Below are 133,613 nucleotides of genomic sequence, written 5' to 3' on the forward strand. Positions count from 1 at the left end.
CACAACTAGTTAATAGTAGAGCCGCTCTGTTGACTGCAAAGCCAAGAGGTCTTTCCACTGCATTTTGTATGGAAGTGGACCATCATGCTGATAACTAATTGTTGGTGAAGGATTATCTTGTGCTCTGGGAGGGAATGAGAGTCAGCAGATAGTGAATGTGCCTTCACTCACAGCTTTCCTGTGGATTCATTAAACCTGGCTTGGAGTAGAAGAGCATTGGATTTGAGGTCAGAGGCCTAGGTTCAAATCCAGACTTTGCCACTTAACCATCTGCATCCTTTCAGGCCAAATCACTTCACCCCAGCTTCTTCATTTTAAAATGAAGGGATTGGGCAAGGCAATCTCTTAGGTCTCTTCTCTTACTAAAATCCTATGATTTCCATGAATTAATCAACAAACATTTATTTATTAAACACCTACCACAAGCTCAACACTGTCTTAGATACTGGGGATATGAAGACAAAAATGAAACAGTCCACGTCTTCAAGAAGCGTACATTCTTTTAAGGACACCCCGCCTCGCCCCCCCCCCCACATATACCTATGCATAGATACCAAGGACCTAACAAGATAAATTTAATGTCATTTTGGAGGGCACTAGGAGCTGGAGAATTGGGGGGAAACTTCACATAGGAAGTATCTTTTGAAGTGAGTATTGAAGGAAATAGGGATTCTGCTGGGCAAAGAGGAGGAGCCAGTCCCCTCCAAGCATGGGGGACTCCCAGTGTGGAGGCATGGAGAAGAGAGACAGAAATTTGTGCATGAAGAACCCCAAACAGATTGGTTTGCCTGTGATGTAGAATGCATGAAGGGAAGTAATATGTAATCAATCTGGATAGGATAGGCTAGATGCTGAGACACTTAAGCCACATGAACTCTCCATTCCTTCCTCTATAAAATGAAGATACTACTCATCTGATAAATAGCCTATTATAAAGAACTACACACAGCTTTTCAGTTTAACTGCTGGTTTGCAACTTTTTTGAGCTGTAGAAACATGAATTTTTCCTTTCAGTCTACCAGCTCATGACTATCTATCAATTAATTTAATTATTCTCCTTTGCTCTCATGTTTTGTCTTCTTTCTCCCCACTTGGCCCCAAAATAAATTGCCTCCAAATGAGCCACTGTTCATTCAACAAGAATTTGCCTAATGGTCAGGGGACTGGGGAGTACAATGGGGGTATGAAACACACAGCTCCTCAAATAGTTGGGGGGGGGGAAGAGAATAAATACACAGGGCTCTCAGTAACAGCATTCTGCGGAGCTCGCTACCTACTGCTGTAACACCTCTACCAATATGGAGTCAATGTATTGTGGCGTTTGGTTAGTGTTTTGAGGGTGGGAACAAGCATTTATTAAGTGCCTGTAGTGTGTCAGGCACCATGCTAAGTGCTTTACCAATATTATCTCATTCGATCCTCACAACAGTCCTGGGAGGTAGGGGCCATTATTTAACATTATCCACATTTTACAGTTGTGTAAACTGAGGCAGGAAATGGCTGTTACACAGCTATACATGTCTGAGGCTGGATTTGAACTCAGGTCTTTCTGACTCCAGGTGAAGAGCCCTATCTATGGTACCACCTAACTGCCTTTAGCGTTTACATAATTATTTCCTATTCATAACAACCCTGAGAGGTGGGACAAGTATTATCCCCATTTTACACTTGAGAAAATTGAGTCTCCCTGAGATTAAAGTGGATGATCCAAGGTCAAACTGCCATCAAATGGTGGAGGCAGGACTCAAACTTGGGTCACCTGATCCCAGGTCCAGTGTCCCCTCTTCTCTGCTGCTAAAGGAAGTAGCATTCTGACCCCATGACCTTGCCTCATATGACTCACCTGGTTGTGCAAGGTGTTTTGAAAATCTAATTTTTCTCCCTCCACTCTGTATTCTTTCTAGTGAAAAGCTAGGGGAGGCCAACTTGGAAGCTTGCCTCAGGCCACAGTTCAGGTTAAAGCTATAAGGGGGGAACAGTGTAGCAAATACCTGGTGTTTGTTGAACCTTCCTTCACCTAATATTAAAATTCTACTTGTTTAAGTAGTATGGATAGATTCCAGTAGAACATTTTAATTGTCTGGAAATGCAATTGCGTAGACTTCTATTTCTAGTCCTTGCCAATAATCATGTTTCCTAGGCCCTACTTACCTATGGTATGTAGAGATTTACTTTTTTTTCCAGTGCTAAAAGCTTGTCAAAAGAGAGAAAAAAAATTCTTACTCTTTTTTTTTTTCCACTGGCCGTTAAACATTGACTGTCATCTTTGTGTGTGCCCCAATTTGGAGGGTTGGACTTATACCAACTGGCCATTCTCTCAGAAAGAGGAAGAGCAGGCTTCACTGAGCTTGGAGACCATCTGGATTTGTCAAAGGTCTCTTGGAGCATATTGTAAATATCATAATGGGCTAGGAATAAGTGAATGAATAAATAAATAATCCCACATACTTAATGTTTGTTTCTTGAATTCCACAAGGTGATGTTCAACGACTGCTGCCCTGAATTCAACTGAAACTATTGGTCTACACCTGGACTAGAGGGAGAGAGAGAGAGGAAACCATCATAAAATCATGTGACTTGACCCACAAGGAAAGCAGCATCCCATTGAGAACCTGTCCACCATATTTTCATGCCAAAGTCAACCTTCTCAAGTCTCACAAATCAAAACACAGAATAACCGAAGACTTATTTTTAACCTTTTAATGACTCTGGATACATTCCTAAAGCTGTTTGTGCCTTGAACATTTTGAACTTAGTGGGTTTTTTTTGTTGTTGTTGTTGTTGTTTTTTTTTAACCAATTTTTACTCCAGTCCTTTCAAGATGATTGACTTAAGCTTCCTCACAGAGGAGGAGCAAGATGCCATCATGAAGGTCCTTCAACGAGATGCCGAACTGAAGAGAACAGAAGAAGAAAGAGTCAGGTAAGATTCTGCTATAGAAGAGAACAGACCCCAAAAATGTTAACACAAGAGAAATTTTGTCTTTTCTGACTTCAAGTGGTGATCTAATACTTAGAGTAAGTAACAAGAAATCTGGACTACTTAGTGAGCCAAGATTTCCACGTTACTCCCTAAACATAGTTTTTTACCCTTTAGTATTTCTGCTATGAATGGATGAATGAACAAAGAACCAAACCAGAATGTTTTCTTAAAAATGCCAAGTGAACCAGTTCCAACTGGAACCTACATACTTTTCTAAAACTATTGAATCGGGCATAAAGGCAATATCAAAATAGTCTTTGAATTGAATTTTAATTTATTTCACTGGGTCCGAAACCCTGGTAAGGTTTAACTTTGTTAAGCTTTTCTAAAACTAATCACAAAATGATATTGGTATCTGTGACTGTTGTATTGAAGCATAAATTTGTCTTGTAGGGTAGGATTTATTTATTTATTTACCACTGCAAACATTTTTCCTAGCCTAGTTACTATAGTTACTACTCTCTTCACGTCCGTCGTATATAACCAGAGAACAACTTCAATGAACGGCAAGGGGTGACCAAGCCAAAAGGGGGAATTCTATAATCTGCAGTCTACAATTCTACAGTCTACAAAGCCAAGTTGTAACTAGGGTGGAGTACCTGGAGCTTTGTCCCAAGGCGTTGAATTTCGAGGGCTGATAACATAGTCCTTAGCAATGTGTAAACAGTTACGAAGAATAATTAACTGAATAGGAGTGCACCAGATAGTAGACAGGAGTGAGCTGCTTCCCAGCTGCGGGCATGCTACGTGTAGCTTCTCTCCAGGCACAGTGGTACTTGCTTCTGATGCAAAAAAAGCTGTAGTTATGGCTCTTCCTTAAAGGTCATATACTCCAGTCTCTTCATTTTGCAGACAGAAGGAAGCTTTATCTACTCTACTCTGTTGTTTCCCTAGCTTGCTTAAGTCTGGCCGGCATGAATTCTTATTCTTGTGGAATCTTCAGGGGGTACATAGTGGCTGACTTATTTTCAGCTATAACCATATTATGTTACTAATGTTATTTATCTGGTTTAAAAGCTGTCTAGGTAGCAGCTTTAGGGCAGTGGATAAAGTGGCTCAGTGGATTAGAGTATGGGACTTGAAATCCGGAAGACCCTGAGTTCAAATTCTGCCTCAGATTTCTTTCCAATTGTGTTGATCCCGGATTTAATTTATCTCAGTTGTCTGTTAAATGGGAATGGTGATAGCGCTCTCCTCCCAGGGTTTTAATGAGTGTCAAATGAGTTAATGTTATGTTAAGGGCCTTGCAAACCTTGCTAGTTCATGTTGTTATAATAACTATAAGAGCCTTCTGAGACATAGCTTTCAGAAACGCAGTCCTGTTAGGAGCTCCCGAAGGACAGTAGCTGATACTCAGTAGCTGAGGACGGGGCAGCTCTTTGGAAGCCGACTGCCTTTCTAAGTTGGTGTTTCTCACCTCGGGACCTTCAGGGAGGTTTTAGAGAGGGAATCAAAATCAAGGTTTTAAAGCCCCAGACAATCATTGAAAGGGTGGGGGGCGGGGTGGAGAGTGTTCCACCAGCTGTGGGATGTGAATAGAAGGTTTCACAAGCTTTAAAGCACTTTATCAATAATGTACTCGTTCTGGATCAGAGATTCTTAAGCTTTTTTTGTGTCATGGACCCTTTGGGAAGTCTGGTAAAATCTGGGGGCTTCTTCTCAGAATGATATTTGTTGCCAACATTCAGAGTTGAAGAAAACGTCAAATTTCAGCCAGAGGTTGGTGAAAAATAAAGATGCCATTTTTTTCCATTGAAGTTTATGGGTCCCCCAAAAATCTAGCCATAGACTCGAGGTTAAGAGCCTTTGTCAAATAGTAAGCAAGACAATATAAATATAGGTAAAGTTTATATGGATCTTACTCTATGCCGGGCACTGTGCTAAACACTTTATTATGAATAATAACATAAAAACAGCTAACATTTAAATAGCGCTTTCTATGTGCCAGGCATTGTGCAATGAATCATTATAATAATGTAATAATAATAATAGAAAACATTTAATTAACACTATGTGCCAGACACTGTGCTAAGCACTTTATAGTCATTATCTCATAACAACCCTGGGAGGCAGGGGCTACCCATTTTACAGATGAGGAAACTGAGGTAAGCAGATGTTAAGTGACTTGCCCAGGGTCATACATAGCTAGTAAGTGTCTGAGGCCAGATTCGAACTTAGGTCTTCCTGATATTATTTAAAAATGAACATTAGGGGAAATTTTGGAAGGGATTAGGAAACCACAAAATATGTAGTTTGAAAGACGGGGTGTGTGTGTGTGTCTGTCTGTCTGTCTGTCTGTCTGTGTCTGTGTCTGTCTATGTCTATGTCTATGCCCATGCACAGAAACATAATCCTATCTGATTTACAGTAGTGGGGAATTTTTCCGATTTTCTGTTTATAAACTTCAAGCCAGCCTGTTTGTCTGTTTTTCTTTCTTTCTTTGCCAGCTGTCCTCCTGGTTAGCCACCCTTCCCTCCCCCTTTTTCCTCTCCTCAGTTCCCCCCCGAAGGATTGTGTCTGCCGCCCGTTAGGTCGGTGACCACACCCTGGGGGATGGCTGTGGTCTCCACCTTCCCCCACATGGTATGCTGCTATATCCAGCAGCCTGATGTTTCCACAGTGGCCTTCCAGGCTCAAGCACACAGCCTGTGGAGCCTGGTGAAGCTAATTGGGCCACAGGGGAAGCACACCCACAGCTCGGGCCTCATTAGTCTGCCCCCCTGAGTGAGCCGTGTGCAGCCACCCACAGAGATGGCAGACCCTGCCGTGCTCCTGCCAGCTCTTCATGTATGCTGTAGCCCCTGAGAAAGCTAGCCCAGCCATTTCAGTGGGCTTGGTCTGCAGAATCAGCTTTTCCAGGAAGGGAGAAGAGATGCTAATGAGCCAGGTTTCTGTAGTACCCTCAAGTTTGCAAAGGGCTTTCCTCTGAAGCTCCTAAGGTAGAGACCTGGACCTGAGTTCAGATGCAGCTCAGACGCTGTCTAGCTGGGTGACCCCCTTTATTAACTCGCTTCTAGTTTGCTTCAGTGTCCTCACCTGCCTCCCAGGGTGGTCGTGAGGAGCAAATGCAATGATAATGGTGAAGCACTTAGCACAGTGCCTGATGCATAGGAGCCGCATAATAAATGTTTTTTCCTTCCTCACAGTAAACTTTTGAGGTACTCAAAGGTAGTTTTGAAGGAGGGCTCCTCTATTCTTCTCTAAGAACAGGAGGAGGAAGTAAGGGCGTTAAAAAGGAAAGGAGACTCTGTCTTTGCTGCCTGTATTAATGAGCCTGTTTGTTTGGCTCCCCAGAAAGCCCGCCCCCCCATCATGAGGAGGAGAAGGGAGCTCTTGGGGTGATGGGAAGTCTCCCAGGTGCGCTGCTCTGCTCCAGCCAGCCTGAGAGGTCGGGGTGGGGAGAACAGGCAGAGAAAGCTGAGGGGGCTAGGATTTCCCCATAATTACTTCTCTTGAATCATGAGATTGTGTGATTAGGGAGGGACCTGTCACCTAAGGAGCCCACGGTGAGGCTGTCAGACGTGAGTCACAAGCCTCCCTGGGACACGCGCTCTGATACTGGGAGGGTGGTAGACTCACAGAGGCAGAGCTGGAGAGAACCTTGGTCTTTCAATGATTAGCCAATCCAAGCCTTGCATTTTACAGAAGGGGAAACTGAGGCCCAGTCAGTCTGTCACCTGCTACGTGTCATGTACTAAGCTCTGGGGAGACAGAGAAAGGCACCGAACACTCCCTGCCCTCAACGTGATTTCAGTCTAGAGAGGTTAAACCACTTGCCCAGCATTGTATAGTAAGAGGCAAAGGCCACGTTTGAACACAGGGCCTCTGATACGTCTGGTGTTCAGTGCACCGAATTAAAAGAGAAAAATAATAAATGTTTTATATCCATTGTTATAATGTTTAGAGCTGGAAGGGACCTTAGATAATTATCTTATTTGACCTGTTTATTCTACAGATGAAACAACTGACGCTGGACTCGGGAGTCAGGAAGACCTGAGTTCAAATCTTGCCTCCAACCCTTCTTAGCTCTGTGACTCTAGGAAAGTCAGCAAACCTCTTTCAGCCTTTACTTATTCATCTGTAAAATGGGAAAAATAGTAGCACCTAACTTACAGGGTTATTGATAAGATTAAGGGAAACATAGGGAGAGAACTTCGCAAACCTTAAAGAGCTCTATAAATGCTGCTGCTGTTACTACTAGTAATGTTATTTTTGCTTTTACTACTACTACTACTATTTATTACTTCTATTCCTATTATTACTACTACTATCACTACTACTGCTGCTGTTACTTTTATTACTACTACTACTATTACTGATATTACTTTTACTACTAGTATTATTTGTAGTAGTAATTACTTGTAGTTCCCAGAAGAAGCGATACAAGGACACTCTCAATGTCCCTCTTAAGAACTTTGGAATTGATCACGTGACATGGAAGACATTGGCGCAGAACCAACCAGCACGGCGTGCCCACATCAGAGGAGGGGCCGCGCTCTATGAGCAAAGCAGAACGGAGGTAGCCCAAGGGAGACGAGAGATATGCAGATTTAGAGAATCCACCCCAGATGTTCCTGCCTGACCTGTGGCAGAGCATTCCCGAGCTCATGTTGGTCTGATCCGCCAGTTGGATGCATTGTAAATAATATAGCGATGTCATGTTGGTCCTCTTCAAGAACAAAGGACAACAACTAACCAACCAACAACCAACTTGTAGTAACTACTTGCCGTAGTAATAATTACTTCTACTTCTTTTGTTACAACTACCACTAATACAGTATTATGTACTAATATACTGCCTACTAAGACCTTTGGCTTGCAAAAGTGGAACAGGAAGAGTATTTTTTTACTGGATTTGTAATCAGAAAGACCTGGATTCAAATCTTATATCAGCACTTACTTGTTCTGCGACCATGAGCAAGTCATTTCCCTTTTTTGATCCTCAGTTTCTTCACATGTACATTGAAAGTACTAGTAGTACTAGTAGTAGTAGTGGTAGTGGTAGTAGTAGTGGTGGTGGTGGTAGTGGTGGTAGTAGTAGTAGTGGTGGTGGTGGTGGTAGTGGTAGTAGTGGTAGCGGTAGTAGTAATAGTAGTAACATATACTGCTTCACAAACATTATCTTCTTTGTTCCTCACAAGAACTATACTAGCTCTCAGGGTTGAGGCACAAATGAGATAATGTACGGAAAATACATTGAAAACTCTAAAATGCCCAGTAGATGGTAGTTATCCTCATTACCATCATTTTATGTTGATCCAGGGCCAGCAGTGTTGAAGTGAGGGAGGGAGGGAGGGAGATTTCGCTGTAAATTGCCACGGTTGGACTCAGTGCCAGTTCCTCCCACCTCTCATGCTTGTATGATTTAGTCATTTCCATCTTTCCCTTGAATATTCCTCATCTTGAGGACCCCAGGCTGCCCTTTGCCTCACTCTTGCCTGTTGTTCTGTGGCTCAGTGTAAATATAGTGGAGGAACCTCTTGGGATATTGTGATATATGATGAAAATGGCCTCAAAAATGCAGAGCTCTCACTGGGACCCATCCCTGCGCGGGGGGAGTGTGTCACCACTGGCACCGGGGTGTCTACAAAGGCAGAAATGCTGTGGTTCTCTTTGCACCAAGAGCTGGCCTGTGGTTTTAGGGGTTTTCTTTTCCTCAGCTGTTTTGAGGAGCATGTGGGGGGAAGGGGAGGGGCGGGGAGGGCTTGGCCACTGTTGGTGTGGCCCTCTGCTGAGAGGGAGGGGGGGTTAGGGGGTGTGTGTGTGGAAAAGCTGATGTGATTCAGACTTTGGGTGCTGTCTGGCTGCCAGCTGCCAAGCACCTTGTGTTGACTTAGGTGTGGTCAGGCCTGAGGACCACAGTTAAGATAAGAATGATGAATTTCATTGAAAGCTGATGGACACCCCTTTTATGCCCTGTGAATGCAAAAAACAAACCCCTGACATGTTCTTTGATGGAGGAGAGAGGGTTAGAGACTGCCGAGGTGTTTGTAAAAGAAAACCCCATGGTCCAGGTGGTCCACAGGGTCACAGAATCACATTGAACAACAACAAAAACTCTTGGATTATAGTGAATTTTTGATTATCTGTTTGGCTTATCTGCAGTATAAATTAGGCTTATTTCCCCCTGGCACTTGTCATGGCTTTGGGATGTGTCTGCCTCCCTTCACTCTGTATTTTAATAGTCACCCACATAAGATGCAATTGAGAGAGTAAATCTGTTAAAAACATCATCTAGTTTTCTAATTTACTTCTGAGTCTCTCCCCATTGTCTAGCACAATGCATTGCATATATGTGCTTGACAAGCATTTCAAGTCTTTGAATGATCTATATCATAACGCATAGAGTTTCAACATAATTTGTTGATCTCATAAGAGACTATTTCAATGCCCTATTTTTACCCAGAAGGATGTATTAGTTAAAATTTAACAAGTTTCAAGGTCATACGGACATTGAAATGATAAGAGGAAGCTTTATTAGATACAAAAACTTTTGTCACCTTAGGATCTAAGGCATACGTGTCTCAATTGCATATGAAAAGGCCATCAAAAAATTAATTTGCCACAATCTGTCTCTATACCTTTGTTCCCAGATGCCTCTTTGCATAAAACCCGGTTGGATTCTGGGATGAACAACACATGTAAGCAAAGGTGGAGTTCCTCACTGAAGGAAACTACCTCTGAATCAGAAAGGGTTGTTTGTCAGGAGAGGCCAGACCTCTCTAACCTCCTGACTGGAGTACAGTAGCTCAGAGCCAAAGGTCTGAGGGAATCAAAGAGGGGCTAAAGGCCTTTGAGGCCTTTCCTCAAAAGAAGACCTTCAGCATTAGCTGAAAAAGAGTGCAGTAACACCCAACCAAGCCTGAGGCTGAAGGTGAAACGGCACCTGTTCATCAGGGAATGAGCTCAGGGAGTCCGGCAGAGGGGTAATGTCCTGTGAAGACCTGAAAGGTCAAGGAACCTGCCCAAAGGCCAAGTGACCTGCTTGGTCCTTCCTGGAACTGAGTCCAATAAGAAGCCAACTCTGCAGCTGAGAGACCTGCTCAACCCAGCCTAGCAGAAGATTGATCCAAACTAGCTAAGACATTGTGCCCCATGAGGAACCAGCCAGCTAAACAATAGAGAGATTTGTCAAGCATTGATACTGTGACACCCTTCTCTGAAGCGAACTTAGTGAAGTGAAATGAATGAAGACTTTCCAGAGAAAGAAAGGACATAAAGGGCTACGCTGTTCCAGAGTTATGAGCTGACATTGTCTACATATGTGCCTTACCACTACTCTACTTTAAATTCATACCCATTCTTCTAGACTCTGGTATATTTATGGGACAGTGTGTCCTAGATTTTTGGGAAAATACTTTGTAACTAAAATATTTATAGCAACTCTTTTTGTGGTGGCAACGAACTGGAAATCAAGAGGATGCTTATCAACTGGGGAAGGACTGAATAAATTGTGGCATATGATTGTGATGGAGTACTGTTGTGCTGTAAGAAATGACAGGGGAGGTTGGTTTCAGAAAAATATGTCAAGACCTATGTGAACTGATGCAAAGTGAAGTGAGAAGAACCAAGAGATCGTTATGCACAGTAATAGCAATGTTGTAATGATCAGTTGTGAAAGACTTGGCTATTCTGATCAGTACAATGATCCAAGACAATTCTAAAAGACTCGCGATGAAAAAATGCTACCCACCTCCAGGGAGAAAACTGATGAATTCTGCAAATTGAAGTATACTTTTCTCACTTTCTTTAATTTTCTTGCTTTTTTTGGACACACAGTTAATATAGAAACAAGTTTTGCACGATTTCATATATATATATATAAAATTGTCATAATATTATTTGTCTTCTCTATGGGTATGGGAGAGGATGCAAAGGAGGAAGAGAATTTGGAACTTGAATTTTTTTAAAAGAATGTTTAAAAATAGTTTTTTAAAAGAAAATGCTTTGCAACTGTTATTCTTATTGTTTCATTTTAGTAAATGCCTTTTTTAATAAGCTAATTGAATCTACTAGGGCACCTAGGTGGTACAACGGCTGGAACGCTAACTTTGGAATCAGGAAGACTCATCTTCCTGAATTCACATCTGGCCTCAGACACTTAGAAGCTGTGTGACCGAGGGCAAGTCTCTTAACCCCATTTGCTAAGATGCTCATCTGCAAAATGGACTGGAGAAGGAAATGGCAAACCATTTCAGTCTCTTTGCCAAGAAACTCCAAATGGGATCATGAAAAGTTGGACACGACTGAAACAACTGGGCAGCAACAGTAATTGAGTCTACTAGCTGATTAATGGGAGCACACCGGGGGGGCTCATGGACCAAAGTGTTGGGAGGAAAGCCACCCATAAAGCATGTGCTCCACCTCCAAGTTCACGCCGAGAACTTTGAGAGTTATAGCAGTCACCCCTCTGAGGACCAACATGTCAGTATTGGTGAAAGTTAGAAGAATGATCCTAGAGAGAATATTAAAGACAAATAAGGGAAGTGACCTACCTATGATCACACAGCTAGTAAATGTCAGAATTGTTTTCATGCCTAGTTTACTGACTTCACATAAAGTATTCTTTCTACTACACTTGCATCTCTAGATGGCTTTTAAGTTCCCTTCCAGTTCTAAGATTCCAACAATTGTATCTAACAATAGCTAGCATTTCTATGGCACATTAAAGTTTGCAAAATGTGCGACAACTATTATTTTATTCTTACAATAATCCTGGGAGGGTAGATGCTGTTATTATCCCCATTTTACAGATGTGGAGACGGAGGCAGGCAGAGATTAAGTGACTTGCCTTGGGCTACACGGCTAGCCAGAGTCTGAAGCTAAAATTGAACTCTGGTTTTCCTGGTTACAAGTCTAGTACCCTATCCAGTGCACCACCTAGCACCCAGCTTCCAGGATATGATCCATATACGCAAAGAACTCAGAATCTGGTAGGGGAGAGAAGACATCTATGTAATTCACTGTCATGCAAAACAGAATATGCTGAGAACATAAGAAAAGGCATGAATAAGGGACGGTAGGAATTCCTAATAGGAAAGAAGTATCTTAAAGTTATTGTGTCCATCCTATCTTTGCCATACTATAATTCATTGAGGCTGGGGCTAACATTTATCTTTATGTCTCCCTTGACAACTAGCTTGGGGCTTGGCACATGGTACCTGGTCAATAAAATCTTACCGAAAGAATGTCAAAATCGTGAAAATTATGGTTGACGTTTGTCTGGTACCTATTATTGAGAATCTCGTTGGATCCTCCCAACAGCCTCTTCGAATTAAGTACTACGGATTGGAGTCCTCATTTTTCAGATAAGGAAACTTGACACGGAGACAAGATGTGTGAGTTGCTCGAGGTCAAACAGCCAGTGAGCGCCTGTGGTGCGATCCAGCCCGAGGACACAAAATCAAGCATCGTGTCCATCGTACCGTTCTGCCTCTTCTCAAGTTTGGATGGCAGCTGGCCATAATGTAACTAGCACAGAGGAGGGATGAGAGCTAGATAATTGATAAATTAGATGTGAGATAAAAGTAAAAGTATTTATTTTTTTCTTATTAACGTAATGAGTCAGCCCGGTGTACGCAGCCAGGTGACACGGTGGATAGAACGCTGGGCCTTGGGTCAGGAAGACCTGAGTTCAGATCTGGACTTGGACATGTATTAGCTGAGAGACCCTGGGCAAGTCACTTAACTTCTGTCTGCCTCAGTTTCCTCATTTCTAAACTGGGAATAATAAGAGTACCTATCTCCCAGGGTCATTGCAGGGATCAAGTGAGCACATTATAAAGCTTAAAGCACCATATAAACGCTAGTTATTATTAGTACCAATAATAGATAGGATGATGGGCTCGCCATCGGGAAGACTTGGATTTGAATCTCACCTGGACTCTTAATAGATATATGGCCCTAGGCAAATCACTGAACTTCTCTGTACTTCAGGCAGCCCCCTAGGATTTATCTGCTAAGTCAAAGGTGGGGTACTGGTGGAGGGAGTTCCCACATCAGGAGATCCCCACGTGACTCAGCAGCCAACCTGCCCTCCCAAACCTGTAATTGCATTTTGGGGCGCTGTAACTGGCAGTTTGTACGTTGCAGAAAATCAACAAAAACCAGGCTTTTCTGCGGGAACAACTTCAGAAGTACAGCTGAGTGAAATTACTACAAGGAGCTCTCTAGCACAAGTCCCTCTGTTGTCAGTCAGATAGCATTTATTAAAGGCCTTCTATGTGCCAGGCACTGGGCTAAGTGTTGGAGATACAGAGAAAGGCAAAAGACAGTCCCTGCTCTCAAGGATCTCACAGGCTAATGGAGGAGACAACAGGCAAACAACTATATACAAATAAGATATACGCAGCATAAATTGGGGGTAATCTCAGAGGGAAGACACTGAAGGTTAAGAAGAGCTGGGAAAGGCTTCTTACCAAAGGTAGGACTTCAGCTGGGACTGAAAGGAAGCCAGAAAAGTCATGAGTGGAGATGAGGAGGGAGAACATTCCATGCATGGAGGAGAGGTGGTGAAAATGCCTGGAGTACGAAGATGGAGAATCATGTGAGAGGAAAAGCAAAGGGGCCAGTGTCCCTGGATTATAGAATACACGGAGGGAAGAAAGGTGCTCATTGTAGAGCAAAAGATTGAATATTAATATCACATGCTTACTATTGGCTTTGGTGCTGGGTGTACAAAGATAAAAATTAAATAGTTCTTATTTGTAAGGAAATTAACATTCTGTCAAGTGCAAAGTTCAAGCCCATGTTCTTGAACAGAGAGAGATTTTGGGTTTTGAGCCAAAAGACCTAGGTTTGAATGCTGGCTCCAATCCTTTTTAGCTTTGTGGCAAAGTCACTTAGCCCATCAGAATCTCAATGGCCCACCTCATCTGTAAAATGGAGATACTGTGGCATAACTCATCTTCTGGGGTTTTTAGGGGCAAGGTACTTTGGAAAACACAAAATCAAAATCACAAAATTTGGGAGTTGGAATTAACCTGAATGCCAATCCTGTACATGAAAGGAATCCTTGTGGTGGTATCCCTGATGAAGTTACAGCCTCTCCTTGAAGACCACCAATAAGTAGGGAACCCATTATCTCGTAAGACACCCCATTTCACTTTTGGACAATAATTGTAAATGTTAGCAAAAGTTTCATTTTTAAAAATTAGTAAATGTTAGTAAATTATTAAAAATAAAATTATTAGTAAATATTAGTAAATTATTCAAACAAAAATTAGTAAAAGTATAAAGTTTTTTCCTGACATTAAATCTAAATTGGCTTCTTTGCAGCTTCTACCCATTGCTCTTGGTTTTGCCCTCTGGTGCTAATCAGAAAAAAGCTAATACTGAAATACTTTTTCTACAAGATAGCCCTTCAAATAACCGAAAACAGTGATACGTTTCTCTGCCCCTTCCCCTTGTCCTTCAACTTGCTCCTCTTAAGGCATAGATTCAGGGTTCTTCCTCATGATGGATTCCCTCCTCTGGATGCTCAGTATCTTTCCTAATCTGTGGTGCCCAGAACTAATGACAAGACTCCAGATGAGGTCTTGATGAGCTCAGAGTATCATGGGATTTTATCATCTTCCTGTTCCTAGAACCAGGTCTCCCTTATTGCAGCCCAAGGTTGCACTGGCACTTTTGACTGTCTCATCCTACTGCTGACTCATATTCATCTGGCGGTCCTCTAGGCCTCCCCAGATCTTTTTCAGAACACATCTAACCATGCCTCCCCCATCTCATACTTGTGAAGTTGTTATGGGTTTTTTTAAAGTTGTTTATTGTTGTTGCTTTAACCCAAGTGTAAGACTTTACAGGAATTGTATTTCTATTATTACTGATAGAGATGGGGGAGGATGTTGTATATGTGTCTTATTCTTCAAATCAACAGACATTTACTAAGTCCCTATTACGTACGCAGCCCTGTGATGTGGTGTTATGTCATACTCACAGCATGCTGATGGGCAGAGATGTCTCACTCCTAGCCTTTTTTCTAAGGCAGTATGCTTCTGGTAGGGATCTGTTTCTAGTTGAGTTTGACCCATTGTTGTAGAAGATACAGTAAGTGGAAGATGTTAATAATCAAAGAAACCTCATTTGTTGGCAGTGACCCCAGCCATTACACCTGACTTGAAGGAACTTAGCCTGGTTGGACAGATAAAGTAAGATACGTAAAGAGTTAAGTAAGCAGAAATGTATGATGCTGATAAAAGAGATGCCCGTATATTATACAGGGTGTCCCTAATGTCTGGACACATAGGCAAAAATGCATATTTTGAAATATTTGGAATATTAACAGACCTCAGCCCCCTTGATTTCTTTTTCTGGGGTATGCTAAAGGAGAAGGTGTCCTCAATGAAAATCACAGATGCCACACACTTGAAGGCATAAAGAGTGAGTGTGCTAAAATTGGTGGCAGTGTGGAGTTATTGCATCACATTCATGTGAATCTTGCAATGCGCATCAACCTTTGCATCACAAATGATGGAATTCATATTGAAGATGTTATTTGTTAATATTCCAATTAAATAAAATGTTGTTGAAAATTTCATTCATTTCCTGAAAATATGCATTTTTGCCTATGTGTCCACATTTTAGGAACACCCTGTAGAGTTAGTCCTGTAGTAACACATCTGATATAGGGGTCTGCTTCCCTTTTCTGGGATGCCAGTGGTCCTTCCTGGCTCCTTACCTTACATATGGCTATCCTATACCCTCCATGACACCATTGCCACTAGCTTCCTAGTTAGGCTTTTGGAAAAGGCAGATTAAAAAGTTACCTCAGCCTATAATGGAAATTAATGGAAAGAGCCAATGCTCTGACTCTGGATCAGAAGACTTGAATTTGTATCCCAACTCCTCTACTTACTATCTCTGTGCCCGTGGGCACATAGTAAAAATTATAAAATATACTGATAAATTGGAGAGTGTCTAGAGGTAGGAAGCCATCATGGAGAAGGGCCTTGAATCTATGCCTTAAGAGGAGTAGTTGAAGGATCCAGGGAAGTTTAGTATGGGGAAGAGGTAGAGAAACATGATAGTTATCTTCAGTCAGTTGAAGGGCCATCTTGTACTGACAAGTACCAGAGGGCAAAACCTCTACAAAGCTACAAAGACATCAATTTAGGCTTAATGTCAGGAAAAACTTTCTACTTTTACTAATTCTAAAAATTTTAATAATTTACTAACTACTATTTATTAAAGTGCCTATGTACAAGTAACTTTTCTTCTTTGGGCCTCAGTTGCCTCAATCTATAAAATGAGACAATTGGACCACTTTATCTTGACGTGACCCTTCTGCCTGTAAAGGGCTGTGATTTTTCCTCGAGAGAGGCTAAGGGGACTTGATTCCATAAAGAGGTGGTAAAAAGGCTTACCCTTACCACTGCTACTTCACTGCATGCCCCTCCTATGGCTACGTAGGATTGTTGCCACCAGTACTTGCTGTCCTTTAAATGGGGTAGTATCACATATGTTCTTCTATCTTTGTGCTTACAATGAAGATACATCAAGGGCCTTCGTCTTCCAGTTAAGTGCTGATTTTTCTGTCTTTGATTCATGTAAGACATGGGATGGGGGAGGCATGATTAGATATGTTCTGAAAAAGATCTGGGGAGGTTTAGAGGACCACAAGACCAATATGAGTCAGTAGTTGGATGTGACAGTGGTGTGGTAACAAGAATCCTCAACAAAAGTTGCTGACTCTGGTCCTTTTGGTGTTGCTTAGTGGCTCTCTGAGACTAACTGAAGCTCCAGGGCATGGCCTAGGTGCCACCTATCAGAGGCATGGTGGGAATGGAAAGGAATTGACTTGCTTTAAACCCTAGGACTACTGGAGGATTTTTCATTTGAGAGCAAGGTGGGAAGGGAGAGACAAATGAGGAAGACAAGGTCTTGACAGTTAACTTGAGCTAATAACTTTGGCTGTTTTTCTTAAAAACAATTAAGTCTCTCCATACATGATTGGCACATTTACAATAAGCCTTTCGTTGTCTAAAGATGAAACTGTTGGTATGGTGCTTCCTGTTTTGGACTTCTTGCCATCAGCAGGAAATGTGTACTTGTATAGACACGCCCACACATACCCACACCCCCAGCCCCCCAACATCTAGTGGGCTGGGTGTTCTTTCCGTAGATGTCTTCAACTGACCACATATCATGATTATCTTTAGCTGCCTTTTTCAAGGTCTTTGTCTTTTAAAATGAAGGGTTTTCTCTCAAAGTGGCTTCAGTGAGGTTTTATGACAATGTTACTAATGTATTCTCAAGTCCATGTTTCTGGCTAAAATCACATTGACTATGTAGTTGTAAGATGTAATTGCTGTAGGTCAGATGCATGTCTTTTCTTGTTTTCCAAGTTTCATTGGGCTAATTACCAAAAAAAATGAAACTTTCTTGATTACTAACAGTTCACTTTTATATTATATACTCTTTTGAAGGCTGAAAAAGTGCTTTTGACATGGCAAACTTGTGTGGTGGATAATATAATTCTTATTATCCCCATTTTGTTGTTCACTCATATCTGACTCTTCATGACCCCTTTTGGGGTTTTCTTGGCAAAGATACTGAAGTAGTTTGCCATTTCCTTCTCCAGCTGATTTTACAGATGAGAAAACTGAGGCAAACAGGGTTAAGTGAGTTGCCCAGGGTCACACAGCTAGTAAATGTCTGAGGCCACATATGAACTCAGGAAGATTAGTCTTCCTGACTCCAGGTCTGGCACTCTATCCACTGTACCACCTAATATCCCTATCCCCATTTTACAAGTCAGGAATGAGCCCCTTACCTAAATGTAAAATGAAAAGGTTGGACTAGATACTCTAAGACAGTGGCAAACTCAGCTAGAAACTGGAGGCCACTGGACTTGATTTCTTCCTTGTGAGGAACTCTCGATGTGGAAAGTTATTATATTAGAACATTCTATCTTTTGTATGTTATATCTTGTGTAAGGTTATTATGTCATCTTACAGTATATCTATTTAAAGGAACATTACCTATGTTCTATTTTATTTTTATTTATTCTGTTAAATATTTCCCAATTACATTTTAACCCGGTTCGGATAGCACTGGGATGTGTTTCAGTTGCAGACAGTGGGCCCTGAGTTTGATTCCTTTGCTTTAAAAGCCCTTCCAGGTCTTAAATTCTGTGAGTCTACGATTGCAGCTCCTATAGAGTCTGGTTTCCTCATTCTATCTGCTTCCATCTTTGCGCTCACAATGAGGACACATCAAGGACCATTGTCTTCTAGTTGGGTGCTGATTTTTCTGTCTTTGATTCAGCAACTCCACAAGTATTTTTACTGAGTACCCGCTGTATCCTCAAGTACCTTAGTAGGTACCATTTATTTTTGGTTTGGGTCTGTGATTTTTTCCTTGTGGGGCACCCTCCATGCGGAAACTCTCTCCACTTAGACCGACTGGCCACTCTGGTCTTTTATCATCTCGGAGAGTGAGTTTACCTGAGGTCACTGAGAAACTTGCCCGCAGCTACACAACCACAATGTGTCAGAGCTAGGACTTGAACCCCAGGTCTCCCAGGTTCCAAGGCTGGCCTTTCATCTGCTACAGCATCCTGACTCTCTCCCTGGTGCCATTGGGCGACAAAAGAAATAGGAAACATAGCCTGGATCTTTAAAGGGAGTATTTTAATTGAAGAGACAAAACAAGTTCAAAGAAAGACACGGCAATTCTTCAAGCCCCACGTTGCATGCTTAAAAGCTGTCTAAGTCACTCCCTGGAGCAAGCTGCTGAAATCCTCTGGGCTTCAGTTTTCCTTCTCTGTAAAATGGACTGATGGTGATGTAAAATGTAGATGATAATAGTGAAGGAATTACAAGCCTGCCCTTTCTGACTGTAGATCCCATGCTCTTCCCAGGATATCACACTACGTTTTCATGCTGTAGTAAGGTGAAGGGTTGTTATTCCCCACCTTCTAGGACTTGTTGTGATGGAAGATCCTCTTTATAAAGCTTAAAGCACCATAAAAATGAACTGTGATTATCTTTTTTTCTTCCTCAAGCTGGAGGATATTTAATTGCAGTACCCCGATGTAGCCATTAGCTAGAGAGGCAGTTCTAATCCAGTCTCAGACACACTAGCTCTGTGACCCTGGATGAGTCATCTAACCTCCATACCTCAGTTACTCAACTGTAAAATGGGGATGATGATAATAATAGCACTTATTTCTCAGGGTTTTTCGAGGATCAATTGAGTTGATATTGGTAAAGCCCTCTGCAAACCTTGGAACACTTTACAAATGCCATCATTCTTATTCTTATCTAGCACCCGTTAGAAGTTCAACAGTGGGTTTCAGAAGGAAGAGGTAGATGAATGTAAGTTGTAGAAAGCCTCAGTGGTACCAGTGGGTTAATAACTTTTCTTTTAAGGGACAGCCAGGGAGTGTAGTAGAGTGCTGGCCTTGGAATAAAAAAAACCCACAAAAAACCAACAACCTGAGTTCAAATCCTACATCTGACATTTATTAGCTGTGTGATCCTGAGTAGGTCACTTACCCTCTCAGCCTCAGTTTCCTCATCAGTAAAATGCAGGGGTGATGTTGATGTCCTCTAATATCCTTTCAGGCTCTGGATCTTTGATTCCTAAGAATCTTTATCTTTGAGGGAGTTTTGTGGTTTGAGGGTACATAAGGAGTTTCATCCGTGAAATCTTCCAATGAATCACAGCATCCTAGAATTTGAAAGAGACTTTGAAAGTTATCCAGGCCAGACCCTTGTCTGATGGAGGGATTGTCTGTATGGTTTTCTCCCCAAGTGGTTGAGAAAGAAGGGGGTGTGAGGGGAAGGAGATTGTTTTATTAAATCTAGCATTGGCAGCCATCTCAGGAGAATAAGGCATGCTGCTGTTTAGCAACATTTTGCTTCTTTCCTTCCCCTTTAAAATAAACAAACAAGAAACCCAAAACTCTGTTCCTTGTATATAATGACTAAGAATTCCGAGGGAGCCAAATGCTGCCTGGCAGTCACGGGGTTTGTTCTCATGGTCCATGGACTTTTGTTGTGATCGCTACATGATCTGTCTTCTGTCTGACAGAAGTCTAGGATTGAAGCTGACCGAGGTTTAGACAAGGACCCCTTCAAAATCCCCTTTTAGGAAGATCTCCAGCTGACACAGAGGGGGCTGGAGGTGGGTGTCAGCCAGTTAGTCCATGACTGATGCTACGTTGATGAAATCATTCCGGTGTTTTTTGAGAGCGCTCATAAGTCTGATGAGAAGGGAATTATTGCCGTCCTGACTCGCTCTCTTCATTCGCCCAGAAGCGATGGGACCCTTTTTTTATGTTCCTTACCCCCAAACCCCCCAACAGCCTCAGACTTGGGATGGGCTGGATACTTAAGCAACCTTCCCTTCCCTAAAGATTTGCAATCAGGAAGTAATTAATGTGCTCTCTGGGCTCAAGGTAGAAGGGATTAAGTATTTACATAGGACCTGCTATTAGCCAGGCAGGCACTGTGCTCATAAACGTTGCCTCATCTGATTCTCACAACAGCCCCTTGAGGTGGGTGATGCTGTTGTGCCCATTTCCTCAGTTGAGGAAACTGAGGCAGACAGGTTAAGTGACATGCCTTGGGTCACACTGCTAGTCTAAAGTTAGATTTGCACTCAAGTCTTCCTGACTCCAGGCCCAGTGCTCTATTCTTTGTCCTTCCTAGTTGCCTCAATGAAGGAATCCTGAGAATGAGTGTCTGAGGCTGAGTTTGAACTCGGGTCTTTCAGTGCCCAATCCACTGCACCACATAACCACCTGTATATCTATATACACGCAGGTGAAGTCTTATTCCCTTTTCCTTGTGACCCTTTGAAGTTAGCTCTCATTCTCTAACCCTCAAACCTTCTCTTAACAGACTACACCTTCCCAGTTCCTTTGGCTCATCCTCTCATGGCACGGTTATGAGTCAAGGGATCATAGACTTAGAGCTAGGCGTCTAGTCCAACTCCTTCTTTTATAGATGAAGACATCAAGACCCAAATTTAGGTGACTTGCCCCACTTAATACGAATGATGTCAGACGAAAACTACTCTGAGTCCAAATAATAACAACGAAAGAGAGCATTTGTGCAGCACTTTAAGGTTTGCAAAGTACCTCACAAATAAAATCTCATTTTACCCCGGCAACAACTTTGGGTGTTATTATTATCTCTGTTGAGGATGAGGAAACTGAGGCAAACAGGTTAAGTGACGGTTTATGTGAAGAAGTAGAAAAAATAATAAGGGGAACAGATTGAGAATGATCTGAGTTCAGATTTTACCTCTGATGCTTTTAATGATGGGAAAATCATTGAATCTATCTGATTAAATGGGCCTCAATTTCTGGATCTATAAAACAGGGATAATAATATCTGTTGTCCCTACCTCAAAATGTTGTTGCAAGGTTCAGGTGAGGTAAAGTAGATAAAGTGCTTTGCAAACTTTAAAGAGGCTTGTCACAACACACACACACACACACACACACACACACACAGTTGTTATTTTTATTATTTTTCCAGGCCTGTCATTTCATCTATGTAGTATATTTTCAGTATCGCCCCATTATAATCTACCCTCTACTCAACTGTAAGATTACTATTCCTATAGCACAAATCTGACCATGTTGCCACCCTCTTCAATAAACTTTCGTGGCTCCCTATCACCTCCAGGATCAGATATAAAAATCCTGTGTTTGACATTCTGAGACCTCTCCTGCCTTTTCCAGTCTTCTTAGACTTTACCCCCACCATGTACTCTGTAATCCAGTGACTGGCTTCTTTGATGTTCCCCAAACAAGACATTCCATCTCCAGACTCCAAGTATTTTCACTGGACCCAAGCCTAGAATATTCTCTTTTCTCATCTCAACTTCCCAGCTTTTCTGACTTCCTTCAGGTCCCAGGTAAAACCCCACTTTCTACAAGAAGCATTTCCTGGCCCCTTTTAAGGCTGGTGCCTTCCCTTGCTAAGTATCTCCTATTTGTTATGTATATGTCGTGTTTGTATGTTGTCCATTCCATTAGACCTGGAGTTTCCTGAGAGCTGAGACTGTCTTTTGTCTTTCTTTGTATCCCCAGTGCTTAGCACAGAGCCTGGCATTTAGTAGGTACTTAATTAATGTTTATTGACTGACTGACTGACTGCCTGAAAATTCTCCTTACAAATGAAGATAACTCGTCTAAAATTTATCATCTTAGAAAGTGACTTGCTTATGGTCACCCAGTTATTACTGTGTTACCAGAGCGGGACTTGGCTCCAACTTCATCAGATGGTCTCCCTATTATAAATATTTTTATTAATGGAAATAAAGAAGTGGAAAGTGTAGGAAGGGTGGAGTGGGTATGAGCTGTCGAGGCATGTGGATGACAAGGTAGACATGAACTAGATGTTTGTGTTAGCCATGGGGAAGGGAATTAGCAACAGGCAAGAATGGTTATTCCGTGGCTAGTTGGTACAGTGGATAAAACATCTGGTCTAGAGACAGGAAGACTCACCTTCCTGAGTTCAAATGTGACCTGAGACACTTATTGCTGTGTGACCCCGGGCAAGTCGCTTAACCCTCTTTACTTCAGTTCCTCGTCTGTAAAATGAGCTGGAGGAGGAACTGGCAAACCACTTTAGTATCTCTGCCAAGAAAACCCCAAATGGGGTCACAAAGAGTCTAACATAACTTAACCACAGCAACAAAACAATGGTTGTTGGAGAAGCTTATAGTTCCATTTACAAGCTTGATGTAATGGCAGTCTTTGACTTCCTGGATAGAGAGAGGTTTGTCCAAGACCTGGTTCTGAGTCTTGAGTAAAGCTAAGGCTTTGCTCAGTGCTTAGTGTCCAGCATGGGGAGATGTGGAGGGGTGGGGGAAGGGGGTCAAGTGCTGTCTCCAGGCAAAAATCATAAGGTAGGCAAAGCTTATCTTCAGTCCTTTCAGGCACCCTGTCTTTCCCTTCCACTGCCAGGCACCCAGAGTCCAATGTTTCTTTTCTCTCAAAAGCTGACCTCAGAGAGCACTCTTGAGATACTCATTCACACCAGAACGTAAAAATGCCTCATCTGGCCTTAATATGTTACTCTTCCCCCAGGGATTTTTGTTTTTAGAGGGGACATGGAGTTTCAAGCCAGAGAAATGAATCTGTTTCTGGAATTTCAGGGATCATGGATGACGGGAACTTTGAATTTTAAAAAATCTTGGCTCTGGTTTCCTTAACTTTTGGTCAAACAGGAGCAAACATTTATGAGACGTCTGGGCAGTTTGTGGGACCATCAGAGAGATTGGATGCCGCGTGTTTGGGTGGGGTATTTATATATTTATTTAAACAGTAGCACAATGAACTCATTTATCCAGTGTGCACCCTTGACCAAGTGAAGACTTGTTTTTTTCCCCCTTTTTTCAGACATTTGCCTGAAAAAATTAAGGATGACCAACAGCTGAAGAATATGAGTGGCCAGTGGTTTTATGAAGCCAAGTCTAAGAGACACAGAGATAAAATCCATGGAGCAGATATAATTCGGGCATCAATCAGAAAAAAGAAACCGCCAACAATTGGTGAGTTTTTGAGTACTTATCTTGTACTTGGGAGGCTGAGGAAGGGAAGGTGTGAGGCTGTGGGGATGTGGAGGGGTCTTAGAAGTGCAGATCAGGCTCATCCCTGAAGTACTGCATTACAGCTGACTGATTCTCTTCAACAGAAATTTTTATGTTCTAGGATTGTGGACCTAAGATTCACATTCACTTATACCTCTTATATGAATCTTTTTAACTCAGGGTCTGGGAATTTGGATTTTTTAAAAATTGTTCATTGTATTTTAATGTAATCGATTTCCTTTGTAATCCTGCTTTTAATTTATGCATTCTAAGAATAATTATTATTTATTAGACTACCAAAGGGGTTAGTAATACAAAAAGTTTAAGAATCCCTGGTTTTAGCCCAGTTTAAAATCCCTGTAAATGCCTGTGATCCCTAAGCTTTGTAGGTAAGGCCAGTGGATTTTTTAAGATGAGTAGTTCTGAGCTTCAGTAGGCCAAGCCGATAGGTTCCACATTAAGCTCAGCATTAATATGATGAGCCTTGGGAGGTAGAGGAGGGCCCACCAGGTTGTCCAAGGAGGGGCAACTGGGTGCAGGTTGGAAACAGCAGGTCAAGATCCTGTGCTTATCTGAGTGGGTTTGTGCCCATCATTAGCCTCTGAACTTCCAGCCTCAGCCATGTAGGGACACTGTCTTTAAAACAAACAAACAAAAAAAGCAACCCTGTTTTAGATGAAGTATGGGCTGGCTGGCTGAGTTTGAGACAGAGACAGACAGACAGACAGTAGGAGGTCACAAGCTACACTAGAAAGAGGACTGGTTCTGGAGTCACAGGATCAGCTTCAAAGGACCTGTCCTTGGCACTATCTATGTGACCTTGAACGATCACTTAGATCTCTTTGGGCCTTGCTTCTCTCGTCTGTAAATGGGAGGGTGGGTCCCTTTTGGTTCCAGATCAGTGAGCCTGTGATCATGCTTCTCTGGTAATAAATTGAGAACTATTTAAATTAGAGCTGTAGATGCCTAAGACCCCTTCCATCTTGTTCTTTGATTTAAGGGGGAACTGGTATGCTTATGTCTTTTGATTTCCTATCTTTGGCTCAATACCTTTTTCCTGGATGCTGCAGAGAGGCAGTGTGGATTAGTGGAAGGAAGAATGTACTTGGGAGTCTGAATATGTGAGTTCTAAGCCAATAATTAGCTGTGTGATCTTTAATAAGTCACTAGACTCTTTTGGGCCTTTGTCAAATGATAGCCCTAAGATTCTATGAGTCTAAAGAAAAATGAACATCTCTCTCTCTCTCTCTCTCTCTCTCTCTCTCTCTCTCTCTCTCTCTCTCTCTCTCTCTCTCTCTCTCTTGCTCTCTCGCTCTCTGGCTCTCTCTCTCTCTCTCTCTCTCTCTCTCTCGCTCTCTCTCTCTCGCTCTCTCTCTCTCTCTCTCTCTCTCTTGCTCTCTCGCTCTCTGGCTCTCTCTCTCTCTCTCTCTCTCTCTCTCTCTCTCTCTCTCTTTCTCTCTTTCTCTCTCTCTCTCACTCTCACTCTCACTCTCACTCTCTCGCTGTCTCTCTCAATGACCCAGAATGGAAAAGGAGGATTTTTGTGGTTTGGATTGAACTGAGAAAACGTGCAATGGCTTTAATGATTCTTAACTGCTTGCTGCTGCAATACACCACTATTTTCCAGTGATGCTAGTTGAGTCCCTCATCACCTCTGATCTGCTCTATTGCAGTCACCTCCTAATTGGTCTCCCTGCTTCCCATCTCTTTCCTTTCCATTCTGTTCTCCACATGGTTACCACAGTCATGTTTCTAAGGCACAGGTCTACTGTGGCATTTCCCTACTTAATAGTGGTTCCCTGTTACCTCTAGGATCAAGTGCAAATTCTGCTGTCTGGCATGTAAAGCCCTTTACAACATGGCTCTATTCTACCTTTCTAGGCTTATGACACATTATTTCCTTTCACACACTTGTCATTCCAGCCAAACTGGCTCAAGAGCCCACGCGCGCGCACGCACACACACACACAGACACACACACACATGCTATCCCATTTCCTGTCTCCGTGCTTTCCACAGGCTGTTTTCTGGGCTTGGAATGCTTCTACCTCTTAGAATTCCTAGTTTCCTTTGAATTTCAGTAGCTATAAAATTCGTTCATTCATAAATTCATCCAACAAACATGTATTAAGCAGCAAACGTGCTAGGCACTGGAAGGGCTATAAAGTTTAGATAAAACATGGTTTCTGCCCTTACGGAGCTCATAGCCACATTTGAAGATAGACATATGTCGATAACTTCAATCTCCCATACAATAAAATACAATGTGTGATGTATAATCATGACAGAATTCACCTGCTCCTAAAATAAGTTCAGTCACTAAGTCTTTGGGCCCTAACTGTGGCAGAAACAAGAAAAAAGCTTCTGAAATTGGGTGGAGAACAGTACCATCATTTTGTTGATGCTACTGTTGAATATGAAAATAGAAAGGGCTATTCAGAGTTGGATAGTGCCTCCTGACCTGCTTCTACATCCCTGAAACTAGAGCCAGGAGGACTAGGTAGGTAAGTCATGATGCAGTATGCTGGGGGATGGGGGATAGGGGTAGCACCGTGAAGGACATTTTTAATGTGGCTTTTGTAAATTCGCATATTTTGATGCCCGAAAATTCTGTTCTCCATGGCCTGGAGATATTTATTTAGAGATGTGTCAAGTGCCATGTGTTCTGGTAGGCTGCTTAAAGCCTGAGATGGACAGTAATGCATGAAAAGCATAATTTTTAAACTTTGCCTAGGGCATCCAAATGCCTTATCCGTGATCTGCCTGAAACTTGCTCTATTCCCTCACTGCCCTGCCCCGGCCCTTGCCGATAGAGTAGTCAGGCCTATTGCTCCGCCTCTTAGAGGCATCTGTCCCCTTCTTTTCAATCACACAGTCAGTACCCTGATATTTACTTTGTATGTATTTTGTACATATTTACATGTTATTTCCCCCCAGCAGATTGTAAGTTCCTTGAAGGCAGGGATTATTTCATTTTTATCTTTGGATCCCCAGCCTCACACTGTAACTAGCAAGTAATGGGCCAAGGCTTCTTAACTTTTTTTGCGTGTGACGAATCCCTTTGGCAGGCCGGTGAAGCCCATGAATCTTTTTTCAGAATGATGTTTTTAAAATGCATAAAATAGAAAGCATGGGATTAGAAAGGAAACTGATTGTGTTGAAATAGTTATATATCTATATACATGTATTTATTTTTAAAAAATTTGCATGAACCTAGATTAAAAATCCCTGTAATAAGTATTTAATAAATTCTTATTGATTTATTGATTACACAACTACTAAGTGTTGGAGCAGAAACTTGGAGTCATACAAGTCCTAGATTCCCAAGTTGAATCAGATCATTAAAAATGATGATAAGAGCAGCTAGCATTTATATAGTGCATACTATTATGTAAGCGCTGTATAAATATGATCTCATTTGATCCTCACAACAACTCTGGGAGGTAGGTAGGTACTATTGTTATCCCCATTTCACAGAAGAGGAAACTGAGCCAGAGATTAAGTGACTTGCCTAAGGTCACACAGCTGGTAAGTATCTGGGGCCATATTTGAACTTAGTTATTCCTGACTCCAGGCCAAGGGTTCTATCCACTGTGCCACCTAGAGGCTTTTTCCTTTGCTCTTACATTTCCATGATGTAACTTTTGTAAAGTCTGCAGCAGTCTTTTTCAGGGGTTTTTAGGAACTGAACAAATAAGTTTGTGACATGGGGCATTTTGTTGAATCTGGTTTAGAAACCAGAAGAAATGACATAGGAGAAAATAAAATAACCTTCATTTCCCTTTTAGCTGTTTCTATCATGAAGTATGTTTTGGTTCTTAAGATGTCTTCCTTGCCTATATAAAATTTCTGCAAACTTTGGGCTGCAGCAGAATTTTGCTGACTGTTTTCCTTCGGGGCTGAGATCTTGATTTGAGCCTTCAGGCTCAGCCAGTCCCCAGCATCCCCATGAGATTTGGCTCATTAGGACAAACATGTGACTCATAGAGAGATTAAGGGGAGCTTGTCACTGACACTGCAGAGGACCCATTAATGGCTCAGAATGAAAGCGTGCAAGTCGGGACTGCACCTTCTCCTTGCAGTTTGGTGAGCCATAGACAGGCTTTTACCCTACTTGTCAGAGCCTCTATTTCCCTTTGGGGTTATAGTAAAAAAAGTATTTTGAAAGCCTAAGATGACAGGCTCCCAAGAGGTGTGTGCCTTCATTACTCTCTTAATGGCAAACCATTAGCTGTTTCTTCTCTATTATCTCTAATCTCTCAGCCTCTTCTCTTTAAACTTTTTGTTTGCATCTATTACATTATAGTTTCTATTATAGATATGTGTGTATTTATTTTGTTCTCCCACTGTTCAATTCATTTAACATTTATTAAGTGCTTACTGTATGTTAGGCACTGTGGGGAATGAGAAGCTTAAATAAAGCTTGATCCTTTTCTTCACAGTACTTAGGGAAGATGGCATATACTAAAATGACTGTAATACAAAATAATTATATATTTATAATAATATATATTTTAATATATTTTTATTCATATAAATATTTATATATATATATAAAATAATAATGTAAAAATAATTTGTAGTCTAGAGCTGGAAGGGATCTTGGAAGTCATTGAGTCTAACCCTCTGACTTTACAGATGAAGTTCAAATGAAGTGACTTCCTCGAAGTCATGACTCAGGTAGTAAGTATCGGAGGCTGGTTTTAAACTTAGCCCTTCCAACTCCAGGACTAACATGCTATGATAAGGGCCTGTGAGGCATAGTGGATGGCTCTATGGACCATAAATTTCAAGAGCTAGAACTGACTTTGAAGGACATTGAGAATAACCACCCTCATTTTACAGGTTAGGAAACTGAGTACCAGTGTGTGACTTGCTGAAGGTCACACGGCTAGTAGGTATCTGGGGTGGGACTTAAAGGTTGTTGTGAGGGTCGAATGAGGAAGCTCAGGTGAAGTACTTTGCAAACCTTAAAGTGTTTATCATTATTATTATTATTATTAATCTCTCAATGTCTCAGACAACTCCCTAAGATCATAAGCAGCAGAATGTTGCAGTCTGTATTGGTAAGAGGGAATTTCCTGACTGGAAGTTCCCTGTTTCTGGTATAGGTATAGCCACAGGTCTGGACTAAAAAAAAATGCAAGCAAAGTTCTATATAAAATACAAGGGGGAAGGTGGTTGTCTCCTTGAGGAGCAGGAAAGACTTCCCAGAAGAAATAGCATTATAATTGGATTTGAATGATTAAGTAGAAATTCACAAGACAAAGGGGAGAAGTCTAGACAATCTAGGCATATGGAATATTGTGACCTATGAGATATAGAGACAGGGAAAGTGGGAGGTAAGTTTGAGAGACATAGGCCAGGCCCATTTGGCCACAGGGTACAGGCTACATTGGGGAAGTTGTACGAGAGTTGGGAAGGCAAAGTGTGGCTAGATTATGTAAGTGTCTTGAATGTGACACAGAGGAATTTGGACTTTACTCAATAAATGATAAAGAGTCACTAAACATTCTTGAATAGTGATATGACCAAATCTTTGCATAAGGAATCAATAGAGGGTAGATTTAGACCCAGAAGAGACTTCAGGGCTCATTTGATCCAACTTCTTCGTTTCACAAATGTAGAAACCAAGTCCCAGAAAGGTGAAATTAACTTGCCAAGGTCACATAAGTAGCAGAACCAACACACTACCCCAGCTCTTCTGACTTCAAGTCAGAGGCAACTTGGTAGTACAAGGCTTGGAGTGAGGAAACTCTGAGTTCGAATTCTGTCTCAGACACTTAACTAGCTATGTGACTGTGGGTGTCATTTAACCTCTGTCTGCCTCAGTTTCTTCAAATGTAAAATGAGGGGGTTGGACTTGCCTGCCCCTCAGGTTCATGCCATCTCTAAATCTATGATCCTATGACTAAATTCAGGGTCTTCCCCCACTATTCTACAGCTTACCACTAAACTAGTGTGAAGGGTGTTTTAGTAGTAGGAGGTAGATATGGGAATATGTGGAAGATCCTTAGGCATAAGGGTCTCATCCTTTTATCTCTATGTATTCTCAATATAACTCAACAGTGTGACCAGGTAGCCAAAATAATTAATGTGATCTTAAATGCATTAATAAAATTATAGTATCCAGAAGGAGGAATACAATCATTTCACTGTACTTTTCCCTGATCAACTTACATCTTGGAGAAGCATGTCTAGCCACTTCTGAAGAGGGATATCCACATCCTGGAGCACATCCAGGGGGTCAGTGTGCCTCAAATAGTGAGGGGGCTCAACCCCATTCCATATATAGAACAGTAGAAGGACTGGGATTACTTAGCCCGTAGAAGAGAAGTCTGAACAGGAAGGACATGATATCTTGCTTCAGATATCTGGAGCTATCACCTGGAAAAGGGACTGACTGTTTTGCTTATCCCCAGATGGCTAAACTAGAGCCAATGAGAAGGCAGAATTTGGCTCAACAATAGGAAAATCTAAATAAGCAGGGCTGTTCCAAAATTGAATGGCTGGGAAGCTCCTCATCACTTGAGAATGTCTTCTCACCATTCCCAACCCTCTATGAAATTTTTATTTCGTGATCTATCTATTCATTGACTATTTCATTCATTTATCTATCCATTAATTTATTTACTTGTTTATTTGTCTACTCATTTCTCTATTTTGACACAAATTTATTCTGTTCCCTCCCCCTACTTCTTTCCTTCCACTGAACAATTAAAAAAAAAAGCCTCATAACAAATACGCACAGACCAGCGAAACAAATTCTCACATTGGCTCTGTCCAAAAATTGTAGGTTTCGTTTTGCATTTTAAGACTGTGACCTCTCTAGCAGGAAAACTTCATCTCTAGCATGTTTATCTTCAGTCCTCTGGCATTAGAGTTTATTATTGATTGCATTGATTAGAGTTCTATATTTTTTTCGAAGTTGTTTTTCTTGATGATGTTTTTGTCTTTGTAAAAATTGCTCTGCTAGTTCTGCTCTTCAAGGAAAGGCTGGATGGCCATTTGTTTGGGATGATGTAGAGGGAAGGTGTGCTTCAGGTAAGGGCTGGCCTACCTAATGAACTCTGAGGTCTCTTCTAAGTCTCTGGGTCTATGAGTCTTGGCCCTACTGTCTGATTTTGGGGCCAATCACTTTCTACCTCTCTTAGCCTGTTTCATCATCTATAAAAAGGAATAATGAGAACTAAATTACCTATGTGTTTTGTTTTTGCATTTTTTGAAGATCAAAAGCAGTAATGTATATAAGTACTTTGTGAATCAGAAAGTGCTTGGCTGTTTTTTATTGTTGTTGTGGTTGTTGTCCTCACAGCAAAACAGGAAAGCAGGAATGGCAGGTGTTTTTTAACAGCCCCATTTTCCTGATGACTATACTGAGTCTCAGAGAGATGAAGGGAGTCATGTGAGGTCATGCAGCTTGTAGAGCCAGAGCTGGAATTTAGATATCCTGTGATCTCATGTGAACAGTAAACGCTAAATACTCCTGGAGTTTGAAAGAGGAAAGTTGTAGCAGAGGCAATTAAGCAAAATAAGGGGAGGTAGCCTGTGAACTAGGCTTCAGAATAGGGGTCAGATTTTGACAGGCATATTGAAGAAGGGTATTCCAACTTGGTGGGGATCTGCTTGGTGTAGTGAATGGCAGTATCCTCACCCGGGCTCCAGGATTCCAGCTTTGCCGCTCACATCAGCAACCGGCTGATGACAACTTTACAGGTTGTGGAAGTGATAACCTTGCTTTCTTTGTTGGTTCATATTTCAGCCGAGCAAAGTCAGAACAGAGCAGCCAGAGTGAAGAAAACCTGGGTGAATAATGTCGACAAAGACATCCTCCTTCCTTCAGAGCTGCTGGGTGTCATGGAAGAGCAAGAAGAAGATCTGGGCGGGCAGTCAGATTCAAGGTAAGAAAAGGCCTATGAAGGGAGGGGCCAGTTGTTGGTCACAAAGCTTTGTCTTTGAATTGTCCAAGTGTGTGCCTGACAGCTGAGATAGAAGACGGGATGGTGTCAAAAGCTGCAACATGTGGAGATGGAGGAACAGGTGAGGGAGGAAGGAAGAAAGAGACAGAGAGAGAGAGAGAGAGAGAGAGAGATAGTGTGTGTATCTGTTAAGGAGGTGGGAATTAGGGCAAAGATAGAAGGCTAATCCTATTTCTAGGCAGTGTCCCACTGGCTTGAGTTTGGAGCAGACAGTGTCCCAGCACATGGAGGAATGGAACAACGAACAATTAATTCCCATTCGTGTCAGTCTATGACCACCTTTCATGGCTTGTAAATCTCTTAATGATTCCAGGATTTAGAGCAATGATGCTCTTTCAGGATCATTAATGACAGCACCTTTGTCTAATTCTCTGTGGACGGTCTGGCTCTTCAAAAGAGAAAAAGCCTATTAGGTGAAATACACATGTAAGCTGTGGTTATTAAGGGACCGCTGAAAGGAACATTATGGGAAATGGGACTTTTTTGGGAGGGGGCAGAACAGGGGGTGGTGGGAAGAGAGTGGTCATGATAGATGGACGTGATGGCTCCAACAAGGGAAGTCAGTTCTTGATTATGTTCAATACTGTTTTGAAGATGGAAGTAGTTCCTCGTTTCATGGCCTTGTTTTCCTATGATTTTTATGCACCATGCTACTACTAGACTTGGAGTCAGGAGAGATCTGGGTTCTACTCCTGCCTCTGATATTTGCTGATACTTGCTGTGTAACCCCGAATATTGGTTACTTACCTTTGATGAGCCTCAGTTTTCTTACCTGTAAAATGGGGAAAATAAAAAGCATTTATTATAGTATTATTGTCCTATCATTCCATGAAGCTAATAATTGGGCATTTCGGCTTTTTTGTTTTTATTTTCCTCAAAAGGAACTGATGTGGCTCTGAAGGAATGAGGATTAGAAGAAGAGCCACTCACGCTTGTATAGGGCTGGTACCTTGTGACATAGGCAGCACGATCATTCAGTAAGCATTTATTAAGCACCTACTATGTGCTAGATGGCTCAGCGGATAGAACACTGGGCCTGGACTTAGGAAGACCTGGGTTCAAATCCAGCCTCAGACACTTACTAGCTGTATGACTCTGGGCAAGTCACTTAACCTCTGTTTGCCTTAATTCCCTGGAGAAGGAAATGGGAAACCAGTCCGGTATCTTTGCCAAGAAAACCTTATGGACTGTATAGTCCATGGGATCATAAAGAGTTGGACATGACTGAATGACTCCAACAACAACAACATCAACAAATGTGCCCAGCACTGTGCTATGCGCTGAGGCCGCAAAGAAGGGCAAAAGACAATCCCTGTTGTCACAGAAGTATTATTACCCCCATTTCATGGGTAAGGAGACGGAGTCTCAGGATGGTTAAGTAATGCATCTATTTTCTACAGCCGTTAAATGTCTGAGTCAGGATTTGAATCTGGGTCTCCTGACTCTAGTAGGCGAAGGACTGGGACTGGACCTGTGATTTTACTGGTAGGGAGAACTCCCCAAAGAGAAGGCTCTATCTTAAATTCAGCTTGGCACCTTACCTGCAACATATTGTCCTTTCTAGAAAGTTGTCTGGAGTAACTTGCCCAGGGTCCAGTGGGTAGAGATGTGTCTGAGACAAGACATCTTTAAGGACCTGAAAGGCTTTTATTCTAAGAGATCTGTTTAGCCCCAGCCAAAAGAACTAGGAGCAGTGGGTGGAAGTTACAGGGGCAACTTTTGGCTTGATATGGGGTAAAAATGCTTCCTACCAACGCATGAGCTGCCTTGAGAAGTAGTGAGTATCTTGCCACTGGATGTCTTCAAGCAAAGACAAATACAACAAGTGTGTGGTTGTGGGGAATCTTTTTTTTAAGGTACAGGTTGAACTAGATTGACACTCTGAAGTTTTTCGATTCTATGATCTATAGATATAATTAAGTGAAAGTGTGTCTTCTCAGTATGGCATGGTAGAAAGAAAGCTGTCCTGGGAGGCAGAAGACCTTCAGGTCTCAGGTCTCCAACTTACTAGCTGTGCAATTGGGAAAGTCCCTTAATTCCTCAGAGATGAATAAGATGAGGATCATAATGCAGGTACTCCCTCCCTCGTGGAGTTATTGTGTAGAAAGAAATCAATTTATAAATCTTAAAATACTAAAGAAATGTGAGTTGGCCTTGCTGCGTCAGTATAGGTCTAGTGTTGATTGTAAACCTACAAAATCCTGGTGACCTGGAGACTGGGCAGAGCCAAGCACACAGTGTCCTGGGATGCTCTTGGACTCCCAAGACTGAGGGTGGGGGACTGGGGGAGAGGGGAAGGTGGTACTATGTGCTTAGCAAAGGTGTCATGGCCGTGGACCAGACCCAGGCCATAGATACAAGAAAACTGCCCTAGGTTTAGAAAGTTTGAGAGCTTTTTAACTGGTTACAGATACGTGAACTCTACCATTTTCTCGTATCTTCTGTTAAATTTATTCTCTCTCTATAAAATAAATACTCCTCCCTGTACTCCAAGCAAGACGACGCAGATCTGGAGTTATAGAGAGGTGTGAGGGACGTCCTGGCAGCAGCGGTGCAGAGGGCTCATTTGTCCATCCAGCAAATATTAAGCAAACACTTATTATGTGGAGAGTTTATGCTAAGTGCTAGGAGGGATGCAAAGTTTCTGTGAAACAAGGAATTTACAGCCTAGTAGAGAATAAGACACATACAGTATAGCTGTCGTACGCACTATGACGTGAAAAGCGTGTGAGTGCAGAGTGGTATGTGAGTGCCCAGAGAAGATGGCCATTACTGAGGAGCAGGAAAAGCTTTATGGAGGAGGAGACTCTGAATTGAGCTCACTAGTTTGAAGAAGAGGAAGGAGACCATCCCAGGCACTGGAGGAAAGCGTAAGCCCAGAAGTCACAAGAGCACAGAAGGTTTCTAAGGGAGGCAGAGTAATCTCTAGTGTCTGGAATATTAAATGAATGGAGGGGAATCAAAGCAGATAGATAGCAGGACAAGCAAGCAATAGCCTGTGAGTAAACATTAAGTGCCTACTACGTGCCACCACTGTACTAAGTGCTAAGAATTCATATGCACGCAATCTAGTCCCTTCAAGGAGCCTACATTTTCACGAGGGAAGACAACACAGAAAGGGGAACTAAGAAGTGGGGGTGAGGTGGCAAAGAGGAAGAGTATGAATTCCCAGTGCATCAGGTAAAGAGGAGGAGGATTCTAGAAAGAGTCCAGGTGTGAGTGGACAAAGAAGAAGCGTGGCTAGCATGCTTCTTAAAATGGTGGTCAAGCAGGAGTCAGTCACCAATGAAAAGGAAAGGGCCCCAGGACAGAGATTTCTTAGAGTGGCAATGTGACAGGCAAAGAGGAGGAGGATGAACGCCAAAAGGTAGAGTAGCATCGGATTGTGGAAGGCCTGGAATTCAAGGCGGAAGAGCTTACACTTTACTTGAGAGGCGATTGGGCAGCAAGGCCAGGATTGGTAGACCACAACCTGCTCAGAAACATTTGGCCCGTGAGGCAGGAAAATCTGTGGACCTGCCATGACGTTTTCCCTGAGAGTCTGAATTAAAATCTGTAGCAGGATCTATGAGTCTCTGGCTCACTAAAGGAAAATTTACGTGGAAATGAGGGCCTGACTGAGATTATGCGGTCCTGCCCTGAAACTTTTGTGTCTGCAGGGTTTTCTCCCTGGTATTTGTGGGGATTCCCATTCTGGCTTCAGAAGCCACGTTTTTTCAACTTGGGTGACGTATTTGCCAGTACCTCGTAACTGAAGGTTATTTATTATCCTTTTAAAATTTCAAAAGGTCTAACCAGCTTGTGGATAGTAAGCCTGGCTGCGGAGGTATGCAGTGTGTGTGTATCAGGGTCTCTGTCCAAAAGGGTGCATTTGAGGGATAATGTTAAAGTCTATCTCTTTCCATCAAATTCAATTAGGGTCCCACCTCCTGACCCCTCCCCTACCTATTGGAAAGTGATTTCTCTTTCATCAGATGCCTCTTAGCATTTTCCTGGGCCTCCCCTCTCCTTTGCTTAAGTGCCCGGTACTTGTTAAGCACTCTGTAAATGGCTTTTTATTCATTCATCTCACTCTACCTGGCAGGATAGTTACAATGTTTATACTATATCATATGCTCCTTGTAAGCAGGATCTGTATTACATATGTATATATACACACATATAGACCTATGTGGACTGAGAAATAAATCAATTTGATAAACCTTGGGGGTGCAGTGGATAGAGTACCAGGCATGAAGAAAGTGCCAGGAAGATCAGAGATGAAATCTAGCCTCAGACACTAACTGTATGACTCTGGGCAAGCCACTTAACCAATGCTTGCCTCAGTTTCCTTATCTGTAAAATGGGGTTAGTAATGGCACTTCCCCCCTAGGATTGTGTAAAATGCTAGCACAGTATCTGGTACAAAGTAAACACTATATAAATGTTATAAACCTTCAAGCATTATCTAAATGTAGGTTGTTACCTGTTTCCTTCCTGACTCAAGATAGATGTGATGTTGATTATAAACCTGTAAATTGTGTGTGTATATGTTCTACACAGGGTATCCCAAAAGTCTTACTGAAGTTTTAAGCAACTTAAAGCAAAATTTTATATACGAGTGGGTGTGTATAATTATCTTTTCCTTTATATCTGAACATTCACTGATTCTTTCACTCCCCGGGGTGGTGCCATGGATAGAGTGCTAGGCCTGGAGTCAGGAAGATTCATGTTCCCGAGTTCAAATCTGGCCTCAGACACTTACTAGCTGTGTGACCTTGGACGAGTCGCTTAACCCTGGTTGCCTCAGTTTTCTTATCCGTAAAATGAGCTGGCGAAGGAAATGAAAAACCATTCCAGTATCTTTGCCAAGCAAACCCCAAACGGGGTCACAAAGAGTTAGAACCAACTGAAAACTACTGAACAACAAAAATTATATATGTATATATGCATATGTATGTGTATGTGCTATAAATACGTACACATGTATGTGTGTGTGTGTTTGTGTATATATACATGCTTACACATAGTAGATAGTATATGTATATTGTACATTCTAAGTTTAGGATTACCTGCCTCTTCCCTCCTCCATTATCATGGACAAATGAGAGCCCACAGAGTTGATTTTGCCTGATTGAATTGAATGCATCAAACCTTTATTAAGCACCTGCTGCATACAGAGGCATAGTGCTGGCTGCTGGGGTCAGGTCACAAGGACACTGCATCTCCATTACTTTGGTGACTGGGGAAAGGGGTATTCTTGGTTCCCTGTGCCTTTCTTACCACTATGCTTTTCCACTGCAAGTTAAGGAGGGAAGAAAGATTGGCATGGTGGAAAAAAATGAGAGAGTGAATCCCGCTTCTGCTATTTTGTTGCCTGTGACTTTTGACAAGTCATTTTCATTTTCCGGGCTTTAATTTCCTCCCCTAGAGAATGAGTGAGCTGGACTAGGTGACCTCGGAGGTTCCTTCATTTCTTTTATCTGCACATCATTCAGGTAGAGTCGTGGTGTTCGGCTCGGTTCTGCCTGTGTCTCTGGGTGACTTCAGTCATCTACTTCTCAGTCTCTCATCAGTAAGTCCGGCCTGATAGCCTGGCTGAATTGACTCACCAGGATGTTGGGAGAGTAAATAAAATTTTATATGTGCACCATTTAACAGTTCTTGGGAAGATAGGAGCTATATAATTTGAGGATCTTGTATTTTAATTATAACCTGAGTATAGCATGGATTAGTGGGGGAGGCATTAGCTCAGTGGAATGAATCCTGAATTTTTCTAAGTCAGAGGCACCAAGATCAAAACCCCAGCTCTGCCATCTGCTCCCTGGGTGATCTAAGCAAGTCATTTACTTTTCCAAACCTCCGCTTCCTCAGTTATAAAAAAAAGTGGGTGAAGTTACTGAGATGACCTCCAGAGTCCATCTGGGCTTTCCCTCTGTGAGCCTAGTATTTCATGTTAAAGGGCCAGGCACCTGTAAATAATTTGTGTGGGTGGATAATCTCCCAGAACTGTGAATTTTGTCTCACTTCCTTCTTTCCCCCTCAGAAACTAACTTAATTTACATGGTATTGAATTCCTGTGATACTTTCTCACATAAACTTTAACCTTTGTGAACTGGGTGTGTGAAGTGTATTTGGGGAAGCTTACATTTGAACAGAGTGAATTTTAATAGAGTGACTCATTATCTGTCAATATTTTCTTAGCCAAAAGTTGAGAGTTAAGACCATGATCCAATCACAGGTAGAAGATGGAGACTTCAGGCTTGAGGGGGGCTTTTCTTAAGAGGCTCCTTGACCCAACTCTTCCTAGTACTGGACATGTTGCTGGTCTCTCATGTGGTGCCATGGCTTTTGAAGAATCAAATTCTGCCAGTTCCAAGTGTTTATTCAAAGAGGGCACAATTAGTTCTGAAACTTTCGAGGTCCATCTGCCAACATGAAGTCATCTTTGCTTACACAGCCCGAGTAACCGGGAAGTGGCAGAATCGAGGGATAGTGTTCCACCTAGAGTAGCAAAGTGAGAATTTAGAATTTAGAATGATCACATCTAGGTCTGTTTCTCTCAATTGATTCCCTCTGTTACTATGGCTGATTTCCCCAATCTATATTGCCTCAAATGTAAAGTGGAGGGAGAGTCCCAGGGGTGTTCTCTTTAAGGAATAAATGGAAAATAAATAAGAAATAAATGGAAAAATTCAAACTCTTCCAAGTACCATGGAAGTACCTCATATTGAGAGAGGATCTCTTCCAACGTGGACCATAAAACTGACAGTAAAGTATGAGAAGTTCTTTGTCATTAGTGGAAGAGATATCCTAACCCCAAGTGAGTAATAACCCACTTTGGACTCCTGGATAATTTTAGTCTAGGAAATGAGTTTAGTACAGCAGGCGAGTGGTCCTTGGTGGAGATGCTACCTCTCTGGTAACTGGATCTCTTGATGGCAGTATTATTAGGGAGACCATCAAATGAGAGCTGAAGACGTGTTTTACCTCTCTTCATCCATTCATTCTTTCATGTCGTCTTTTCCAATCAGAACACGAGCTCTTTGCCGGAAGAAAATGCCATCTCCTTTTTATGTCTGTAATCCTAGTGCTTAGCTCAGTGCTAGGCACAGTTGAAAAACATCTGTTGTGTTGCAGGGGACTTTGCTAAGTGCTGGCAGAGTTAGAAACAGTCCCAGCCCTCATGGAACTTGTCAGCTAGTAGGGGGAAAAGATATGAACACAGATAACTGTTCTACATGTATTATATGACGGATGCATTACAGTACGGCAGACAGTGTTGTGTGAGGTGTGAAGGTGAAAGCCCTTGCCACCTGGGGGAAATCATTGAATGCTTCGGAGAGGAGGTGACATTTGAGTCCATAGGATTATTTACTTGAATCTGGAAGAGACTTTGGAAATTCAACCCTCATCCCCATTTGGGGGCTCTAAAGGACCTCCAAAATCTATTCCTTATCTCCATCTTTAAAGGGACCTCGCAACAACCCCCCCTCACCCCTTCCCCACTACCAACCTTTGGGAGCTTTAAAGGATGAGCAGGAATTCTTCTTTAAGTTAGCTTTTCTGAATAATAAGAAGGTAGGATACTTCCTGTTGTGCCAGGAGAAGACAGTGTATCATAGCGGGAAGACCAGCGGACTTGGCAGCAGTTTGTTCATGGTGTATAGGGCTGCGAGCTCTGTATTGAGTTCTAATAGTATTGTTGATTAGTCATATCCAACTCTCTGTGACCCCATTTGGGGTTTTCATGGCAAAAATACTGGAGTGGTTTGCCACTTCTTCAGCTCCTTTTACAGATGAGGAAATTGAGGCAAACAGTATTAAGTGACTTGCCTAGGGTCACACAGCTAGTAAGTGTCTGCAGCTAGCTTTGAACTCAGAGCTTCCTGACTCCAGGTCCAGCAGCGCTCTACCCATTACGCCACCCAGCTGTCCCTAAGGATCAGACGATGCTGAAGGACTTTAGGATGTTTAGCTTTGAGAAGATTTACGAGAGATCCAGTTACCAGGGAAGTAGCATCTCTGCCATGGACCACTCGCCTGCTGTACTAAACCCATTTCCTAGACTAAAATTATCCAAATCTGGGTGACAGGTGGAATGTCTTCAGGTAAGCAATAGGTTATCACCTTAGGCAGGTGATAGGGTAAAGCTAGGTGGTGCAATGGATAGAGCACTGGGCTTGAAATCAGGAAGACCAGAGTTCAAATCCAGCTTCAGACACTCACTAGCTATGTGACCTTGGGCAAGTCACTGAACCCTGTTTGCCTCAGCTTCTTCATATATAAAAATGAGATAGAGAAGGAAATGGCCAAGAACATCACCACATTAGAAGAAGGATTCAGCTTGCTCAGCTTGGCACCAGGTGGGGACCCAGGAGCGGCAATGAACAGATGTTACAAAGAGACAGATTTAGGCTTGATATAAAGAAATTGGAGCTGTCCATGGAATAGGCTACTTGTAGCCTGATGGGACGCATTTAAACAGCGGCTGGATGACTAGTTTGCCAAGTATATTATAGAATTATGTTTTTAGTTACGGGTTGAACTAGATGACATCTGAGATCCCTTCCGGCTCTGAAATTCTGGGGTTCTATGAAAACAGAGACAAAATGTCTGGATTAACATCCCAGCTCCAACATTTAGCAGCCATGCAGAAACTAGGCAGAATTTGGACATTAGATGAAGTTGTTTATGGTCTGCACAGACTGGGCCCTGTTCTTAGGGGCAGCTAGGTGGTGCCATAGTGCACAGAGCCCTGGGCCTCCGGTCAGAAGTTGCTTTTGTTTTGTTTTTAGGGCGGTCTGGAGTCCAGAAGACCTGAGTTCAAATCTAGCCTCTGGCACTTATTAGCTGGACGACCCTGGGAAAGTCACTTAACCTTTGTCTGCCCGAGTTTCCTCAACTGTAAAATTAGGATAATAATAGCACCTACCTCCCAGGGTTGTTGTGAAGCTCAAATAAGCTATTTGTAAGTCTCTTGGACAGTGCCTGGCACATAGTAGGTCTTATATAAATACTAGCTATTCTTCTTCACTTTATCTCCCTCTGTCTTTGCTGTTTCACTCCCCTTTTAGTCCCTTTAAGATCTTCTTTTCTCTCTCTTTTTCCCTCTAAAAAATGGCTCTATACCAGATTTTCTGTGAACCCTATAGCATTTTGGTGAAGCCTGTTCTTGAAATGGTGGTATTTTTTAAAAAATTCATAATTGAAGGAAATGATTAATTTTGGTTAGAGATGAGTAAAAATAAAGTTTTAATTTCTTCTCCCCACCAAGTTCACAGATTCCCTGAAATGTGTCCAGTTTCTTTAACTGTTGCCCAGACTGGGACTAGGGACTTTGGTTCTCTTCCCCTGTGACCTCATAAGCAGAGCCAGTAGGGTTGGGACACATTCCCTGTCCCCAGGGAACTTTAGATAGAATTAGCTTTTGGGGGCTGCTGGGCCTTATTGTTTAGTAATGTCAAGCTTGTGGTCCACTGAAATGCTTCAGATCTTTTAAAAAAAAACCCAAAACATTAATTGCTCTTTAGCTATACCTTGACCTGAGCACGCTTATAGCTTTTTTTAATCTTTTATTTTTAACCCAAGTGAAAGACTTTGCATTTTCCCTTATTAAACTTCATCATATTAGATTTGGCCAAATGTTGCGGCCTCTTAACAAATTTTTGCACCCCATTTCTATTATTCATGCTCCTATCCTCTTCTTGTAAAATCAAAAACAACTAATCTTTTATTAAGGGGGGTGTGTGGGGTGTTTGAGTTAAGCTGAATTCACTTTGTAAAAAACAAAAACAAGTTCTCATTTTCAGTTCACCACGGGGAACAAAAATCAAAGCCCAGGATCCTGGAGGTGGCCACAGTATGACCTGCCACGTACTTGGCATTTAAGTTTGCTTTTCTTTGTATCCCCAGTGCTTAAAACAGTGCCTGACGTAGAGTAGACACTTAATAAATGCTTATTGGATGACTGACTGAAACAATGACGCTTTCCAGTTCATCAACAAGCATTTATTAAGCACCTAGTGTGTGCTAGTCTCTGTGGCCACGGGTGTGAAGAAAAGCAGTAATGATGGTCCCAGCCCTCAAAGAGCTAACATTCTAATGGTGGCCACAAGGGACGACGATTTTCCCTATTAAGTAGATAGTGTAAGTTTTAGTTAACCAGTGCAGATTCTCAGTCCTTGCCCCTCTCCACCCACAGACATTTTCCCTGACTCCAATTTAACCAGCTAAATACTATCTGTTCTTGGTATTTCAGTGATTGACCATCCAGTGTTCTGCCCCTGACCCATGACTGGGTTCCTTTCTTTCTCCTGCGGTTCTGAATACTTGGAACAAAAGGGATTTTGTTTACTATTGAAATACTGCTTCCATTTTATGGTCTTGCAAACAGTGAAGGCAGAGAGAGAAATAAAAGGCTTCTGGCGCTGGCCCAGGTGGCCTGATGGAAGCCGGGGATGAAGGGGGAGGAGGCTGAAGCCCCAGAGGAGGGATAAAAGGCAAACACTGCTTCCCAGAAGCTGGTTTGCTTTGTGGTCTTGATGGTCTTAGAAGAAGGAGGAGGGGAAAATGACTGAGGAAAGCTGGGGTCACACAAAGACGTTTAAAGGCAGAATACAACAGCATTAGCCTGGGACAAAGAGGTGCTCCCCAGTTGTGTGACTCACATGTTGAGATCTCTGTCTTCTGGCTGATAAATGGTTGTTGTTATTCAGTCTTGTCTGACTCTGTGACCCCTTTTGGGGTTTTCTTGGCAAAGATACTGGAGGGGTTTTCCATTTTCTTCTCCAGCTTATTTTACAGGTGAGGCAACTGAGGCAAACAGGGTCAAGTGGCTTGCCCAGGGTCACGCAGCTAGAGAGTGTCTGAGGTCGAATTTGAACTCAGCTCTTCCTGAATCCAGGCCCAGCGCTTTATCCACTGTGCCACCTAGCTGTCCTGGCTGAGAGATGGGTATTCACAAATATTCACCCTCTTTCCTCAGGCTAGAATCCTAGGACTTAAAGCTGAACGGGAATTTGTACATTATGTGTTCTACCCCCTTCTGTTAATAGGTGGAAAAACTAAGGTCAGAGAGGGGAAGTGACCTGAATCCTGCCTGTGACACCACCCTCCCCTCTAACCCGGGGGCTGTTGACTGTTGGACTCCCATGCCCCCTCCCTAGATTGTCTGTGCCCAGGTTTCCTTATCCTTGCCTTACCTCTTGGATCTACTCCGTTCCTTGATAGGAATTGGCATTGAGTTTAATCAGGAAAGGGTAGATTGCATTTCCTTCGTTTCCCCCTGCTGCCCCCCTGGAGCCCCAGCCCAGGAGTGAGGATCCTGGAGGTCTGATCCCCAGTGCCCTGCCCTCCCTCCTTATCTCTCCTGTGCCTCTGAGGAGCCATTCACCCAGATGCAGGATTACAATGTGGCAGCCGTGCTCTGGGTTGAAAAACACATTACTTTATGCATTCTAATCAGTCAACTAGCCCCACTGGCTTTTCCTGCAGGACACCTCTGAGGTCTGCCCTTTCCTCTGTCCCTCTGCCATCTACGTTTTGGTCTTCTCTGTCTTGATTACTGCGCTCCTTCCTTTTCAGTGGATAGAGCCCTGGGCTTGGAGTCAAGAAGACTTCTCTTCCTGAGTTCAAATCCTCCTCAGACACTTAGTAGCTATGTGACCTTGGATGAGTCACTCAACTGTTTGCCTCCATTCCCTCATCTGTAAAATGAGCTAGAGAAGGAAATGGCAAACCACTCCAGTATCTCTGCCAAGAAGATCCCAAATGGGGTGGGTCAAGAAGAGTCAGACACTACTCGAAAATGATTGAACAACAAAAAATCCCAGACTTCTTACCATGGTTCAGCTGTTGCATTCTCCTCCTTGGAAACTCTCCCCATCACACTCTTCTAGAAATATTATCACCTGACTTTGACCCTGAGACCTCTGATGAGTCGGCCCCATGCTATCTCACCCTCTCTACTTGCTGAGACACTGATAGCGGGTTCCAGCTGGATAATTTGCTCCAAGCCCTGACTCCCTGGCCCTTTTGGACTTTCCAGTACCCTTCACCTGCTCCTTCCTCCCTGCTGGGTTTTGGCAACACACACACACACATACACACACACACATACACATGCACTCGAGCGTGCGCACGCACACTCAGGCACACACATGCATGCACACTCATGCATACACGCACACATGCATGCACACTTAGGCACACACACAGACCCTCTCTCTTTGCCTTTCTCTTTCCCACATCCTTTCTGTCTCACTTGGGTGATTGCTTTCTTCATGTTATTAGAAGTTTCATTCTCCAACTAAATATTTCTTTTGCAGGACCATTATCTTGAATCCAGCTCCTCCCACGTCAGATGAAGCCCAGGAAAACCCAAGGAAGTTATCTTTGTCTCCTACAAAGGTAGATTGAATTCAGTCTTTTTTGTAAAGAAAAAAGTCATATGGGAGTGAATATTGCTTTTCCCTTTACCAAAATACAATGAAATGAAAATTTATGCAATGAAAGATGTAGTTGAATATTTAATTATTAGAGATGGAACATGAAACAGTCTATAGAATGCTAAACTTGAAGTCAGGAAGGTCTGGATTCAGATCCCACTTCTGACATTATCTATATCAGGGTTTCTTTAAACTTTTTCCACTCTACTGTCAGCACTTCTTAAACCGTGGATGGGGTGGAGACACACAGTTTAAGAAGTGCTAACCTATATGACCTTGAGTAAGATAAGTGATTTTTGAAACTTGGTTTCTTCTTCTATAAAATGAGAATAACAGTACTTAGTACTTACCTCAGAGGCTCATGCCGATGAGAAAATAGATGTAAAGTCCATTGCAAACTTTAAAGTGCTATATAAATGTTAGGTTTTATTAGTATTAACAGGTATTATTTTGTGCAAGAAAAATACCTTCTTTTCCTTACTTTGGATGAATGTTTTGTCTGCTCTAATCAATGGAGTAGAAAATCTGTTTTTCATTTTTTACCTAAGACTATTCAGGCCAATTTGTCTATCCCAAGAGGGACAATGGCGTATTTATTCCATGAAAATTTAATTTCCCAGCCTTCTCCCTATTATATTGTTCTTTTAAGTCTTGATTAGAGTTTGCCTCATGAGAGGTACCTCCGATTTGTAAAATCACAGACAAAAAACTCTCTAAAAACTGGCATTCTCTCTATAGGCCCTCTTTCTTGACCAACCCTTTGGTCGGTCCCTCTGTGGCGATTGTTCACATTCCTACTGGTGATCCCAGGATCCCAGAGGACCCTATAGCACTTTGAGAATAATCAAAAAAAGGAGAGATGACATTTGATTGGGTTTTAGATGAACTTAATGAGAGATTTCATGCCATAATGGAATAGGGACAGAAGTACAAGCCACAAGACTTGAGTTCAGGTTTCACTTCCTGCCATTACTAGCCCTGTGGCCATAGCTCAGTCCCCTAGCCAACTAAGCCTTACTTTCTCTATCTCTTAGATTGGGATAATAACACTTATATAGACTACCTCATGTGGTTGTCGTGAGGAAATTTTAGGTATGTCAGTGGATATTCTTATTTCTCATGTCTCTTCCAATGGGAAAAAAAATCCATGATTATAGTGTTAGTTGTATTTCATAGAATTATAATATTCCTTGAAAATTTATATTTTTTGCAAACTATACCTTATAGCTCTTCATTAACTAAGATAGTTGATTAACCGAGCATCCCTATTTCCTAACCATGCCACGAAACAGAGAGTTTATTGGAATAGCTCAAGTATTGAATGTTTTTGGATATAAAATGCATTTGCCAACATTAAGTTTCTGTTAGGCTGCTTTGGAAACAAATTTAATAAACAATATTTTTCCTCAGCTAAGGAAGAATCCATTTAATAGCTCTATATTACCAGAGGATAACGTATCTTTCCATATCCCAAATGAACCATCAGAAAATGGACGAACTGGCTTACTTCAGACTTCAAAAGAAGGTAAATATTATTTTTATGGGATGGCTATTTTTACTCTTGTGCTCTGAGGACTAAGGGATCTTCTCAGAATTCCTTTTGCAAAAATGACTTCCAAATGAGAGTTTAGGTTCCTGATGCTTTTCTTGATCTTCCTTCAGCACCTCGTTCCCTGACCTAAAGTAGGGGTGATTCAGCCTTGGTTCTGTCCCTTATAGTAAGGACTCTGTTTCTCTGTCCCATTCCGTACTTCCACTCCCATACATAAACTGGTCATTTTCCCCCACTGACCCCAGTTTGGCAGTGGACAGTGGGGGCAGGAAAGGGTGGGGAGATTTAATTTGGGAAGAAAATACTGACAGGTAGCAAGGTAACGCAGTAGATAGAGTGCTAGGCCTGGAGTCAGGAAGACTTCTCTTCCTCAGTTCAAATCTGGCTTCAGACACTTACTAGGTATGTGACCCTGGGCAAGTCATTTAACCCTATTTGCCTTAGTTTCCTCATCTGCAAAATGAGCTGGAGGAGGAAATGGCAAACCTCTCCAGCATCTTTGTCAAGAAAAACCCAAAAGGGGTCACGAAGAGTCAGTCATGACTGAAAAAGTGACTAAACGAGAAATTGATAAGTAAACTTAATTATCCAAACTCATTGATTGTGTACAGACTTGTATTCCCTCTTCTGCTTGTAGGTTGCCTTCCATAGTCTAGAAGGACTTGGGAATCTAAGAGTTGGAAGATTCCGCAGTCCACCCCTCTCATCTTATAGATAAAAAGAGACATAAGCTCAGAGGCAATCCCACTGTGGTGATCCACAGGGAAGCTTTGACCTGGGCCAGTCTGCACCCTGGTAGGCAGTGTGGTGACCTCCTCCCTTCCACCTCCCTCCTCAGCTCCTGGGTGCTCAACATATTGGTTCTAGGTTTTTTGTGAACACCTGATCAACTCCAGCCCTACTGTAACTCAAGACTCTTGAGCTCAAATGATCCACCAGCCTCAGCTTCCCTCCCCCCCTAGAATTATAGGCATGTACCATCATGCTGGACTGTTAAACAAAATTAAAAAGAAAACAATTCTTTTCCTCAAGAAGCTTTCATTCTACTGCGGTTAAATAACACATACACAGAAGTGTAAATACACAATAATAGCAGGAAAGAGGTCAAGAAAGGCTTCATACAGGTGGTGGCACCTGACCTATGCTCTAAATGAACAGTTCTCAGAATGTGGTCTGGAGACCCCCAAAACCCTTTCAGGAGATCCTTGAAGTCAAAACTATTTTTACAATAAATACAAAGACATTTTAATTTCTGAACCAGTAAATATCAATAGATTGTAACCCACATAAACAGAAGCTCTTTAAGGGTCTTTAGTAATTTTTAAGAATGTGGAAGGATCCTGACACCAAAAGGTTTGAGAACCACAGTTGTAAAGGAAGCCAAGTAGGAATTTACAAAATGGAGCTGATGAGGAGTTACATTCTGTATGTGGGCAAAAGCAGAGAGCTAAGAAATGGAATGCCGTGAATGGGGAGTGTCAAGCCTGCCAGTGTAACTGGACCACTGCTGGAAGCGGGGTAATATGAAATTAGACTGGAAAGATGGGGAGAGATCCAAATTGTGAAGGTCCTTAATCTATCAGTAAACATTTAAATACTTATTATGTGCCAGATGCTCTGCTTAGTGCTGGGGATACAAAAAGGCAAAAGATGGCCTCTGCCTTCAGGGAGCTTATAGTCCAATGGGGGAAACAACATGCAAACGGATACAAAGCAAGCTGTATACAAGGCAAAGAGGAAGTCAGTAATAGAGGGAAGGCACTAGAATTAAGAGGGGTTAGGGAAGACTTACAGTGAGAGAAGGGATTTTTAGCTGGGACATAAAGGAAGCCAGGGAGGTCACTGGTCACAGCAGAGGAGGGAGAGCATTCCAGCCATGGGAACAGCCACAAAAAAATGCCTAGAGCTGAGAAGTCCAGTGTTTTATCTGTAGAATGGCCAGGAAGCTGGAATCACAGGATTAAAGACTACTGGGAAGGGAAAGTAAGATATAAAAAGACTGGAAAGGTAAGAGGGGGGCTAGGTGACGAAGGCATTTGAAAGCCACAGAGGATTTTGTATTTGCTCATGGAGGCAATAGGTAGACACTGGTGTTTATTTTTGGTGGGGGGGGGGCAGGGTATGTGACATGATTGAACCCGTACTTTACAAAAATCACTTCAGTGGCTGAATGGAGGATGGATTGGAGTGGGGGAGAGACCTAGCAGCAGGTTATTGCAGTAGTCCAGGAGATAGAACCTGTACCAGGCGGTAGCAGTGTCAGATGGGAGAAGGGGCCGTATTCCAGAAGTGTTGCAGAGGTGAAATCAGTTTGTCCTGGTTGGCCGCAGCTTGGATGTGAGGGATGAGAGATAATGAGCAATCCAGGATAACTCCTCGGTTGCAAGCCTGAAGGACTGGGAGGATATTGTTGCCCTCTACAGTAACAGGGAAGGTAAGAGGAGGTGAGGGTTTGGCGGCAGGGAGAGGGGGAGAAAGATAATGAATTCCATTTTGGACTTGTGAGTTTAAGATGCCTACTGGACGTTCAGTTTGAGATGTCTGAAAGGAAGTTGGAGATGTGAGATTGGAGGTCAGCAGATAGTTCAGGATGAGAATTTTGCATTTTGCTTAGACAAGAGGAGCCACTGAAATTTTTTGAAGGGAGAGGAGGGTGCATTACCTAGCCAGATCTGTATTTTAGGAATATCATTTCGACAGCTGGAGTAGGTAGATAGATTGGAGCGGGGAGAGACTAGACGTAGAGACAAAAGTGATAGATTGGAGTAGGAAGAGACTAGACGTAGAGACACTGGTGATGAAGCTGTTGTAATAGTCTAGGCAAGAGAAGGTGAGGGTTTGAAGGAGGCTTGCTGTGTGGGTGGAGAACTGGGGGTGGATGCGAGAAATACTGTAGAGGTAGGATGAACAGCACTTGGAAACTGTGGGATGGGTTGAAGAGTTGAGAATCATGCTGAGGTTGTAGATATCCTCAACAGAAACAGGAAAGTTTGGAGAAGTGGGGAAGAGAAACTCGTCTTGCTCTTTTTGAGAGGCAGTTGGGTGTGGTAGAAAAGGCATTGATTTTGGGGTCAGAGGACCTAGGGTTTTTAGGCCCACCTGTTTCAACAATCTGGCTAGCAGCTGCTGTGGGGGTGAAAAAACAACAACAACCAGCTCACAGAACACTGCAAGCCCAGGTTCTTTGGATCTGCTTTACGAAGGAAAGCAACGTTAAGGAGTTAACAATCTTACTTTAATCCAGCATACAAACTGCCATTCACTTAGTTCAGGGGAAAAGCCAGCACCCTGAACTTCAGAGCAAATACAAACAAATTACAAAAAGACCAAATATAATTCATAGTTACCAAGAAAACCATCAACATCTGAGTTCAGCCAGAAGACCCTTAGAGCGGCAGCCCAGAGTCCTGCTCCTCCAGGAGCGAGAGCCTTAAGTAAATAGCTCTGGCTTCCCTTTTTATGCAGCCGCCATCATCAAATGTCATCTGAGGGACCAGAACTTAAGCTCTTACTATTGGCTCTGGAGTTAGCACCGCCCTTCATTCGCCTCACCTTAGTTACCAATTCACACCCACATAGGCTTAGCACCTAATAGATAGGGGTTTGGGCCTGGGGCTTAGCACCTAGTAAGACTCAATCAAAGACACTGAATTAATCAAAGGAAACAAAGGCCAAACTCTTCGAGGATCCCCAATATACCACCTCAGCTGTTTACTAATTTGGTGACCCTGGTCAAGTGGGTTGGCCTCTCTGGGCTTCCATTTCCTCATCTATAAAATGAGGGGAGGCAGCTAGGTGGCATAGTGGATACAGCAAAGGCCCTGTAGGCAGGAGGACCTGAGTTCAAATCTGGCCTCAGACATTTGACACTTACTAACTGTGTGACCCTGGGCAAGTCACGTAACACTGATTGCCTAGCAAATAAATGAATGAATGAATAAAAATTAGGGTGTGGGATCAGATAATCAGTCCTGTCTCTTTCAGCTCTAAATCTATGATCCCACAGAGATCATTTTATTTAAAAATACATAAAATTTTGCTGGGAGTTTAGCCTTAAACTTGGGCTCATGCTTTATCTGTAAATCTGAAATGTGTGTCACTTTTCCCCAAGGTGCAGTGACTCTACTTTGTAGTTACTGCTCTTCTTTCTTACTGAGTGCTTTGCCATGTTTATGCTTAATTTTCAGATGCATTGCTTTATTCAAAGGAAAACAAGTCCACCCCATACTTTCCAGACCAAAGATTAGAGGAACCAAGACCAGTTGTTCTAGGACCTGTAGATGGGTCCCCAGTGAAGCCACCGATCCCCAAAGCCAGGAAATTTATTTATAAAAATATAGCTAATGTACAGCCAGATGACAACCAGTTTCTTCCTAAACTGGGCCAAAGAACAGATTCCCTGAACAGCAGAAGTGCCCCCAGAGGGATCCTAAAACGGAACTCCAGCTCCAGCAGCACCGATTCGGAGATTGTTCGTTCTAATCCCACCTTGGAACCCAGAAGCAAAAACATGCCAGCCCAGCTTGTTATTCACGAGGGAAATCCTGAAAAGGATGATTCCGTAGAGGATGAATCTTCCCAGAATCCGCTGGAGCCTTTAAAACATGTGAGATTTTCAGCAGTGAAGGAAGAAGTTCCTCAGGGTCCTGAGCTGAACCACGGCAGGGAAGTGGGAGAGTTTAGCCTTTTGGAGTCTGACATGCCCAGGAGTGGAATGGAAGGTGCAGGTGACTTTCAGGAGCTTCCAAACAAACCTGTGTTTTCCAGATACAGAAAACCAGCCCAACATATGAGTCCAGCCTCTGACTCTTACCAGATCAATGGAACTAGCCCATCAACTGAGAACATCTATAATCAGAAAACCCATCCTCATTCAGAGATTTTAACCGAAAGACAATCTTTCAGTGCGGACTTGCCCTCTAACAGAGAGTCCAAAAAGGCATCATCAAAGCGGTTGAGCCTTGAATCAGAGTTATGCAAAAACCCTGCTGGTAAGAAAGTTAACTGATATCTACCGTGTGCTAATTGTTGTCTTCACATGGGTTTAGAATCAGAAAGTTGCCCCTAAAGAGGCTGATTATTTGCTCCTAAGACCACGTCTGCAGTTCTAGTCATTGCTACCTGATATTGTGTCAGTTAATAGGGAGATAGGCATTTTTACCAAAGAGTGGATAGCTACAGTCATAAACAGAATCCTAGAATGTGAGAGATGGAAGGGATCCTATGGGTCCAAGAGAAGCAGAAATTGTACAGATGATTCCCCCAAATCCATTTTTCTATAAAAATAGAACTCCAATAAAACAACAGTATGCATTTATTTAACTAAACTCAATTACCACCTTGCTTTTACAAGTGGATATAGTGCAGAATAAAATTTAAAGTCATGTAAATGCCTACTTACAAAATAAATCCCTTGTTCCCTAAACTTAAACTTCCACATTGTTGTTCAGTCTGTTTGACTCTTTATGACCCCATTTTGGGTTTTCTTGGCAAGGATACTGGAATAGGTTGCCTGTTTCCTTTGAGGTAAACAGAGGGTAAGTGACTCCACACAGCTAGTAAGTGTCTAAGGCCAGATTTGAACTGAGGAAGATGAGCCTTCCTGACTCCAAGCATGATGCTCTATCCACTGCCCCACTTGGCCACCTAGCTAGCATCCATACAATATAATATGGCTGGGCACTCAATCCATTGTGCCACCTAGCTACCCCTGAAAACCCCAGACATTTGTCCTATTCTCAAAGTCGCTGAGCAAGTTGCACTGAAAATTCCTGGAACCTGTTTTAAATGAGTATATTTTAGTCACACTGAGCTCTTCTGAAGTAACTAGGCCCTTGTCTGAAAGTAGCTCTCTTAGTAATCTCAGGGGAAGCTCTGAATACTTTAGTCCCACCCCAGTCCCTTCCTTGTTCTTCTTCTTTTCCCGTTCTCTGCTCTTTCCCCTTATAGGTCAAAATAGGGGGTGGGGTGGGATGAAGAGGGTCTTTCTTCGATGGTATAAAGTCTATATTTTAATAACATGCAGCTTTCTCCTAATCAGAAAAAAGTTACCATAACAACTCAATTATTATTTTACTTCTCCCTTTAAAAAAAAAGAATATTCCATTATTGACCTTAATACGTTTACTAAGCCCTATAGTTTTACAACTTGGCTCAGATCAACCCTTTTCCACATTGAGTAGCCATGCGACCAAAAGGTAAGTCATTTTACTCTTGGCCTCTCAAAATTTCCTCTTTACTAGATGCCAGTCATTTAGTCATAGGATAAAATATAAAGTTATTTGCTAAAAAAAATGATGATAATGGTAAGTAGCATTTAAATAGTGCTCTAAAATTTGCAAAACCCTTTACAAAAATTATCTTTATAATAACCCTGGGAGGTAGGTGCTAGTTATTTTGTTATAGGAGGAAAATATTTATTATTAATAAGAAGAAGAAAGAAAATAGCTAGCATTTATATAGCTCTTCAGAGGCAGCTAGATAACTCAGTGCATAGTGCACTAGGCCTGGAGTCAGGAACACCTGAGTTCAAATCTAGACTCAGTCTCTAGCTGTGTGACCCCGGGCAAGTCACTTAATGCTGTTTGCCTTAATCCACAGGAGAAGGAAATAGAAAACCATAACCAGCTCCTCCACTCTATTTGAAATGATTTGAGTTACCTAAAATTAATTGTTTTACATTATTCTATGCAGAGAAACACCTATGTATAGAATAATATATATAAACCAACATTATAATTTTGTAAATTAACTCTGATGTGTGTGCATTTGTTTATATGTCTATGTCTTTGTCTAGGTCTAGGTCTATATACCTGAGTTTAGAGATATGGAAGCTTCAAAACCCTGAGCCTTGATGAGCAGTAACACTTTTCCTTCCCATTCTCCCATATGAAGGGGTACAATGTGTTTTGGGATTATTAAGTGAAGAACATGACCTTCCTCCCTCAGAGTATACTTAGTCTTAGGCCCATCCTAGCCTCACAGCTCCTGGCTTGTGGGCAGGAACCAGTGTGTTCTTCATACTAGTCAGCGTTTAGCTTCTTTGCTACCTGTTTGATTTGTAAGGAGTACATAGAGAGTAAGGAAAGAGTTCAGTTTGATGAGATGCATAGTATTTTCTTGCCATTGTTCCTCATTCCTTTCTCATTGGGACATTTTGGAATATACTGCCTTTTGATAGGCAGCCAGTTTCTCCAACATCTGGAATCACTTAAACAATGCAGTTCAGTAAACATTTATCCAAGTCATTAAATGGATGCATATTAAGAGCCTATTGTATACAGCACACTGTGTCAGGGAAATGAAGAGTATAGGCAAGATTCAGTTCCTGCCATCATAGAGCTTACACTTTAATCCAGAATGTGACATACAAATAAATAACTATATACAAAATAGCATATGATAAATCCATAAAGGCCTCAAACAAAGGGCTTTGTGAGATTTGAGATGGAAAAGGTCATTACTAACCTAGCTATTAGTAGTTTTATGGCAGCTAGGTGGCACAGTAGAGTACCAGGCCTATATTCAGGAAGACCTGAATTCAGATCTGGCCTCAGATACTTCCTAGCTGTGTGACCTTGGGCAAGTCACTTAACCCTATCTGCCTCAGTTTTCTCATCTGTAAAATGAGCTGGAGAAAGAAATGGCAAACCATTCCAGTATCTTTGCTAAGAAAACCCCAAAATGAGGTCACAAAAGGTCAGACATGACTAAAATGACTGAACAATCACAAAAATTAGTAGCTGTATTATGAATTGGAGTTTGAAGGATTTGGTAGGAATTTAGTAGATGCCTGTACTACTTTAATAACCTCCTAACATTTTTTCCCACTCTTTTTTTCCATTATCTCCCAGTATTGCTGACAGAATTGAAAGCACAAACACAGATCTTCAGGTGAAAAAAAAGAGCTTTGTTGTGCCCAAATCACTGAAGAACATACCTTAGGCAAAACTTAATATTAGCCAACCTGTTTGCTCTTTTTTAATTTAGAAAAGCATTTTTGTTACAGATGAGCGTCCCCATTGGGTTGAACCTGAATCACCTCAGGTACAAGATCTCAGGCATTCTACCGATCATCAGCAAGGTAAGCATGTAGATTTCAAGGCTCTGAACACTAAGGCCTGTTCTCAGTATGATCAAAGAGCCACTGAGATAATGAAAGCAACTGACCAATCCATCTCTAAAGTCCTAGACTGGTTTAGCAGAACTTCTAATCCTGATGCTAAAATACCATCCTCTCTACATCCTGAAGGGAGGCAGTCTAAAGGAAAATCAGACTCAACACGGCAGAATAACAACACCACAGAAATAGAAAATGCCGTCCCCCAGCAAGATGGCCCAAAATCTCCAATTTTCATGCACGGTGAGAGAGAGACTGTAGAAACTAGTTATCCATTTTGGATGAAGGGAGATCCATTATCTTTTGAAAATGCTAAGAATAGTGGCATAGAATTCAAGAAACCAGAAGGTGGTATTTCACCTGAACAAGTTGGCAAAGAGAAAGGACAACCATCACCACCATTCAGAAATCAAGGAAGCAAAAATATTACCCTTATTCAAGACACAAAAAATCCAAATGAGGAAATAGAAGCACATTTCCTAAATACTGACCATCCCTTTTACATTTTCAAAGTTTTAGACACTGAGTGCCAAGTGTCATCCAAAGCAGAGGATTCCTCGTACAAAGAAAAACTCAAATTTTTTGTTAATGGAAAAATCCAAGGAAACTCAAAGATGACTGTTGACTCTTCCGAGAATATTGGAGAATCCACGTTAAAGCGCGACACGGAAGCCAAAAGTGGAAGAGTGAAAAAAGCTGATTGTCTGTCATTTCCATCAGAGGGAGAGAATATCAGGTCACCAGGTCTTATTGCTGATGAGAGGTTTAGAGGAAAAGAATCTAATTTTCCCAATCAAGGTGAGCTATCTGCTCCTTTGCAGCAACAAGGAGCCAGTCATCCACCTGGGAGTCAAGTGCAAAGGGAGCAATATATAAGAGTAAGCGATCGGATATCCTTCTGGGAAGGAGGAGGGAAGACAGATAAAGTGACTGATAAGGTGTCCAGTTCAGCAGGAAACCAGGTACAAGTGCCTGCTACAATAAATTGGCCTGTGAAGTCAATGGATTTGTCTGTGAAAAATTTGACTGAAGACCAGAATGAGTTTGACCGAGTCATTGCCAAAAAAGTGGACCTAAATAAGAATAGCCAGATCTCTCATGGCCCTGGCTTCTATTCCTCAGTTAACTCTGAAGGGTTCAGGCCCCATATAATGGGAACATCCAGAGTGTATCCCTCAGTGGACCAACCAGGTAAAATACCTTCATTTCAAAGTGAATCCGTCAAACTTCCTATGACAGATAATTTGCAATCCGAAAGAGGCATGACTTTTCCAACATTAAAACATGATTCTCATGAAAGGAATGAAGCCTACTCCCATGTGGAAAATGACAGATCTTCTGTAGCCCAACGAAATCCTAACTTTAAGGTTTGGACCTTGGAGGAAAGGACGGATGAAAACTTCCCAACGCAAATTAACAATCGTTCACAGTTTCAGAATTTGAGAAACTTTTGGGACATGGGAACTAATTCAGGTAGTACAAACGACAGCACTCATCCAGGTAGTAAAAAATCATGGTCCTTGGATAGCCAGAAAGACAAGGAGTTTGTTGAAACTGAGTTAACAAAAGAAAAAAATGCCTCAGCAGAACACAACCTTCTAAAACGAAACAAAGCATCATATGGAGAGGAAATAGAGGAGTGGGATGCAAAACTGATTCCTCAGACACTTTCAGATGAAGCCACATTTCCATTGAAATCACCAGCAAAGTCCATTCTATTACCAAGGAATGTGCCATCGAAGGATAACGTGGATGAGCATCTAGACTGGTTGGTCCCTATGAAGTTCAAGGAAGAAGGGCATTTCTCAAGGGAAGAAGTGAAAGAGTCAGTCATGAAAACAAATGTTTTGCCTAAAGAATACCAAGACACGTTTAATAGAAGTTTAAAGAAACTACTTGAGGGAGCTCCATCACTGTCATTTCAGCCAGTGAGTAACAAAGCTACTTCAGAAAATGGGCATGAGCCCAGTCTTCCTGGAAATAGAGTATGTCTCCAGGAGACAGATTTGGCTGACTTTGAGAAAAGATCTGAATCTCCACAACAGGACTCAAAGGCAAGCAGACCCAGCACTCTAGACCCACCAGCAGCTAAATGTAAACCATTTATTTCCAGTCCAGAAAAACTGCTCAAGGAAGCACCTGAACTTCCAGACTCTTCTAGTCAAGTCAGGTCAGAAACTGTTTCCACTGGGACTAGTTCTTTGTCAAAACAGAGAAGGTTTTTTGAAAAAGTGATGGAGCGGAGTTATAACAATTCATTTCAAAAGAGGGAAGGGGGGATACCTCTTGAAGAGGTGGGGGATGCCTCAGATAATACTGTGGTCCCCCCCAAAATAAAAAGTGGTGATTGTGAAATAAGTCAGAAGGGACTATTTCAGGATGCTCCTCCCTCTTCCTGTTCATTATATCAGACTGCTAATCTTAAGGAGTCTTTTGGAGAGGCATCCAACTTTTCCCAAGAGATGTCTTCTTTCCACTCTGTTTATGCTGCCTTCCAGGACAAGGGAAAGCCTCTGCAAAGGGAAATTTCAGAGACTATAGAAAAAACAGTCCTCCCCAAAATTGAGTTGAATGATTTGAACACTGCATTGGAGAAGCTTCACAAGGAAGCCCAAGAAGATGTTATGTATTCCACCAGAGAGAGAAGGGCAGCTTCTGGAGAGTGTCAGCCAGAGTTCCCTGAGGGGGTGGCAGGAACACATGACCAGATAAACTCTCCAGCTTGGATGTCTGGAGAGCCAGTAGTTCCAGATGAAAAGAGTTCCCAACCTGTTGACATGGGCCTAGAAGAACCTAGAGAAGAAGCATCGGGTATATTTTCTGTACATTGTTGTGATCCACCTTACCTGGACCAATCTCTTATCCAGCCTGGCCCTACTAGTTCCCAGCATTCCAAAGAATTACCCCAGGAAATATCAGAAACTCTGACAAAAACCATCATCCAGCCTAAAGCTGAGCTCAGTGAATTCAATATTGGCTTAGAAAAACTCCTTAGAGAAGCCTCAGAAAGCCCTCCCTTGAAAGTGGGGAATGATAGAATGAAGAACTCAGAGGCACAGCTGACAGGTGAGTCAGACCTTTCCGGTCAGACTGCTGCTTCTGAAACCCAACTCCCAGATTTCCTTGAGGAAGTCAGGGAAACTATAGAAAAGTCTCGGGCTCCTTTAGTAGTTGAAACTGCATTTGACTTAGGTTTTGCGAAAATCCTTAAGGAAGTCTCCGTAACTTTGCCTACAGTGACAGAAGAAAAGGAAACTCTCGATATTGAGGCCTCTACATCAGAGCAGGGAAAGCTGTCCAGAAAAATGCCCCATTTGTATTCATGGAACCCAGGAGATACTAAGGTGAAGGTTAAGAGTAAAGTTTTGAAACCAGAAGGCCAGAAATTCATTAAAGACAAAGCAGTGGCCAGTAGAGAAGGAGGGCTGCAGGATTCTGAAAGCAGAATGTGTAAACCTGGAACGATGTCAGCAAAGAATGAACTTAGAGAGAATGCTGTTGACAGAGGAATGGGTGACAGTGCATGTGGGACCACAAGAGAACAGGTTTCTCAGGTCACCAATGAAGACCCATCTGAAAAACACTGTTGGGCCACACTCAGGGACCCCAGTGACTCACTTCCAAGAGAAAAGACACGTTCTTCTAAAATAAGCAAGGTTGAACTGTTTCTAGCAACACCATATGAAAGAAGAGAAGAAGAAAGAGAAAGCTCCTCTGGTTCGGATTTTTCAGAAGAATTTATCAGTTCTAATACAGACAGCCGGAGAAGTTCTTCCCGTGAGCATTTTGAGTTTTTTAAAATCTCTGATTTTTCTTTTAAAGAGAAATATGGCCACTGTCATGTGAAGTTAACTGTGTAGAGGCTGGCTTTGGGGGTCAAGGAAGACTTGGATCCAAGCCTTGCCTCTGATGCAGACTGACAGCGATCTTAACCCTTAGTGCCCTAGGCCACTCACTAAGACTCTGCTGGTCTCCATCGGTCGTGGGAGTGAATTTTTACTCCACGAGTTCCCTACACTGATAAAATCACTTCTGGATACCATCTCATCATTTCCCCAGAATATAGAGGATTATTAATTATGAGATCACTTAAAAAATAAGATTCATTTGGCTTTCTCTAACATATAACCCTTCCTATATTTGTTTATAGGAGTCATGAATGGCTATCCTGTGGAGGGGGGAGGGATTAAATAAAATGAATCTTCTTGTGGGGTCTAGACTTATTGCCTCATTTGCAGAAGGCAGCAAAGTCCAGTAGAAAGAACACGGGATGAGTAGCTAGGGAGGTGAGTGGATAGAACACTGGCCTTGGAGTCAGGAGGGCCTGAGTTCAAATCTGGCCTCAGACTTTTCCTATCTGTGTGACCCTGGGCAAGTCACTTAACCCCAATTACCTCTCCCTCTCCCCCAAACAAAACAGAACCAAAAAACCCCATGGGACATGGAGTCACAGGACTTTGGATCCATTCGTGGCTTTGCCACTTACTATCTGTGAGACTTTGAACAAGTTGGCTTCTCAAGTTAGCTTGAACAAGTTAGCTTCCTCTTTTATAAATGAAGGCATTGGACTAGATGACTTCTAAGGGCCCTTCCAAGTCTAAATATATGACCTTCGATACCATGATGACTAGGGCTTTGAGAAGAAATCCAGGTCTTTCTCTCTCTCATTTCAGTCATTTGCAGTCATGTACAATTCTTTGCTACCCCATCTGGGGTTTTCTTGGCAAAGATACTGGAATAGTTTGCCATTTCCTCCTCCAGCTCATTTTACAGATGAGAAAACTGAGGCAAACAGGGTTAAGCAACTTATCCAGGGTCGAACAGCTAGGAAGTGTTTGAGGCCAGATTTTAACTCAAGTTTCCTGACTGCAAGTCTGACATTCTGTCCACTGTGCCACCTAGCTGTCTGCCCCTCTCACTCTCTCTGTCTGCCTCTCTATATTTCTTCCTCTGTTTCTCCATCTCTGTCTTTCTATCTATACACATATCCCTCTCTCTCTCTCCCCCTTTCTTCCCCTCTCGCTCCCTCTCTCACTCCCTCCACCTCTCTCCCTCTCCACCTCTCTCTCTTTATCCTCCCTCTCTTTACTTTCTTTCTCCCCCTTCCCTCCCTCCCTCCCTTTTTCTCTACCTTTCTCTATGTCTTTCTCCATTTCTCTCTTTCTCTATATCTTTACATCCATCTCTGTGTATCTGTCTGCCTCTATATCTATTTGTCTATCTGCCTGTTTTGGTGGTGTGTTGGAGCCAGCTCAGGAGAGTCATATTAAAGTGTGAATGATTTACACCTCAGAAGTTGTCAAATGTTACAAATCAGAGCTGGATTTGTTGTTTTGTAGGACTTAAGAAAGTCATGGAGAAAATGTCAGTAATGCAGATGAAGTTGGAAAACTTGTCATGCATACATTTTTTTTCTTAAGGCCAGTTGTTAACCATTTACCAGCATACTCCTTGTATCTACCTGTTCATGTCTATCTGTCTCTGTATTTATGTATATCTTAACTATTTACCAAAAAGATTCGTTATTCCCTCCATGTAGATTCTACCTCCACTGATCCATATTACACTCCCCCAATACTCTGGGGAGACAAGTCTTCATGGATTGCTATAGCTCCTTCATGACTTCTTCAAAATTCACCAAAGTGGTGGCCAGGTTTTTAGTGATGAGCCTTTCTAGGCCAGTCCTTGGACAGCAGACACATAGTCCATTGCCAGCTTCATATTTGGAACTTTTGCATCTTGGAGAGGACCTGACGGGGCTTAGGCTATACTGGCAGAGTCTCCAGGAATCCAAAGTCAGCTCCATACTAGAAGCTGAGGAAGCTGGGGCATACTTTAGGGGGAAAAAAAACCAATGTATATCACAGATTCATTCTATTTATTTGTTTGGGCACATGTAGACAAACACATAAGGTGATTTCATTGTTAACCATCCTCTATGTTAATATTCATTATATATTCCCCTATAAAACTCATCATATTTGAGTTTTTGTTGCTTCTGTTTCCTTTAAAAAACAAATGAATGATATTGGGGCTAGTTAAACTTGTTAAAATATTCTCCTGGTAGGGATTAATGAGTATATTTTTTTGCTTATGTGAAAATGACTGACTTGATGAAGCTTCTTTAAGTGGGGCTGCCATTCTGTGCCACGAATGGCCCCAATATTTGGGTTGCAGGAAGAGTTTCATCGTAATGTTGGCTAAATACCAGGAAGCAAGAGCCATAGAATTGCTTTTTCCTCCAATATCTCATCTAAGAGGAAGTCCTAAAATTGTTTTGAGATGTTTTGAAATTTGGGAAATAATTTTCATCTTTTATCTGAGGGAATCTAATAATCTCCATTTTAATCTCTATTATACTCTATAATCTCCACTGCCCAGAGTGTGTGCTGGTTCTCACTGGAAAGGTTCATCCACCTGTCCTGCTCCATCTTTTAGGGAATAGGAAAGGGAAATCTTAATAACAAAACTCTAAGCCCCGTTTAAACCTTTGAGTCTAACGCTAGCTCAGTCAACAAATATCTGAGATCATTGCCACCTGTGGGTTCCACAGGTTTGGGAAGCTGCTCTCAGATTTCACAGTTTTGTCATAAAACATGTAGATATCCTCATTTCTGGCTTGATTAGTATCCTATTTTGGCAGAGTCAACAGAAGCAAATGGTTAGTGAGAAACAAAGTGATTAACATGAATCATGGGTAATGGAGGGTGCACTAGAGCCTAACCTAATGGTACCATAACTTCCCATAATCAACATTTTTTCCCCCAATGGATGACTAGAATTTCAAGAATTTTCCATTACCCTTCTCATTCTTGGTAGAAATAGAATGACTTCACTGTGTGTGGCAAAATTGCAAGTTTTGGGGTAATCTGACCAACAGCTGTTAGGCTCATCTTTCAGCAGCCAATTGGGGATTACACCCATTTGTGCCAAATGATTCCCATTATTACGGAGCTGGAAAGGGCCTCAGAAGCCATCTAGTCCAACTAATATCAGAATAAAAAAATCCTTTCTACAACATCCCTGACAAGTGGTCATCCAGCGTAAAGATGAGGGAACTCAGTCTTCTCAGGCAGCCCATTTTCACTTCTGGATAGCTCTGATTGTTAGGAAGTTTTTCCTTACATTTGAAACCTACCTCTTTGCAGCTTTGATCAGTCAACAAAAGTCTATTAAGTACCATCCATGTGTCAGGATCTAGAGATACAAATAAAAAAGTGAAGACAATCGCTGGCCTCAGAAAGCTTACACTCTAGTGGAGGGAATCTACATGTTCACATTTAAGTAAATGAAGGAAGTAACATAAAATAAATGCTGTGGCAGGTATGGGTGGGGTGCGGAGGAGAGGGTTGGCCTAACTACTGTAGGGATCAGGAAAGGTGATGCTCAGGCTGAGCCATGTTGGGGGCTTTGGCCTCCAAGAGGCAAAAGTAGGGAGGTAGGACATTGTAGCTATGGGTGACAGCTTGTAGTAAAGACAGAGAAGTAGAATGCGCTATACAAGGAATAGCAAATAGTAAAGAAGGAAGGAAAAAAGGGAAACAAGCATTTATTAAGCCCCTGCTGTGTGCCAGGCACTCTGCTAACCAATTTACAAATATCTCATTTGATCTTCATAACCCTGGAAAGTAGGTGCTATTATTATCCCTATTTGGGGGGATGATGGAAAATGATGAGGAAACTGAGGGAGATAGGCAAAATGACTTGCCCAGGATCACACAGCTAGTAAGTGTTTGAGGCTGGTTCTTAACTTAGGTCTTCCTGACTCCAGACCTAGCACTGTATCTACTGCTTTAGTTAGCTTCCAGCTTGGCCAATAGGCTAGTTTTGTTAGAACATAGGCAGGAAGGAGCGTAGTGTGCATTCGGCATGGAAAGCTAGGACAGTTCCATCAAATGTTTCTAGTTCTGCCCCCTGGGGCTAAGCAGAACAAATCTAATCCTTTTCAGGTGTGATGTAACTAGGAGCCATGGGTAGAAATTGAAAAAAGGCAGATTGAGACTTGGTTTGAGGAGCCATCCAATTTGAGCCATCCCAAAGTGGAAGTGGCTGCCTAGGAAAGTTCTGAATTTCCCATCCCTTGTGGCCTTTAAACAAGGTCTAGATGACCATTTCTTGGACCATATTGTTGTAGAGGGAATCCTTTTTACACAATAGATTGGCCAGACAGCCTCAGAAGCCCCTTTGAACTCTGAAATTCTCTGATTCTAAAAATAACTCACCATGAGAAAATCTTAATTTTGAAAGAGAAAAGAGCCTTTTTTGTGTGTTGGTAGCACCAACTTTGTGAGGCAGTACCTCCATAAGCTAGGCATGACCTAACAGAAATCTCCATTCTCATAGAATAGACACCTATGAGAAAGATGTGAATCCTAACCTTGAGAAGAATTGAAGTTCATTTTTTTAAAAAAATCAGTACATTGCCTCCGTGTTGGCATATGAAATGGCAGGTTTTCAATGTGGCACTATACAAAACATGGATACCCCAAAAAGGTCTGTACTGATGAGTGGTAATCCTAATTATTTTATTTTTGTTTGTTATTGCCTTTCTAAGTATTTCTTAACCAGCACAGTATATCTAGGTCCTGATTAGTACAAAACATGAATCCTCTACACATTTGGAATTATAACTATGTATAATATGGTCATTGGTTTCATCTCAGTGGAAATAGGCAGTGTGAATTTGAACAAGGCAACCACTTCAGGGAGATTCATCATTTGCGTTAATTGGAACCTACCTGTAACTTATAAAAAAGAAAGAAAGAAAAGGCCCAGCAATCCTATCATATGCTTTGTAGAAGTAAAATTCCTTTCTTATGGGAGCTTGGCATTCCCTAGCATAATTATAGGCAAAAAGGGCTTGATACTTTTCATTAATTGATACCTAAGACAGTGGTGGTGAGGGAAGGTATTGGGCAGTGTTTCACCATTTTTGTCTCATGACAGGTTCAGAAGAAGATTCAAATGCTGTTTTGAAGGCTTTGAAAAGGAATGCTGATAGGAAAATGCCTTCCCAAAGCCTAGAGGACATTCCATCAGACACATCAAGTGAGGACCAAGCTTGCCCTGCTGCTCATGCCTCATCTGAGCTTCCATATGCCTATATGCTAGGCTTTGGCCCAGCTGCATGGAGTTCCACACCAGCCCCTAACCTGCATTTAGACAGGGTAGACTAACATTCTCAGAGGGAGCTAGCAAAATTACTTTGATGAAGCTCATCCAAAGGCAGCTGGAGCTTTGCTTATGAAATAACAGCATGGGGAGGGGCTTCTAGAATCTTTTAGGTTTTGTTGAATGTTATTGTAGGAACCTTGGATTCAGACCTGAAAGGGAGGTCTCTTATGCAGTCTGACCCCCTCATTTTAAAAAAAGGAGACTGAGACTCAGACAGGGGAAGGGACTTGACCAAGGTCACATAGGTAAAAACAGCAGAACTGAGAGGCAGAACTCAAACCTAGGTCTTCATGATTCCTAGGCCAGCTCTGTGTCCACTACAGTATGCTCTCCAGAGTTGTATGATTTTTCATATTTTACCGTGAGAAAACCAAGTCTGAGAGAAGTTGTGATGTAAGTGACCCAGGGTAATACAGCCAAAAAGTGGCAGAATCTAGATTCAAACTCTGGCCTCTTGACTTCCCATCTCGAGTTTTTCCCACTCATACCTCTTTGCTGTGGCACCATGTAGCTGTGGAGTGAGCATGTGGTACGTGGCCTTTGTGTCAGGTGCCATGCAATTGCTGCATGATATGGAGATGGAGAACAAGTTCCTGGCTTCCGAGGCCTTGTTTCTCAGTTGTCTTTACTCCCCTTCCTCTCCCTCCATTCCACTCCAACGAGCTTATCTTTTGTCTTCTATTTGAACATAAGTCTTGGTCATTCAAAGACTGATTAGCCGTGCTGCTCCCCAGTGGCTTTGGAGCATATAGCCATAAGCACGTGCTCATTTGACTAGTCCATTGGCCAGCAAATATTTCCTGAGCATAGTAATGTACAGGGATGCAAATATTTCTTGAGCGTAGTAATATACAGGGATACTCGCACAAACTTGGGAAGCCTGGCTGCCACTTCTGCTTAAATCTTGAGTTTATGTTCACTGTGAACTACCAGCAAAGGGTCGCTCCGGTGCCAAACCACATTGAATTCATCTAGTTGTCAAATAAGAGTCTCTTCCAGACTCTTTGTCATGCCTGCCTCTCAGAAAAATCAGTATTAAAACGAAAAGCAACATCTTCCCCCACCAAACAGCTGCCTCCATCTGGAGCATCACAGATCTCTGAAACTCATCTGCCTGACTCAGATTTCAGCGTCAGCCACCTAAAGAATCTTAGAAAGGATGTTAGAGGTTGTCTCACCCACTGCAGGAATCTATCCTACAAGCTTTACAACAGGTGGTCTCTGCTGGAACAATTCCAGTGGCTGGGAACAACTCTCATTGTCAGGAAGTTGGCTACTGCCCCCTCCCCCTTTTATTGTTGGCACTGAGGAGCATACAAAGTCAAGGATTGTTGTTCTGTTTAGTAAAACTGTCTTTTATATGGTGGTGGCCATTTCCATTTTTAAAGCATTCAGGGATGTTTAGGGTTAAACCAAAATCATATTCAAACTGACTGGTATCCCTGCACGCTCCATTCCAGACACAGATACCCCACTCTCATTGCAGCCTGCCAAAATTCCACTTAGCAGCTGGTCCCCAAGCGAGGTCCCTTTGCTTGCCTTCCCAAGGCTTGTGGAAAGGATGATGCACACACACAAATATTTGTCATGGGCCGTGGGTTTGGGAAGGTGTTAGTCATGACCAGCATTTTCTTTTTCTTTGTTCATTTCAACGGAGAGTGTTCCAGCCCTGTGCTTTCTGCTGCTGCCGGGCCATCGCTTGCTCTGCATTAACCCACTGACCCTTGGGAGTCATTTTTACAGCATTGTACTGATGTAAACTGCATCAGCTCTGAAACGGGAGCTCCTGCCGTGGCACCGGGCTCGAGTGGCTAATCCAGAGGGAAAGTATTTGGGGGGAAGACATCTTGTTTGGTCCTATAGCCTGCCTTCACCCCACCCCCCCTTGCTCCATCCTGAGTAATTTCTGCTAACTCCTTGGGGGGCAGCCGATGAAACGCCCGCCTCCCTGAGATGCATATCATTAACCGCGTGTTACTTTCTCCTGCACAGATCAAGGCAAAGTAGATTTTCTGCCAGAAGACTTAGTGCGTAGTGCTGAAGATGGTAAATATCTTATCTGTCTATGCATGCCTGTCTTAGGCTCTGGGGTCCCTCTGACAGCAGCCATAGTGACACTCACTCTTGGCAGGTATAAATATAAGAGCCTTTTTGCTTGCCATCGTGTGATCAGAGATGCCTAAGGAACATGGGGTTTTGGCTCTTTTTGCTTCGTGTATGACTGGTCTTATTCCAAATGCTTCTGATGTCGATTTCTTCAGGTCGGTGAGAAACTCTTAATAATGAATGACTCAACTGAGAAGGCTGGGGGCTTTCAAAAAAAAAAAAAAGGAAATTGTATTTTAGGATGCTTGCTTGATTCTTTCTTGGTGACGTGTTGAAAAGAAAAAGCCCTTGGAGCCAGTGAGGAGTTGCGTTTGGGTGGGACTGGTTCTATGGGTGAATTATTCATACATTTGGCTACTGCTGTGTTGGGGCTACGTGAGGAACAGTGTAACGGAGGAGGAGTGGGGCCTGGTTTTCTCATCTGTACAATGGGGCTAATTAGACTGGCCCCACCTCCTTTATGGGGCTATTGTGAAGAAAGCAAACGTGATCAGCAGTTTTGTTCCAGTCACCTTCTTGGACCAGAAGGAGATCTGGCCCTAGCACAGCAGGGAAACCCAGGTTACTGAAACCTAAGAGCCTCTTGAAAATGAAGACTTGCTTTAAAACATGATTTTTGTGTCACTGATTCCTTTGGTAGGCTAGAGAAGCCTGCAGACCCTTTGTCAGAATAATGTTTTAAAATACTTAATTGAAGAAAATGCTAAATTTTAATTGGAGATTAATTTAAGTAAAGATATATTTTAAAATACCTTATTGGAGGAAATGTCAAATTTTAATTAAAGATTAGTTTAACTAAAGATATATTTTTACCCACGGACCCCCTAAAACATATTTACAGATCCTTGGGTCAGGGTGGGGGGCTCCACAGACCCTGAGTTAAGATGCTCTGCTTGAAAACATCAGCAGACCAGAAGGTTGGCTAGTCTAAATACTGATATAGATTTTAGACTTAGAAAGAGGTGCTGATATGATTTGGTGCCGCTTGAAGTCAGTTTGAATAACATTGCTTCATTGGGGGCAGGGAAGAAGACAGAACTGAAATAAATCTTAATTTTTTTAAGGCTTGGAAACGTGGCTTTAGAATTTACAAGCGTTATTTAAAATATTCACACAGAGGGTTCTTTGTTGTTATTGTTGCTTACTAGGGTGTTGAGTTAGATCATAGAAGTATGTGTTTTATTAGCCTTGCCACATCAAAGCCAGAGGATTCATTTTTAAAAGCCTAGTACTGTCAAACTTTAAAATATCCATGATTCCATTGGTACAGGTATTCCCTCTCCTGATGCAGATGTCAACCCACCCCCCCAAACCTTAGTAGGCAGTCTATTCATTTTTTTCCAACACCTCCCCTTACCCCCCAAAAAGAGAAGAAAGCATCTGATGTCTGACCTTAGACTGATGAGAATATTTTCCATCTCTGACATTTAGTTCTAGTGATATATATTTTTTTAAATACTTGACTGATTCTTATTTTATCTTTAAAACAAGTAGTAGCCATGTCCCTGTTTTACAGATGAGGACTTTGAGGTTCAGAAAGTTTGTGTGATTTCCTCAGAGACATAAAACTTTCTTAGTGGGAGGGTTGGGACTTGAACCTGGGTCTCCTGGATTCTAATCAAATACCTTTTCTGGTGAATCATGCTGCTTGCCTTTAAACAAATGGCTACTCGTGCCCATTTCTACTTAGTGGACATTTTTTGTTGGTAATGAAGACCTTTTTACAGGTTGGTAATTTTACAGATTTCTCCAAGGTAGAAATGATCTAAAATGCTCCCTGAGGAAGAGAACACAAGCTGTGATTCTACGCAATAGAGTCCTTAGTTTTGATTATAGATGTTATAACTTTCTCTTTTCATGTATTTTTAATCACTTTGTTAAAATGTTATTCTCAATGTTGCTCTTCTGAGCAGATCAGAAAACAGATCAGCAACAAGCTGCAAATGAATACATACCAGGAAGTGAGTAGTTGTACTCAAAGAGTAGAACCTTGGCACTGTATTAAGCATCTAGCTCTATTAAAATAACTAACTCCATTAATAATGCTATGTGTTTGTTACTAAATACCTGCAGCTCACAAAACTATTTCATTGTCAGGGTCTGAATTGCAAGCATGAAAGTGCTTTCTGGAGGATATTAACTCATAATTCATCTTGAGGATAGGGCTTAAAATGGGGAAAAAAATGTGTTAATGTTTAGTTTTGTTTGCCTTTTCAGCAGTATATTTGATGCTCATTGAGTCTGGTTGGGTAGAATGGCCTGGGTGACCTGCTTACAGTTAAACATAGTCCATTTAGGGCTACGTGGCTCTTACGTGGTTATAGAACGTTAGAGCTGGAAGGGACCTTAGGGCATAAAATATTGGAATATAGACTGTTTTGTTCTAGAATAGGCTTCTTAACCTGTTTTGTGTCATGGACCCCTTTGGTAGTCTGATGCCCTTTAGGGTAATATTTTAAGTGCATAAAATAAAATCTACAGGATTGCAAAGGAAACCAATTATATTGAAGTGTAGTTATCAAAATATTTTTAAAAATCAAATTCATAGGCCCACTGAAATCTGTCCACACACCACGGATCCCAGGTTAAGAACTCCTGACCTAGATAGACGATCCCTTAAAAACAGAATGTTAGAACAATGGAAGGTTAATTTAGGGATCATAGGGTCCAACCTCTTTCATTTACAGATGAGAAAATTGAGGTGAAATGATCATCCCTCAGTCATATAGTTAGTCACTGGCAGAGCCAGAATGGAAACCCGACATCTGGTACTCCCATCTTTCAATAATAGCCATCAGCTGCAGGTTTCTTGTACTTTTAGCATCAGACTACAGAATGAACAAATTGACCCTTTTTGCATGTGCCTTTAAGAATTAGATGTTTCCAATTCATATTAAACACATATGCATTTGTGTATATGAATTGATGTTCCCAGCCATTACACAGGCATCTGTATATTATGCATTATTCTAGCTGGTAGTTCCCATTTGGCCTTGAGCACTTTGGAATCAAAAGAGATGTTGAATTTGAATAGAGATAGCTGATGTTGGAAACGCTAATAGGCAGAAGGTCCTGGATTTGGAAGCTGGGAGACCTGGGTTTGAATCTTATCTCTTCCACTTACTGTCTGTGACTAGGCCGATTAAACTCTCTGGGCCTCTGGCTTCTTGTCTATAAAATAAGGAGTTAAACCTTTCAGGTGCCTTCCATCTCTAAGCCTTTGACCTCATGAGAACAAACAAATGATATGGCTAATGTCTTCCGGGAGCTAGTGTTCCTTAGCAGGTAGTTACTGAGAACCATAAATGGTAGTTCAGATTTTTTTATTTTTAGACTTCCAGCATTTTTCAAAATTCTTTCTTCACAACTACCACCCTGTGAAATATTCTCTGTGGAGAAAGTAGCATTATCCTCATCTTAAAGACAGTTGAGGAGAAGAAAGCTTGGAAAGGCAAATAAGACTTACCCAGCATCTTGTAAATGGCAAAGCCAAGACTTAGACACCAGTCTTTTGGTTTCCCCCTTACCATACCACCTACAAAAACCAAACAAACAAAACCCTAATTACTATAGTGGCTCAACAAACTGATCATCAAGACCAGAGAAGACTGTCATCCTATGGAAACTTTGACTCTCCCCCAGCACATAGAATAGTGTTCTGCATATGCTAGGCTGCTAATAAATGTTCCTAGATCTGGACTTGGCCATCTCAGTGTAGGTGCTGGCAATCTGTTTGAGCCACCCTTGATGGGATGTCACCTGTAGCCTAGAGCAGGGCTGTCCAAAACATTGGCCGTGCAGCCCGCCTGTGTCCATCACAAGCACAGAAATCCACACAAATGCTTTAGTTAAATCATTTATGTCAATTTCCACATCCGTAGTAAACACAGGCGGGCCACATTTTGGACAGCCCTGGCCTAGAGCCTGAAATCAAAGGTTGGCCTATTCGATTTTCCTTCCAAACCGGAGTTGAAGGTTCTATGTTTCCTCTGCTTCAGCTCATGACATGATAAAAGACTAAAACAGAAAAAAGAGGGAAGGAAGCCCAGGCCCTGAGCCCTTGTGGGGGGCTCTGTCGGGAGAAACGCAGCCTTCTGCTTGCAGACGTTTGGCTTTTCCAATTGTCTTTTGAAGTGTCTGCGGTAAGGCATTTTATTTCCTCTTTTTGGCTCTTGCCCCAAATTGGCCTGGAAAGTGAAATAATAGGCATCTCTCCCTCCCCCATAATTACCCAATTGGCTGAACACTTGGAGAAAGCAGAAGCTAGGGTTATGTGTGAGCCCAGGTTCCTGTACTTCTATGTAAATGAAAGTACAATGTTTGTTTGTCCGTCATGCTCAAAGAGAACCAAAGTGACATCATTATGTCAGGGTCAATGTACAAATGTGTCTGGCTGTGGCTGAACGTGCCAATATGAGCTTGGAAGGTTCTGATATGGGTCAGGCACAACTAGGGCCCCAGAAAAGAAGTCCAGGCCCTGGCTCACAAATTGCTTCCAACACATGCTATATACCCAATACCCATGTCTTTATTTAAGCCAGTAGCTGTATGTTTCTTCACAAGATTCAACCTTTTATGCCCTGTTAAAAATCAGTTGACTGGTATATAATTGCAGTATTTAAATTCCGAGCAAGAATAATACAAGCAGGTATTTACATGACCCTTTAGGGTCACACAAGCACTTTACCTATATTAGCTCATTTGAATTTGCCATCCGTCTTGTGAGATAGGTAGGTAGTACAAAGTGTTATTCCCACGTGTGCAAAGCTGAGGCCTTGAGGAAGTCTGCCCAAAGGTCACGTAGTTGGGGAATGAGAAGAACCAATGCTTGAACCAAGGGCTTTCTGACTCCCAAGTCCGGCACTCTGAACTTAGTCCCAAATCCATTAATTTTGTGCTGCCTTTAAAAAAAATATATAAGAAATAGAAATGGGCCTAGTTCAGAAACTTTGGCCACGTGATAGACAAATAAGAGTTCTCAGGACATTGTGGAGCCATTTTCTGATTTCGTGGAGCCTAAGCTCCTGTGGAAGTCAGCAAAATTCCCATGAAATGTATGTAAAAAATGGAATTTTACCAAAGCGGGTACTGTTCCAGTGTGACAATAAATATAAGTGATGCTACCTTCCATCAGAGATTAGAGCCAAGAAGGGACTCCAGAGACCAGCTAGTTCAGCTTTGCATCTGCTAGTCACCTCTGTATCCCTACTGTTAAAAGATACTCTGTAGCATAATAATAATGTCTGGTGAAACAGCCATTAAAATCTGTTTTCTAGTCTGCCCCTTATTATATATTGTTCAAGAGTACATCATTAGGAACTAGAGCTCAATTTGAGCATATTTTGGGTCATTGCCATGAAATACGAGCTGAGATCATTTGACTATTTTAAATTGATGTCATGGGATCATAAATTTAGAGCTGAAATGGCTTTTAGAGATTGTCTTCATTTTATAGAAGAGGAGCTAAGGTCTGGAGAGTTTCTGTGACCTGCAGGTAGGAAGTAGCAACAACAGAAATCTGAACGCAGCTGCTCTTACACCAAATTCAGCATTCTTTCTACGAAAAGCTATATGCTTTGATAGAAATGGCGCGGTTTGTGGTGGCAAAAGATTTAAAGTAAGAATAGAAGAGCCCATCGTTTTTACATGTAAATCCTTAAAATTAGGAATGGGACATATCTACAAAGTACCTTCGGAACCAATCTAGCAGTATCTAGGCAGCATTTTCAGGCTCAGGGCTTTCTTTGGGTTTTCTCAGTAGACCATTAGGGCAGATCTACTTGGCCTTGGGTGCTTCTCAATAGATTTTGGCTCAGTGACAAATAATTGACACAGGGACTTTGACTCTTTGGAGAGAAAAAAATAAAAGGTTTATAAATTCAACCTTTTCCGTGGTTGTGAGTGAACCATCGTCAGAAAACTAGCTTTCCAATTTTGAACTACAAAAGATTAATGATTTCTCCATTGCCATCTTTTACTGAGAGATTGTGGGGCTTTAGAGAGAGAGCGCTGGACCTAGAGCCAGGAAACCTTGGATTCTAATCTCTCTTCAGACTATTAAAAGCTGTGTAGCCCTGGACAAGCCACTTATGCTCTCTCAGCCCCATTTCTTCAGCTGTGAAATGAAGAAGAAAATACTTATAGGACTTAACTCACAGGGCTCTTTTGAGGATCAAACGAAATAATATAGGTAAAGTGCTTTGCAAATTCGAAAGTGCTATCCATGTTTATGGTAGTTATTACTATATTCCTTGAAGGATATCAGCATATTTGTATTTAAATCCTTAGATATTTAAGGGCAAGAGGACTTTCAGAACTGAATTATGTTAGAAGATTCAGACAATTCAAATGAAATAGTTTCTCAGCCTGCAGCATGTTTGAAATGTATAGTGTATCTCAGGGAGGTGAACTAATAAATTTTTATGCAAATTCTTTTTGAACCTAAGGTGAGCTTGCTCTATTCTGATGTAAATAATTAAAAACCAATTTGCATTAAAAAGCTGTAATATAATTCAGGTCCAGTTCCAGAAATGTTGACCTGGAAGAGATTTTGGAGATTATTATGTTCAAACCCCTAAAATTTTAAGCTGAAGGCTAGACAGGGAAAGTGACTCACCCAAAGTCACTCAACCAGTAACTGGCAGAGCTCCAGGGATCCATATCACCTGACTCTTCAGCCCAATGGTCTTTGAATCTCATATTTTATATTATTTTTCAGTTTGGATTTGGTTCAGCTCCTTGTTAGATATCTATATCTAATTTATCAGCGCTGCATGTATCTTCATCATGTTCCTGCATGTGGACCTCTGTTCCTTTAGTCTCTGAACAAACACATCTCTCTTCATTGAAATGTTTGATTTTAACATGAGTGAAATGTTGCTGCCTAACAGTGGTGAGAATATTTTGAAAACAGACCTGCTGCTCTTTAGTTTCCACAGTGCCTTCACATCCTGATAACCAATTTGCACATCCCGAAAACCTCAAAAGGATGAGCAAGTCTGTTCCAGCATTCCTCCAAGATGAGGCAAGTCTGCATTTTTTAATACAAGAAAAATGACATTTGACAGGTGAATTTCTCCCTCTGGGTCTGTGTGCTTGTAGTGCTCTGTGGCACTACACATGGAAGTGGTCAGTGTTATTGGTCTTTGTTTTTCTGGTCTATAGAAAGTATCTCAAGTTCAGGAGAGAGGAAAACCATGTCTCATTTGACTATCACCAGCTTATTTGTCAAGTGGAGCTCCACATGGGCCCCAGAGGCTTTCCTATTCCCCAAAGTGGCTAGAAAGTAGAGGTTCTGAGAATCATTTGTCATGAGAGGATGAAAAAGATAAATATTATTCTCCATTCTTGGGAATTGATCTGGAGCAATCTGGCTTGGGCAGTCCATCCATGTTTTTGATGAAAGTATTAGTTTACTAAAACAAATAAATATGCTGGGGTTAAAACATGTCCATTGATTTTAAGGGGTAATTTAAGTACTGCTGAGTGCCTCCAAGCTGTTTAAATCTCATTTGCTTCTGGTCCTGTTAGATTGCTGAAAGCTTCCCATTTTTAGCTTTGAAAAATTGTGGAGATTTTTTTTAAAAAATTGATTCTCAAGAGATAACAAATTTGCTGAGCTCTCGTCACTGAGAGCTTGGAATAGGCCTTATCATCTACGGGAGTCACAAGGCAGATTCTCCTCCTGCCTCTAATTACTACCTAAATATCCACCTTCTCAATTCAATAAACATTTATGAAGCACCTTCTATGTGCCTGGCACTGTACTAAGCACTGGGGATACAAAAAGAGGCAAAAGACAGTCCCTGCCCTCAAGGAGCTTACAGTCTAATGGGAGAGACAACAGGCAAACACATACACTCACTCTCTCTCTCTCTCTCTCTCTCTCTCTCTCATTCTCTCTCTCATTCTCTCTCTCTCTCTCTCTCTCTCTCTCTCTCTCTCCATGCAATGCTTTTGTGATTACCTTTCATCTGAAGGGTGATTCTCTAAGAACTGACCAAACTAGAATGTTCTCCTAAAGACATAAAGATTGAAAAAGAGAAGTTGGAAACCAGCCTCAGATACTAGAATCTCTTTATTGTCTCCCAGTCCTATCATTCCAACTTGTAAGCAATATAACATACCTTTTTCCAGGGCTTCTCGGGCACAAATGAGTCAGAGCTTCCCACAAGGCTGGCCCAAAGCTGAATTCTGTGACATTCAGTGCTCTGACTCTTCCCTGCCTGTGACATTTACCCACCCTCATTGTGTACCTTATCCCTTCCTTCCATCCCCTACTTTTCATGTGGTACCCTTTGGTCTTTTTCCTGTTTTCATCAAAACCTCCAAAGAAAGGTCCTGGTAGCAATCATTTGCACCTTAGTATGAATTTAAGCCACTGTGGTCCTTCTCTGATGTGTATTTAAATTTCATCCCTCATTAAAATAAGGAATTACATCTCCTATCAGAGTTCTAGATATCACAGGAAGTAGATTGGGAAGTGTACTTGGGGGATAAGAGGTCCTTTCCAGCCCACTTCTGCCCATGTATCGCTCTATCCTTGGGTTAGATTCACTGTCCTGTAACCGTTCAGTGGTTGAATTTTTTTAGGAGTGCAAATTAAGGTTTTCTTTGCAACATAACAGTCATGCTTTTCAGCTACCTCCAAAGTAGGAGCTGGAAAGGAACTGGTTTTATGCCAACATAAGTCCAGCATTTTGGCCTCTGACAAAGTTGGATAATGCTTCACTATATGGATAGAGATAAATTATACTGGTTCGTTGCTATGGTTTTTCTCCTTCGTGAGTTTTCAAGTGTCTATGATTCTGGCTATGTAGAAGTGACAACAGATTATGTAAGTTTGTATTTTTTTTTTAAATGTAGAAGAGAAGACATTTTAAAAAATATGTTTCATGACTTGATTAAAACTGAAAAACTCTTAATTGTGGATTATCTCATGCTGATTGCATCAGTTCTGGAACACTACAGAATTCCATCAAGAGATTGAGCCAGTAATCCACACAGAAAACCCCAAGTGGATGAAGAATATATTATGATGTGCTGTTGGAAGGGCTACCCATTGAATGAGCATCAGTACCTCCATTTTGGAAAGGGACTACAGATGGACAGTGAGCTTGACTAAGGAATTGAATAGAAGGATATCAGACAGGACTACATTTGGGAAGTTGTGTCCTGCTTTAATCCCAAGATGCTTCCTGATAACAAAGTCCTACTTATCTAATACCAGAATCCTCCTCTTGATAATCACAGATTCATAGTACCTCTGAGTTGAAAGAAACTATACTGACCAAGAATCTCGCTATATCATGCTTGACAAGTGGTCATTTAATGAAAAAAAAGCGACTACGTCTCTACGCAGCCCTTCTAATCCCTTCAGATAGTGCTAACTGTTAGGAAATTCCTCTTTTCATGAAGCCTAGATCTGCCTCTGCAACATTCAGCTGTTACCCCTAGTTCTGACCTCTGAGGGCAAGCATGAAAGGCCACCAAATCCTTCAAGACAGATTATGGCCTTTCTCAAATCTTCTCTTCTCCAGACTAAACCTTTGCTCAAATCTCAGCTAAGGTCCCAATTACTGCCTTTCCCTCTGAGATTTTCTATTTCCAATTTAGTCTGTATGTATATATACACACACATACACATACATATACATATACATATATAAACATAGCTATTTGCCTGTTGTCTCTCTCCTGCCCACCCCTGCCCTCTGCTTGGATTATGAGCGCCTTGAGAGCGCTTCTGCTTTTCTTTCTATCCTCAACACTTAGCACTGTGCCTGGCATATAGCAGGCACTTAGTAAATTATACTCTATCATTTATCATCCCCACTTCCTTGAACCCATCACCGTTGAGCATGGTTTCCAGTCTCCTCACAACCCTGGCTATCCACTTCTAGACTCAAGCTTTTCAATATCCTTCCTAATGTTCCCAGCAAAGATGTCCACTGTCACCACTTCTTTTCAGCATGCTATCAGAAATACTACATACCAACATATAGGAGAGGGATACTAGAAGATACAACTAATAAATATTCCTTTACATAATAGAAAAAATGCTAAATATTTTAGATTAATCCAACGTGAGACACACAAAAACCTATATCAAAGGAAATATAAAACTTTCAAGATTTGAATAAATGGGTAAAGATACCTTACTATTGGTTGAATAGAATAATAATGAGGGTATCCCCCCCCTGGAAATTTACACATTTAATGCAATACCTGTTAAAATCCCAATGGAGTATTTTATAGATGTGGGTAAAATGACAGTATAATTTGAATGGAAAAAACAGACAAGAATACCAAATAATCTATTGTACTGGTGGTAGTGGTGGGTGGCAGGGTGATGATGAAAGGGAGGCAAGCTAATAGACTTTAAAATTTATTATATAGTGACAACTGTTAAAATTGCCTGCCACTTGTCTAAAAATAGACCAACTAATGGAAGAGACTAAAAAGTTCTAAAAATAGAGCATGTAATAAAAAATTAATATATGCTGAACTAAATAAAATTGAGGGGGAAGGGAAGGAAAAAAAATTAACAAATGCTCTTAGGAACTTTGAATAACAAGGAGAACAAAATTTTAGATCTACAGTTCATAAATTACATTATTATAAGTACCATACAGACTAATAAATGTGTGTATATGCTCATGCATATGGTAAAATTAAAAAATGATAAAAATAAGAGTATTTTCTACCACTTAAATGTGAAGAAAAAATCATTTGACTTTCTTAATGCTAAAAATATATATCAGGGACAAGTTGCTAAATTCAGTTATGTAAAAATAATAATTTTATGCACAGTGAAAATCAATGGAAGTAAATGAAAAGCAACAATGGGAAAAATATTCCTATTGGTTAAAGCTCGATTTTTTGGTGTAATCAGAAACTCTCAATCTCCAGTGGGCAAATAGCCAAAGGGTAAGATACTATAAAAGGTAAACATTTTGAAAAATGTTCAGCACTGCCAGTCATTAAAACAGCAGATTGTAGAATACCTACGATGCATGCTACCTCTCAACGTGCATTAAATGAGCAAAATAAAAATTATCAAGCTCATATGGCCGTGAATCATGGAAGATCATAGTTTCAGAAGAATCATAATTACAGGTGACCCTAAGGGCAGATATGTGGACAGATGCATGGTGGGTTAAAGAACAATGATGACTGGGATGTAATAGATAACACATCACTAAGGATGTCTAGGACCAGAGAAGATACTGGGACTGAGATGAGGCTAGAGTTAAGAATAACAGATGTGTAGCGGAGGCCTGGACTAGCATCCACAAATGAGAAGAAGCAGAAGAAGGCCTCCAGGTTAATCTTTGACAGAGGATTTACAGCAAGAGGTGGACGAGAATTGCAGAGGATGAGAAAGCCTGTATAGCTTGCGACTTGTACCAGTATAAGCAGCATAGCACTGGTGAGGTCACAGATCCATCAAAGTGTTAAATAAGAAGGAAGTTGTATCATGAAGCCTAAAATGGTTATGGGGGGAAATGAAAATGAAATAGGATCATTTCTGCTATCTCTTTTCTCTTCAGCCCTGGACCAATTTAAAGAACCATGTGGAAAAATGACAGGATTTTTGTTGTACCTTTGCATAGAAGATGTTTCTTTTTTTTTTCAGTGATGGATTCCACTCTCTTCTCACCCCATATGAGAATTGGTTTCATAGCATTGACCCTGATTGGCATGGCATGATCTGTTGGCATGAACTAACTTTTTTCTCTAGGAAGGTGTTTAATGGATCCCTCTCCCCACCCCACCTTTAGTTACCTGTTACCTTAAATTCCTCTCTCAATATAGGAGCTCACACTGGAAGCTTAACCAGAAAAATCATAGAATGTTTGAGCCAGAGTGAACCTTAGAGAGCCTTCTAACCTAGTTGTTTCTTTTTACAAATGTGACCTAGTCAAGGGAATTGATTTACCTGAAATCCCATGGCAAGGTAATGACAGTCAAAACCAGAGACCTTCAGTCTCTTGACTTGGAGCACAGTGTTCTTTCCAATATTCTGTGCTGTAAAAGAAACCTAGAAGGGGGGGAGTAGTACTATAAAAACTAGTATGTGGAGATCCAGTATGGTCTAGTGAATTAGGATACTGGACATCTAACCTCTCGAAGCCTCAGTTTATTCATCTTTATTGAGGGCATTGTACTTTATGACTTCTAAGGTCCTTTCCAACTCATATCTCTCCATATACGTATGCATTTAGATGAAGGTAACTCGAGTTTAAGGCAAGTACTGAAATTAGCATTATAAACATTTTCCTTGCCCCTACATTCCCAGTATTTTCCCCTATAAATTTCATTTCTCAAATTCCCAGCTCTGAAGTATTGATTTGATGTTTTTAAAACAGACAGGTACCGTCTCATGTAAATTAAATGTATTGCTACTTTTTTGAATTTCAAATATAATGGTTGTATATATGAGCATAATAATATATGAAAATTCATAAGATTTTTTAAAAGAAAATGGGATTAGAATGCAAATAGATCTGTTTTTCCCCAGCTTAGACTCAAGTAAATTATTTGATCTCCAAGTTAAAGGACATGTTAATAATGAAAAGGAACTAAACAAAATATTGACCCTTGAATCCTCTCATTTGGAGTAAAGTTAATTAATATCCTATGCAGAAAATAGAAGCCGTAGAGGGTGGAACATAGAATGTTAATGCTGCATAACAGCATGACCTTTGGGTCCCCTCACCTTGTCTTCTAGCATATTGGTGAGGCTGTCTCCCCAGGCATTTCAGTAACTCAATCCCCTTAGAAGCCAGAGGCCCACCTTATACTTAGTTCCTCCCCACGGCAAACAGTGTTTAGAGTGTTTCCAATGTACTTGGGAAATGCCACAGAGCAATGGGATTCTAAGACTTAAAATTTTACCTCTCTACTCTTCCACGTAGATTCTGACCACAACTTGCTGTGGCCCTAAATAACTTCTGCATTATGTGATGTCTTGTAGAGTGATGACAGAGAGACCGATACCGCATCAGAAAGCAGTTACCAGCTTGGCAGACACAAGAAGAGCCCGAGCTCTTTAACCAATCTTAGCAGCTCCTCTGGCATGACATCACTGTCTTCTGTATGTAAACAAAGGCTTAGTTCTAATGGCTCCCTGCTTTCGCTCAGTCTTTCATTGCCATCCTTGCCCTCTGTAAACCAGTGCTGCTTTATTTTGCCATTTCTTTAACCCTAAGCACCAGAATGCCTTTCTACTTGGCAACTGGCCTCTAACCAGCTAAATTTTTTTTTCTTGGTTGTGCATCAGCTCCAAAAGAAATAGCTCCATTTAAATATCTGTATGTATCTCAAAGTAGGTGACTTCAGATGGCCAACAATATTAATATTTCCTGTATGATGCTTGACAAAATCACAGGGAATATCCTTTATAGTGTGTGTGGGTATTTATGTTTGCGCACGCATTTGTATGTATATGTGTGTTAGTGTTGCCTACTTAGCTGGTCACAGACTTGGCAGGTATTTTATTATAGGAATTAATTGTTGATAAGGATCTATGAATGGCCCCATATTGATCAGATAGCTAGCATTTGGGTTTATGCCATCATCAAGACTAAGGATTCTTAACCTTTTTTTTATCTCATGGGTCCCTTTTGCTATCTGGTTTGTTCCATGGACCTCCTTCTCAGAATAATGTTTTTTAAATTAAAAATGAAAATAAAACAAATACATAAATTACAAAGAAAACAAAGGTTAGTGAAGATAAAGATGTAATTTTTTCCCATCCAACGTTCACAGATTCCCCTGAAATCTATTTATGAAACCAGGTTAAGAACCTGATTTAGATATTGTAGAAATATCTAGGGCAGCTTCCCCTGACTCCTGAGGGTTGGGGCTCTTGCACCCCAGACCTTGTAGTACGTGGATAGAGATTAAGGGGAATGATGGCATGGCAGCAGTACCCAGCAACACTCAACACTAGCTTGCATTAAGACCTTTTTGTTTTGATTTTTATAGTCTGTGTATATGTGTACATGTATGTTTGTGGATCCTTTAAATGCTCAATTTTTGAAAATCCAGAGTTACTGAAAAGAAATTCTGGGGTGGGGGGGCGGTGATTCATTCTTTCATAGGATTCATGTTAGGATTCCAATCAACATAAAGCTCCCCTAGTACATTTAAGAGATTCAATTCAGTGCATAAAACATTTTATAGGTGCCCACTATCTACCAGGCACTGTGCTAGGTCCTGAGGACCCAAAGAGGAAATTCAGCATTACCCTGAAGGATCCTACAATTCAATAAGAATTAGGAAAGAGAGTGGAACAGGGGAGGTAATAATTTGAATGATAAGAAATTATCATATAACTCTTTCAGACCAGAAGAATCTCTTGCCCGAAGTGAGGTACAATTAGCTAGGTATTATAAAATTTCCAGGCATGACACTCAACTGTGCTTAAACTCTGATTGACCTTGGATTTATTGAACCTTATTCTTGTTGAACCTGTTTCTATTGAATCCCTATCAATATCAATCTGTTTGCTTACCTCCTGTGCAGTTTTTAAACTCCTTCCATCATTTATTCATTATTCATTATCATTCCTTCCTGGACTTTCAGAGTATAAGCTCAGTAAGCAATTTTTAAGACTTAGTGATTTGCTAACATACTGAAATTTCTCCCTGGCAGCTTGGAAATTTGATATAAGAACTTATGTCATTATGGTCTGTGTCTGGTATATCTTGTATACTATCTTTTTGGCCATTAAAAAAAAAAAGAATAGCCCTAAAAATAGGCCTACTTATAACCATGTGATTTTTTAAGCTTGCTTTCAAATGAGCCATCCTGTAAATAACTATAACTTCTGTTTAAAAAAACTATGTGAAGTTCACCAAAATGCATCAGAAATGCTAACTTTTATTTCTTTGTGCTTCATGTTTGGTTTGCTGAGTTGAAATCTTTCCATACTAGATTGAAATACATAAATTATTATCTTGCCTACAGATGTGTATTACACCCAACAAAGGTTATTTCTTTTATGAGCTCAGAAGCTAAACTCATGAAAATCTCATTTCTGGTGCCTTCAGGTGAGTGGAAGTGCCATGAGTGTTTACAGTGGAGACTTTGGCAATCTGGATGTTAAAGGAAGTGTTCAGTTTGCCATTGATTACGTGGATTCATTGATGGAGTTCCATGTTTTTGTGGCTCAGTGCAAGGACTTAGCAGCAGCAGATGTTAAAAAACAGCGCTCTGACCCGTAAGTGAATTTTGGAGTTTCCTGTATTCTATCAAGTCAAGTTCACAATACCTTGTCCAAGTAGGAAATGGGGAGAAATGATAGCGGCAGTGTTTCCAATTTTTAAAATTATCTTCTAGGGAGCTAAATCCAAGAAAGGAGTTTGAAGAAGAGAGTAGACTTATTTAGGACTGAACTCCCTAGTCCAAACCAAAATGTTTTAAACTAATGGCACTTTCTAAGGACTTGTTGAAAAATAGTCAAACCAGGGTCAAAATCTGGGGTGGAGGGGGGAAAGTGGTAAAAAAAAAAAAGAGTTGAGAACAGGATAAATTTTCATGTCTGAAAAAAGACTTCACTTCAAATAATCAATTTTGTTGTCCTTGATTTCAAAAGGAATAAAAATGCTGTGGTCCTAAAGTGCTGCCTCCACTAAAATCCAACTCTGATATATCTCTGTGGTATGGAGGTGAGCCTTGGTTCAAAAATGTGTGCCAATGCAGCCTAAGTTTTGGCAATTTATATTAATCTGGAAAGCTTTCAAATCCAGATCTGGTAACAGTGTCTAAATACAGCTAGCTCTCAATTAGTGTGAATAATCAATGCCCCAGAAGTGGTCAGCAAATAAAAATGGTCACAATTCAAAGCTGTAATGATGTAAAATGTGGCAATTGGTTCCAGTGCAATGGAAATATGCAGTATGAATAGTGCAACCACTCCAGCGGATTCCTTATTTGCAAATTTACAGAAGCCCATCCCTAGAGTGTTAGCCATGAGGTGACTTACCCTTCTTTTGGCCATAGCCAAAAAAAAGGAGAGGATGAATTGGGTAGATAGTGTCATGGAAGCAAACATGAACTTGGACAGACTTGAAGAGATAGAAGAGGATAGAAAAGCCTAGCTTGATATGGTCCATGGGGTCTTGTAGAGTAATACATGACTGAAAAATAACAAAAAAAAAATTAGGATGTTATTAGGCTGTCTGCTAAGGTGGGGAGATTCTGTGATCTGAACAGATAGAGCTATTCACAAAGTGATGAAGTATCAAAATAGTGAGAAATTGAGTGTTTCTCTTTCATATTTTAATTATGAAAATGTCATGTGATCCACTAAGCCCATTTTTTGGGGCTCCTTGAGAAAAGAGAGGAACAAGTTTGTTTAGTAGACTGCGTAATAACTTCATTATTCTCTTTGATGCTATCATGCTCTCTGGTAGGAGACCTTTTTTTCCTCGTAAAGGTCTCAATCAAATACAAAAATCCTCAGCCTTTTTTTTTAATATTAATGGCATGTTAGGGAATCTCTTATTGATGTTTAGTAGGAGAAGCTCATAATATTGCTAGATATTTATGGCTTCCTGCTGAGTCTTTGAAACTCCAAACCTCTAAGCATAGTTACCTCTGGTTTTCTCTGCCCTAATAAACATTGTAATCTTACAGAATCGTAGAATTTCAAAGGTGAAAGGTACTTCTGAGGCCCCCTTGTTCAACTCACACCTGGAAAAAAAAATCTTCCTACAACATACCCAGCAAATGGTCATCCGAACTTTGCTTGGAGACCTCCAGTGAGGAAGAACCACTACCTCCCTTCTACTTTTGGCTAGCTCAAAGTTTTAGGAATTCTTTCCTTGTTGTTCAGTCATTTCAGTCATGTTCGACTCATCATGACCCTATTTGGGGTTTTCTTGGTAAAGATACTGGAGTGCTTTGCTATTTCCTTCTCCCCATTTTACAGATGAGGAAACTGAGGTAAAAAGGGTTGAGTGACTTGCCCAGAGCCACACAGGTATTTAATGTCTGAGGCCAGACTTGAACTCAGGAAGATGAGTCTTCCTGACTCCAGACCCAGCATTCTATCCACTGGGCCACCCAGCTGCCCTTGCACCAGGTCTACAGGGGCCTTTCCACCCATTGTTCCTGATTCTTCCCTCTACAACAAGAATTGTCTATGTATTTCAAATATTAAAAAGTTGAATGAGGAAATAAAATAACCATTTTCTTCTGATCCCCTCATCTCTTTAATTTCTAGATATGTAAAGACCTATTTGTTACCAGACAAAGGCAAAATGGGCAAGAAGAAAACACTTGTGATGAAGAAAACCTTGAATCCTGTGTATAATGAGATATTGCGGGTATGTATGAGCAGAATATATAATTACGATAACAGTCATTTATGTAGCATCCTAGGATTCACAAAGCACATTACGTATGTTATCCTATTTGATCCTCACAATAATCCTTTGAGGTCATCATTTTACAGATGAGGAAACAGAAACCGAGTATGGTAAAATGACTTGCCCAAGGTCCTATGGTCTGGAGTGGAATTTGAACTCAGGTCTTCCTGATTGCAAGTCTAGTGGTCTAAATCATAAATGATAATATACATTTAAATTCATTCATTTGACAAATGTTTATTAAGTACATATTATATGCAAAGCACTATACTTGGTGCTAGGAGAAATAGAAAGTTAAAATCTTGAGGGGGAAGTGGCATAAACAAATCGCTATAAATAAACCCACAGTAAATACTATGTAATGTCCAAAAGAGAAGTGATTGTAACAGACTGGGGGATCTCAAAACTTCTTAGAGATGGTGGCATTTGGAGTGGGCTTTAAAGGTTGTATAAGATTTCAGAGGGAGGCCAGGGAAGGGGTGTGTTCACAGGGCACTGGGAAAGGCACAGAGAAAGGAATGCCTGGGGTCTTCCTGGAACAGTTCAAGTAGTTCAGTTTGCTTGTGGTAAAGAGCAGCGCCGACAACTCCTACAAAAATGGGGGCCATTAAACCCTACATAAGAATCCTGGTGGGCTGTCCACTGACACAGAAGATCACATATTCACATTATCTATGTCCTATTGTATTTTAAAATTTCATTCAATATTTTCTGTTTACATTTTAATCTGGTTCAGGTTGCATTCAGGAGTGTTGCAGGCAGCAATGTTTGACTCCTCTAGTGTAGAGCGTGTGGAGTTTAGGTTTTCTGGAAGTATCTGATACAGACAAAGCAGTCATTTCTGTGGGGCAGAAGAAAAAAAATAAGGGGAAAATTCATTTGGATGAAAAAAAAAATGCACAGAATTCTACCCAGGTAAACGCTAAGCTAAAATGCTGGCCACTAGGTTACCGTTTTGTTGCTATAAGTCTCCATTATCTTCCAGGAAGGAAAAAGTCAATTCTTAAATGTCCATGTGTCGTCAATCATTAACCTTGTGGAAAATATTGTCACAGACCAAGGGACATTCCCTGGCATCTCTAGACATGTCTCTGGGCTACTTCCTCCTACCCCAAGCCAACAAACTAGACTAATTTAGATGGTCTAAGCAAATGCTTTAATTAGTAATTAAATCTGCCAGAAAAAGAAAATAGATAACTGACTTCCAAATCCAAGTATAAGTGGCTTGGGAATTTTTCATACCACTACTCTTCTAGAACTTTGTCCAGAGATAATCCAGAACTCATTGGTTGGCTCTAAAGGAAAGAGTACGAGATTTGGAATCAGGAAGACAGGGGTATGAATTCTGCCTCAGACTCTCACCAGTCACATGACAGTAGGCAAGTCACTCAGCCTCTCTCTTGGCCTCAGTTCCTTGTCTGTAAGAAGGGGATAATAATAGCACCTCCCAGGGTTGTTAAGAAGATCAAATGAGGTAATACAAGGTGTCCCCAGAAATCTTAGGGTAGTTTTGAGTTACTATGTTTAAGCTTTAAAGATAAACATGTTAATGTTTAAGCCATTAAAGTTTAAAAACTGCACTAAGATCCTTGTGACACCCTGTATATCTAAAACACCTAAGTTAGCTTCTTTTTTTTTTTCCAGGTAAGGTATGACCCTGGGAAGCAGAAAATTCTTATTTTCTAATTGAAAAAAAAAGTTCATTTTCTTATGTGCAAAATGAAAAACAAAAAAGGTTTTGGTTGCCTTATGGATTAACTGCCCAGAGACATGTGGTCCTTAAAAGTGCACCCACAGACTTTGTTCCCAACCGAGGCATGCACACACACGCACACACACACACACCCCCTTATGTGTGTGTATGTGTGTGTGTTTATATGGGTGTATGTGTAGGTGTGTGTAAAGAGAAATGAAAAACCCAAGAGACAGAGTTTCTGGGTAATTAATAATTTATTAATTAGGCTAACAGATAATAAATTGATAGTCATGGTTTTGGTAAGCAAAGATGCCTAATGGAGATACTTAATGCCTTAAACTATGTTTAGAAAAGGGAGTCCCCCGATAGGTAAAAATCAACTCTGTAAACAGTTACTGAGGGAGTGGACTTTCAAATGAGGTGGGCTGAAAGTCCTCAGCCTCTCTTGCTGAGAAGTGGCTTGATCATGAGACTCAGCCGCCTCCGGCTTTCTGGACAAAGGAATCTTTCTCTATTGGAAATACTCTGGTTGGTTTTCTCCTTCATAAGCTGGGTTACCCTAAACTCCAGTGGAGGGGCACAAGGGGTGCAAGGGCATAGACTTAATGCTTTAGGGCTGGAGTTCACCTAGATTAGATTCTGTTTACATGCTAAACAGAAGTAAGTTCTTCCTGTTTGGTGGGGTCCTGCCCAATGGTGAGGTGCTTGTTCCCAGGAGGATTTGGGCAATTTCATCTATTAGCATTGCCCTTCAGAGACTGACTGACTTAGAGGGACTGGTCCCTGAATAAGGAAATAGAAAAAACCTTAATCCTAGTTTAACAATTGGTTATAATATAATAGAAAACAATAATTTCTCTAACTGAGTGTGTACACACATGTTGCATGGTTTCTCTTTCTGGAGAGGAGAGTAGAGGAGTAGATTTCAGCTACAGGGAAAACAACACTGTATTGAGCCTAGCTTTGGAACACCAGCAAGACTTGATATATTCTATGAGGAAAAAACAAAATCTGTTCCATGTTGATGACTTTCTTTCTCCGTCCCCACCATCCCTTTAGCTATTTACCGACTGTGTGACCATCTCTGAGTCAAATGGCAGTAATGATAAACCCCCTAATTCCCTCATGAGATTGTCGTGACGGAAGTGTTTTGTGAATGGCAAAGCACAAAAGAAGTATAAGTTATCATGGGTATGAAAAGACTTAAACATTCCTGATTCTTGCTCTGTTTGCTATAGTATAAAATTGACAAGCAGAGCCTGAAGAATCAAAAACTGAACCTCTCCGTCTGGCATCGGGACACATTCAAACGCAACAGTTTCCTTGGGGAAGTAGAACTTGACCTGGAAACGTGGGATTGGGACAACAAGCAGAACAAACAACTGAAGTGGTACCCTTTGAACCGCAGGGTAAGTTCTGAGATATTTATAGCATTCTGGTTTGGCAGCACCAAGTGGTACTACAGTGGTGGTTTTGTTCAGTTGTTTCAGGCTCTTCATGACCCCTTTCGGGGTTTTCTTGGTAATGATACTAGAGTAGTTTGCCATTTTCTTCTCCAGCTCATTTTACGGATGAGGAAACTGAGGCAAACAGGGTTAAGTGACTTGTCCAGGGTCACAGCTAGTAAGTGTCTGAGGCCATACTTGACCTCGGGAAGATGAGTCTTCCTGACTCCAGGCCCAGCGCTCTGTCTACTATGGTACCACCTAACCGCCCAATGCTACAGTAAAACCTGATTAATTTAACCCAGCTTTTTTGTCATTGGCAATCTTTGCATTAAGAAACAGCACTAATTTTTTTACTCTTGTACTTTTGGTAATAAAAGGGGGTGTCTAGAAGATCACAACGAGTAGTGGAGTGTTGGATTTAAGGCAGAAGACCTGGGTTCAAATCTTGACTCTGTTACTTATTGCTTAAATGGTCTTAGAAAAGTCACCTTCCGTGAGCCTCAGTTTCCTTAGCCATAAAAGGATGGAGTAGGACCAGACAATCTTTCAGGCTTTTTTCCATTACTAAATGGTGTTGAAGTCAACATGGCGAGCAAGGTGAGGACTTTTAGACTTTTCAGGCAGACTTTCAGCCCTAACCCTATCCTCTTTTCCCCCTCGGGCTTTGAATGCCACACATAAAATATGTTAAAACAGAACACCAATGAACTGACCCTGAGTTCCTAAAGGGATCTTCCCTCTGCCTACCCAGGAAACCTGGATAGTTCCTGCCAAGATAGAAAAACTCCCAAGTGAGAATCTTGTGCATGTCTGCCTTCCAAGAACCAGATGGATATATTCAGATCCATTGGATTATGATCTCTTCCAGGGCAGGGACTATCTTTTTGCCTTTCTCTGTTATCCCCAGCACTTAACACATGTCTGGCACTTGGCAGGGCCTTAATATGCTTATTGACTGAGTGACATATGGATTCAACCTGGGGAGTTGACCGCCAGGTGATGAATCAGGTCTTGGCCACAGAAACTCAGGAAGAGCCTTTATAAGGCGTGGAGCAGCTGCAAGCTATCGAATTAAAGTGAGAATTAGAAATGATTGTTATTGACCTTGGTACATTGGAAAGATCCTGGATTGGGAATTCAGCATCCTCAGTTCAAGTCCGGGCTCAGCTACTTACTAGCTTTGTGTCCTTGGGCAAGTAATTTACCTCTTTAAGCCTCACTTTCCTCATCTGTAAAATAGGGATAGTAACATTTGCAACCTACTTGACAAGGTTCTGTGAGGATCCACTTTGCAAAGATGTAAAATATTTTGCAATTAAAATTAAAAGTAATTAAAATACTTTTAAAGTGCAATTGAATGTAAGCTAGTATGTAATATATTGCAATATATTATATAACATTAAATATATTATTTATATATTATAATATATTTTATTGTATATTATTGTATAATATCTAATATATTATTAATAATATATTATCATATAAGCTTATAATTAGTAACTTATCAATGTTAGTTATATTTAATGATCCAAATCAGCAGGCATTCATTAAATCCTTATTTTGTGCCAGGCATTGTGCAAAGCCCTGGGGAAAGAAAGAAAAAGCAAAAACAGCCCCTGCCCCGAAGCCCATATCCTAGTGGGTGTAACAACATATTTAAATCTAAGTATACAAGATAAATACAGAATAAATGGAAGGTGACCTTAGAGGAGAATTACATTTGCATCTAGGAGAATCAGGAAAAACCTCCTTAATAGAAGTGAGTCTTCAAGGAATGCAGAGCTGCTAAGAATATAAGGGTGAGAGGGAGATTATTCCAGCCCTGGGGAAGAGCCAGTATGAAGGAATGGTGATGGGAGATACAGTATTCTGTAGAGGATTCCCTTAAAGGGATTTGAAACATCAGAAACTTCATTTGTACTTTAAAATAATATCGCTCCAATTATTTTAAAAGTATTCTCACATTCTAGTTTATTCTAATTTTTACTGGCTCTCTTCCTTTAGAACAAATTAATGAGTTGAGTTTAGTTTTGAGGCCACAGTGTACATTTGCTGTTCTCTTTTCCTGCTTTATAGAAGTGGCAGGTGATAAGGAGAGCTTTGTGTGCTTGGTTATGGATAGGGCTGAACCACCTTCATGTCAGAGAATATCTAGCAGCAAAAGTCTTCACTGTCAAAAAAGCAAGAAAAGTGAGGGGGAGGTGTCACTCTGCATCCACCCACCTTAAGAAATTAGACCTAGAGGTATTTAATTATGTTTTGCCAGATGTTAGATGGGGGGGAGGGGTCTAGAGAACCAGGGTTCTATCCCTGATATTTTGAGAAATTTTTAATTTAGAGCATCCATGCACATGGCTTGCCTCATTCAGATCCTGTATCTGACCTTGTGCCAAAATAAAAGGCCCTATAGTTTATATCTCACCTCAGATGAATTACAGACAAGCTATGCTTGGTTGTCACCAACATTTGTTAATTTCCAGACAGCACCAATTGCCCTTGAAGCAGAAAACAGAGGTGAAATGAAATTAGCCCTCCAGTATGTCCCAGAGCCATTCTCAGGTATGTACTTCTGTCCATGACGGTTCTTTTGGTTGGACTCATTCTAGCCTCCACCCTCACTCTCCACACTGAACTCCCACTGCATGTGTTTTGGGCACAGTCATGGATGCTTCTAGCATCATCTTCCAGAAAGTTATCCACAACACAGGGGACCAAATCACTGTTGAGAATAACATTATACTTACCTGTGACATCATACTGCTTATTAGATGCAGTTAACATCTCTGCTTCATGCTTAAGGCTGTATTGGATATGTTTTATTTCTTGGATATAGATAGGTGCTATTAGAAAAAGGTCACTTAACAACTAGGTTATGCATTAATTAATACCAGAGATGACAGAGGGGGTGTATTCTCTTCTATTGCTCACCAAAAAAGTACAAATGATGTAGGTTCCATAGGGTAAAATTTCATTTTCACTAAATATTCATTAAGAACCTGCCATATGCATGGCACTGGGTTGCAGAAGTAGAAATTAATCCTTTTATTAAGGCTCTAGTGAGGGGAATTTGACCACAGTGAGAGGTTTGAACTAGAAAATCTGTAAGGTCTCTAAAATTACATGGGTCAGTTGGTCATGGTTCCCTCTTTCCTCACATTTATGCCCATTCAGTTTTACTTCGTTCATTTTGATGCATTATTCCAGCACTTCAAACTCACTTTAGATCCTATTTCTTACATCCAGTGTATTAGTTCTCCAGAATCACAGCAATTACAGATTTTCTTGAGCTGAACCTCAGAAGCCATTCATCCAACCTGTACCTACTTCACCAAAGATCCTGTCTTCAGACAACAGCCCTGCACAAAGAAGTTGTCACTCAGTCATTTCTACTGAGGGGAAGTCTCCTCCTCCACCACTTCCCAAGATAGCCTGTTCCGTTACCAGTTAGCTCTAATCTTAGGAAGGTTTTCCTTGCATCAACCCTATATCTGCTTCTCTCTACCATCTAAAATTTTTTTCCTCATTCTTTTTTCGGGGTCCAAGCAGAGCAAACCTCACTCTTCTTTTATTTGACAGCCCTACATGTACTTGAAGACAGCTTTGCTGTCTCTCCTCAAGTCTTCTCTCATCCAGGCAGGCTAAAATCTCCCATTTTCTTCAGCAATTCTCATATAGCATTATTTCCAGTCTCTTCACCCTTCCTGCTCATTCCCTTCAGTCACCCAATATCCTCAAAATGCAATGGCCAAAACTGAATGCTTTTTTCCAGATTTAGGCTGATCGAGGCACGGTAGAGCACCTCTTTCATTTAGAGTACTGTGCATCACTTCATCCCAAATGAGATCACACTAGGTTTTCCGGCTGCCATATCCCATTGACTAATATTGAGCATGTAGTCCATTAACAACTCCCAGAACTACTACCTAGGTGTGACTCCCCCATCTTATACTTACAGAATTTGACAATAAAATTACTAGTAGTGGTACTGAAGTACTAGACTTTATAATACTGCCTATTAAATTTCATCGTTTAGCACAATGTTCTATCTTGCCATTATCTTTTTAGATCTTGACTGTATTATCTATTGTTCCAGGTACCTCCATCTTTATGGCAGCTACAAATTTGGTAGACATGCCATCTATGCCTTTATCCAAGTCTCTGATAAAATATTAAGGAGCACAGGGCCAAACATAGATACTCTATCAGAGATTCCATTTCAAGGTGACATCTTCATTAATGACTTCTTTTGGGTTCCATTCATTCAGCCAGTTCCAAGTCTACTTAAAAGTGCTAAAATCTAGTCCACATCTCTCTGTCAAGATTTGCTGCAATCTTTCTCAGCCTTGTGTAATCTTGAAATTTAGTAAGTATGCTGTCTGTGTTTTAATTCATTTCTTTATAAATAAAATTGTTGACCATTATGGGGCTATAGTTTGAAATTAGAATTATATAGTAGTCATACAAATATTTACTCTTTAGCTACCTACTTAAGAAATTAAACATTAAGTAGTTAGAAAAAATACCACTGAATCCTTGTTAATACTTCTCATCTTAACAAAGGGGTTACGATGGCTTCAGTATGTGGAGTTGATCACAAGCGCTAGTCTGGTTTGCAGACAGGACTTCCATGAAGATGGTTGGACCACAATCAAGCTTAAGATGCTGTTCCTAAATGGTGGTTAGATGAAAAAGAGAGTATTCTGGGAAAATTAGGCACTAGGACTTTTTCTTCCAAAGAAAAGCAAAGAATCTTTGTCCCCAAGTCCCCCTAGACCTTATAGCGCTTTGCCAGCAAGAAGTGATACCTCTCTCTGAGGTACTTAAGTATATTCTGATTCCCTATTTCATCCCTCTTTGCCTATAGCACATAAACATGGTCCTAGGAGAGCAGAGAAGTCAAGATGCACTTCATTACTTCCATGATCACAGGTCATTCCCACCTAGCCATTCTGTGGGTGACTCTTAAATGTGTTCTCTTGTAGAGTCTTCACAATTTATCTACCCAGCATGCAGAAAAGAAGTAGTTCCTCTCATTCTTTCCATTTGGATACCACAAATAAAATCATTTAAGAAAAAAAAAGAATTTTGTTCCATGCATTTAAATTCTTGATATTTCGAATATTAATATGTTTCTAAATTTTCTTGTAGTGTGACTTTGGTAAATTATTTGTAACCATACTATGCTTACTTCTCTGGGAGGTGGATAGCATCTTCCTTCATAGATCCTTTATAGTTGATATGAGTTTTTATAGTACTCAGAATAAGTTGTTTGCTCACAATTATTCTTTAAATAATATTGCTGTAAGATATACGTACATATATAACTGTAATAACAGTTCGGCTAGCGGCTGCTGTGGCCGTGTAAAACCAACGACAACCAGCACGCAGAATGACTGCTAACGCAGGTTCTTTTAATCTGCTTTACTAAGGAAAGTAACTTTAAGGGGTTAGCAATCTCACTTTAATCAAACATGCATATATAACTCACTTAGTTCAGGAGGAAAAGTCAGCCCCCTGAACTTCAGAGCAAATACAAATAGAAATTACAAACATCAGCAGACAGACTTTGTCTGATTCAAATCACAATTCATAGTTACCAGGGAACCATCGACATCTGGATTTACAAGTGGGGGTGGGAGGGTACGATATTTGGTCTAAAACAACAATTAATTCAGCTGAGCAATCATTGTGGTCCCCATATGCATTTTTTTATTATCAGAAATTGAAAGATTTAAGGCTTATCATAGCAGACAAGCCCAAACTGATCCTGCCACTAAAATTCAGTCATCTGATGGCATCAGCTCAAGTCTTTCCCCTAATTCCTTCTTTGTTTACTTACCCTGTTTACCCTCTTCTTCCCCATTCCTTTGACCTGCTACCTCTTTGATCTAGTCTCCAGATTTCTAGCCTGCCTTAACCCCTTCTTCTCCAGTTCCCTTGCTTCCCTCAGCTTCTTCTCCCTTATCTAATTACCTGGCCTTGCCAGCTGGAAATAGCATCCTAAGGAAGGGGAATGGGAAGGGCTGTGGATCTCAAAGATAGTTTTTCTTGTCCCTAGACCCCAACATTCTAGCCCCAACTTCTCTTCAGGTGCTCCCTTCCTACCCCCCTTTTCCATGAGTTTTAGAAGTTGAGTATCTACCCTTTCTACTGATAAGGTAATCTTAACAAATGCTAAGTGAAGCTAAGGGTAGAAATTTTATTTTAACTCAGAGAAGCAGCAGCTAGAGGGTAAGTTTTCTTCCTAGTTTTGATACTGAAACTTCAATTAGGAAATGATCTTGAATAGTAAAAGTCTGTAAATTCAGATGTAATTGGATTCCCAAACTAAAATTTGTAGATTATGTTCAATTTGAATCTTGAGAACTGTCTGGCTTCTTGGCCACCAAAAATGGATTTTAAATGTTAACCCTTTCCTGGTTCATGAAAAGGGGAAGCTTATTTAAGGAAGGGACTTGGGGATTCATGAAATTTATTGGTTAGGAGATAATTTTTTTATTCTTTCAGAACCTGAGGTCCTAATCCCAGTTATCCACACAGCCTCATATTAGCCTTCAGGTATTCACTTGATAATGAAGCCTTTAAATTCTAAATAATGTTGGGGATTTCAGGATAGCCTTGGCATCTTCCTAAATTGTCCTCTAGCATGGCTTCCCTGAGTTCCTTTTTCTTTGTTGTAAACAACTCCTTTCTCCTTATGTCTAAATCTCCTTGTAAACTTAATAGGAATTCCATTGTGGACCTAATAGGAAGAAATCCTTATACAAACTTAAGGCTACAATTCTTTGCTCTCTGATGGTATTCTGTTCCCTACTTGCTTAATATCTGATGTTAGGGCAGTATGTTTAAAGCTGCAAAAATATTTTTTTTCAGGAAGGTATACTTTGATCAAGGTTTTTCAATAGTGACCTTATATATGTTATTCTTGTAAGAACTCTTTGTAGAAGAAATGTTCAGAATTTGAAAATAGAACTCTCTTGATTTAGAACAGAATATTAGCTCTCTCCAGATTCTGAAAATCGAAGAGTAACTAGAGAAGGGAGTAAGTGTGATTTAATTTGGAAAAAATGCTTTAAGTTGATCTTTATAAAGGACATGCCAGACCTTGTGTCACTTGAGCAGTGAAGTCTTGCAAGCTGCTAACTAGGGCTGAGAGAACTCAGAACCCCACTCCTGTGCCTCAGTAGGAGTATAAGCTACTGAAGAGCTCCTAAAGATTTTTGTAATTACTAAGAACATCTTAATGGATTTATGAGGGGTTTGTCCCACAAACATCTTCAATATAGTGGGACTAGGAATAGGCAGTGCAGGTTTCTGTCCCCTTTTGGGAGAATGAGAGAAGAGATTTGATCTAGAAAATACTTGAATCATGACTAATGAAGCAATAGGGTTTAGCAATGATAGGTAAATTGGGGGAAAGGTTACCTGGGTTGAAATTATCTATACAACTGGGAAAGTAAAGATTTTAGTAAGTCACTGGGTTTGTTTAACAACAATATGTGTTAAAATTATAAGGAGAAATTCATGGAGTGAATATACTCTGAGATGCGGTTGAATGTGAAGAATGTGGGAATTGAGTGAGTAAAATAAATGTTTAAGAGGAGAATATCAAGGAAAGAAGGAAGGTATGGTTTTCCAGACCACTGGAGGGACATATGTGTGTGTTTGTACATACACACACAGACACACACACATATATGAGACAGACAGACAGAGATTATAGGAAGAAAATGTAAGCATGTTGAGAAAGGTTTGAGGACATTTTCTGAAAGAAGAATGATATGGGGAATTTCAAGTGTCTTTTTTATTTGATGGCTAGAATTTCTTGAGCTCCAAATCAGGGGATTGTAATGTGAGGCTGCCAAGTGAGAAGGTGGGGACAAGAATTTGGGCAAGCTCTTTGAGTAGTTTGAAGGAAAATGATAAAAAAAAATAGTCTCACCATGTGTCTTTAAGAATGAGCTGAGTGATAATAATAAGTTTTCAATTTTGAAACTCTGCCAGAAATGTTTGAGATTTTACATGTTGCCACCAGCAGTTTTAAAACCCTGGTTTGATTTGTCCTGAAATCAAATCAGAATGTGGTTTTTAAGGATGCTCCCCTATTAGGAGAATTTTGGTAGTTTAGAGTTTGGTTTTTGACAGTGGATTAGCTAAAAAAAACACGGGCTTTTAGGAAGTGCTTGAAATAATTGGTCCTCAAAAAGAATAATGCTGAATAATTGAAATTATTTCTTAGACATTTTGTATAATAGCATTTGGGAAAATAGATTCAGGTGTGATCAACTGAATTCTGGTTTCATTTTGAGTGGGACGATTGTGATCGGTCAAACTTTGATTCTCCTGCTTTATAGATTTAATTGTTTAAAACTGATGTGAATATCTTTTAAAAAAAAACTTTCACAATATATCAGATAGTAAGATTTTTACCAATCCTACTTAGAGTTTGAATTAGGTTTGAAAAATGGTGATGAGTGCTGAACTCTGGCAGCAGACTAACATCTGAGCACAGTGTCAATATTTTAAGACCTTGAGATCCAGCCTCATGCTCAGGTTTCAGGCCAATGATTTAATTTTAGTTGAGCGTTAGAAATTCTAAAGTGAGGAGATTCAATTCATGTCCCTACCCATTATACAGCAGTGCCCTAAGCATTTTCCAAAACTTGGTTTCTTATCTCTTGACTTTGACTTCTAGTTTCTTGAAAGTGAGGTGAGATAAGCATCTGGTTGTCATGCCCACCCACCTTTCAGCATCATTTATTTGTAAGAAGCTCTTGTCTATAGAGTGAGGAATTTTTAACATAAGTAGCACAGGATCCTTTGAAACCACTCCAGTAATAACAGTTGTGAATTCAAACTGGTAAAGATGTTTATGTATTTCCTAGTACTGTTAATGTTTGATTAATTGCATTAGTAACACCATTATAGTTAGAAAAATGCTTCTTTTGTATTTAAATACTGTTAGGTTATAGACTCCATTGTTAAAGAGTTGTCTAAAAGCTGCTAACTATTTTGTTAAGTGTTTTCATTTCATTAGATTTATAACAATGGTTTCAAAAACTTCGTCACTGTTTGATCTGATAAAATGTTTGAGTCTTGCTATTTGGACATGGCTATAAGTTTGTTTCAGTTCTGCTGGTGATATGGTAGAAGGTCCTGTAATGCCTAAACCTGAGTGCTGAGAGATTCACAAGTGGAAGAGCTAGCTTCACACCTAGCTAGAAAGGGAAAGCTTATAAATCAAAAGGATTCACAAGTGGAAGGCACCAGATTCACACCTAGCTAGAATGAGACAGTTTGTGAACCAGAGATTCACAGGTGGAACCCAAGAAGGAGAGGCCTGGGTGGCCCAACTTGCTATCTAACGTTTTGTTGGGTGTTTGACTTTGGAGAAACAAGAGTATAGAAACGATGTCTTAGTCTCTACTGTGGGACAGAGGGAGATTTAGTGATTTCTTTTCTTGTCATAGGCTTTTATTCCTGTTGAAATCTGGAATAGGGCAGAGGGTGGAGAAAGGGGAGAAGAAGACTCATTTCTTTTCACCCTGTTTAGGGCCAGGAGCTCAACTGGCTCACTTTGCATTTCTAGGCCGCTGTATTCCACATTAGACTTTTATTGGCCCCCAGGAAAGAGCCTCCTCCTGTGGCCTGCAGGGCCCTGAGATCAGGCACAGGCTGAGGAGAAAGCTCAATGGGTAGCTCTACAACCACAAATTGATCTAAAAGAGTTGTTAAACAGAAGTGGAAATGGACATCAATTATAATATTCTATAACACTGTAGCTGATCTCAGGGAATGAAAACCCACCAAAACCATCTGAAGTGTGTGTGTGCCTGTCAGGGCTCACACCTCTCTCCTCTGTAATATAATAGAAAGCTTTTCCTTCAGCTCTCTTGTCATCCAGAAACATCACGGCTTTGCTAGTCAAACTCATTCAGGGTTTGTTCTGTTTCATTAAGGAAAATTAATTTTAATGCTGTATCATTTCTATATTAATATTAATTTATAATATCCCCTTCTTGATTCAAAGGGCCATCTCTTCTGCTAGCTTAAGGAGAAACCCCTCAGGGCCCATTCTAGCTGAGGAATGTCATCCCATTCCCAAAATGTCATCCCTCCCAAAGCCTGGGCTGAGCTTCTCTCCCCTGTCAACAGAAGCCAACCGAGCTAGTCCGCACTACTAGCAGTGACCCAGGCATCCTTGGTCCCTTCATCAAAGTTTAGGGTGAACTGGCTTGCAAAGGAGAAACTTAGCCAGAGAAATCCTGAATGGAATGTTTCCTTTGCCCAGAATGCTAGAAGCTGCTTGAATGGCAGCTCACACTCCTCCCCCACCAGAAGGAGCTGTGAACTCAGCCCACCACCTCATTAAATACCCACCAGATGGAGAGGCGAAGGTGAAGCCCTCCTGCCCTGGGCCGAGGAGAGTGAGGCACTGTATTGTGCTGCCCTTCAATCTTCTCTGGCTCCAGGGAGCAGCAGAAAGGTAGATGTTCTACAATCTGATGAAAAAGTTTGAGAATCACCTAGACTTCTGCTGATAATAGTTTTGGTGTATTGCTTTAAATGAAAAGGTTTTTTTCCCCTTAACTGACTAAAACATATAACCTGTGAAAATGGGGCGGAGATCTGTATCATCCACCAAGAGTGGGAAGTTCATGAACCCCACCGACCAGGCTCGAAAAGAAGCCCGGAAGAGGGAACTGAAAAAGAATAAGAGACAACGAATTATGGTACGAGCTGCAGTACTAAAGATGAAGGATCCCAAGCAGATTATCCGGGACATGGAGAAATTGGATGAGATGCAGTTCAACCCAGTACAGCAGCCACAGCTGAATGAAAAGGTGCTAAAAGATAAGCAAAAAAAACTTCGTGAAACTTTTGAGCGCATTCTCCGACTCTACGAAAAGGAAAATCCAGATATCTGCAAAGAACTTCGAAAGATAGAGGTGGAATATGAGCAGAAGAGGGCCCAGCTCAACCAGTATTTTGATGCTGTAAAGAATGCTCAGCATGTTGAACTGGAAAGCATCCCATTGCCAGATATGCCTCATTCTCCTTCTAACATCTTGATCCAAGACATCCCATTGCCTGGTGCACAGCCACCCTCTATTCTGAAAAAAGCCTCTGCCTATGGACCCCCCACCAGGGCAATTTCTACACTTCCTCTTCTTGGACTTGATGTTCCTCATTTGCCTCCTGGAAAAAAGCCTCCTGGCCCACCCCCGGGGCCACCTCCTCCCCAAGTTCTGCAGATGTACCACCCTAAAGTGGGCTTTGCACTAGAACTTGCCCCTGGTCGGCGAGAGGAGGATGTTTTATATAGTCCAGAACTTGCTCATCAAGGTCATAATGATGATGGTTCCAGCATCAGCGAAGATGAAGGTTATCCTCAAGGCATGGATCAAGATAAGCATGATGACAGCAGTGATGACAGTGGCACAGACAGTGAAGGAGAGGAGTTCATGCATCATGATGTTGAAGAGAGGGAGAACAATGAGGACAAAAAGTCAGGTCTCAGAGTACGATTTGCTGATGTTCCTGGAAAAGAAGGAAAGAAAAGGAAAACCATGAAGGAATTAACACTTCTTCAAGTTATGATGCTTAGAATGGCAGGTCAGGAAATTCCTGAAAAGGGGCAAAAAGTAGAGGAATTTTCAGAGGAGGAGGATTCTGATGACTCTGAGTCGGAGGATACAGCACAGCAGCAGCACAAAGAATCTCTTCATGATGGGGCATCATCATCTCCTGCTTCCCAACAACCGCAACCACCTCTACAATCTGTTCCTCCTGCTCAAATACAGGCACCTCCCATGACAGGACCACCTCCTCTTGGACCACCACCTCCTCCACCATTACAACCACCTGGGCCACCCACTGGCTTTCCTCCTGGTCCACCTCCAGGAGCTCCTCCATTCTTAAGACCAGCTGGAATGTCAGGGCTTCAAGGGCCTTCACCCCAGCCTTTACCTCCTGGTCCTCCACCAGGCAAGCCTCGTGGTCCACCTCCAGGAGCTCCTCCATTCTTAAGACCACCTGGAATGTCGGGGCTACAAGGGCCTTCACCCCGGCTTTTACCTCCTGGCCCTCCACCAGGCAAGCCTCCTGGTTCACCACCAGGCCCACCTCCTGGTCTTCCTCTTGGTCCTCCTCCACGAGGACCACCACCGAGGCTACCTCCCCCAGCACCTCCAGGCATTCCTCCACCTTGTCCTGGTATGATGCACCCACCTTTGGTGCCTCCACTTGGACCTGCTCCACCTGGGCTTTCTCCACCAGCTCCCTTGCCAAATCCAGGGGTTTTTAGTGCCCCACCTAATTTGATCCAGAGACCCAAAGTGGGTGACACCAGTGTAGCCACTATGGTAAAGAAAGCCACAGCAACCATCAGTGCCAAGCCACAAATCACCAATCCCAAGGCAGAAATGATCAGATTTGTGCCCACTGCACTGAGGGTTCGACGAGAAAACAAAGGAGCTACTGCTACTCCCCAAAGAAAGTCAGAAGAGGATTCTACTTTACCCCTTGCCAAAGCAGTCCCTAAATCTGGCCCTTCTGCTCCCGTTTTAGTACAAACCAAGGATGATGTGTATAAAGCCTTCATGAAAGAGATGGAGGGGTTACTGTGACAGCTTATGATGCCAGGGGAGGTTTTTATCCGACAAATTCATAATAGAAAACATGGTTCATAGAGGAAGGAGTTCTTACATATTGGACGTGAGTGCAGAGTGCATTTCCTGACATCAGTGCAAGGATTGTCTCAATATTATTTAGCTTTGGTCAGAATTCACCGCACAGAAGAAAAAGATGTTTCATTCAGAGTAGACTGGTAAGCTTCTATAGCAGGGTCCCTTCACATCTCTACCTATCACCACTACCATTTCCTTTTTTCTTTGGAGGCATGAGATAGACTGTACTTTTATTTTTGAAATCCGTAAGCCACTGGAATAGATATTTGTCAGAAACCAATGCACTTCATCCACTGTTTTTTGTGTTTTTACTTCTGGTTTTGTTTCTTTTTTAACTTTCCTCATGAATATTCTGTAACATTTAACTTGTAGTAAAATGGATCATAGCTTCATTTCCCTGCTATGAAGCAGGATGTCTGGGGAGGACTATACGTATGTATTAATTGAGATGACTTCTCAATGACAAAAAATTTGAATCTCATGAAAGATATAAATGTTCTAAAAATAAATAAATCAATAAAGATTCACCATTCAGGATTGCTGTTCATTTGTGAGGGGAGGTCCCAGCAATTGCTTTCAGGGAAGCAGACCTGAATATAAAGGAGGCTGAGAGAGAGACTCTCCCTGCCTTCTTGGCATTTTTGGTCACTGTGAAAGAGAAATCATTGACCTCAGTTTCTTGATTGAATCAGGGCAGTTTTGGGGAGCTTTAAGTATACACCTACGGATTGGAGCCAGCTCTGAAGGTATCTCTGGCCCATCCATGGCAACATGGCAGCCTTCACCACAGCTGGAAAGCAGTGGATCCCCAAAGTGGTGAAGGTCAAAAACAAAGGCCCTGATGAAGTACAAATCACAGCAGAACAGCTTTTAAGGGAATCTAAAGAAAGGGAGCTTGAGTTTCTGCCACCATCTCCTCAACAGAAGAACACAGATGAAGAAGAATTAAATGATTATAAAATAAGAAAAAGGAAGACTTTTGAGGACAGTATAAGAAGGAAAGAACTGTGATTAGTAACTGATAAAATATGCCCAATGGGAAGAGAGGCAGAAAGAAATTCAAAGAGCCTGCTCCGTATATGAGCATGCCTTAGATGTCCACTACCAAAACATCACTCTGGCTAAGATATGCAGAAATGGAAGAATTGGCAGGTAAACCATGCCCAAAATGTCTGGGATCCGGCCGTCACAGCTCTTCCCCAGGTTAACCAGTTCTGGCACAAATACGTTTATATGGAGGAGATATTGGGAAACGTTGCAGGAGTCCAGCAAGTATTTGAATGCTAGATGGAATGGTGGCCTGAGGGGAGCCTGGCCATCCTATATCAACTTGAACTGAGATATAAAGAGGTGGATTGGGAACATGGGATTTACCAAAGATTTGTCCTGGTGCAGCCTGATGTTAAGAACTGGATCAAGTATGCTCATTTTGAAGAAGAACATGGATGAACATCTCTATGTGGCCTTTGCAAAGTTTGAAGAAAATCAGAAAGAATTTGAAAGGACACGAGTAATGTATAAATATGCCCTGGACAGGATTTCAAAGCAGGCAGCCCAAGAGCTCTTTAAAAATTATACAATCTGACTATTGCATAAGTAAGTTTAAGGTGAAGTTATATGTAGAAGATATATCGGATTAAATGCTATCTTGGGGAGGGAAGAGGGGAGGGGGGAAAGAAAATCTGGAACTCAGAATCATGTGGAACTGAGTGTTGTAAACTAAAAAGTAAAAATCTTAATAAAAAAAGAAGAAAAAGATGCAAAACAAAAAAAACTACACAATCTTTGAAAAGAAATTTGGGGATAGGCAAGGTGTTGAAGACATGATCATGAGCAAACAGAGATTCCAGTATGAAGAGGGGGTGAAGGCCAATCCACACAAGTATGATGCCTGGTTTGGTTATTTGGGGTTGGCAGAAAGGGATACAGAGGAACCAGACACTGTGTGAAAGGGCCACCGCCAACATGCCACTGATCCAAGAGAAGAGGCACTGGGAGCGGTATATATACCTCTGGATCAACTGTGCCCTTTATGAAGAGTTGGAGGCAAGGGATCCAGACAGGACCACATAGGTATATCAAGCTCATCCCAAACTGATTGCTCACAAAAAAATTACATTTGCTAAAATGTGGCTACCATATGCCCAGTTTAAAATAAGACAGACAAATCTACCATTTGCCAGAAGAGCTTTGGGAACCTCTAAGTGTCCCAAAAACAAATTATTTAAAGTCTACATTGGATTGGAGCTGTAGCTTCAAGAATTTGACTGGTGCTGGAAACTTTATGAAAAGTTCCTGGAATTTGCCCCCAGAAAATTGCACATCATGGATCAAATTTGCCACGCTTAGACATGTCAGAGGTGCTTTGGAAACCCTACCTTGATTTTGAAACTGAACAAGAAGAATCTGAAAAAAACAAGAAGTCTCTACCAGAGACTGCTGCAACGAACACAACATGTTAAGGTATGGATCAGTTTTGCTCAATCTGAGCTCTCTGCAGGAAAGGAAAAAAGCCTAACTCGATGCAGACAAATTTATGAAAGCCAACAAAATGATGAGAAACAGTGAAGAGAAGGAAGAAGGACTCAGGTTATTAGAATCCTGGTGAAACTTTGAAGATGAATTTGGAACAGAACAAGACCCGGAGAAAGACATGGATAAGAATGAATCTTGACTTTTTCCATTTTGTTTTTATAAATTTCTACTCTGCAAACATTGTAATTTAGGAAACTTTTGTGCAGTATTTTTTTTAATCAGTGGTGAACCTTTTACATTTGCTATGCTATGCCTTTAAAATACTGATGAGTTAGCATTGAAGAGATTGTAAATGAAGGACACAACACATTTTTTCTGTTTTGGAGATAATATTTAAGGTCTTTCCAAAATACAGAATTTTTTACATATCAAATAAAAGTTTACAAACCAGAGAGATTCATTCACAAGTGGAAGAGCTTGCTTTACACCTAGCTAGGATGGGAACGATCAGCTCACATTAAAAAGTAGGCTATGTTGGGGCAGCTAGGTGGCGCAGTGAATAAAGCACCAGCCCTGGAGTCAGAAGGACCTGAGTTCAAATGTGACCTCAGACACTTGATACACTTACTAACTGTGTGCCCTTGGGCAAGTCACTTAACTCCAATTGCCCTGCCTTACTCCCTGCCAAAAAAAAAAAAAAAAAAAAAAAAGATTGGTTATGTTAAGAAAGTAAGTTCCACCTCAATTTGTTCAGCTGTGTTTAAGCCACATGTGATAGCATGATATTCCTATGTAAGGTAATTGAGCAATACAACATCTGATTGGTATTGAATTTTTTTCAAGGCTCCCTAGCACTTTGTGTCCAATATGGCCCCCACCAACACACAACTCCAGTTTTCCACTTCCACAATTGCCTCAAACTCTGTTCTTCCCCTCCCTCCTCCAGGGTTTTGGATGCCACCTGTTAGTTGCCCTCCTCCAGCTGTGCCCCCAGGTGGGCAATCTGCTGTGCCACCTGGCATCTTCATACTTGACATGCCTCCTGTGGGAGGATTGAGACATGCAGCTTGGATGAGATAACATGATGCCTCTTTTCCCTGATACTCCTTTAAAAAAATCAAAACCTAAATTTTTTATTGTTTTTTTTTAAATCACCTCTGAAGTCTAGTTTAAATGGCAAAATAGTTGAACATCAGAGAATGGAAGGTGAACTTAAACTCTAGCGGGCCTTCTATAGTGTGGCTTCTTGTAGAGTCAATTATAATCTAGCTTCATACACTTCATGATTTTAAAGTCACCGGTCGCTGCCCTGGATTACTTTCTACTAATGGATATGTCAACTAGCCTTAAAGCATAAATTTCCTTTTAGAAATTATTGTCTACTTTTCTAATCTCTTGCAGTCACCGCAGAGGGCCACAGAGCAACAAGGGCCTTTTAAAAAATTTCTTTGTTGGAGTATTCCAATGTATTATAATACATTATGTTATGTTGTATACATTGTATAATGGTATAGATATCAATAATTGTATATGATACATAATGTAATTATCCTTGAGGGCAGGAAATCTTCATCACTTTGCTTCGTATTTCCAGTGCCCTGTGAATAGTGGCCACTTATTAAATATTTTTGGGGTTGTATTAAATTTGTATCCTCTTCCCTGGGGCCAGATTGGAGAGGCACTAGGAGCCTTTAATAAGATTGTGAATTTGGGGGAAAGGACTGTGGAATACTTGGACTAAAGCAGACACTCTGCCTGTGAGCCAGAGCTATAATAAGCAGTAAAGCCAAGCAGAGAATTTTGAGAATGATCTTTTCATTTTACTGTTGCAGGTAAAAAACTTGCTACAACTGGAGAAGTGCACATCTGGGTGAAGGAATGCATTGACCTACCCCACCTCCGGGGAAACTACCTGAATTCTTTTGTCAAATGGTAACATCCCTCCCAGGGTTGCTCTCCTCTTGGGGTTGTTATGGAACAAATTTGGGTGGCCAGCTTTATTCTACATGGTAATCTTCTATCTTATAGACCATAGGTTAAAACCTTACAAGATTGAGAAGTAGTGAAGTATGTACGTACAAGGCTTTACTTAGCCTTCACTAGCACTTTCCTATACAGCCAACTTTCTACTATACCAATGATGTCCCTTGAGGATCATTTGTAGGCGGTTGTTCATTGTCCCCTTAGCTTGCTTACACGCCACCTGCCCTGTCAGCCCTGCCAATGTGTACTTAGGGAAAATAAATACATTTTACTATTAGATTAAATAAAATATAATGGAAATATGAGGTGCGGGTTGGGGGAGTCATCTAACCCATTTAAAGCTGCCACCCTTACTTGTATTTTTGTGCCCAGTGCCTAGCATAGCGCCTGACACATAGTATAAATGCTTGTTCATTGATTTTTGTAAACTATTGATTCCCTCCTTTTTCATAGATAATTAGGAAGTAACTATATTTTCCTTTTTAAAAAGGTCATAGTTGCCCTTTGTCTAACCTTTCCCCCAGTACTATATGCCTATACTGAGTTAAATAGCTGTATTGTGAGTAGAAAGGATACAAACACATTGACTGACTTATGAAAGGTGGCCTCACCATATTATTTCTCTTTGAAGTACCATCCTGCCAGACACGAGTAGGAAAAGTCGCCAGAAGACAAGGGCTGTAGGAAAAACAACCAATCCTATATTCAACCACACGATGGTCTATGATGGTTTTAGGCCTGGAGATTTAAAAGAAGCCTGTGTAGAGCTGACTGTCTGGGACCACCACAAATTAACTAATCAGTTTCTAGGAGGACTACGGATAGGCTTTGGAACAGGTATGACTTCTTACGTTTTGCAGCTTAACAGGAGCCAAAAACTCCAGCGAGCTCATGATTTATCAAAATTCATTTTTACTTTATTTTCTATTTTTAAATTTAAATGAAAATTCATCTTTCTATCCCTCCACCTCCTTTCCCTTCCACTGAGAAAGGAAGAAAAACAAAATCCCGTATTACCAATATGTACAGTCATAGCAAACAAATTCCCAGATTGGCCACATCAAAATAGAAATACAAAAATTGTGTGTGTGTGTGTGTGTGTATGTGTATGTGTGTCTGTGTCTGTGTCTATACTTTGAATCATCACCTCTCTTTAGGAGGCAGGTGGTCTATTTTCTCACGAGTCTTTTGGAATCATGGTTGGTCATTGTGTAGCTCAGAGTTCCTGAGTCCTAATCCCTCCTTTTAAACTCTAAACTACCAAAATTCTCCTAATAGGGGAGCATCCTGAGTTTGATTGTCTATATAGTAGTATTGTTATTGATTAAATTGTTCTCCTTGTTCTATATAAACTTCCCAGGTTTCTCTGAAGTGATGCCCTTTGTTATTTCTTGTGGCACAGTGGCATTCCGTCACATACATATATCATAACTTGCTCAGACATTTCCTAATTGATGAGCAGACCCTCAGTTTCCAATTCTTTGCTGCCACGAAAAAGGGCTGCTATAATTTTTTTTAAAAATATCATTCCTTTCCTGCTTTGTGATCTCTTTGGGCTATACACCCATGAGTGCTATTGCTGGATCAAAGGGGATGTGTAATTTAATAACTTTTTTGAACAGTTGTTTTTCAGGATAACCAAATCAGTCCACAGTTCCACCAACAGTGCATTAATGTACCCATTTTCCCACAGCCCTTAGACATTTGTCATTTTCCTTTTTCATCAACCTTGCCAGTCTGATGGGTGTGAGGTGGTACCTCAGAATTGTTTTAAATTGCATTTCCCCAATTATTAATGATTCAAAGTGGAGGTGTCAAGCTCACGTGGCTCCATGAAGCTCCTGATTGCAGCCTGAACCAGATTAAAATGTTTTATTTTTATTTATTTATTTTTTGTTTTTGTTTTTTGGCAGGGCAATTGGGGTTAAGTGACTTGCCCAAGGTCACACAGCTAGTACATGTGTCACGTGTCTGAGGCTGGATTTGAACTCAGGTCCTCCTGACTCCAGGGCCAACGCTCTACTCACTGCGCCACCTAGCTGCCCCCAGATTAAAATGTTAATGAGAAATGTTTAGCAAAATTAACAGATATACAGTACAACATAGATAATGTTAATTTGTGGTTTTCTAAGTCAACATATAGCTGAAGGGATTTATTTCTATTTGAGTTTGAGACCACTAATTTAGAACATTTTTAATATGGCTAATTGATAGGTTTGATTTCTTCCTCTGAGAACTGCTTATTCGCATGCTTTGGCCACTCATCAATTGGGAAATGAGACTGATGGGATTTTTTTTAACATTGTTCCCTGAAATAGAAAGAAGTAAAATCAAGTTTTACCCACCACAAGCTGGAAATTTCTGTATATGTCTTTCTTTCTTTTTCTTCTTTCTTTTTGCTTCTTTTGCTTCCTTTCTCTTTTCCTTCCGTCATTTTTTTCTTTCTTTCACTTTTTTCTTTCTTTTCTTCATTCTTTTCCCTTCTTCTTTTCCTTCCTCCCTTCGTTCCTGCCTTCCATTTATCTATTTTCTATACGTATGTGTGCACGTGTGTGTAGTAGATACAGATGTGTACACATATAGATACACATAGAAAATTAAGATTTGCAGCAGACCCTAAAGATCATCTAGTCCATGCCCTCATTTTACAGATGAGAAAAACTGAAGCTTTAGAAGGGCTCAGCATTTTGTCCAAGGTCACACAGCTAAAATTTGCATTTAGCAAAACTAAAATGTGAACCCAACTCCTTTCTAAATTTAGTACTCTTCTATATAGTTGTTTTATTTATGTGGAATTTTGGCTACAAATATTATTCTAAACTTCTTGGCAAAATCAATTCTCTCTCTCCACTACCTTCTTCCCTCTTGATAAAGAGTGTTTATATCATCATAGGCAGGGCATAAAGAAACTGACATGTTTGTTATCTCGGTCTCAGTTGAGTTCATTTTACTAAAGTAGAAAGGCAGGTGTAGGACTGTGCAAGTGAGCATGGCAAATGGGGGGAGAAAGTGATTTGGAGTAGAAACCACAAAGGGCCTTTGATAAGAAAAAGCTATGAAATAAGTGAGATGTGGAAGGAATGAAATCATGGTAAAAATAGACCTAAACTAGAAATCAGAAGGCGGGGCTTATCGTCTTAGCTCTGCCATTAATGGCTTGGTGGCCTTAGGTCATTGCACCCTTCCCAACCTCTGTCCTTATCTATAAAATGAGCTGTTTGTTGAAACTAATTTCTTAGTCCCTCCCAATTCCAATATTCATGGAGTATATGAAATATATAAAGGGTCCGGTAGTACTGCATTGTATAGTATCGTATTGTACAGGGGAAATAAATTATTACCCCCTAGTAATAATTATAATCACAATAACAGCTTTCACATAGCACTTTAAGGTTTGCAAAGTGCCTTATAATTATCTAATTTTACCCTCACCACAAACACGGAGGGTAGGTGCTATGGTTATCCCTATTTTACAGATGAAGAAACTGAGTCTGAGAGTAGTTAAGTGACTTCCTCAAGATTACATAGCTAACAAGCATCTGAGACAGGATTTGAACTCAGCTCTTCCTGACTCCAGGTCTAACACACTGCACCACTAAAGCTGCTTGTATGGCTCAGAATGATAAAACCTGAGTTAGAAGGTACAGAAGAGATCATCTAGCCTCCCGTCTAATGTATCTTCACCCTGGCATTCCCTATTTTTATTAAATCACAGAGGGCATCCCTATTCCCTGCCATGGAAAGAATGTTGGATTTGGTGTCCACAGACCCAGGGTTTCATACCACCTCTGTTACTTACTACCTGTAGGGCCTTGGGCAAGTCTTTTAACCACTCTGGGCTTTACTTGTCCCATCTGTAAAATGAGGGGCCTGGACTCGGTGACTGCTATGAGCCCTTTGAGCTTTTGACCTTTGATTCTGTGAGCTATGAGGTTGCCAGAAGGAAGGCAGTGACCTGCATGGGTAGAGTGGAGTTCCTTTGACTAATGAAATCCTGCATTATGTGGGTTTAACATGTATTTGTGTTTAACGTCATTTTAATATGCATCCATATATCTCCCTAGTAGGATGTATGATGTTTGAGAGCAGGAAATGTTCTATTAGTTTTTTTTTGTCTTGGTATCTCCAGGGCCTACTGTATGTAGCACCGGCATGTAGTTGGTGCTTCATAAGTGTTTAGCAAATGAAATTGTGTGTGCCGCTACTTTTTAAAATGCATCCTTCCAATCTTTCAGGTAAAAGTTATGGGACTGAGGTAGACTGGATGGACTCTACTCCAGCGGAAATCTCTCTGTGGGAAAGGATGGTGAACTCACCCAACACGTGGGTCGAAGACATCCTCCCACTCCGGATGCTGCTCATAGCCAAGCTGACTAAGTGAGAGAGAGCTGAGCCTCTCAAGGCCCAGGGGCTCCATGGAAAAACAATATCCTCGTTTCCCTGCATTAGAAAGTGCAGAACAGGTGGCATCACTGGAAATGCCACCACGTGGACAGAGGCCATCGTGTAACTTCCCTTGACATCCAGGGCATGTTGAACTGCTAACCCGCATGTGTCCTTATGTTCCAAAACCAGAGGAATTTGAACAGCGAGCAAATATATGATCGAGATGTTACTTGACATTAAAAGAAGCCCCCTAAGTAAGGCCTATGATCTGCATGAACTAATGATGCTGCTTCAGAAGGAAAGCTGCCAAAGAAATGGGAAGTGTGGGGTAGTGCTGCAGTGCTCTGTCTTTTCTGTATCTGCCAAGATGGGCTGCATTCCCCCTGTATCTGCTGCTTGATCATCAAATATTCCCTTGTTAGTTATAGATGTTTAGGGTATGGAAAGCAGTCGATGATAAGGGAAGGTAATTAATTATTGTTCTTGTTAAAAATAGAAAACAAGCACAATGATAAGGACGTTGGGGATGAGACAAAGGCTTGGCCACATATAAGGTGGAAATCTAGTGGTTACATTCAGAGGAAGGATTCCGTGTTCAATGATGCTAAATGTTTTGATGGGTTATGTACTTATCTGGGAAACCTTCCTTTTAGACATATTTATATGTATATGCATACCTATATACATATGGAGGTTCCTTGAGTGCGTAAAACAAAATCTTAGAAGTATGGTGGTGCCACCCACTGGACACAGATGGAACTTCAGCCAAAGTTTTACTTAAATAGGTCTTAAAGACAAGTTTTATAATAGCGTATGTAAAACACTGAGCCTGTAAGGTTCTGTCCTTGTAACTGGGCTAAGTGAAAGCAGTGTCCTTTGGTTATATATAGATATGCCTAGGATTAGAACATAACTGCTAAATTATACTATTCTTGTTTCCTGTGTATGTGTAATTTTAATACTGTATTTTATAAAACCTTTAGTCTTCAAAATAAATTCTAACAAGACTTCATTTGTACTTTGCCTTTGGTCAGTTTGTTTATCTTTTCATTTGAATTGAAATCTTTGATGTTTTCAGTCCCAGAATTCAAACCCTCTCAACTGGGAAAGGGAACAAGAGGGTTAAGATGAAATCCAGTTTGTTACCTGTTAAGTTTTCCAGAAAGCACTGCCAAAGCTTGATTGGGAGGTTGGGGGATGGAGGGATTGGAAAGGGTGACAATAAAGGAGCAGTTGCTGGGGGAATGGAGATTTGGGTTTGAACAATGTCAACCAGAAGTTTAGAATCACTGGGATGGGATGGGTATTTCAGAATGGAAATGTTACCTTTCGAAGATGAGTTTAGATCACTTGTCATTGTCCAGAGGGGGTCCTTCTTGAATGAACTTGTCCCAGGGTGTCTCTCAGCTGTGTGTGGCTGGCAATCCAGAGGAAGGAAGAGGTGTGGAAGATGCCCAGAAAGGGGCAAGGTAAGTCCTGTGGAGTTGTAGGTGACCAGAGAGGATACCTGCCTGGAGCATGGTGGCAAAGCATTGAGAGACCTTCCTTTGATTGGGAACCTTCTATCTCCTCCTGTACACATTCTCTACAAGAAAGTGGCAAGGGCACAGGCTGACTTCCATCTTCCACAACAGGACCTCTCCCTGTGCTCAAGATTTCTGCTCCCTGCTGCACTGCCTGATCTCCCACCACAGGATGCTAGGGGACAGCCAAGGTGACTTCCACCTCCTGCTGTACCTGTCAACCTGATCTCCTGCCTCCTTTAGTGTAGAGTCCCCAGTGCAAGGAGCAGTGACCTTCCCTCTGATCTCAGGCTTTTCATATCCTGCTGTGCCTGTCCTCTGAGGGAAGAAGAAAAGTCAGTGGAGAGGAAGACTTCCATCTTCCGCAGTGCAGGTTTGACTTCTATCTCCTGCCTAACCTCTAATCTTTGAAGGAAAGAGGAGAGAAACAAGGCCCTCCATATGACCACATGCCTTCCATCTCCTCCTGCATTTGCATCCTGCCTGACTCTAGCTTTTGACAAAGAGGAGTAGCATCTCCTACTCAGTGATGAACATACATACACCCTCCAGTTATTCTGAACCTCCGTAGACCATCACCCAAGCACCATTCCCCATCCCATACAACTCAACCCCTTATTCCAATTCTCAACTGTTCCACCGTAAAGTTACAACCAACCACCACCCACCCCTTATACTGTGTTCTCTGGAATGCCTAGGCAACATACACAGGCAACTAGCATCCTTTCATTCTAAATCTTTTCCTTTCCCTTCCCACTTCTTCCATCTATTAGCCATCACTGAGACCTGGCTCTCTCTGATACTGTAACTTCCCTGGCCACCCTTTTCAGTCCTGGCTGCACCTTCATTCATTCTTCTGTGCTCCCTGAGTGAGGAGGGAGAGTTGGAATACTCTGCTCCCCATTGCCACTTCCAGGTTCTCCCTCTGGCTCCATTACTCAGTAACCTCATCCTCTTTGAGATCCATGCTATTGATATCTACTATCCAATCAAAATCCTGGTAGCTATTGTCTACAGACCTCCAAGTTACTCTCCTTCCTTCCTCAACCAGTTCAGTACCTGGCTCACAATTTTTCTCTCCTCCCCAGTTCCTACTAGGGGACTTCAACATATTGACTCTTCCCTCATATACTCTGATCTCTTAATTCCTCAACCTGTTCACTTCCCATGAGCTACTCCACCACTCCACTTTAGCCACACACAAAGATGGTCATAAATGTACCACCTCATTATTCAAATTCCAAAATCCCTTAACTGACCATAATCTATTGGATTTCCACCTCTCCATCTGCCTTCCATTACATAACCTAGTCTTCATCCACACTGTGACCTCTTCATCCTTTGATCTCTCATTTCTCTCCCAAGCCATGACCCCTGCACTAGCCACTCTCTTTTCTCCATCTTGACTTTTTAGTAAAAGAGTTCAACTCTACACTGTTCTCTTCTCTTGCATTCATGCCCCCCTTTATATCGCTAATTGTACCCTGCCAAGTTTCAATCTTGGATCACTGCCACCATGCGTTGCTTTCACTCCTACATACATGATGAATGAAGGTAGAGAAAACTGCACAACCATCCTGACTAGGTCTGCTACAAATTTATGTCATACAATCTCAACTGGGCCCTCACTGCTGGTAGGCAATCCTACTCATCTCCCTTATCACTCACTGTCCCACTCCCCACAGTGGCTCTTCCAAACCTTTTCTTTCCTCCTCAAACCAAAGTTACCAATGATCTCTTAATTGCCAAATCCAATAGCCTTTTCTCAATCCTCATTCTTTATCTCTTTGCAGCCTTTGACACCATTGATCACCCTATTCTCCTTAATACTGTCTTCTGTCTAGGTTTTCAAGATACCACTCTCTCATGGTTCTCCTTCCTATCTGACTACTCCTTATCAATCTCCTTTGCTGGATCCTCATCCAGGTCATGCCCTCTAACCATAGATGCCCATGTCAGACTCTGTCCTAGGCCCTTTTCTTTTCTCCCTGTATACTATTTCACTTGGTGATCTCAGCTCCCATGGATTCAGTTATCAACTGTGTGCTGATGATTCTCAAATCTGCTATCCTACCCAGCTGCTCTATTGCCCTCCATGCTCACTTCTCAAACTGCCTGTTGGACATCTCCAATAGGGTATCTTGTAGACATCTTTAGCTCAACACGTCCAAAACTGAACTCCTCTTTCCCCGCAAAATCTTCCCGCTTCAATCTTTTCTATTACTTTCAAAGGCCCCACCCCATCTTCTTTTTCTCTCAGACTCACAACCTAAGTATCATCCTCAACTCCTCATTATCTCTCACTCCCTATATCCAATCTGTTACCTAAGCCTGCTGATTTTACCTTTGCAATATTTCTTATATAGGCCCCCTTCCCCTGATGCAGACCCTTATTGCCTCATGCCTGGACTATTGCAAAAGCCTGCTGATGTCCACCCACCTCAAGTCTCTTCCCTCTCCAATCCATTTAGCTGCCAAAGTAATTTTCTTAAAGAGTGGTGCAACCACGTCACTCCCCTACTCAATAAATTCCAGTGGTTCCCTATTGTCTCTAGGATCAAATACATAATATTCTGTTGGCATTCAAAACCTTTTATAACCTGTGTTTGCCTCCCCCACTTTTCCAGGCTTCTTATACCTTACTTCTCACCACATGTTTTTCAAACCAATGACACTGGCCTCCTTGCTGTTCCGCAAACAAGAAACTCTATCTCTTGGCTCTGGGAATTTTCTCTGATTGTCCCTCATGCCTAGAATTCTCTTCTTCCTCAGCCTTCTGGCCTTCCTGGCTTTCTTCAAGTCCCAGTTAAAATCTCTTCTTCTACATGAAGCCTTAACCAAGTCCTCTTAATTCTAGTGCCTTCCCTCTCAATAATTTCCTATTTATCTTGTAAATAGCTTGTTCGTACATATTTGTTTATTTGTGTCCCCCTTTATTGTGAGCTCCTTGAAGTCAGGGACTGTCTTTCACAAACTCTTTTTGAATCTCCAGCATTTAGCACAGTGACTAACACGTAATATGCCCTTGATAAATGTTTATTGACTGACTGGTTAATAAACATAGACTCCACAAAAAGCAGGCCCTTTGGAGCTGCAGATGGCCAGAAAATGTGCCTTACTGGAGTGAGATGAAAAGGAGAGAGGAAATAACTTATAACATGTTTTTGAGAGGAAGTAACTCTACTTTTTCTCTTTTGTCTCTTCCAGAGTATATTGGGGGATGGGAGAAGTCTTCTTTCCTCCTCCCACCCCCACCATCAGCTGTTGGTTTTCCCTCGTTTTCAAAGAGTATCAATGACATTACAGGGGATGTCTTGACTTGCTTGTGAACTGGATTTAAGTGAGGCAGAGTTGCACAAAGTAGTCAGCCTCACTCTTTCTTCCTGAGTCATCAAAGTCCAGTGGCAGGAAAAAAGTCAAGATGACTGGAAATGGCCCCAGAGTGTATAAATGGTCTTGTCATCTTTGATGCCTGGCTAAGTTCTCTAAGTTCTTCACAACACCTACTTCAGTCATCTTCATGACCTTTGGAACAAATTGTTCTCTTTCACCCATTCTGCCAGGGAAAGTCTTTACATGGTTGGGGTAGATATCCCCCTAAGTCACCAACAGGTTTGAGGCCTGCCAGTTACCCTCAACCCTCAACCTAGTTTTAGCCCATTTGCTGATACAGTTCACCAAGGTGTGGCCACCGCACATGTTACAGTTTCTTGGCACCACAGGGTGAAGGTGGACACTAAGGTGAAAAGGGCTTAGCGAGCCTTCACACCAGAGGTACATCTTGCTAAAAAGTGACTCACCCAGTAGGAGATAACATATGAGGGAGAGAACAGTCCTAGAGAGCCCAATGGAGTAACCTGCTCAATAGATATGCTGCTACCCGGGGTCGCTGCTGAAGGAAAAACAGACATTGGAACACTGCAGTGCCATAGGTGTGAATTCCTTTGGCCATATGCACTCCCTCAGTATGTGCTTTTCCGCTAGTGTAGTTAATCTATGGGTGTGCCTGCTCTTCCCACTGACACTGTATTTGTGGGACAGCATACCCCAGAGGTCTGTGGGGGCAGTGCTCATAACTTCTATTCTTAGAATGCCATTTCAATAAATGCCTTTGTTTTAAGCTGATTGAGTCCCAGCTGAAGGTAAATGCATCAGTAGGGGCTCATGTGCTATAGTTTTAGGAGTGAAGACTTACAAAGTACCTTGAACCTGGGGAAGTTGTCTCCTAGGGGACCCAAGCTATAAGCATGAATCAAGAAGGTCATTAGACCAAATTGTGGTATATGAATGTAATGGAATACTATTGTGCTATAAGAAATGATGAACCGGCAGACTTCAGAAAAACCTGGAAAGACTTATATGAACTGATGCTGAGTGAGGAAAGCAGAACCAGGAGAACATTGTACATAGTAACAGCCACAATGTGCAATGACTGATTTTGATAGACTTAGCCCTTCCCAGCAATGCAAGGACCTAAAACTATTCCAAAGGACTCATGATGGAAAATGCAATCCACATCCAGAGAAAGAACTATGGAGTCTGAATGCAGAGCAAAGCAGACTATTTTCTTTTTTTGTTTTGTTTTGTTTTTCTTTCTCATGGTTTCATTCATTATAATTCTTCTATACGACATGACTAACGTGAAAATATATTTAACAGGAATGTATATGTAGAGCCTATATTGGATTGTAGGTCATCTTGGGAAGGGAGGAGGGAGTGAGGGGGAGAAAATTTAAAACTTATAGAAGTGAATGTTGAAAACTAAGAATAAATAAATTAATAAAAAAAACAACAAAGCAAAAAAAGAAGGTTGTTAGACAAAAGGGGACACTTTAGTTATATCTCTTTTCAACTTTACCACAAGAACAGCATGATAGACTTTATCAAATGTAGTGGGGCTCCCTTCCCCCTCCCCCCCATTGACCAGTCAAGTAATCCTATTTTTTTTTAAAAAGAGAGAAATGACATTAGTCTGGCATGGCTAATCTCGATAAATCCATGGCGGCTTTTTGTTCACTGCTTCCTCTTCTGAATATTCACTAACTCTTCCTTTAATAAAACATTTATATAGCACATGAGTTAGGCTCTAAGCCAAGAAAAGAAATGACTAGAGGGATATTTCCGGGTGTGAGGGCAACCAGTTCAAGCTATTGAAAAGTAGCCTGGAAGAGCAAGAACCTAGGAGTTGTGCCAAGAGCAAAGATATTGTGACATCCTGCTTTTCTTCTCCTAGGTATATCATGCATCTCTTGATTCCCTTTGTATAGACACAGGACTTCAGGTTAACAAGTCTTTGTGAAGAGAAACAAAGGTTTGGATGGCAGTGAAAATGAGACCTCTAAACTTAAATATACATGAAGTCTAACCTGATGCCCATAGGGGTAGGTAGCACATTTTATTAAAGAGTGTACCCAGGGAATTTTATTTAAGGTAAACATTTATGGAATCTTCAACAATAAAGGATATTGTTTTTCTTGATCAAATTAAAGAAAAACAACTAAAATTAATTTTTTAAAGAATTGTTAAAATTTGTTTTTAAAAGCAAATTTCGTAAAGGGCCCTTTTAAATTAAACATTTCTTTCTTATCCTAAAATACACAAGAGTCTTTTCAACTTTGTCTTCTTAGTTTAAAAAGTCCCTTTTCTATTACCAGACCCTGCTGCCCTGTCCCCACACTGCCAGCAGTGGAGTTTAAGGACTAATAACTGGAAGGCTACCTTTTTTAAACCTTAAAATTTTAACTTTTTGCCTTCTTTGTTTGAAGCAACCAGAGCCCTGGAGTTACCACCTACAGTCTGAACCAGGTTAAAAAAAAAAGTGGCCTAATCATCAGAGAAAGGGAAAAATTGTTGAGATGATTTTGGCCTGACTGCAGTAGGCTGGAGTCCTGGAAGCAACAGAGGGCCTCCAAGGGTGGGAAGGAGGAGGGTAAACACCCCACCCTCCAGACAGGAACTGGGCTCTTCCTGCAGAAGTTTGGCTTGAGCAGGTGAGGCAGCCCTGCTGAGAGTCTGAAAGGCCCCTGTGGGGATCTCCCAGCTGCATATTACCAGTTGAGTCACTAACTAAGTCTTCTTCCTTCTGCTCCAGAGCCTTCCAGAAATAATGAAGGGGAAGTGAGTGGGCACCAGAAGAAGGAAGCAGCAGTAGAGGTAGTAGTAGCTACGGCACCCAGGGGTTCCCAGAGACAGCCCCTCCCCCCTCCCCATAGCAGACCCTTGGGCAGCTCCTCTCCCATGAGAGTACTTCTGGCACATTGGATCGGGTCTTCAGGCACACACCTTATCCATGCCTGTGCTAACACCCCAGTCAACATGTGCTCTCTTCCTTCTCAAATTTCCTTAAAACACTTTGGCTCTCTCATTTGCACCCATTGTTGACCTACTTAGTATTAGATGTATCTGTGTACATCAAAGTACCTAGTACATAATTGCATTTAATAAATATTTGTTTATTGACTAGAACTTCCTTCTCTATCTTACTCCCCTCAGCACCTTTCCAATACAGAGGGTACTTATATACTGAATTTAATTGAATTATTTTCTCTAGGACGGGGAGAGAGTCTTGGTAGTGTAGAGATAGAATTAAGGTGGAACCAGAAAGAACAAACTGACTTTAGAACTTATCACAGCAGAGCTTTTAAGTTGAAAATTACTTGGTTCACAGTTGTGCTGTATGACATACGTGTATATATATATATATATACACATATACTGTCAAATCAACAAGTCAACAAATATTTATTAAGTGCTTACTACATGCCAGGCCCTGTGCTAAGTGCCGAGAACGCAAATACAAACAGAAAAACACTCGCTGCCTTCAAGAAACTCACATTCTAACAGGGAAGGCAACACCCAAAAGAAAGCTGAAAAGGGATGGGCCAGTGGGGTAGCCGTCTCAGGGCAGAGTAAGGAAAGCTCAGAGAGTCCAGAATGCAGCCTGTACATGTGGTTGGCAAAGGTTCCTTTCCAGGCTTTGATTCTTCCCTCCATCTATGAATGTTCAAACATGAAAAGTATCTTAAGCACTGTGTGCATGCGTCTGTAGGATAGTTTTAAAGTCATAATCGTGGCTCAGAGCTCAGTTATTGCTTAGTAGTTATACATAACAAAATATTAAGGAACTTGATACGTTTTCCCATTCTCATTGTAAGAAAGGAAGGAGGAAAGGGCAGGAGATTTATTACATGCAGTTTGCTTTGTTTATTCCCGATTAGAAACTAGGCTGTCAGCTTTCTTTCCATTGCAGTTGGCTGGTAATTGAGTTAATGAGTAAATGTTGGGTCAAGCTTTGTCCTGTAGGCTGAGAGCTGGGACCAGGTGAAAAGCCAAGGACCAACTGACCACAGTTGTCTTTGCATTGTCTCAGCCCTGCCTTCATTACATCACAGCATTCTGAGCTTTTCAACCAATCATAGAGCTCCCCATGGAATAATAAAAACAGTTTGAAAGTCCAGGAGCCTCCATAGCAACACTAAACAGCCTTTGAAATTGCAACTAGAGAGAGACTGAGCTGAGCACAGTTTTAGGGAAATCGCGCTCCTATGCCTCAGAAAGAGAAAACTCGCAGGATGAGTTCTTCTACCTCATCCTCCAAAGTCCCAGGGGTAGAAAACACATTAAAAGATCTGGATGATGACGATGATACGGAGTGCAAAGAACTAGAAGGTTTGAAAGAAGCCTTGGAGAACCTCCGTGGTCTGTCCAGTGAGGAAAAAAATGAAAAAGCCATGTTACGCTCCCGCCTCCAGGAACAGTCTCAGCTCATCTGCATCCTGAAGCGAAGGGCTGATGAGACGCTAGAACGCTGTCGAGTCCTGGAGCAGCTCAACACGGAGCTGGAGGAGAAAAGGATGAATGACGCCGAGCGTCTGGAGGCCCAGACCCAGCGCACGCTGAAGCTGGAGGCCCGCTTCATGGACCTGGCTGCCAACCATGAGGAGATGATCCGCTTCAAGGATGAGCACAAGAGGCAGAATATAAAACTGAGAGAAGAGAATGAAATTTTGAGGAGGGAGAACAGAGAACATTTCAGCCAAGCCCTGAAGGACCAGGAGGCCAAAGTGTGTCAACTCACAGCCCAGGGAGAAAAGTTGTCCAAAGAGCTAGAGGCCCTGAAGGGGAAATGTGCTGAAGACACCAGCCGAGCTAAAGCCCGAGAGAAGGAGTTGATGGACCTACAGCGCCATCAAGCCAGCTCCCACATTAAGGAAACCAGCTTGCTCCAAAACCAGCTCCACACTCTGGAGGAGATGCACCGGAAAGCCTTGGCCAAGATGGCTAAGGCTGAGGAGAAGCAGAAGGGCTTGAGCTCCGAGCTGAGCAGCCGTCTGGAAAAAGTGACCAAGGAGAAAGAGGAGCTGTTGCAACTCTCCATGGAGAGGGGCAGAGTGCTTCAGAACAAACAGCTGGAGATCCAGCAGCTTGAGGAGAAGCTGGAGATGGCAGAGACAGCCCGGAAGAATGCCTTGGATCGTTTTGAGCAAGAAGCCGCCACCGTGAATAGCAGCCTGAGAGTTCAAGAACTGAGCCGGAAGGTGGAGGGAATCCAGAAGGCCTATGATGAACTTTGGTTGCAGTCTGAAGCCTTCAAAAAGCATAGTCTGGATCTTTTAACCAAGGAGAGGGAACTCAACGCCAAACTCCGACACCTCTTTCCATAAGGCAGGCCTTGCTTCTGCTGGCCTCAACCAAAATATGTGTTTTCTTCTTTACTGGAACAGTAACCAGCCTTCCATTTATTATATTTCTATTACACAAAGAACAGTCTTGAGACCCACTTTATTGTCACTACTCTTGTTATTCCATCATTCAATTTTTGGTTCCACTGTCTAGAATACACAGTTTTGTCAGATGTCATTTGTTTGCCTTGGAAATTCAATTCTCTTCAGAGCTTCTTCGCTCCCCCTGATTTTTGTCAGGTTCTTTACAGGTTCCTGGAAATTCATTTTCAGCCTTTGAGATGTCCGCAGCAGGTGGGACTTTCACCTGGTTATAGTCTCTAGGGAAGTAAAATTATTCTTCATATGCAATGACATTTTCTGTTTCAAAAATGGAGATTTATGCCTTTAATATGTACCTAGGAAGGTTTTGATGGCTGTATGTCCAGTCTATCTTCCTTAGATCATATTACAAGTGCAACTGCAAAGTGATGCTATATTACTAATGCCTGTGGGAGAGAGCAAATACTGTTAAGTTTTTCCCAGAGTAGGCAGACCTCACCACAGTTAATCTCTACAAAAAGTGTAGTTCACTTAAGTAAAATGGGTTTATTTCTCAGTTTATAACTTAGTTCTTAGTTGTTTTTTTTCTTTAATAGAGTATTCAAATGGAAAATAGTGCAAAAAGCTGCAAATTGATTTAATATTGTCAATGTAATATGCTAAAGGGAGAAGAGTAACTTAATAATCGAAGTAACAGGGAATACAAATTTGTTTATTCTGGTTGTGTCACGGCAGATTTCTTTTGTGAGATTGTAAGTTTTGTTACTGTTGAATATACTGTGCATATTATACATTAGGCTTTTTCTTTTCTATTAGTATACTTGTATTTCTTCCATTGAAATGTTTAGTTTTTAAAAATCAAAACAAAATATATACTTTTGTATTTGGGGTACTATGTTTTGGGGACATCTGGACAACCACAGAGCTATAAATAAAAAATACTGCTGCATACATCTTGGAAATCTCCTAAGTGTCTTTAAAGTAGTATTTACAAGTATGTTTCCCTATATCCATGTAATCAGATAAATATGGCGTTTCAAGGCATTATAATTAATGCCCCCTTATTTTGTAGTAATTTTCTAACTCCCTACCCCACCCACACCTTATAAGGTTGGCTTATCAGTATCAACTTTCTATAGCACCAAGGATTATCAACTATTCCATGTTTTATGATAGCATTGTTTAATAATAGCTTAATAAATAAATATCCAGAAGTTCCAGGGAATACAAGTTTATATACTTTATTTTTAACCATATTTCCCAAACTTATTTTCCAGAGGGATTCAGGAAAATAGTCTGTCAATAACCAGTTCACATGAGGGTCTATTTCTATATAGAATGTCCCAGAAGTCTTAGTGCAGTTATTAGAGCTTGAAACTGCATTAAGACTTCTGGGATATCCTGTCTTATCTTTTTACTTTATAGCAAAATAATGTGTAATAACAATTTGACTAGCAGCTGTTGTGGGGTGTAAGACCCAACAAGACCAGCAACAAGAGCTGCCTGCACAGGTTCTTTTGATCTGCTTTACTAAGGAAAGAAACTGTAAGGGGTTAACAATCTTACTTTAATCAAACATACACACACACACACACACACACACACACATATATATATATATATATATATATATATATATATATATATATATATATATATATATATATACACATGTATATAAACTCACTTAGTTCAGGAGGAAAAGCCAGCACCCTGAACTTCAGAGCAAATACAAACAGATTACAAACATAGACAATATTAACAGACCAAATCACAATTCATAGTTACCAGGAAAGCATCAACATCTGGGTTTATAAGCCAGGGGGCTCTTAAAATGGCTGTCCAGATTCCCATGCCACTCTTCCAGTGACTGAGAGTCCCAAGGGAAAATGCCAACCTCTCTGGCTTTATATATCTTGTTCAGGGTCAAAGGGGGTCACAAACATGTCACTCAAACCCATGCAAACCAGGCCTTCCCTTGAGGCAAGGAGGTCATCAAAGACTCCTAATTGAATCAAAGAAACAAAGGCCAGACTCATCAAGGGCACTTGATTAAACAAGTGCTCGAAAAGAGAAAACAGCAAAAAAAGTCCCACCTTAATTAATATTACACAATGCCAGAAAGCAGAATGAGGCAACAGTACAAATGTAGCTTTTTGTTAAAGCTTTACATGAAACAGTGAACCTGTCAGGTAAGGTAGCTCTAGTATTGGGCTACATCTAGCTTAAAAGTCACCATCAACCGACCCCAAAGTATGTCAGTGTCTGTTACTACCTCTTGAGTTTCACATGTAGACAGTACAAATCAATCTCTTCAAGCTAAGTAATAATTTATTTTTAAAAATGATTTATTAATTGGAGATGTCTGTAAGTACTTCATAGATTACACCTATTTGGAGGACGAGAATGAAAATTCTGGTGGAATTTTAGGATTAACAGAAGTTAGAGGTGAATTGAATACATTGGAGCATTTCTAATCACCTGATCTTTCCCACTCCTGCCTGTATTACCCTTCCCTTTAGTCTATAGTTTTATCCTCTGCCACAAGGGACTGCCAATTTCTGACAAGGGTTATCATGCCTGCTCATTTACCCCAGGCAATCTACTTTCATCCTTTTCCTGCCTTAGTTAGTAGTCTACAACACTTCACCAATGTTGCTTTGTAAATAGAGGTTAGCAGCCATCTAGTCCCACTCCCTATCCAAAATATGCCCTCAAAAACCTCCCTAACAAATGGATATTTGCTCTCTAAAATGATGTGGTTGATGTCCACACTCTGTAAATACAATGTGTTATTTGTGTTCCTGACATGAAATAGTTGACTCTTAAGTTCCTTGAGCAGACTGACTGTCATTTTTTTTTCATCTTGAGGCAGATAAAAGGCATAGTGGATAAGTACTTGGAAGTGGACATAGATTCAGGAACACCTGAGTTCAAATCCAGCCTCAGACACTTTACTAATTGTGTGAGACCCTGGGCAAGTCACTTAAACTTTTTCTTCCTCAGTTCCATCTGCAAAAATTGAGATAATAAGAACACCTACCTTCTAGAGTTGTTGCAAGCATAAAATAATATTTGAAAAGCACTTTGTAAAACTTAAATTACTATATAAATGCTAGCTATTATTATGATATTATTATCATCTCCCTAGCTTTTAATAAAATGCCTTGCAATAGAGTATGTTTAATATTTGTTGAAGTAAATTAACCTCTCTTATTGCTAAAAGTCTAAAAGGGAAGATAAGATATACATGAAAAAAAGCCAAAACTTTAGCTATAATGCTAGATACAATGTGGAATTGCAACAAAGGGAGGTATGTATGGAAGGTTGTAGGTGTTAAGAAGAGTGAACAGATCTCTAATTTTGACTTCCTTATTATTCATCCTTTGTTCTCAGAGGGGACCAATGACATCACAGGGGTGAGAGCTTGACTTGTGGGTGAATTGGATTTAAGTGAAACAGAGTTGCACAAAGTTGTCAGCTCGCTCCCCCAGAGTCATCAAAATCCAGTGACAAGACAAAAGTCAAAACGACTGACCTTGGCCTTTGTAAATTAAAGTCTCTCCCAGGCCAGAACCAACTCTCCAGTGTGGCCAGCCTAAAGTCTTCACCTGGGCATTCTGCCTGCCTTAGAACTAAATATGTCCAAACTCCAACTTTCCCTCTACCTTAAAAGATGATCATTCTTCCAATTTCCCTATTTCTCCTCATGAAATTCTTTATGAATTCTTTTCACCAGGCAGACCCATTCTGGAAATGTTAGTCATTTCTGATGTCTCTTTCTCCCTTATCCCACAAATTTAATTAAAGTCCTAGGTTTGGAAGGGCTGTCAGAAGCCATCTAGTCCAGCCCCTGGTACATAAATCTATGACAACAAGCAGTCATATCACCTCCTCTTGAACTCCACCAGAGACAGGAAGCTCACTATTTTATGGCAGTCCATCATCTTTGTGGACACTCTTAATTGTTGCTAATTATAGAATTTATGATCTGGAAAAGATCTTAAAGACCATCTAAGCCAGGGGTTGGCAAACCACTGCTCTGACCCACTGCTTGTTTTTGTTTCCCCAAGAGCTAAGAATGTTATTTTTTTTGCATCTTAAAGTTTTATTGTATTTAAAAATGTAAAAACCATTCTTAGCTGAGGCAATTTTAAAAAGACAACATGAGGATTTGGCCATTTGGCTATAATTTGCCAACCCTTGGTCTATTCCACCCACCTGATTTTATAAGGAAACTGAAGTCCAGAGAAGTTAAATGACTTGCCCAAGGTCACACACAAATGATTATTTTGTCATCATCATTGTTGTTCTTATCCATTTCCTTTTTTTCTTTTTAAATAATGTTTTATTTTCTTCAATTACATGTAAAAACAATTTTTAACATTCATCTAAAAAAATTTGTGTTCCAAACTTCCTCCCTACCTCCCTCATTTCCCCCTTCCCTAAGACAGTAAGCAATTTGCTATATGTCATATATGTGCAATCATGTACAACATTTTCATATTAGTCATGTTGCTAAAGAAGCAGCAGACCAAAAGAAAAAAACCATGAAAAAAATAAAGTGAAAACAGCATGCTTTGATCTGCATTGAGACTCCATCAGTTCTTTCTCTACATATGGATAGCATTTTCTATCATGAGTCCTTTAGAATTATCTTGGATCATTGTATTGCTGAGAAGAGCTAAGTCTATCATAGTTGATCATCACACAATGTTGCTCTTACTGTGTACAATATTTTAGTTCTGTTCACTTCACTTTGCATCAGTTCACCTAAGTCTTTCTAGGGTTTCCAAAATCTTCCTGCTTATTTATATTTATATTTATTTATTATAAGCACAATAATATTCCATTACATCCATATATCATAACTTGTTCAGCCATTCCCCAATTGATGAGTATTCCCTCCATTTCCAATTCTTTGCCACCACAAAAATAGCTGCTATAAATATTTTTGTACATGTAGGTCCTTTTCCCTTTTTATGACCTCTTTGGGATGCAATGGTGTTGCTGGATTAAAGGGTATGCACAGTTTAGTTGTCCTTTGGGTATAGTTCCAAATTGTTCTCCAGAATGGTTGGATCAGTTCACAACTCCACCAACACACATGGTTCATTAGTGTCCCAATTTTCTCATTTTCCTCTCCAACATTTGTCATTTTCCTTTTCTGTCACGTTAGCCAACACCCAAACCATTATTATGTTAAACCCAAATCTGCCTGGTGGTAGCTTACTCTTAATTTCTCTTACCTTTTACAGACTATTTTTCATTCCCATTGTTATCATTCTAGTTTAAATCATTATCTCATTACCTGAAGGATTGCAACTAATCTAAAAACATTTTTAAGTGCTTAATATGTTTAAAGCACTGGGTTAGGTGCCAAGGATATACAAAGAAAACGAAAAATCCAGCCACCAAATAATTTATATTCTCCTGAGGACATACTACATGAAAACATTTAAGTCTATCCTTTGGCTCCATCAAGCATTTACCAAGTTATCTACTATGTGTCAAGGACTGCATCAGGCACTAGAGATACAGTGACAAAAATGAAACAGTTCTTGCCTCAGGGAGCTTACCTTCTGCTGAGAGGAGACAAATATGAAGATAAGTCAATACATGTTTTTTTTCTTGTTGGGAGGTATGATTCCGTTGGTATAGGGAGCTTCCTGTGAGGAAACTCACTGTACCTGTACAGATCAGCAACTCTCCTTCAGCTGAATATATTAGATAATTGTCTAGAGCACTAAGACGTTAAGTGATTTGCACAGAAGTCAATAAGTGTCAGAAGCAGGACTTGAACACAGACCTTTTTGACTCAAGACTACTTTTAACAGGAAATATATGTGACTAAATACAGAGTACTTTTGAAGGAAATAGGGGAGGATTAGCACTAACTAGAGGGCATAAAAAAATGTCCCTAGAGGAAATGGGACAAAGTAAGTCTTAAAGAGAGCTAGAATTCCAAGAAGCAGAGGAGGAGAGGAGGCAGAGCATTCGAGGCATGAGGGATAGTAGTGCCAAGATGCGAGATAGAAAGACAAATATGGGGAATGGAAAGTGAGCCAGTTTGGCTGGAACTAGAGTGTATGAAGGGGAGTAATGTGAAATCAGTCTGGGGAGAAGGGCTAGAGTCAGATTGGGAAGGACTTCAAAGAAATCAATAGAGAGTTATTAAAAACCTACTACGTGCCAAGTGCTAGCTGCTGGGGATACAAAGACAAAAGATGACATAGTTCCTACTTTTAAGGAGCTTGCATCATAAATGCTAAACAAAAGAGTTTATTTTATACTAGAAGCAATAATCACTGAAGCTTCTTAAGCAAAGGAGTGATGTGATTAAAATTGAACTCAATGAATATCATTTTGGTGGATGTATAGAGAAAGGTGAGACTGGAGACAGGAAGACTGATTAGGAAGCTGCTGCAAAAGGCCAAATGAGAAAAAATGAGGTGCAGCAGAGAGAGAAAGAAGCAATGAAGACTTGAACTAGAGTGGTAAACATGTGAGTGGAGAGAAAGGAGCAGATGTGAGACATGATGTGTCCATGGAGTGATCATTTGAATAAGGAGAAAACACTTAACAGCTTGGGAGGGGGGAATCAGGAAAAGCTACCTGTAAGGGTGGCATGTAAGCTAAACCCCAAGGATTCCAAGAGGTAGAGAAGTGAGGAGGAAGTATCTATTATAATTACTTAACCAGTCTCCCTCCCCTCCACTCTTTCCTCCCTCCAACCCATCCTATAAACTCAACATTTAATGGCAATTAAGGATATCTAGGACAGCTAGGTGGCACAATGGACAGACTGCCAGGCCTGGAGTCAAGACCTGAGTTCAAATGTGACCTCAGACACTTACTAGCTGACCCTGGATAAATCACTTACTTAGTTTGCCTCAGTTTCCTCATCTGTAAAATAAGCTGGAGAAGGAAATGGCAAACCACTCCAGTATCTTTGCCAAGAAAACCTCAAAATGGATCACAAAGAGTTGGACACAACTGAAATGACTGAACAACAACAAATAATGTCTATTAATAACAAATAAGCATAGAAAATAAGGATTAGCACCTCACTTAAAAGCCATATCATTCAACAATGCAGAACCAAAGGCAGTGTAGTTCCGTGGTCTGAGTGCTGAATTTGACATCAGGAAGGTCCCATTAGGGGCCTTGGGCACCTAGAACATTAGCTGTATGATGCTGAACAAGTTGCTCAAACTCTGTCTCAGTCTTTTCATCTGTAAGACGGGGACAATAATTGTAGCATTTCACAAGGTCGTTGGGAGAAGCAAATGAGAAAATGCCTGGAAAGGACTTTGCTAATCTTGAAATGTTATATGAATGACAAGCCAATGAACAGAAAACAAAAAAGCCAGGCATTTTCTATTGAGCTTTCCTTGTCTGCTTTCTGGGTCCCCTTGAAGTTCTGTTACTTCTGGTTTCATTTTCCTTTTTTAATGTATAATTTTAGTTCATATGCATATAGGTCTGGTTCAAGTTCTATCATTCTCACACTGCTTTACTGAAATCAGACCTTTTTATATTTTCTTGTATTTGTAAGTCTTGTTTTTTTAATAGCATGACAATATTGCATGACAGTAACATATTACAATTTATTTAACCATTCTCCAGTCATTGGACAGGTAGGTTGCTTTATTTCTTTCTTCTTTCCTTTGTTTTTGCTCTTACTAATAAATAGAATGAATAGATATTTTTATATGGCGTGAACATTTTGGAACTCATTTGCCTTTTCCCCCTTTTCATGATATCTTTAGGATTAAATATTTTAGTAAAGAAATTGCTGGGTTAAAAAGATGATCATTTTTGTGGATTGTATTATATGCTTTCACAGCATGGTACAATGCAAAGGAGTTTTGGATTGGGAACTAGAGAATCTGGGTTCAAATCCTACCTACCTCTGTGACTATAGGCAAGTCACTTAATCTTTCTAGTCTCAGTTTCTCCATGAATGGGAAGTCCCAAATTAGGGGATGATGGCTTATAATATGCCTTTCAACTCTAGATTTAAGAGAATGTTTGCATCAACCTACAATTTTCACCAACAATTTCTCAGGAGGCCTGTTTCCCGAGCCATACATAATATTTTATCATTTTTTAAAAGTTTCTGTTTGCTATTCTAGTGGGCACTGATTCTACTGGTGCACTGATATTCTCTTGGGGTGCTTTCCTTTGCTTTCATGTGATTATTAACAGTTTATGCTGTGTTCTTTAAAAATTCTCTCTTCATATTCTTTGAACGTTGATTCTGGAGAGTGTGTATAAACCCCATACCAAGAAGAAAGAGTGAGAGAGTCTCTAAGTCCTTGGAGAGAGAGAAAGTAAAGAGAAGAGAAAGATGAAATCAGAGAGTTCTGGGAATGAAAGGGAGGGGGTGGAGAGAGAAACAGAGAGAGGTAGAGACAGAGATACAGAGAGAGAATGAAAATGAGAGGAAAGAGAGAGAGGGAGAGAAAGGGGATCAAGAGAGAGAGAGGGAGGAAGAGAAAAAAGAGAGGAGAGAAAGAGAGAGAGAGAGAGAGAGAGAGAGAGAGAGAGAGAGAGAGAGAGAGAGAGAGAGAGAGAGAATGAATATTTTTTGAAAATCAAATTAGCACAAACACCAGTTCCTCCTAAGGGAGAGAGAGCAAATGTGTGCTTAGAGATCCTTTCCAAGCCAAAAAAAAAAAGGCAAAACTCAAAATCATATTTCCTAAATTAAAACAAAACCCCCAGAAACAGAGAAAAAGACATAGAGGTTAAAACCTATCTCTATTTTTTAATGTTATTTTTCAAACTGCAGAACATATCGTATCACCAGGTTAATCTTAGGATGATGATTTTTTTTTGGCCACAGGAACTCTGAGACCCAATTACAGAGGGGCTGAAGTCTATTAGGGAAGGGAGTACTCATGCTGATAAAATTACAGGTCCTTGAAGCATTGAATTGGAAGCAGAATCCATAGATAGCAGTGCCATTCACTTCTTTTCCATGGTGAGTATGTACTAGAAAGGGTTCTTTGTTCTATTGTATCTCTTTTTGTTCCAGTTTGACCTTGTAAACATTTGTTCCTTTTCAATTTACTCAAGTTAGCTAGCTCACAAAAGATCATTCATTGTAGAGCAGTCAGGTATCTTTGGGCTATTTATCAATTTTATCAATGACTGGGAATAATGGTATAGATGATAACCCTCATCAAATTTTTAACCACAAAAACTGGGAGAACTAATCCATTGCATAACAACTTTAGGATTATAAAAGATTTTGAGAAGCTAGAACATTGGGCTGAACCCAATGGGATGAAATTTTACTAGAGATTAATGCAAACTCTTGTACTTGAAGGTTTTTTTTTTTAATTCTTAAGTACGAGATGGGAAAAGTGTGACTGAATAGTAGCATTTTTAAAAGATCTAGAGGTTTTGTTGTTGTCGTTCAGTAGTGGTGTCCAAATCTTCATGACCCTATTTGGGGTTTTCTTGGCAAAGGTACTGGAGTAATTTGCCATTTCCTTCTCCAGCTCATTTTACAGATGAGGAAACTGAGGCAAACAAGGTTAAGTGATTTGCCTAGGGTCACACAGCTGGTAAATGTCTGAGGCAGAATTTGAACAGAGGTCTTCCTGACTCCAGGCCATGGCACTCTATTCACCTAGCTGCTCACCACTTAGCTGCCCCAAGGTATTTCAGGGGGCTACAATCTCAATATGAGTCTGCAGAGCTATGTGGCATCCAAAATTGCTGATAGCATAGCTGAACTGAGTGACGTAGATTCCAGGAATAAGGAAACAATAGTTTTGCTTTCTTATGCCCACATCTGACCACACTGGAACGATTGTGTTCAGTTCTGGGTGATACAGTTTAAGAAAGGACATTAATGAGCCAGAGAGTACCCAGCGAAGGCAACCAGGATAGGAAAGGGTCTTGAGCCTATGTCATATAAAAATGAGAAGTAGCTGGGGATGTTTAGCCTGGAAAAGAAAAGACTCAAGGGGAATGTGGTAGCGATTTTCAAGTATTTGAAGGGTTGACACCCAGAAAAAGTATTAGATTTGTTCATTTAAGAAGGCAAGACTAGGAGAATTGGGTGGGAACTATAGAGGAAAAATTTAGCTTGAATGTAAATAAAAACTTCCTAACACTTAGAGCTATCCAAAAGTGGAATGAATGGAAGGTCTTGGGAGATAATCAGTTTTTCTCATATTGGAGGTTTTTCAACAAAGATTGCGTGGCTATTTGGGTGTGGGCATGTGTTGAATTAAATGGCCTTTCAACTCTGTGAGTCAGTAAATTTTGCAGGGAAGGGAATAATAGTTTGTGAGAATATTTTTGTCATTTGTGTTATGTCAGGTCTCAGTCATGGAATTAATTACACTTAGATTTTTCATCATTTTGTGGGAGCTAGTTTCTTTTAATCCCTGGGTACAGTTTGGTACCAGAATTGTCAGTTTATTCACTGTCTTCATGCCATCCCTAGGGGCCTATGGGGCCTACCCCTTTTAACCAGCTGGGACCTTTCAAGGGAAGGGAACAATGAGGCTTTCAGAAAGGTCTTACCTGCCACTTTCACATAGTCCCTCCTCTGTCCTTCTTATAGTGCTCATATATTTACAAATGGGACCAGTTTCAATATTCAGATGTGCCACTCAAGACTCTCACCCTATCTTCAGTATTTTTCCATGAGCATTTCAGTAAACGTCAAGATAGTAGAGCCAACTATATAGAGAATATCAATAACTTTTTTTAAGAAGAAAAATCACAGCCTCTGTATCTTTTATAATCAAGAAGAAAGGAGAAAGAAAGTCTTAAAAAAAAACCAGACTACATGAAGCATTTGGGGGGTTAGGGGGATTAAGTGGTGATGAGGAATAGAAAATGCTATTGAAAATGAAAAGTCTTCTGAGTTTTCTACCACAACATTCATTCAGTGCAGCTGAATCCTATATTCATAAAGAAAATGTGACTCAAAGTGGTTGGCATTCTACTTCTCAATATACCCAACTCCAATCCTCTTGCCCTTTCCCAGAAAATCTCAAGGGAAATATCTATCTTTCTTTCTATGTATCTATATATACATACATATATATACATATATATGTATGTATATATATATACATATATGTATGTATGTATATATATATATACACACACATATATCTTCTGAAAGGTTAACCCTTTGAAATGTCCTCTGAAACAATTAACAAGAATATACTAGGTACTATTCTGTGTTCTACAGGGCAGACAGGGAGCACAGTGGATAGAGTGCCGGGCCTGCAGTCATGAAAACTCATCTTCCTGAGTTCAAATCCGGCCTCAGATACCTATTAACTGTGTGACCCTGGGTAAGTCATTTAACCCTGTCTGCCTCAGTTTCCTCATATGTAAAATGAGCTCAAGAAGGAAATGGCAAAACTACTCGAGTACCTTTGTCAAGAAAACTCCAAATGGGGTCACCAAGTCAGACATAACTGAAACAACTGAACAACAAACAACAACAGAAATGAAATAGTCCCTGTTCTAAAGGAGCCTACATTCTTTCCAAGGAAATAATATGTTCACATATAGGCACATTCAAAGCACATAGGAAGTGACTGCAAAGTAATTTTACTTTGGAACAGGAAGCTTAGGGAATTCAGGAGAAAAAAAGCTTTTGTAAGAGTTGTTACTTGAACTGGGTGTTGAAGACAGCATGCAAATGTTCAGTGGCAGAACTGAGGAGGGCATAGAAGACACCTTGTGGAAAGCCTCCTGAGGGAAGATGAAACGTTGTATGTGAAGAACAGCAGGTAAGCCAGTTGGAACACAGAGCAAATGAAGGGGAGTACTGTGTGATAAGCCTGAAGAGGAAGGCTTGAGCCACATTGTGAAGGACTTTAAATGCCAAAATGAGGAGTAGAGACGGTATGGAGCCACTGAGGTTTTTGAGCAGAGGAATGACCAGGTCAGTTCAATGCTTTCAGAGTATGACTTTGGAAGCTGTGTGGGGGGCGGATTGGAGAAAGGAAAGACTTGAGGCTGGGAGACAAATTTTTGTGGTTATTCAGTCATTTTTTCAGTCATGTCTAACCCCGTTTGGAGTTTTCTTGGCAAGGATACCGGAGTGGTTTGCCATTTCCTTCTCCAGGTCATTTTATAGATGAGGAAACTGAGGCAAACAGAGTTAAGTGACTTGCCCAGGGTCATACAGCTAGTAGGTGTCTAAGGCCTATTCCTGTCATCCCAACCCCTCACCCCCTACTCTGGCCTCACTTACCTTTCCCTCCCTTTACAATCTTGATCATAGAGTTGTTTTGCTTTTGTTTGTGAGCCCAGTGGTTTGCACAGTGCTTTTCTGTATATAGGAGTCACTTAAATCCTTTTTCTTTCATTCTGTCTACAGCTTGTTCAGATATCAGATAGTATACAATTTTCTATCAATATTATACTAGTTGCTACTGAGGTACTAGTACTGTGGAAAGAGCTGTGGATTTAGGACATTTGGGTTAGAATCACCTTACTATACAAGTGAAACAGCCAGCTGGCACAGTGGATAGCTTTGGATTGGGAATCAGGAATTCCTGAGTTGAAATTCTACCTAAAATATTTGCCAGCTGTGACCCTGGCTGAGTCAATTAATCCTGCCAAATTTGATTTGACCAGTTTGACCAGATTTGACCCAAAAAAAGTTAATTAGTTACTATATCCTATGGGCTAATTATTTTGTCAGAGCTTCTATTTACTATCTATGTTGTTAGGAAAATGTCTAGACAGCCTTAGATGATAGGTTCCCAAAAGAAATGTGGCTTTGTAAAAACAATTTTGATACACCTACTCAATTTAATCAGTATTTACTCAGTTCACTGTGATCTAATGGTATCAGTGATTGTATTAGTGAATTAAGTAGAATATAATTAAGTTTTGATTTAGTTAATGCTTTTAGAATGAGAGCCTGTGGGTTATAATTAATTAACCCACCACACATTGATGATGGTTTTACTTCTAATTGATTTGTAGGATAGATTTACTGCTGTATTAGGCCTGTTTGAAGGATATATAGTAACTTGTATTAGGAATTTACTGTATTACCACTACCATGAGTCCTAGGAGTAAACTATATTCTAAAACTCAGTTTCCTTGTCTTGTTCTTGTCATAATGTTCTCTAGCCTGTGGAAGGCTCTAAGATACTGCTGGCAAAGTCTTATGGCCTGTGGAAAGCCCCAAAATGCTGCTGACAAAGTACCAGTGGCTGATGGATATCTCCCTTAGCTAATCATAGGAGTACCCCATTTCTGAAGATGACCAATCATGAAGTATAATACCTCATTAGTGACCTCCCAAGGTCCGTAAAAGGATCACATGGATGAGCAGAGGGATCCTTGACTATAAGGAAGGTCTTAGATCTAATTGCTTAGGGACCATAGGTCTCCCTAATAAATTGATCATGCTCAGAGCTCTGCCTCAGTTGGCTATTGTGGATTGGATTTTTGTGGCCCACAGCTTCATCAATCCCTATTAATAGCAGACTACTAGCTATTTCTTCTTTGTTATCATCCATCCTGCATTCCACTTTGGACCTCTGTGTTGGTAACCAAAAATGGGCTCCTTAGCACTTAGTTCAACAAGTGCCCTTGAATAGTTTGGCTTTTGTTCCCTTTGAGTAATTCATTGAGTCTTACTAGTTGCTAAGCCCCAGGCCCAAACCCCTATTAGGTGTAAAACCTTAGTGGGTGTGGATTGGCAACTAAGGTGGGGCCCAAGGTGGGGCTAACTCCAGGGAGGGCCTAGTTTACATGTCTGGGAGAGCAGAGGCTTTTAGACCACAGTGGGTTTAAATCTGCCTCTTTGTGACGATTCTAGGTCACGTGGGTGAGTCGCATGTGTGACTCACCCCTGACGCTGAAAAAGATATAAAAACCAGGGGTTGGCTGTCTGTTTTTTGGAGCTCTCTTACTCACAGCAGTGGTGGCATGTGTGACTCTGGGCCAGCCCTTGTTCTGAGCTCCCAGGCTGAACCTAGATGTTGGTAACTATGAATCTGTATTTGGTCTGTCTGTTAATGTTTGTAATTTGTTTGTAATTTGCTCTGAAGTTCAGTGTGCTGGTCTCTTCCCCTGAACTAAGTGAATGCTGTCTGTATGCTGGATTAAAATAAACTTGTCAGCCCCTTCACCTTGCTTTCCTTAGTCAAGCAGATCAAAAGAAACTGTGCTGTTGGCAGCTTTCTGGGTGCTGGCTGTGGGTAGATCTTACACAGCCACAGAAGCTGCTAGCCGGATTGTGGGAACGACCTCTCTATGCACAATTCATATTATCATTAAAGATACAGAATATTATACATTTGTTGCTATAGGAAAATTTTATATTTGTATATGTACTTTTCAATATATATATTCAAGATATATACTTTTCAATATATATTTGTATATGTACTTTTCAATTCCTAGGATTATAGAATCATAGAGTTAGAACTAGAAGGTATTTTAGGATCCACCTCATCCACCCCCCTCCTCTATAGATAGGAGTCATCCAGATTTCCTCTATAAATAAGGAAACTGAGGTCCCAGAGATGGACCAGAGTGACTTGTCCAAAGTCAGAAAGTAAGTAGAAGAGCTGGAATTTGAACCCAAGTCTTCTGACTTTGGACACTCAGCTCTTTCAATGATACCATGTGGTGCCCTTAAAATGAGTTGATTTTGAAAGGAAAATTTTAAAAAAGCATTACATATTTTTATTCTATATTCTTTTACATAGAATTACTACATCAAGCATATAGTTAACATGAAGGCTTTTTTTTTATAGAACACTTTCAACTCAAATAGAGATTCATTTTCATTCTGATGGCTCTATTTATCTTTGTAATTATCATCCTCATTCTCTTGCGCAGTTGTAAGCCCCACTCAAATTTTGCACAAGCCAGATTTGAAGAGGAGACATTCAGTCTATATTTGGCTCAATGTAGTAATAATATCAACATTACCCTCCCCCAAAACAGAACTTGGCAGCCTTCCTGATTTCCCTATTTTTGTCAATGATATCATCATTCTTTTAGCCAGTCAGACTCCAAATACTGGAATCATCCTTAACCCTTTCCTCCACCACACTCAATCACTCACCAAATTCCTTCAATTCTTCCTTCAAAGCATCCATTCCTACTGTTACCACTATAACCTAGGCCATCTTTAAACTCTTACCTATACTATTGCAAAAGTCTTTTGAAACTAGTCTCCTGCCTTCCATTACTCTCTCTCCTTCAATTTGTCCTGGGCAGTCTGCCAAATTAATCTTCCTTAAAAACTGCTTTTGTCATTTCAGAGAATTTCTGAGTTGGATGGAATGCCAGAGGTCATCTTGTCCAACCTGGGTCTAACCAGTATCTCTTCTAACTCATTATTAACAAATGCTCATGTAGACTTCACTTGAAGAATCTCCAGTGATAATTTAGGGACAAAAAATATCTACTAGCTATTGAGGCAGCTTGGTCTACTTTGAGATGGTTCTAATTGTTAGAAATATTTTCTTTGCATCATGCCAAAATCTGTTTCTATGCAACTTCTAACTATGGCTCCTGGTTTTGCCTTCTAAGACCAAGCAGAACATGCCTAATCCTTCTTCCACAAAAATGAAACAGTCTTTGTTCCCAAAGAACTTACATTCTCAGAAGAGATTGCAGCATGTAGAGAGATGGTTAAGAATGCCCAACCCAGAACAACCTCTCACTCTGAAACTCTCCCCTTTGTCTATAAAGGGAACGGGTCATGACAGGAGTGATGTGAGGAAGCAATGAGAGTGAAAGGGTGCCAAGCTTGAGGTTGTGGAAGAGGAGAAGCATGCCAGGGCCATGGAAGATGCAGGGCAATTTATCCTTGGCAAGGCTAGTGGCTAAGCCCATTCATCCTGCTCCATGATGGAGAATACTCTCTGATAACTATAGGGATTTTAGCACTGACTCAGCACTGCTGCCCAGTGGAGCATTTGCAAACCACTAATGTGAGCATAGGGACTTCCCAAGGACCAGATACTTTTTGCTGTATAGAAGTAAGTGGCCATCAATGTCACTGGGTGGTGAAGTAAATAACTAACACATATAATAATATATAACAACACATTTATATAGCATGTGATTATATAGCACTTCCCTCATGTCAACCCTCTGTGGTAGTTAATATGAGTAGTATTATGAATTATACAAGTAGGGAAATTGAGGCTTAGTTCAGGTGAAGCAACTTGTCAAAGGTCAGACAGCTTGTAAATGGTGGAGCTAGAACTTGACCCCACATGTTCGTACTCCCAGCCCAGTGCACAGCATGGTATAGCATAATTTTTAGATCAGGTGTATACTCATGGTATTTGCTTTGCTATTTTAAAAATAGAGGCCAAGAAGATCTGGGTTCCAGTCCTCCCTCTGACTTGTGATTATGTGACCCTGTGCAAGTTTCCTTCT

The 133,613-nt window shown here is 41.0% G+C and overlaps 3 protein-coding genes across 3 annotated transcripts; all 3 read left to right on the forward strand.

Annotated features, from left to right (window-relative positions):
* Positions 1-2,821: 2,821 nt before the first annotated feature.
* SYTL2 (synaptotagmin like 2) lies at positions 2,822-107,966 on the forward strand. The gene is made up of 19 exons (XM_036746030.1): positions 2,822-2,922; positions 23,345-23,496; positions 31,298-31,436; positions 43,823-43,904; positions 45,353-45,467; positions 49,682-50,485; positions 53,503-53,577; positions 62,560-62,661; positions 64,780-64,833; positions 66,807-66,854; positions 71,823-71,917; positions 77,873-77,992; positions 79,953-80,122; positions 82,130-82,232; positions 85,209-85,379; positions 87,902-87,980; positions 102,418-102,517; positions 103,200-103,405; positions 106,804-107,966. Exons 1-19 carry the CDS (start codon positions 2,822-2,824, stop codon positions 106,947-106,949), a joined length of 2,862 nt encoding a protein of 953 aa, XP_036601925.1. The 3' UTR covers positions 106,950-107,966.
* LOC118838677 (WW domain-binding protein 11-like) lies at positions 96,038-98,050 on the forward strand. Its single transcript, XM_036746031.1, has 2 exons — positions 96,038-97,313; positions 97,410-98,050. Exons 1-2 carry the CDS (start codon positions 96,038-96,040, stop codon positions 98,048-98,050), a joined length of 1,917 nt encoding a protein of 638 aa, XP_036601926.1.
* Positions 107,967-115,948: 7,982 nt separating the features above from the next.
* Positions 115,949-118,153, forward strand: CCDC89 (coiled-coil domain containing 89). Its single transcript, XM_036746212.1, has one exon. It carries the CDS (start codon positions 116,022-116,024, stop codon positions 117,138-117,140), a length of 1,119 nt encoding a protein of 372 aa, XP_036602107.1. The 5' UTR covers positions 115,949-116,021; the 3' UTR covers positions 117,141-118,153.
* Positions 118,154-133,613: the final 15,460 nt, after the last annotated feature.

This window comes from Trichosurus vulpecula, chromosome 2 (assembly GCF_011100635.1).
Source record: "Trichosurus vulpecula isolate mTriVul1 chromosome 2, mTriVul1.pri, whole genome shotgun sequence".
NCBI classification, from domain to species: domain Eukaryota; kingdom Metazoa; phylum Chordata; class Mammalia; order Diprotodontia; family Phalangeridae; genus Trichosurus; species Trichosurus vulpecula.

What these genes read in the sequence shown, in the direction of transcription:
- SYTL2 (XM_036746030.1), top strand. Translation starts at nt 2,822, where the DNA reads ATGATTGACTTAAGCTTCCTCACAGAGGAGGAGCAAGATGCCATCATG. An exon ending in AAAGAAACCGCCAACAATTG is followed by an intron (nt 23,497 to 31,297) that starts GTGAGTTTTTGA and finishes TTCATATTTCAG; the next exon opens with CCGAGCAAAGTCAGAACAGA. An exon ending in ACTTCAGACTTCAAAAGAAG is followed by an intron (nt 45,468 to 49,681) that starts GTAAATATTATT and finishes CTTAATTTTCAG; the next exon opens with ATGCATTGCTTTATTCAAAG.
- LOC118838677 (XM_036746031.1), top strand. Translation starts at nt 96,038, where the DNA reads ATGGGGCGGAGATCTGTATCATCCACCAAGAGTGGGAAGTTCATGAAC. An exon ending in ACCCACTGGCTTTCCTCCTG is followed by an intron (nt 97,314 to 97,409) that starts GTCCACCTCCAG and finishes GTCCTCCACCAG; the next exon opens with GCAAGCCTCGTGGTCCACCT.
- CCDC89 (XM_036746212.1), top strand. Translation starts at nt 116,022, where the DNA reads ATGCCTCAGAAAGAGAAAACTCGCAGGATGAGTTCTTCTACCTCATCC.